At 36.6% G+C, this 112,715-nt stretch overlaps 8 protein-coding genes and 1 pseudogene across 10 annotated transcripts; 5 read left to right on the forward strand and 4 right to left on the reverse strand.

Moving 5' to 3' along the window:
* Positions 1–1,139: 1,139 nt before the first annotated feature.
* On the forward strand, positions 1,140–16,261 carry LOC149010493 (protein BONZAI 3-like). Its single transcript, XM_089161602.1, has 16 exons — positions 1,140–2,387; positions 5,865–5,912; positions 7,987–8,135; positions 8,282–8,330; positions 9,028–9,084; positions 9,572–9,751; positions 12,767–12,901; positions 12,996–13,057; positions 13,175–13,274; positions 13,417–13,531; positions 13,635–13,711; positions 14,344–14,481; positions 14,722–14,886; positions 14,971–15,084; positions 15,250–15,346; positions 15,804–16,261. Exons 1-16 carry the CDS (start codon positions 2,226–2,228, stop codon positions 15,944–15,946), a joined length of 1,791 nt encoding a protein of 596 aa, XP_089017728.1. The 5' UTR covers positions 1,140–2,225; the 3' UTR covers positions 15,947–16,261.
* Positions 16,262–36,839: 20,578 nt separating this feature from the next.
* On the forward strand, positions 36,840–38,998 carry LOC149010494 (pentatricopeptide repeat-containing protein At5g66520 pseudogene; annotated as a pseudogene).
* A 258-nt stretch (positions 38,999–39,256) lies between these two features.
* LOC149010495 (Rho GTPase activating protein with PAK-box/P21-Rho-binding domain-containing protein) lies at positions 39,257–42,102 on the reverse strand. The gene is made up of 4 exons (XM_089163232.1): positions 41,577–42,102; positions 40,731–40,851; positions 40,304–40,654; positions 39,257–40,229 (listed from the first exon to the last, which is right to left on the reverse strand). Exons 1-4 carry the CDS (start codon positions 41,927–41,929, stop codon positions 39,582–39,584), a joined length of 1,473 nt encoding a protein of 490 aa, XP_089019358.1. The 5' UTR covers positions 41,930–42,102; the 3' UTR covers positions 39,257–39,581.
* A 13,381-nt stretch (positions 42,103–55,483) lies between these two features.
* LOC149010496 (proteasome subunit alpha type-6) lies at positions 55,484–61,809 on the forward strand. The gene is made up of 9 exons (XM_089160933.1): positions 55,484–55,662; positions 55,944–56,038; positions 56,128–56,209; positions 56,789–56,885; positions 58,300–58,358; positions 58,458–58,540; positions 59,167–59,262; positions 60,453–60,512; positions 61,416–61,809. The coding sequence occupies exons 1-9, from the start codon at positions 55,587–55,589 to the stop codon at positions 61,506–61,508; spliced, it is 741 nt and encodes a 246-aa protein (XP_089017059.1). The 5' UTR covers positions 55,484–55,586; the 3' UTR covers positions 61,509–61,809.
* Positions 61,810–62,536: 727 nt separating this feature from the next.
* On the reverse strand, positions 62,537–73,601 carry LOC149010497 (cyclin-L1-1-like). Its single transcript, XM_089160932.1, has 9 exons — positions 73,427–73,601; positions 70,691–70,851; positions 70,475–70,556; positions 70,194–70,334; positions 69,736–69,905; positions 63,980–64,253; positions 63,458–63,863; positions 63,335–63,373; positions 62,537–63,243 (listed from the first exon to the last, which is right to left on the reverse strand). The coding sequence occupies exons 2-9, from the start codon at positions 70,840–70,842 to the stop codon at positions 63,170–63,172; spliced, it is 1,338 nt and encodes a 445-aa protein (XP_089017058.1). The 5' UTR covers positions 70,843–70,851; positions 73,427–73,601; the 3' UTR covers positions 62,537–63,169.
* A 4,961-nt stretch (positions 73,602–78,562) lies between these two features.
* On the forward strand, positions 78,563–84,239 carry LOC149010498 (NPL4-like protein B). The gene is made up of 2 exons (XM_089161810.1): positions 78,563–79,850; positions 83,719–84,239. Exons 1-2 carry the CDS (start codon positions 78,867–78,869, stop codon positions 83,974–83,976), a joined length of 1,242 nt encoding a protein of 413 aa, XP_089017936.1. The 5' UTR covers positions 78,563–78,866; the 3' UTR covers positions 83,977–84,239.
* Positions 84,240–84,315: 76 nt separating this feature from the next.
* On the reverse strand, positions 84,316–87,731 carry LOC149010499 (1-deoxy-D-xylulose-5-phosphate synthase 1, chloroplastic-like). The gene is made up of 9 exons (XM_089161809.1): positions 87,493–87,731; positions 86,949–87,245; positions 86,721–86,871; positions 86,337–86,608; positions 85,965–86,238; positions 85,559–85,866; positions 85,173–85,454; positions 84,785–85,069; positions 84,316–84,683 (listed from the first exon to the last, which is right to left on the reverse strand). Exons 1-9 carry the CDS (start codon positions 87,628–87,630, stop codon positions 84,525–84,527), a joined length of 2,166 nt encoding a protein of 721 aa, XP_089017935.1. The 5' UTR covers positions 87,631–87,731; the 3' UTR covers positions 84,316–84,524.
* A 9,066-nt stretch (positions 87,732–96,797) lies between these two features.
* LOC149010500 (uncharacterized) lies at positions 96,798–100,619 on the reverse strand. Its single transcript, XM_089164359.1, has 2 exons — positions 100,494–100,619; positions 96,798–97,177 (listed from the first exon to the last, which is right to left on the reverse strand). The coding sequence occupies exon 2, from the start codon at positions 97,140–97,142 to the stop codon at positions 96,969–96,971; it is 174 nt and encodes a 57-aa protein (XP_089020485.1). The 5' UTR covers positions 97,143–97,177; positions 100,494–100,619; the 3' UTR covers positions 96,798–96,968.
* Positions 100,620–100,892: 273 nt separating this feature from the next.
* On the forward strand, positions 100,893–109,427 carry LOC149010501 (NADH dehydrogenase [ubiquinone] 1 alpha subcomplex subunit 8-A-like). Of its 3 annotated transcripts, none has more exons than XM_089161992.1 (3): positions 100,893–101,034; positions 101,148–101,358; positions 108,790–109,426. In XM_089161992.1, exons 2-3 carry the CDS (start codon positions 101,168–101,170, stop codon positions 108,923–108,925), a joined length of 327 nt encoding a protein of 108 aa, XP_089018118.1. In that variant the 5' UTR covers positions 100,893–101,034; positions 101,148–101,167; the 3' UTR covers positions 108,926–109,426. The 3 variants fall into 3 exon arrangements, with proteins under 3 accessions (XP_089018118.1, XP_089018117.1, XP_089018119.1); XM_089161991.1 differs by having other exon boundaries at positions 100,895–101,034; positions 101,152–101,358; positions 108,790–109,408; XM_089161993.1 differs by lacking the exon at positions 100,893–101,034 and having other exon boundaries at positions 101,152–101,358; positions 108,790–109,427.
* The last annotated feature ends 3,288 nt before the right edge of the window (positions 109,428–112,715 follow it).

Raw genomic sequence — 112,715 nt, forward strand, 5'->3', positions numbered from 1 at the left:
AATCATGAAGTAATATTTGTATCACTTTATAATATAATTATTATGGATTCACATCCTCTATAATTCCCTATAATTCCTAATAGGTTGTGGCATTAGACCAATGGTTACAAAAACATGATTTATTAACCCCCCAATTTTTTTCCGTGGGTCCGCTGGCCCCTATTAGGGAATTATAGGGAATTGTGGAGAAAGGAATTACAGAGGATGTGAATCCAACTATTATAGATAAAAAAAGAAACTTGACTGCAAATGTCTCGAATTTCATTGGAGTCGGTAGCCACCGGCACCCCTTATGTCGACAATATTTCAAAAGTTGGCTCTATCACTTCTCTCCCATCATTCTCATTCTTTATTTTTTTTCCTGTAGTAAGAGTTGTCATCCCACTTTACAACAAAAAAAGGTTTGGGTTATTGGTTTTTTCTTCAAACGAAAGAAAATGACACACTTTTCCTCAAACTTCTTACCGAAAAAAGGCATTGCTATCCCCATGGACCACACACCACAAAAACTTTCCATCTCTTATATCTTCTATTAAATATAACAAATTAACAAAAAAAAAAAAAAACTTTATCATCATTGGATTGCTTAGTTGATAATAATCAACACTTTTTAGTAAAGAGAACATGGGTTCAACTTTTCGTGATAATATATATAATATCTCATCCCTAGGATCTGCTAGCGTCTATAAAACTTCGGATAGAAAATCTTTGAACAACCTTCCAATCACAGTGAAATGTCTAACCAGAACCTTCTAATCACAAATAAAAGATCTCCTCACCGAATTGATTTGAGAGGGATACAATAACTACTTTTGTTGCTCTCCCCTGCACATCGGCATTTAAATTTATTTAGATAAAAATTTGAAAAAACCCCTCTTCTTGTTCTCAAAGTATAAAAAGTTGACGTGATAACCATTAAAGGTTGTTAAGTTGGTAATGACTCACACCTCGAAGAGGTCACGTTCTTTATTGTACATGTAATATTTTATAGTCCCCACGGCCCACTCTTAATATAAAGTTACCAATTTTTCAAAAATTAAAATAAAATTAGGTGATCAAATTATTATTATTTTAGCCTTTTGGTTCTTGACAAAGCGCACCTCCTGTTTTTTTTGAGACATTTCAAGTCTGAAATTGCTTTAGTCTTGTGCATTTTTTTTGGAATGAAGTTCATCCGGGCCAGCTTGTTACGCATCACGACTACATCTTCAAGGTGCTTTTAGTCCTGTGCTTTTAATGTGTAGGACTATCAAGTCGAATTTCGAACCCAACGATCTGAAATTTCAGTCGAGATTTTCATCCGACGGCCTGAAATTGTTTTGCATGACAGTTTTAGTGCATTAAAGCTCCTTGCAAGTCCTTTATAGAAGAACCCAGTTAGAGCCTATGCGTTTCGTCTTCTTAGGAACCATTGCTTCATCACCAGGATTCGCGTCAGTAGCATTCGATGTTTTGGATTGAAATCGCAGTAAACATTCCGGGGCAACGAATTTTAGGATTTTGGATTGAATTGCTATTTTGGATCTGATGAGATGCTGATTTGGTTTTCTGAACTGATTATAGCTCGGAATCGTGGGTTGGATCTATCGCTGTAGATAATCCAGAGATAAATCACAGGATATGCATTTTTTCTGCATTATTACACGAACTGGCTGCTCTTTCGTTCATACCATACTAGTTGAGGCTTGGGTTCTGAATTTCTGATTGATGCAGCAACATGGGAACAAGCTACAGGGGAGGAGATTCGATTTTGTGAAACTATAAAGTCACTAGGTCGATGCAGATACCTAGCATTACATCTCTATTGGTGCTTTAGTTCATTAGTTTTATTGGTTTGTGGGAAGAAATTGAAGAAAGGCGGGACCAAGATTTGAAGTTCAACTGAGTTTAAGTAAGAAAATCATGTCCCTTCGGAAAAAAAATAGGAAGAGCTGAAGAAAGTAGAGCTGTTGGGTGGGTGCTAAGATTGGAAATTTAGAAACTCCCTCGCAAGGTTTCCAGAAAAAGAAAGATTATATACAAGGCTATTGGTTTATAGAAACGCTTTCGACTAGAAATTCTTTATATGGAGCCTTTAACGCGTGAAAATCCAGTATCAGTATCAGTTACAAGAAACACACAAGAAAAGTTTTCTGGGAGCTCTTCTAGGTTCAGATTCTGATAAACACACAAGAAAAGTTTTCAGGAAGCCCTGGTTGTTCACAGTGACAGCGAGAGGGAGGATTATGGGAGGGTGCTTCTCCGACAGAAAGGGAGGACAACAGGCCATAGGAGGGTTACAGCAGAGTCCGATCCAAACGACCAACGTCGGAGTTACTGGTCCCAATGATGCTGTTGACTTCTTCTTCAGGACTCGCGGGCTTCATGGTCTCTTCACTCAATTGGAGGTATAATTTTTGTAATACTGTATACCAATTGTTCGAATATTTGACTCTACAAATAAGATAAGAAGATTCTATCAAAAAGAGAGAACGAAGACGCCAAAAGTTAAAACTGTATTATTATCCCCTGGCCCCCTTTGAACAATTGAACCGAGCTTTTCCACACAATTTCTATCCTCATGGTTTTGTCTAGCGAGTAGCGATTGGAATCTTGTAATCGATATCGCTCCTTTTGCACAAATTAAAGTAGCTTTTGATCTTTATTTTTCTTGGGAAAAATTAAAGATAATATTCAAGAAATTTCATCGTCACCTTTGTAGTCATTAATAACTTCGTCCGTACAGTTTGTTTAAATTATATAACGTTCTTGTATTATTCAAATCTTGTGGTTGTGTTAGTGTAAAATCTTCTGTGGTCCTGCCTCGCGTTTGAATAGCAGTAAAGAAGTTGGAGGTGATTTGGAGCCACTTAATTCAATACTTTTTGCACTGTTGCCTTGTGTCTTCTTTATGTTAAAACTGGAGGGGGGGGGGATTAGATGCTCTTATAAGGATAGGTATGACTATGAGATTAATTTCGTGCCCATCATGTATAAACATATATGAGCCTATGGATCTATATGAGATCTTCTAATGGAAAGTGATTTTCTCCAGCGGACTAGCCTCTCTGTTGCATCAGAGAGCTGGAAATACTCTGGCTGTGTGCTTGGGTGCTCCCAGCCATTGGATGAGCTCTGCAGAGGATCTAGGTCCTTTTCTAATTGGGAAGAAGAGGACGGTAATGTGTGAAATGTGGTCACTTTCGGGCTTCACTATCAGATATGTTCGAGATGTAGAACATATTTTATTTATGTTTAGGGGCTGACAATTCTATTGAATTGTATTCCATGGTTCTTTTTGCATTAATATCTCTAGAAGTTCAACAGATTTTGCTAATATGAAGAAAATATGTTTTTTTCTTTTTTCTTTTTTAATGATAGCTACCTTATTTTTGGCAAATATTTTGTATTTTCCTATTGGCTCTGGTGAATAGGTGGTGAGAGTCTTTGTTTTGACTAGATAAGCTTGCAAAGGTTCAGCTTGACCTTGCATGCTTCGTAACAGACTAATCGTATTTGCAACATTTTTCTCTGCCCATGATTGCTTGATCCAGTCTAGTGTTATGCTCGATCCCAATCAATTCGCAGCCACATCAAAACTTTCCTTTCGTCATCTGGATAAACATTTATACCAATGATGTCAATATTTTGTGTCAGAGTTCCAGAAGGACCCCCATGGTCGGGGAGTTTCAGTTTCTGTTTTTGTTTCCGTGGTCCCTGCAGTAGAAAAAACCTCGGTTTCCTATGCACTAAAAGCTTCTAACACCTCTTGGGATTTGCTTGGGGGGGCGGGGAGTAGGGGCCCTTGGGACTTGAGGGCCCCATAACGAAAACCATAAAAGAAGACAGTTATCTGTTCTTTTGTGAAGAACAGAGAAACCAGAGTTTCTTTATATGAGTTTTAAGAGATGGGACAATACTGTCGATTGACATTACACTGCAGCTGTAGGCATAAACAGAATTTTTTGAACTACTTCAACAAAATAAACACTTTCATAACACCATTCTGAAATATGAAGAGCTGAGGTGGAGGCATGCATGTCGTCAAGAGCTGAAGTAGAAGCATGCATGTTGCATGATACTGAATGCTCAACGCCCCAGACATTTTTGGAGTTGCCCAGGTCTTCATTAAAGGGGTTGGGGTTTATCACCCCTGATCATTCATTTCCAAGTTCTTACACTGCAATTAAGAAATGGGGACTGCATCAATGAACCTATTGAAGGGCAATATTTTTCCCCCCTTGTTTGTTCTCATATATAACAAGAGGTTTTGGTTCTGAACATAATATACAATGGCAGTTAAATACCAAAGTATGGGACCCCAAAGAATGGACTAAACAATGGATATTGGGCCGAAAACTTGCCGAATCTACCCCAACCTAACTCATTGGCAGGCGAGTTGGCATATCTCATCATCAAGAGAATAAGAACCCACTTAAGGACATATACATGTAGCTTTTCTAGTAAGAGAAAGTATTTCCATGTAGGATAGTTATATGGCTTCCACCTTTTTTAAAAAAAAATAAAACCATGGACTCTTGTATAGTTGTAGAGCTGCATACAAGGAGATCTTGTTATGGCAACCATACAAGCTGATAGTATGACTCTGAACATCAATCTGGCTTATTTGCTAGATGTTATACTTCTGCTATAGACTAACAGCGAATGACTTGGATGCTGGAGCTATCGTATGTCTAAGAAATAAAAAGCAGCAAAGCATGCTTTTGTTTGTATCGCATGGCTGCTGGAAGGTATTTACCCATTTGGACCTGGACTAGTTTAAGATGTAATTACTTGAGGCTAATGGATTTGTTGATAAAAATTACAAGCCTCCTCTATTATTTGCTGATAATTGAAGGATCACATTTTATAATAAAAATTGTATCTGGGAGTTGTTGTGAACCATAATAAAGCATTTTTCTTGCTTATTCATATTTTTGTGATGGATGGAGACATATCATTTTTGTATGTGTTCAGATTCTGTAGCAAACCAAAATTAAATCGTTTTATTCCAGATGGAAATCAATCATAAAAATTGTGTCTGGGTCCCTGGGAGTTGTTGTTGTGAACCAAAATTAAAGCATGAAAAAAAAAATCATTTTATTCCAGATGGAAATCAATCACAGCCTTTACTTGTTTAATATTTTTTTCCCCTCCCATGGCATATTGTGTCAAGCGCAGCCTTAGCTTAGCTGATCCTTGTTATTTAGTTGTTCTACTGAAACCTAGAATCCTAAACACTAGCATATCTTTGCTCCCTTTAGGTTACAATTGTATTTTGTAAAAAATATTGGATCTTCTGAGACATTATTTAAGATTTCTAGAATTGTACAGGGGATATTAGGCTGCTGGAACATACTGTAATCTGGCTGATATCACTACAAGTGAGCGTGAGGGTGGTGTTGCTTGATTCTACAATAACAACATATGTTAGAAGGAACTTTTTCCTCCTTTCGTGGGTAATCTTGCACACGTTGAACAGATTTATACTGGTGGATTTGGATTTGGATGGAGTTTAAATTTTGATCTATGTATCTTTCTTTTAATTAACAAAACAAAGGAGAAAAGAAGAGATAAAATCTGTGAATTAGGGAGGCTTCAAATTAATGGATGAAGCCTCCATAAACTTCACTGAATAGAAATAGGAGGGTAGGGAGCAAGTCAAAACCCGAAAGGAAACTAAATCTCACAATATAACCCCAACGTCTCTTTTTATACTTTAACATCTCTGTATACCTTACTCATTGTCATATTTGTAGATGTATTTCCCTTTTACCCTCTGTTATACTGTTTTCCATGCATTTGGTTTTGCCTTGTTGATCACTATGCAACAATAGATTTCGAATACTTACTTTAGTTTCTTCTTTTGTTGACATTCACTGCAGTTATCATTTTCTGCTGCAAACTTGCTTGACCGGGACATCTTTTCGAAGGTAAACCCTCCATGACAATGAAAAGTTTGGCTAACTTTTAATTAAGAGAAAATCCTTAGCTATACTTCGTCAGTTGTTGCAAGCTGTTCCATTTGAGGAATGATAGTTCTTTTAATGTGTTGTGACTATTGGAGGAATGATATATTTCGTAATGTATCATGTTATCTATTAAAGGTTCCTAATTCTCTTTGTTTATTGTGGTTGTGATTTAATTTTTTCTTTCCGTCTTGGCATTGGGAGAATTGGATAGTCTGCATTTAAGTGTGTCTTGTGCAATATTTTCTTTTACATGAATAGCAATAAATTTATTAGAAAGTGAGAACAGAATGAAAATGTAAGGCAGCCAACATTGCCTCCCTTATCGGTAATAGGTATAAAACCCTCATCTCACCAAGCTTAGTTTGACAATCGGCAGGGGAATTAGCTGACAGACACGCCTTCTGAATGAGATTCTGGGAGGATTGATCCTCTCTAATGAAATATACTAACTTCTTAAAGCAACTCTGCTGTGGGCCCACTAAGTGTGTAAATTGTCACTGAGAAAAGTGAGTAGCAATTTTGTAATTTTTGGAGCAGTTTAGTAATAAATTAGTTGATCCATTAGTGAAAGGATCAAACTGGAAAGGGAATTTGTGAAAATGCTTTCTGGTATTTAAAATGGAGTAGCACTAAAACAGAATTAAGTTTCTAAAGCAGGAGCTTTTGAGTAGTATCGAAAGAAGAAGGTGTTCATCGTAAGAAGACTTTTTCTTCCTGACACAATAAGAGCAGCAAACTAGCAACGAGTTCCTTAGCTTGTGGCTAAGACAGCTCACTCAATGAAAACCCATTTGGTCTGAAAAGTTTGTGAGGCTATTCCCCATTTGTAACCCTGTTGAACCAATTAATAACAGCACGAAGTCAAGTTTGAAGATAAATAAAACTCCTTGAAATTGATCCAGGTAGCTGAATTGAAGTCAGCCCTAGCTATAGAGTAATAATACACAGCCTGCCAAATATTGCCAACAGATTCTCAGGTTGGGTTGCCCCTGGAATTGATGCTGATGATCACATTATGAGATTATCTTATGCATTTGGCCTTTGATTGCATGTGTTTTCTTTGTATTTGACCAACTTAATTGGAAAAGGTGTGTGTACAAGGGAGGCATATGGGATTAGGCTTAGTTGTAGCTTATAAAATTCTTAAGTTAATTAGTGTAGTGGGTTTGCTAGGTAGTGTTGATTAGTATTTTTTTTTTCCTCGGTAGTATTGATTAGTCTTTTAGTTTTCCTAACCAAGCTTCTATGGGTAATTTTTCATCTTATTGTCATTTTTTTTGGATTTATAAATAAATTCATTACCAAAGGAGTGAGGGGGAGGGAAAGAATACACAAGAGAGCCAAAGGGCAAGGCCTGGCCAAAACAAAGGCAACAGGGGTTCAACAAGCGCAACAAACCTTGCAACAACACTAAAAGCTTGTGTTTTGTGCCACTGTTCATCATCTTTGGTGGGAGCGTAATCTCCAAAGATGGACTTCCAAATCCCGCTCCAAAGATATGATTTGGAATGCCATCTTCTTTGATGTTTCTTTTAGACTTGTAATTTCCCCCTCCCCCTGATTGACGATACCCCAAGGAACAGACTTATTGTTGTCTCCTGGGGTCTTAGCTCTTCTCTTCGGTCTTCCTCTTTAAGGCCGCTTTGTTTTCCTTTTTTCCTAATTTAAATTATTTATTCATCCAAAAAAAAAAAAAAAAAAACACTAAAAAAGGCGAGCAACAAAGCCAAGTTTTTCTATCTTTTTTTTGTTTTCCTTAATCTTTCTTGGAGACTTGAAGTCAATAAGGAAGTCTGTGTCTACTTGGTATGCCCCTTGGTAATACGGTTGTCATTATTCCTTTCTGTCTGCAACTGCATATAATTTAGTCCAATTGAATTGTGTGTGGCTTATCTTCAGATTATATTTCATGTTTTTTTCCAGCTCTTTTAAACTGTCAATACTAAAGTGCACATTTTTGGACAGTTGCTTGATGGTCTTCAAGGTAGTATTGACACATTCCCCTCTCTTTCCCTCTCTCCCTACACTTTCACAGAGTGATCCCATTGTCATAGTGTATGCAAAGAAAAGGGATGGAGCACTTGAGGAACTCGGTCGTACAGAAGTAATTATGAACACACTTGACCCTGTTTGGATCGAGAAAGTTTCTATTGCTTATCAGTTTGAGATTGTTCAACCATTGGTGTAAAATTCTCATTATCCTCCGAACCAGTTACTACTTTTTCAGATTCATTCACATAGTTTTGTTTTCCATTTTATCCAGCACTTTGTTCTTTTACTGAATATCCCCCCCCCCCCTTTTTTTTCTGTGCATGCATCTCATCTTTCAGGTTTCAAGTGTATGATGTTGACACCAAGTATCACAATTTACCCGTGAAGGTATCTTATGTTCTAGTTTTGATATAATATTCTACTTAATGCTGCAGTGAACTGATATTTTCTTAAGCTGAGAGTATTCACTTTGTGGAATAATTTGTACCAATTTTTTTCTTAAATTTATTGATTGAAATTCTTTTCTTGTCAGGCATTAAGTTCAACATTTGAAACATGAGATACTTATATTTGAACAAAATCTTAAAATTTACTCCATATACATAACAACAAAGTTTAGCTGATTTCTTTTCAAAGTTAATACTTGTTGGATTTTTTATGAGCAACACTTTTAATTTTTTTTTCTTCAATATCTGGATTAGCTTAAATATTTTAAGTAGTACCATCAAGAAGGATATGGCAAAGGTGTGGTTAAAAGATTTGCTAAGTTGAAGCATATCTGCATGTCAAATGAAATTTCATTTAAATTTTCTTTTCCATTCTAAAGTTAACTCAAATTCGTCATCCTTCTAGCCATAATGTCCTGGAGAATTACCAAGTATGATAAGCAACTACATCCACTTATTTCCTTTGAAAACAAGTGGTTGCATGCAGATTACATTTATTGACCGCAGAGCAACTGTTTAGTAGTTGTAACTGTAGATATTTGTTTCTCTTGCTAAATTCAAAATTCAGTCGTTGGTAATAGATAACTAATGTTTCATAGGGAGAGATTTGGACTTAATTGCATTTTGTTTTCTTGCAGATGCTGAGCTTGGATCAGCAAGAGTTCCTTGGAGAAGCAAGTTGTGTTCTATCAGAGGTTAAGTGCCATATGTTCTTAACTTTGACTTGGAAATTGATGAATGATATAATAAATAGTTCACTCTGTATATTCGCTACTACATGATGATATGTTGTGCAGATCAGAACTTTGACTGTCGTGAACTTCAGAGAAGGAAATAAGCTTACAGAACAAAATTGTTAATGTAGTCACTAGTCAGCCCTCATTGGTAGCAGAATGCTGCTAATTATTGTGCAACATTTCCCCTAAAGTTGCCTGCCATAAACATGCTTGTTTCTGTGGCATTCTAGAAGATTTCATCTCATTGCTAATTCATACAAACTATGTTTAGTTTTTATAGCTTTTATACCAGCACAGGATTCTGCCTTTTCTAACTTGTCCCGTTGCAGCATTGTATGTATATAATATGTAACACGCACAAGTATTTGTTTTTCTTTGACTTCCTTGCATCGGAACTATTGGATATGTTCATGTTTAGATGATTGTTTTTTCTTTTAAATGGCAGGTAGTGACTAAACAGAATAGGAGTTTGACGCTTCATCTTCATAACAGAAATGGGCATGGTGGCATGAAAAGATTGGGAACACTTACTGTCCATGCGGAGGAAACAAATGCCTCAAGGAAAACTGTTGAGATGATACTCCGCTGTTCCCACTTGGATAACAAGGACCTCTTCTCCAAAAGTGTATGACCTACTCCTTTAAAGATCTTTGTTTTGTCTATTGGTTTATAGCCAGTTTATTCTAACCACAACTGTCACCAATATCATCATCACTATAACTCACTTTTATTAAAATAAGGGGCAGTTCTAGAGAAGGAAATCCATAATGGAATCAATGTAGAGCATGGATGAGGAAATTTTGTGAAGGGTATGTCATAAACTTGACCAAGAGGCGAAATAAAGTTCTGAAAAACCAGTGGATTAGCCATCATATCATCATCAAGCCTTGTCCCTACTAAATAGGGTCGGCTACATGGATTCTTGCCTTCGAATCAGCTCTGTTTGAGGCCATGCTAGATACAAGGCCTAAGCTATGCATATCGTTTTTCGCCACTTCTCTTAAGGTTATCTTAGGTCTGCCCCTAGCCTTCGAATTCCTTAAATTTGGATTATGTCACTTCTCGGCAGCTGGCACCAGAAAAAATCTAGCCAAACCCTTTTCATGGATTCAACCAATTGATAAGTGAGAGTTATAGAACAATGAATGTTTGAAAATACGTAGGAAGTATTCCACATTCATTGGGAGTTCACCAATCTCTATATATATATATATATATATATATATAGTAATAGTTGGATTTGTCACCTCACCTTTTTCAATTAACACAACTAGGTTTGCAGCATGGTCGGAGAACTCTCGAGATCTTGCTGGAATCTCGTGATATATTTCTCGTTTTCCATTGAGTGGAACAAGATGATGTGCTTTGCATATAGGGTCACTAATCTTGACTGTTGAGTTATAACTTTGATGGTTGGATTATTATTTGTACTTTGTAATGTGAACCATGAACATGTGCAACATTTTACTAGTTTGAATTTTTAACTTTGAGCACTAATGTATGAGCAAATGATGTGTACAACAGACCATTTTAAGGTTTCACTTCAGCTTAGTGGTTTCCCATTTGGGGTCTGAAGTGAAACTCACATTTTTACACTATTTTGTCCCATAAGTTTGAGGTCATCAGTGTGTTCAAAAGGGATGAAATTGGCTGGGTTTCAGCCCCTAATACCCCTTGATTTGGGGGAAAAAAACTTCCACCACCTTGATGAGATTGGCCTTGAGATTGAGACTTTGAACCGTCGTTTATAAAGGGTGAATTCGGTGCTGAAGGCCCTCATGCAAGGTGCAATTTTCCTGTGCAGCCTTACCCAACAATTTTCTTTGAGAGCTGTTTCAATAACTTAACCTCAGGCTACAACTGTGGTCCACTGACCACTGCACCACCCCTTATGGTGGTTGAACCATGGTTTGCAGTCAAGAAAGGCTTTGTGGTGGTTGTGCAGTCCAGATAAATATTTGCCTTGAAATAATATCTATGATTCTGCAGCTTGAAAACCTGGGAATCCGGTATAGCACAATAGCCATACAACCCAAGCCATATGGTAGCCCGGTCCTGATTTCCCTAAGAAGTGTATGTGGCGTAACCTCAATAGGGCTACGGTCAACGTCAAGATCTCTAATTCGAAACAAGTCGAATTGGGCGGAAAGAGGATAAGATTTGGTTGAGGGCATTGGGATTTGAATCTGGATGTCTCTCTTTTGAGATGGGGTGTCTCTTTTTGGGTTATGGGTGATCTCTAAGGGTCTAGAATCAGCCTGGAAAGAGATATTGGAGATTAATCAGAAGATGGTTCAATTCTCATATGGGGAAATTAGGGTTTTATGATTCAAGGATGTGACAGGTCAATCAAGAAATAGGGTTCCTGTAGTCTGATTGACCTGAAATTTGGATTGAACTTAGGGCATGGTGTATAGGGATGTTGCTTCAAATTATGGACAGATCTGATGGTTAGATTGATCTAGATCTAACTTTGAGGTCAGGGGTTTCTTGGCGAATTTGAAAATTCAAGAAAGGGGCTAGGATTTGAAAGATGTGATATGGGTGAATTTTGGATTGATTACTAGGTTAATGGAGGTAATCATGTTGTCCAAAGATGGAGGTGATCTGATGATTGGAGTGGGCTGGACAGAAAATTCACATGACACACCTCACTTGCATTCTTTGACAGGGTTCTGTTTTGGTGTTGCAGGTTTTTCTATAAGGCAGCTCATTGGGCTCTTAATGATGGGTTCAAACAAACTGAAATTAAGGGGGAATAGAAATGGGTTTGTGTGGTTGATCTCCTGCCTGAGTAGGTGACTTCCCAAGTGATGGTCTGCTTTGCTGAACAGCAGTGGCGGCTGTCCAACAGTCAAAACTGGAATAAGCTACCAAACGTTCAGCACCAACAGAGTTCCAAACTCCCAGATTTTATGTCACCAAGAGAGGAAGTATCAATAAGCAAAAGTTTTCAATAAAGCAATTCAAACTTCACTGATCAAGTCTCTGTGTTCTTCCCATCAGGGGGGGGTATATTTAGGGACTAATCTGCCTTACCAAATAAAGTTCTATTCACTGTGGGGATGGGTCTATCCAGCTTAAAGTACATAACTAACATGACTAAAATACCCTAGAAAGACTAGAAAGACTAAAATACCCTAACTAACATGAGCCAATAAATTCTAATTAAGTCATTGACTTTTAAGTGTTCATGGTCTGTAAAACAAAGTTAAAGTATTTTTTGGGGGGTAAAACAGCATTAAAGTAATTACTTAGCTATTTTCGTACTAAGTCTAGATATTCAATTTTCAGGGCCATAAAGTAGGTCCTTATTACCAAATAAACCCTTGGGAATAGAGGCCCAGCACATATATCTATGAACCCATTGTTGATTCCAAGGAAAAATAATCCAATTCAGTGCTGGATCTGCATCAATATGACTACTATTATAAGTCCTTTTACATTATTCAGTGGTTTGTACAAATTCCTTTCTGTTTACTGACCCCATCATTCTTTTCAATGTTGTTATCATCTTGGAAACTTTTTTATTGTTGCTTTGAGAAGTCTTTATAGGAGACATGTATATGGCCCTCCAGAGACCTTCCCTCCTATCATTGTCATTGTCATTATCATCATTGTTATCTTTCTTTTCATGTAGGACCCATTCTTAAGAATATCTAGAATCGTTGAGAGTGGTGGTGCCATTCCAATTTGCAAGACTGAAGTGGTTAACAATAACTTAAATCCAACTTGGAAGCCCCTCCAACTCACCATGCAACAGTTTGGAAGCAAGGCAAGCTAATTGTGTTTGTGTTACATATATTAAAAAATCTGGAAGTTACTCTTCTGATGTGCAACTTACCGATGACAATACCAATTCTGTGTAGGATACCCCTCTGGTTATAGAGTGCTTTGATTTCAATGACAGTGGCAACCATGAACTTATAGGGTAACTGATGAATGTTTTGTACTCATTGCTTTTGCTCTAATTTTCTGCTGTCCTTTTTTTGCTTTATCTTGGTAGTCAGAACATAAATTACCTTGTTTTGATTTAACCATTCATCAGAGTACTGCAAAAATCTTTGGCTGACTTGGAGAAACTGTATGATGGAAAAGGTGGAGTGAACTTTCATTTACCGCCTTCTTTTCACCATGGTCATAAGAAGGTTGTTTTTTTTCTTTCTTCTTGGAAGGGTTTTATTTTTTGGTTGGGGGGAGGGGGGTGGGAGATTATTTGATCTTGGAAGCTTAACCACATCTTAATTGAATTTGTCTCATTTAACCCATTTTGCAACTATTTTTCTACAGATTCTTAAAGGGCAACTGTTTGTAGATGGGTTTTCTGAAAAAATTACATACAGTTTTCTGGATTACATTTCTAGTGGATTTGAGCTTAGCTTTATGGTTGCTATTGACTTCACAGGTAGACTTCCAATTGTGTCGATGTATTTTCCTTTTTAGCTTCTTGCTTGTATGCTGATCTGTTGATGATTTCTTTGTGTCCCCCCCCCCCTCTCTTTCTGTAGCTTCAAATGGAGATCCTAGGCTCCCAAAGTCTTTGCATTACATTGATCCTTTAGGTCGACTAAATGCTTACCAGCAGGTGAGAGATTGGAACCTGATTCATCTGTGCTTATATAATAGATCAGATTTTGATTCTGTGTTGACCTAATGAGGGTGACTTGGACTAGTTTGTGAGATCTCCTTGCTGATTTCCAGTTGGAAGTGAAAACATTGATAAAATCAACAAATAGATATGTACCTAGATTACTTATGGTATATTTTATGTTTATTTAAATTTTTTTTAGACAATTGAAAGTGAAAAATTGATAAAATCGACAAATAGATATAAGTACCTAGATTATTTATGGTGTTTTTTTTATGATAATTTGAATTTTTTTTTAAACATTGTGCTTTCTTTTTTTTGTGAGTGTGTGGGATACATTATTTATGTTAGTTTTGCATGATTTTGGTCTTAAATGAATAGGATTCTTAGTTTTCGTAGTTGTTAGCTCATTAATCATGTTTTCTATATTGTAAATATTTTGTTTACATTATTTACATTGTGGCTATACTCTTGGTCAGCTAGCTCAATTCCTTAAGCCTGAAGTTGTTACCTTTGTGATAGATCACTTTTCTTTATAGGCTATAATTCATTGCAGGATTCCAGTTTTCATTGATCCTATCCATCAAACTTGTAATTATGTTTCTAATCCTTAACTTACGTCATCACAGGCTATATTGGAGGTTGGAGATGTCATCCAATTTTACGATTCTGATCGTCATTTTCCTGCTTGGGGTTTTGGTGGAAGGCTAAGTGATGGTGTGGTCTCTCATTGTTTTAATTTAAATGGGAATCCTAGAGATAGTGAGGTGAGATGCTAGAGATTATGGATTTGGGCCAGTTCTTATGTGGGTCTGATGATGCAGTGATACAAATGTTATTTCTTTGTAACTTGGCTCTACAAATTGCATTTTGTTTTAACCATGTATATATTTGTGGTAGTAGTGTTTTGCCACCGCACCCCCACACATTTTTTGCATCAAAATTCTCTATTTTGGATTATTGTGGGCAAAATTTTGATTTGCTGGTTCTTACAATTCGCATTACAGGTTGAAGGGGTTAGTGGAATAATGTCTGTCTATGCGAACACATTACGGACTGTTATTCTTGCTGGGCCCACATTATTTGGACCAGTTATCAACAGAGCTGCTCAAATTGCCAGCCAGGCTCTCTCCTATAATCAGAACAAGTACTTTGTTTTGCTCATCATTACGGTAAAGATTGAAACAGCTTTTAGATGCCTTTCTATTTTGTCTTATTTTGTATCTGCAATAAAAAGAAGCCATGATCTTTTTCAGGATGGTGTGCTTACGGATCTTCAAGAAACTAAAGATGCTCTTGTAAGGGCGTCTGATTTACCATTATCCATTCTTATAGTTGGAGTGGGTGCTGCTGATTTTAAAGAGATGGAGGTACCCATAGCATTCTTATTGAGCTTCTATCCTCCCTCCAAGTAATGTCCCTTTTCCATGTGTTCCATTGGTTGATGGTCATGGAATTTCCAACCATTAAATGGTTCAGTGGATACGTTGACAGCTCATAGCATCAATGTGAATTTTATTTTGTGTATTTGACAGATACTTGATGCTGATAAGGGAGAAAGACTAGAAAGTTCTACAGGAAGAATAGCCACACGAGACATTGTACAGTTTGTTCCAATGCGTGAAGTACTTGGTGAGTATTTAAATATTTATTTCTCTACCTACTCTTTCTGTTGCTGGTGCCCATATTCAGATGATAATGTGTGCTTGTAATTTGCTTGAATCTGGGATCAGAGCCCATCTTGCATCTATTAGAACTGAAAAAGAAAAGCCACTACTCAATTTTGGAGTTTATTTCTCAGACAATTTTGCATGATATCTTTTAAATTCTAGTGGATTGGATGGATGTCTACATATTGACATCAAGATATAATAGTAGAATTGTTGCAAGACCGTTGCTTGTACGTTTGACATTAACAAGAAGGAGCCAGATTTTGTAAGTAGATCCAGTTGATGATCCAGGGAGACTAATATAGCATTTGTGATCATGTCCATGTTACATTTAAAGTGGTTTGCTGTTAATTATTATGCTGCAACTCCTCCTTTTCTTTATTAAGCCCTGATTGTAATGGCATGCTTGTTATGTACAGGTGGGCAGATTTCTACAGTTCAAGCTCTGTTGGAAGAACTGCCTCAGCAGTTTTTGACATACATGCGGTGCAGGGACATCAAACCCCGTGTTGCTGATGAAGCCCAAAGTTCAAACCCGGTACAAGTTGATAAATCAAATTGATTGTACATACACAATACTATACAGTGACAAACCAGAAGAATTGGTAGTCAGTTGATAGGAAGGTTGGTGTGGCAAGTCTCACCCTTGGATCTCTCCAAGAAATTTCAGATTCAAATTTAGTCATGGATCGAAATTGGTTTCCGATGATTAATTCTAGTTCTGAAATTCCTTCTTTAAATAGCATTGATATCTTTATTCTGCTTGTGCAATTTTTATTTTTATTTTTTAAATAGAAAATCAGTGAAATTTAGGAATTGCTATTGTGTTTTCAAGATGTTTGAATAAGATAATATTATGTACGTGAGATTGGCTTAAGGCCTGTTTGGTTACATGAGTCTGGAGATTTCAAATATCTAGAGATTTCAAATCTATAAATTTCAAATTTATGGAACCATAATTTATAAAATGAATGTTTGGTTGCGGAATGAAATCTGTGGATTCATCCTAAAAAACGATTTGATCAAGCGTGATTTTTGTGAATGTGCAAATGTATAGTTTTTTTGAAATCTCTGGATTTCACTCCTTACCCATAAATCTACAGATTCACGTTTTTAGTGTAAAAAGGTGAATCTCTAGATTTCATGAATCTAGAGATTTTTACAACCAAACGGGTATAATTCTTGGATTCATGTAACCAAACAGGCCCTTAAGTGCTGCGCAATTATCAACCACCCGTTTCGGTTTTCTTTTCTTTTTTGTTTTTTACCCTTTGAACTACACAGACTGAAATGCTGAAGGGAAAAAGGAAAAAAAAAAAAGATCTCAAGATCGAATCTTGACAACTACTTTAAATCTCGACCGTAGGTAGCTCAGTATTGCCCATCAATTGCGCCCATGTACATACCCTTACCTTGCTTGTGCGTGTTCACATGGTGGAGCATTTCATTGCTTTTCGACTCCTTTTCTCTTTTCTTGCATCTGGTATTTTTTTTTACAAAAAGAAAAAAAAATATACGTGCTTAACTTGCAGTTTTTCCATATAAAGAAATAGGTTTCATGAGCAAGTCAATAACAGTCATTACCAGAACCCAGATTTAAGTTGCAGTGTGTGAATCCATGGGATGGAAATGGAGTATAAGATCTACGTATGGGATGCTTAAATCACTTCTTAACATAATGAAAGCAAAATAAGAAGGTATCCATCCTCTCATGAATCGCGTTGCAAGCCAATCAGAACCCAGAACAGACATAGAATTGGACAACATGAAGGGCAAGAGGAATATTTTCACACTTTTTGGAAATGGACGGATGAGATCGAAATCTCAGTCGAGATCGAGATCTCAACCGTTCGCTGCAGGTGTTCTGCATTAATAGTGCTAATGCACAACGCCCAAACAATTTTCGAGCAAGATAGCTTCATCATTTATGCCCGTTTCTGCTTTTGTAAAGTTAGCAAATCCAAGGTGTTATGGTCATTATGGTTCAAACCCTTGAATCGGAGTAGACCATTTGAACCAAACCAAGGGCTCAAGCTTGGTCCGAGATAGTTCAACTGACGTTTCTCAGTCATGGGGCTTCTCAGAGGAGATGTTAGTTGGCAAAGTCAAGAATCATGCATCACAGTGACACACAGCTGTCATCATGTGACTTTCGGTAGAAGCAATGCTGGTAAAAAATTCGACGTATCCTTATCCAAATGTCAAACCCCAGCATTTAATTCAGCATTGAATGCACTGTGTTTCATTAAATAAGCATGGAAGCTCTAAAGCTTCTCATTCGCTGAAAGCTTGCCTCAAGTACTGCGTACCCCTATTTTGTCTCCTAAATTGAGGAATGGTGTCACATCCAGATCAACTCAACGCTAATCTCTTGATTCACCTGTGAGATCACCTGCTATCTTGGGGGTCACGCGTATCAACTTGCTGTCCAAGCCATGCCGAGAGGCCATCTTCACCATTCATTTAAGCCGTCCTCATCATAGGGCTATGGTGAATTCATCATCAGTTTAGGTATGCACTAGTTATACATATCAACACTACGCACGAGTAACGATAAGACTTAAATACTCCAGCCATTATTCTCCTGCATTAACTAGAAGAACATTCTCTTCTTCATTCTCTTGGGCATTTATTCTTTGGGGGAGTCTCTGGTTTTTCTTATCTGAACTGACTTAATCATTGGAGGTGGTTTTTCATCCCTAGAGGCAGCCTACTCTCACCATTATTTTGGCCTCAAGAACTAAACCCGGATCAGGAGCGAACCAAGAAATCCCAATCACATTTTCACCACAACACAAGGGACACATTATCAATAATAATTGGATGTTCTTTTTTGGGTAGAATAATAATTGAGTGTTCACAATCCAGTTTTGTTGAATGACAATTTCCTTATGTTCTAGGGTGGCGATGCTGTGGCCACTCACCTAGCAAAGGTGATCTTGTCACTGCCGTGCACGGCAAATTAGTCAAACACCATTCCTTGGCTGGACGAGTCTTTTCATGTTCCTACGTATTCTTCACGACGGTTAGAATGAAAGGAATTTCTGCGAAAAAAAATGTCGACATCCCATGCGAGAGTTTAAAAAGATGAAGGGATAAAACAGAGTCTGAAAAAGGGAAACTTCCCACCAAGACCGAGAGGTTCTAAAATGTATAGCTCCATTGCCTAGCAAATGGGCTTCATTATAATAGGAGCATAAAGAAAAAAAAAACAGAAATGAAGTTGGAAAGCAAGGCCTTAGATGTCTCTACCACTGAGCTTGCTGCCCAGACCAGACTTGAAGAGATGCTTTCAAAGCATTGATGACAACCTAGAAAATCAGATGAGATAGCCAAAACAAGGAATTACTAGCGAGTTTGCAAGGAGAATAGCATCTCAAACGGCTTCAGCTTCAGTTGTAGCAGCAGTTGAATGAACAAACCCAGCTTTGCATTGGCGAACAATGAAACTACCTGCTCCATCCTTGATGATGACATTTCTACTACTAGCACCTGAATCAGGGCTCCAGGCTCCATCAGTAAAACCCACAAAGTGGTGGTGACGAGGGGCATGAATCAGAGCACCAAGCTCCATCAACCAAAAGAAAAAATTATTTTTCAAAAAAAAAAAAAAAAAAAATGGAAATTCAGTTCAAGGAAAGGTCAAGATAGAAGGCCCAAGTTACCCCAGCAGTGGATCATGTTTTCCAATGTTCTAGAACCTATAGTGAATACCAACTAATGATATAATTATTCTACCTAACAAAAGAACAGAGAGATTACTTGAAATGTTTAAACCTAATTAGGTCTCCTCATTTGGCTGCCTACTTGCAAATTATATGAGAAAAGTGAAATGTAGGTTGAAAACCATGATTCCAACAAGCAACATTATAATGGTTTATAGAGGAAGTCTTCATATTTTTTAGTGGTTATGGTCTTATGCCTTATGAAGATTTTTGAAATAATTACTTTCAAAGATAATATTCTTTTTATGGATAAACAAAAAAGGATTAATAGGGTTTACCAACATCTTTTAGTGTATAAAGAGGCTATGGATTCAATTCTTCTTGATGGTATATATAAGGGTGTCAATCGGTACGGTTTTGGTACAGTACCAACTTTGAATACCGAAAACCAGAACTGTACAGTACCGCATCGATATTTGCAAAAAAGATTTATACGGCTTCGATATTAAATCGATGAGGGAAAACGGTTTAGATAAAGTATCTAGTGTGGTACAATTTTAGTACAAACAAACCCTATGCCACTTTTGTTATTAATTCATTAAAATTCTAATGAAATTGTGATCAAACAATCGATAGAATATGATATTAACAGAGGCAAAACAAGTAAATCTATGAAAATGAATGAAGGACGAAACAAAAAACTAAAACAGAGAATTAAGGATAGGGTAAAAGTAAAGTTTTTTAATTGTAAAATTACATTTACATTCCTTAATTTGGTACGGTACCAATTTGATACGTACTGACGATATGAATATCTGAAACCGGAACCGTACCAAAGAAATTCAGTTTCAATACGTACAGTATCAAATTTTGAGTTGTGCTGCAGTTTTAGACGGTGTAGTTCGATACGCTTAAACGGTTTCGAAATGCAATTGACACCCTTAGGTATATATAAACTATCTTAGTAATCGAAGCTTCTACATGATTGGTGTAATTAAAAAAAAATTTAATAAAAAAAAATATTTCATCTATGCCTTCAGCGCCCCTTGGAAGAAGGAAAGAAAAACCCAAAGTAAAAAAAATCCATTGTTTTACGAAGTCCTTGTCATGTTATACAAAATCTTTACGTAAAATTCAACGGCTGTCCCTCATATTCATAGTCTTTAGATCGAAAGAAGATCATCTGTCGGCTATCAAAATCCAAAAAACAGAAAAATCATGATTTTCTTTTGATCCAAAAACTTGAAAAATCTCCTTGAAAAAATAAAAAAAAAATTCAAGATTGTCGTGCAAGACGTACAATATGGTGGGCTGTAAAAGATTGAGGTGTCAAAATCCAAAAAAAATTGTAGAAGCCATTACTGTTCTTTTAGAAGAAGTCAAAAAAAGATGAATCAAACAACGTGGCATGGTGGCATGCTCCATGACCGTCCACCAGATTTTCTGGTTTGTTTTAATGGTCCTCTCATCACGTTTTCCTTTCTTTTTTTCTCTGATCAAGTGTTTCTAGAAGGATTAGTTCCATTTTTGCTAAAAAGCAAGGAGAATGTCGCCTTCAATCTTACCTTATTCACTTAAAAAGCTAACTCGAATTTCTCTTCTTCCTCATCTTCATCTTCAATCTTCAATCTTCTCCACAAAAAAACCCACAATAACAAATATCCAGTAACGTACGGCAATGGATTCAGACTGGAGGCATCGAATCGATTTATCTTCGTTCTTCCTTTTCGAAGCTACCGGAGATTCCGAACTGAATTCTGATGATTCATTTTCAGCTGTGGATGACGATGACGATGATGCCGAGTCATGTTGCAGTGGCCCATGTGGTAGCTTGGATGATTTCATGGGTTACAAGCAAGATCAAGGAATTAGTAATGGCGATTGGAATGGTTTTGATGATCCAGACTACTGTATCAACCAAGATAATGGTTCTTCAGAAGAGGTGGTAATGGAACATCAGCAAGAGAAGCAGGGAAGGGCAAGTGTTGATGGCAATGATAAGGGAGAGACACTGGTGCTGAATGAGATGGAGAAGAGCAAGCTCTTCTGGGAGACTTGCTTGGCTAGCTAGCTAACAGGTAGGAGTAGAAATGGTAAGCTTTTAATCAAGTATCCCATCCATTAGCTTCTGAGCATTGTCTTCATCATGGGCTCTTTAATTAATTGTATATCTTCAAGGAGTATGTTTCTGTGAGCTTCTCTCTTTCTCTCTACCTGAATCATCTCTGCAACAACATCAACAGTAGGGAGCAAAAATGGGGGAAAAGGAAAAGCTCCACATAGATTAATCATATTTTTTAATCTTGTTGTTAGTAATATTTCCAAAGAAAAAAAGGAAGTTAGAGTTTCTAAATCTATAAGTACGTTTCCTTGAGATAGATAGGCAAATGAATGCTTTGCTAGCTATTAAGTGGAGAAGTTTCAATGATACAAGAAGCTAGTCACTCAAGATCCTAGAGCTGATTAATGTGGAATTAGTGTTGGCGCTTGATCTCCCTCTGTGTTGCCTCTCATTTAGGTGGAATTAATTCATGTGAATATTGCATGTAAATGTTTGATTAACACGGTGAATTTAATATTCTAATATTTTATCTATTCCAAAAGCTTTAGCTGTGATTAATATAAAGAATAGCACAGAAAAAGAAGAAATTAACTAGAATTTTAAGTTCATTAGGATCCTAAAGTTCCTGATGTGGGATTACTAGCTCTTTTTTCTTTCTTCTTTTGGGTCAAAAGTTAAATAATAATAATAATAATAACATAGACATATGATATGTTTATTTTAAAAATATTTCTTAAATCATGCTATGCTCCATAATTTGAAAATTTAACCTTTCAGAAAGGAGGAGAGTTTTGTGAGCAGGGTAGGGATTGGATGGTCTGGTCTGGTCTCGAGAGAACTTTGCTGCCATTGTTGTCAAAACCATATATTTTATTAAAATTTTGTTCTCTTTTACATTTTTTTTTGTAAGCATTTTGATTACATCCTTAGAGGGAGCTTGTCCGCATAGCTTTGCTTGGGTGCAAGCAATGGCACTGTAGCCAACGGCTGAATAAACAGCCATACGTCCATCCAACATCTGAGCCGTTGAATTCAACGGCTCAGATTAAGGTGAGAGTACAGCTGTTGTCCGCAAGAATCGAACCCATGACCTCTCCACTAAAAAGTATAGATCTTTTACATGATCCGCAAAAACAAATCTAAGATTAGAAGCAAAGAAATTCTAAAACAAGAAAAAACTCATAACGTAATGCAATACTACATCTAATTCATCCCCCCAAAAAAGAATGGAATACTACACGTAAGTGCAAGAACCACGTTATCAAGTAATAGTCGTTTTTCTAAGGAAAAAAAGACACGCAGTGGTCAATTTTCTCTTTTCTACCTTTTAATAATTAATTAATAAAATTAAAAATTGTTGTGAGGAATCCAAATTAGTCATCATGCAATAATTAAAACATAAATATTATCTATCTATTTGACATTTGACCGTGTCGCAATTTGGAATGAATATATATTTTTTATTCTTTTAATGCAATATTTATAATTATAATTTAATACCCGGTGGTTCAACCGTTTCTCAGAAACATTGCATCTCCAATCACGAGAGGTGTAGTGAAATGTTAGTGGAGATTTGAAGACTCACACAGAGTTTATTTCTGTTCAAATCAAGAACTCTCCTGTGCCTTCTGCAATTAGAGTGAGATGTCACTATTGGACTTCCCCTCCTGTTGGTTAGCTGAAATTGAACTGTTATTTCTCTTGACTTTCCAACGAATCTCGTGGGGTTGTGGATGCATTGTTCGTGATTCTAGTGGTGCCCCCCTTTTGGCTCTATCTGTACCATGTCAATCTCAATCAGTTTTGGTGGGCGAAGCTACTGGTGTCTTAGAAGGTCTGGTAGCTGTGATGGAAGGTGGTTTTAGCGAGGTAATTGTTGAGATAGACAATATGTCTCTTGCTCGCATGATTAATCAGGAGATCCCCGCTTCTTGAATTGGGCCCCCTCATTGAAGACATTCAATATATTTGTTCTCTTCGGGTGGATTTTGTGGTTAAGTATATTTCTAAGGAAGCTAATTCAGTTGCTCATTCCCTAGCTAGAATGGCCGTGTCTTTGACAAACAAGACGGTTTGGCCTATTTCCTCTCCTTGGCTCCTTGGTCTTTGTAATCAGGTTGTCTAGGTGGCGGTTTGCCCCTTTATTTAATGAAAATTTTCTCTTACAAAAAAAAAAAATGTTAGTGGAGATTCTCTCCACCCATTTTGCCGCCCTACCTATCTTTTCATATTTATATGAGGTAGTGAGACCTATGAAACCTATACTCATAGTTCTCTCTGTATCATGTAGGGTAGTGTACGTCCCACCATCAGGTGAGCATAGAAAGATGGGTAAAATGACAATCTAGGTGGAGAGGATCTGGACTTGGGAAAATGTGTATGGACCTAAAATTCAAAAGCCATGAGTATCCTTTTTTTTTTTTGGTTTTTGCCAATCCCAATTTCCAAGGCTTTGCCCTTAGTAATTTGGTGTTCGACCTGGGTCGCACATCTAGCTGTGGTGGGTGAGTCTCCCAGCGGAGATTTTTTGCATCCACAAGGTTTCGATACCGGAACGCTTAAGCAGACCAAGCTGCTTTATCACTTGGACCAACCACGGGTATCCTTTATCTACATGTGTTTCTGCATTCTGATCATCTCTTACCATAAAAATAGATAAATAAATAAACTAAAAATAAAAATAAATAATTTTTTTTATAGATTGCACATTATAATAGGGTTAAATTCTCAGTACCTCACCATGGCCTAATGTAAGCGCTGAATTTAACTCCGCCCCCTCTTTGGATTTGACCTCTTTGTTCCATTTCCACTTACAAATATCAAGGATCCAACACACATACCTTACCGAAGAAGAAATGAAAAAGAAACAAAGCAGCGAAAAATGAAAGAAAAGAGAAGGAAAAATTTATGTATCATGAAAACGCTCATCATCAAATTGACCAGAAAAGATCTGGAGGGCATTGTAAGTTGCATCGTTGAAATCCGTCACCAGTAAGCCCCATCAAACGTTGAAAACATTAGAACTCAAATCAAAATTACTTTATTTCTTTTCCCAGAAAGTTACAAATTCAAAAATACATTCAAATGTCTAAACAAATCTTTACAAGTCTAATTTGAACATGAAATGACTCCTACTTTCAACAAATGCATACAAATCTAATTTGAAGTTTGTGATGATAAGAAGTCTTTGAGATGGAGTAGCTGACAGTAATAAATCCAATGATACTCATCACAGCACAACAGCTTTCTTCGTGATAAAACCAGGTATTGGGAGGCAACTCGAAAGAGGAGAAGTTGTGAAATATGATCCCGAAAAACAACACTCAGTCGCCTTGATGTTTGACAATCGGTTCTGCATCGCATCCGTCTCCGAAGGCTTCAATTTCTCACCTCTTTTCAGAATCTTGAATTCCCCCATTTTCATGTTTCTTGCACGCAATGTCGCTGTAGATATCTCACAAAGAGGATAGAGACTTTCTCTGTCTTCTTCTTTATCCTTAAAGCCCATCGATACTCGTTTCCTTCGATCGAATCTGATTGAACTACATTTATGATTAGATTTAGAATTCCAGCTAGGTTTTGAATGAGAGTCTTGAAAGCAAAGAACTTCAGCAGCCATGGAGCTAGCAGCTAACGTAGAATCCACAGAGAGAAAGAGAGAAAATGCGAAGAAGATAAACTACTACAGATGAGGAGGCTATGAGACTTATATAGTAAACACGGTGGAGTGAGTCCTGTTCCTGATGGTAAACGGACTTCGATTCCTACTGTAAGTGTTGGTTGAAGAGTCCTGATTCTACAAGAAGTTCCATTTCTTTCTTCTACAGCTTTTAAGGATGAATTAATCTGTTCGTTTAGAGCAAATGGGTGCCGTTGATTTCGGTTTTACATGTATTTTACTCGACTAATCAAATTTCAGCCCAACGAGAATATAAAAATAATTTTCTCTTACTCTTGGGCCCATTAACAGTCTAATATATACACGTTTTAAATATGCCTAATATTTCATTTCTTTTGAATTTAAACTTAAATTTATTTCATCTAGTGCAAATACACCTCGAATCTCTAGGAGACAAATATGTCATCATATAAAATCGATACTGAAACGAACTGTATAAAATCACATAATGTCGTTTTAGAAAACAGTATGTATATGGGAGGTCAGAGTTTGAATATCCTTGGAGTCAAGGCGAAGCCTCGCGCCTATATTAATTATCTAAGGGCCTGTTTGGTTACTTGAGTCTGAAAATTTGAAAAATCTATAGATTTCAAATTTATGGAGGCATGGTTCATAAAATTAACTGTTTGGTTAGCTTGAATCTTTGGAATGGAATCTATAGATTTATACTGAAAAAATATCAATTGAGTCACGGTTCAAATATTCAATTGTTTTACAGTAGAGTGAAATCTAGAGATTTCACCTCATACCCATGAATCTACAGATTCACGCTTTTAGTGTAAAAAGGTGAATCTCTAGATTTCATGAATCTAAGGATTCACACGACCAAAAAGATAGAAATCTCTCATTATGAATCCAGAGATTTCAAATCTCTGGATTCATCTAACCAAACAGGCCCTATAGCTCGCCTAAAGATGTAGTCAAAGTGCGCGTAAGCTGACCCAGATGAACATCGGATAAAATTATAAATTAAAAAAATTAAAAAAAAATAAAAACAATATATACCATATAAATAATAGTTATGAATCCGGGATCAGTACCATAATATCCGTATGGGTCGAAGTTGTATTGATTTACCATGCTGATTTTTTTCCATGTTATATTATAATCATATATTTTGTATCGTTTTCATCTGAAATATCATATTATACTAGTACCATTTCTCCAATTGATTTCGTGTAGAGATTATTACGATATTAATATGCAAAAGTAGGTATGGAATCTGTATGGCACGATTTGGGTTCTTTTACTAAAATCGAATAGCATATCAATCCCATTCCAAGGCGCTTTTTATATAATTAATACAGGCGGGGCTTCGCCCCTGGCCCTGAGGGGATTCAAATTCTAACCTCCTATGTGGAAACGTTGAGCTTTGCCTACTGAGCCACCCCTTGGGGTTGTATTAATGAATTTCACCCATTGATTTGCTATTGAGACACATGTCACACATTTACAAGGAATCTATTTCCTTGTCGAAATGAAGATGATCTTGATTCCCTATTTTACTCCATTGTGGAAAATATGTTCATTTGTAACTGTACTTAGGCCACTCTAGTCAGTCTAGTGGGGAAAAACCTCAAAAGAAACAAAATTTCTGATCCTCCTCTTTTGGGGAAAAGAAGGAACGAACTTAAAAAGAAAGGAAGATGGAACAGGAATGATGAACGGATAAATGCATCTTCTTCTTGTGCAACGCAAAAATATTTCAATAACTTCAATTCGAATCCATAGATATTGCCTCATCAATCTCTTGCAGTCTCCCTCAATATGTAGCAAACAACTCAAGCAAATCCATGTCCAACTACTCTTCCGCAACTCGCTTTCTCATTCACTCCTCTACCTCTATAATTCCATGCTCTTGGCGTATGCCAATTCATCTATGCCCGGTGATGCTTTTGCCTTCTTCGCTACCCAAATGCGCCATCTTCCCTGGAACAAGTACTGTTACAGTTCCTTCTCAAGGCCTCTTCCAAGTCCATGTCTTTTTTCCACGCTACCCATGTCCATTTGATTACTATAGAACGTGGCTTTACCTCACATACAACTCTCACAAATGCAATTTTATGTTGCTATGGTGTCTGCAATCGGCTTCAGGATGCGCGGAACCTGTTTGATGGGATGCCTCAGAGGGACATCGTGTCTTTCAATTCCATGATTCATACTTACGTTGATTCAGGAAACATGGTGATGCATTTGGACTCTTTAAACAAGTTCCGTTGCCAAATGTGATTACTTGGACCACCTTGGTATTTGGGTTCTCTAGTAATGGAGATGTGTCAGAACCTCGGGAGATTACAATCATCCATTACTTCAAATCAAAAGGGTATAACATCAGAATTTTGAAAAATAAAGAGAGTAATTTTCGTCGCAGCAGAAAACTAAACTAGATTAGTTCTCTAATGGAATCCAACCCAAAAGAACAGTCCTAACATTGGCATGAAACTCCATGCACGTCCACTTCTTATTCGGTCACTCCTTCAAGAAGATATGTTGGCAACGAATCCTCCATTTGGAATCCTCCATTTGGAAGTCCTCATAATCTGCAATATAATCTAATAGAAAAAGACATAAAAAAGAACGAGTTCAACAGAACTCAGTGAGGTTAACTTAACATCATATCATGCATTCATTCACAAGATTCCACACCACACATATAACATGAATATCGATAATATAATTAATGACAATGATATGATGTATGAATGATTATGATATTATACTTCTAACTCTATCATGAAGTCTCTATGGTAGACACGTATTAAGTCATACACCGGTCTTCTTTGGGCAGTCTTAGTCAGTCTTCCCTCACGGCACTCAAGCACGTCTGTTAAGTTCTCTGCGGTTGTTGGATAAAGTCCTGTCAAGCCATGGTTGGTGATTAGGTCACCACTCTCTCACATCACCATTGGTATAAGATTTGACATGTGTCAAGGATAATCCTAGGCCCAATATAAAGTTATACGGTCTCGTACTACATATGGTCTGGATATCTCCCATCATGCCTAGTGCTCTGTTGGTTCAATACATTCCCACCTTTGAATGGAATCATCAACGGGAGGCATCTGTTGGACCATATTCCTTAACCTAGTGGTCATCCATATATAATGGACAGGATGCTCTCCACATTTTCTCACGGGTTGGTAACCGATCTTGAGCGCCCATGAGCCTTTATCTATTATATGCAACCCTACCTCTCTATGATGATAGTGGTTACCTAACCCAACATTTTAGACATGCCCTAGGTATGTCAATCAGTAACTAGGGAAAACACCAAGGGCACCATAGGACTGCGTCCCATACCACATCCAATGGTGTCCAATGACAGAAACGTCAAAAGGCATTCCTCATTTCCAATTACAATCTAAGCAATCACATAATGTCACTAGGGTAATGGGTGAACCCACAACCCTAGTAAGCAACATAAAATAGAAAGAGTAATTTAATTCAACATCATCGATATATTTTCATATCAATAATTTAGGATTCAACAAGAAAAAGTCAATCCATTCAATCTCATCCATCTTATACATTCTCATATCACCATTCAAAGATATTGAAAAATATAAGATATAATCACAAGATTATACTAAAGTTAGTCAAGATATCAGTGATAAAAATTAATTAACATAATTAAACATGCAAGATAAGGTTAAGTATATTCATTATCTTCCAACTAGATTCCTTTCTCTAAAGATTAGTAATTTACTTCCACAACTGGTGATTAAAGATACAAGATACATAAACATATTTATGCAAGAGAAATAATTATCACAAATTATAGTCAATTTGGGTTTCAAATGATATCCCAAAATCTTCCCACAAAAACAGAATCCTGACCGCTAATTTAAAAATGATAGTTTTCAACCTCATTAAAATGAATGATCTCTAATTCGCCACTAATTCGAAGTCTAAACGAAACAAAACTTTGGGAGAAGCTAATTGGTAGCAAAAGGATCTTACGGGTACCTTCAATTTGATCCAATTTAACATATATCAAAAAGGCCCTGATTGGCTCTCCTAAATCACCCATGGGTAACTCGGAGAGTCAAAATGAGTCAACTTTAACAAGTGATTGCATAAATAATTCTTAAACTAGAAAGGGACATTAAAACAAGGATTGAGGAATGAGCAATGAACCTTATATGCTTCCCTTTCAAGATCCCTCAAAAGAAAAGAAGAGAAATTACTCCCAAAACCATGTATAAGAGAAGGATTAAAGAAAACTAACATTTCCTAGTGATTTCACGAATATTCGAATCACAAATCACCTTCGGAAAGATGGGAACCATTCTTCTCCTTGGTTTCTTCTCTTCCCGCAACTTCAACCTCGTTCTAGCATAAAGAAATACGGTTACAGTTGAGTTAAACATAAAATAGGGCTTAAAAACCTGAAATTTCATTATTTCCCCCCTAAATAGAAAATGGGGTGGAGGTTGGTTCATCCAACCGGCCCAACTTACCATCCATGGTTGGACCACCAAACGAACTTCGAATTCGGTGATTTTTGGCTTGTTGGAAAAGTCTTTCGACAATCTTCGATTTGATACCTTATTCGTATCAATTGAATTCTCCAACCCTCGATATACAGACGTTCCAAAATCATTATTTTTACACCATCGTGATTAATCTTCTCTCTTCACTTAAACTCTAAGAGAGTTGTTGAGTCATCACAAGGGTCATTCACCAATATTGGTTCCATTTCCAATTCTTCGGGCTCGACTTGAATGGCCAACAAATGTCGTCGACTCGAGGTCCGGGTTCTCGGTCTTTAAACCACGGGTCAAAGGGGTCGAAATCCGGGGGATTTCATAGGTTCACTTTTGTGTAGCTTGGTTTTCTTAGAATTATGTTTAAAATGAGTGACCATATTGACAGCGAATTTTTGTCTATTCACAATCTCTAAGTTGTTTCTAAGTCTATTCTCATCTTAGATTAGTATGAATTGTTTGAGATCATTCAGTCCCCCTGTACCTTCTTACTATACATCCCAATTATAAATGAGTATCAGGTCGATGGTAACTTATAAATGATTGTCCCAACAAGAAACTAATCACAAATATGTATTTTTCCTGTAATTAGTTTGAATCATAGGTTTTTTAGATCTGTAACTTGAGGGAGTATTTCTCTATTTTCAATAAATTTGATGTCAATGAATTTGTCCACTAGATGAGTTTTGGACAACTCTTCCTCCTTCCTATTTTGAGCATCTAAGTTATCTCATATTTTCTTAGGACTTTTATATTTGTTGTAGGTCTCTGCAAGTCTATTTAACAGGACATTTAACAAGTAATCCTTACAGAAATATTCATCTCTTGTCCATTGTATTTCATCAGCATTCTCAATAATATCTTCAAAAGAGGTTTGTACTATATAAAACATATTTAGAAACTTTAATCTAAATTGTGTTTTCTTTTTCTTTTTTTTCAGGCATTAAACTCAGATCCATTAAAAATTTGCAATTTGACCATATCAATTGGAACGACATCCATTATAATATTGGATATAATAAATAATTAATCAAAGAAGATACATATAATAATTTAATCCAATATTTTGTTAAATAGATTATGCAAGTTTATTTATTTTTGGTTTGCCAACCCCGGTTTCCAAGGCTTTGCCTTGACAGATTAAGCAAGTTTAACTAACTGCTATTTTCTTTTCTTTCATTAAAATTAATGAAGTAATCAATGAAACCATTATTTATCATTTTCAAAATCTCCCGCATGCGGTGTGGCTAAACCGAGGTTGGCAAACCAAAAATCTGCATATGCACGTATGTCTTTACTAGTAACACTAAAACATTGAAAGGACGTCGGACGAAGCAAGTCAAATTAATCAATCCTCAAAATGGAACGAACAAGATTAATAACTATATCAAATAAAAGTGGGATTGACCAGTATACTTGTATGGTAAAATTTACTCACAAATCAATTCAGTCAAGTGGCGTCCAATCTCCTTTCAGAATTTATCAAACAAAAATTTTTCAAGAAAATTGCTAATGCTATAAGAGTATGACTTAGATATTTGAGTCTGAATCAAGTACTTCTACCATAAAAACTGACTAGTTTCTCCCCAATTTTACAATCTTAGGTGAGGGAGGAAAATACATAGAAGTAGGAAACTTAAAGACATTTTTGCCTTTCAATCTGCAAGTTCATATTGCTTCCAAAATGTTCTAATCAGTCACGATTTACATATAATTTTTATTTGGCTAAAATAACCGTGATTGTTTTCCTATTTCTCTACCAACCCTATAATGGCCCAATAATTTTTCGTTTACATGCATAATCTGCTTTTGCCCACTATGAGCATCCATTTATTATCACTTTCGGATTTAGCAAGTGCTATTAAAATTAGCCGAGACATAACATTTCTAGGAAACCCTTTTTCCTAATCAAATCTGTAAGAGTAATTTGGTCTTTTCCAGTTTGGGTTAGCCAATTCAGTTGAACCGGCTGGTTCACTTGATTTGTATATGTATTGTTGGTTTGGTTTATTTCATTAGTTATGCAATCGATTTGAGGTTTCTGATTTGGGGAAAATTCGAGAGCTCTGGTGATTCGGTAATGGCGATGCTTCTTCTCTGATTCTTCATCATCATTCTTCATTCTTGGAGGTTTTCTAAGGTGTTGTGATCGGATTGTGCTCAACGTAAGGAGAGGAAGACTCGACGGTGATTTGAGGAAGTATTGTTCCCTATTTTGATTATCCTTATATACAGATTACATCCCTGATCTTGTAAGTTTTTTTTAATCCCATAGTGAAGATCGGACTCATACTTGAGTCTCGGAGAGTAGGTTCATTTGAACCGAACTCCGTCATCAAATTTCTTGTGTTTTTCTTGCTTCAATTTGGTAAATCATATAGGTCGATCACCACCTGCGATTACAAAATCAATAAAACTATGTTCTGGTGCATGTTAGTTAGCTATCCACAATAGAAACTTCTTGTTACTAATGCATCCAAAAATCGTTAAGCCTTCATATTCTTGAAGAATGACCTGCAAAATCAAGTTAGACGTGGTCCGACTGCACGGTCGAGTGGCCACCTCCAAAGGCTAAGTCAATAATGGATTACCACAGAGTTCTGGATAGTTGCAGAGCTTAATTGAATAATGTTAATGGAGGGAAACGATTTAGATACCTTCGTTGTGTGTATTGGGAATAATACAGCTGTAGTCACATGTATCAAGGCTACTAAGATGTAGCCATGTGTGTGTGGGCATCTTTATATATTGATGTATTATAACATATTCATTTTTGAAATATCAATGCTGCTAAGACTAAACTGTTCTTTCCCTTCACTAATCTAGTAGAGGAAAACTTATGCATCCTATGTTACGGTTCCTTAGAGACCCAAAACATAGGTTGGACTGGCCTTAATTAGCCTTTCCTCTCACCACATGCGGAAGGAAGCAAACCCTCACACCAACCGGTGCCGAAGCTGCAAGATCGAATACGCAGAATGGGCTACTCTACTATTGGCCCACAATAGTGAAGGATGCAATGGAATACGCGCGAGGCTGCAAGTTAAAGCGACCTCTACTCATCAATTAGACTATTCGTAAGGGCTTCTGTAAGGGCTTTCATTAGCGAGCGAATGGAAAGTCAAGTGGATAAGTGAAGCCTCTCAACGTCTTTAGAGTGACTGGCTATAATTTTAGTCACCTTAACAACCAGAACAGAGACTCCGGGTCAAGCAAGCTGGACTCACATTTCAGTTACTTCTTTTTGTTGTACATCTTTCCTCCTTTGTAGGATTTTTGGTGCTACTTCCCCTCAGTCTTATTGTTAAATTCCCGTGTGCATTTTAGACAGAAACATGTAAGAACTGTCGTGTGTGTGGTGCATCTTTATATATTAATGTATTATAACATATTCATTCTTTAATGAGAAATCAAATATTTTGTCTCATATGGTATCAGAGCTATCAAAGTGTCTTGAAATATCAATGTTAATAAGACTGAACTGTTATTTCCTTCACTAATCTAGTAGAGTAAAATTCATTCATCCTATGGTGTGAAAGCTGGACTCACATTTCAGTTACTTCTTTTTGTTGTACCCCTTTGCAGGTTTTTTGGTCATGCTTCTTCTTAGTCTTATTGTTAAATTCCCGTGTACATCCTATATGGAAACAGGTAAAAACTGTCATGTATGTGTGTCGCATCTTTATATATTGATGTATTATAACATATTTATTATTTAATGAGAAATCAGATATTTTGTCTCATATGGTATCAGAGCTATCAAAGTGTCCTGAAATATCAATACTACTACGACTGAACTGTTATTTCCTTCACTAATTTAGTAGAGTAAAACTCATTCATTCTATGGTGTGGAAGCTGGACTCACATTTCAGTTTCTTCTTCTTGTTGTATCCTTTTCCCCCCTATGCAGGTTTTTTGGTCTTGCTTCCCCTTAGTCTTATTGTTAAATTCCCGTGTACATCCTAGATGGAAACAACTAAAAACCGTCATGTATGTGTGTCGCATCTTTGATGTATTATAACATATTCATTCTTTAATGAGAAATCATATATTTTGTTTCATATGGTATCAGAGTTATCAAAGTGTCCTGAAAAATCAATGCTATTACGACTGAACTGTTATTTCCTTCACTAATTTAGTAGAGTAAACTCATTCATCCTATGCTATGGTTGGGGACTCACGTTTCAGTCAACTTCTTTTTGTTGTACTCATTTCCCTCTTTTGCAGGTTTTTTGGTCCTGCTTCCTCTTAGTCTTATTGTTAAATTCCTGTGTACATCCTAGATGGAAACAGGTAAAAACTGTCATGTATGTGTATCGCATCTTTATATATTGATGTATTATAACATATTCATTTTTTAATGAGAAATCAAATATTTTGTCTCGTATGGTATCAGATTTATCAAAGTGTCCTGAAATATCAATGCTACTAAAACTAACTGTTCTTTCCTTCACTAATTTAGTAGAGTAAAACTCATGCATCCTATGTTGCAGTTGTGGACTCACGTTTCAGACTACTTCTTTTTGTTCTAACCATTTCCCCCTTTGCAGGTTTTTTGGTACTGCTTCCCCTTAGTCTTATTGTTAGATTCTCGTGTGCATCCTAGACGGAAACGGAAACAGGTAAAAACTGCCTTCTTTTTTTAGACCACCAGGGCCTTGCGCCCCCCCCTTAGTTGATTTATTCGTGGTAGAAAGGGGTCTACGTATTAACGTGTGACCCAGATTCTTTGAATAGTTGGAACTTGAACGTTTAATACCCACATGCAAAATCATCCACTTAAGTGAATCTACAACTAGTTTTACAAGCTAACCCAAACATATGAACCGAACAGGTTTTCCTTCGCATTCCAATCCTTGATAACCACCACTGCCTAGCGTGATTTCCTTGGCATCCTACAGCTTAGGAGCTCAAACTTTTCCTCCAAAAAAATTAATCTCATGCGGCAAATCTACAATAAACCTTCATTGCTTGAATCAACCATAAGTGAATAAAAGGTTGCCTTCTCAGCTTCCAGTAAGCTTGTTTCATAACCATAAATTAGAATATGAGTAAACAAATAGATAAGAATGCATTTGTCGTTCAAAAACCAAAAGATATTATTTACAGTTCTCCTAAATAATCTAATTCTGCTGCAATGATGATTTATGCAATACAGTATGACAATTCAAGAAAGCTACTTTCCCTAATGCCTCTAAACAATTCATTAAAAGTTACTAGAACGATCAATACCAATCAAAGATCTCAAACCATACGTAATGGCCATAGTGTAAGGGCTGAATTTAAGTCCGCCCCCTCTCTTTGGATTTGACCTCTTTGTTCCATTTTCGCTTACAGATCTCAGGCATCCAACACACATAACCTACAGGAGAAGAAATGAGAAAGAAACAAAGCAGCAAAGAGAAGGAAAATTTTATGTACAGTTGAAGCACTTCCTGAACTTAAACGGTTGTTGCTCCTGGGGCAAGGTGGGCATTGGACGTGCGGAGCTTGTGAAGCTAAAACGAGTCTAAAACTCTGTATGTACTTGTTTCTTTTACATTTCCATTGCCATCTCCCATTTCATTACTCAAAGAATAAAGCCACGAAAGGATTTTCAGCTGCAATGCAGCTTCGTACATAATCTGATTCCAGTGGCTTCCTTTTTTTTTTTCCAGCGGAACGGGTTCGATAACTGAATTGGTTGGATTATTTTTTCGTTTATCTCTGGTGCTATTGTACCCCCATCAAACGTTGAAAACAATAGTACTCAAATCAAAATTACTTTATTTCTTTTCCCAGAAAAGTTACAAATTCAAAAATACATTCAAATGTCTAAACAAATCTTTACAAGTCTAATTTGAACATGAAATGACTCCTACTTTGAACAAATGGATACAAATCTAATTTGAAGTTTGTGATGATAAGAAGTCTTTGAGATGGAGTAGCTGACCGTAATAAATAATGATACTCATCACAGCACAACAGCTTTCTTCATGATAAAACTAGGTATTGGGAGGCAACTCGAAAGAGGAGAAGTTGTGAAATATGATCCCGAAAAACAACACTCAGTCGCCTTGATGTTTGACAATCGGTTCTGCATCGCATCCGTCTCCGAAGGCTTCAATTTCTCACCTCTTTTCAGAATCTTGAATTCCCCCATTTTCATGTTTCTTGCACGCAATGTCGCTGTAGATATCTCACAAAGAGGATAGAGACTTTCTCTGTCTTCTTCTTTTTCCTTAAAGCCCATCGATACTCGTTTCCTTCGATCGAATCTGATTGAACTACATTTATGATTAGATTTAGAATTCCAGCGAGGTTTTGAATGAGAGTCTTGAAAGCAGAGAACTTCAGCAGCCATGGAGCTAGCAGCTAACGTAGAATACACAGAGAGAAAGAGAGAAAATGCGAAGAAGATAAACTACTATAGATGAGGAGGCTATGAGACTTATATAGTAAACACGGTGGAGTGAGTCCTGTTCCTGATGGTAAACGGACTTCGATTTCTACTGTGAGTGTTGGTTGAAGAGTCCTGGTTCTACAAGAAATTCCATTTCTTGCTTCTACAGCTTTAAGGATGAATTAATCTGTTCGTTTAGAGCAAATGGGTGCCGTTGATTTCGGTTGTACATGCATTTGATAGGCCTAATATAAAAATAAAATTTCTCTTACTCTTGGGCCCATTAACAGTCTAATATATACATGTTTTAACTATGCCTAATATTTCATTTCTTTTGAATTTAAGCTTAAATTTATTTCATCTAGTCAAGAAATGCATAGATTAGTCCAAGTAAACCTCGAATTGAGAAAAAAATGTCATCATGTAAAATCGATACTGAAACGAATTGTATAAAATCACATCACGTGGTATTTTACAATCACATCACGTGGTTTTAAAAAATAGTATGTACATAGGAGGTCAGAGTTCGAATCCCCTTGGGGCCAGCTGCAAAGCCTTGCTTATATTAATTATCTAAAGCTCTCCTGAGGATGTAGTTGAGGTGCGCGCATGGTACACTGTGTTGGTGATATATCACCGTATCACCCCAGCGACACAATATTTACAATATATCAGCGACAACAATATGTGAAGCATGAGTCATACTCAACATAATTGTATAATGAATTGTAAACTTTAGTACATCTATTTACTATATATTTGTGTTCTGTTTACATATTTACATTAGTTTATATAAATTTTTCAAACTTCCAGTTTTGTCTGCATATAACCGGACATGTGCTAATTATAAACTTTAGATTAGGTGATGTTTCAAGTCAAAATAACACTTCCAATGTGTTTATTGGCTTCAAATTAGACTGTACATCAAATTTCAGGTCAATGTGACCTGAAATATCTTTCGAAACAAGGGTTCGATAAAATATTGAATCCCTGCCAAAAGTCGGTCGACATCTGGCGACATGTCGCCCGAGTCGCCGTGTCGCCATGTTCAGACACCGCGACACGGACCTACATGTCGGACCATGGATCCGCGTAAGCTGGCTAGGATGATATTGATTCCCTATTTTGCTCCATTGTGGACAATATGTTCATTTCTAACTGTATTTAGGCCACTCTAGTGGGAGAAAACCTTAAAATAAACGAAATTTCTGATCCTCCTCTTCTGGGGAAAAGAAGGAACGAACTTAAAAAGAAAGGAAGATGGAACAGGAATGATGAACGGATAAATGCATCTTCTTCTTGTGCAACGCAAAAATATTTCGATAACTTCAATTCGAATCCAGAGATATTGCCTCATCAATCTCTTGCAGTCTCCCTCAATATCTAGCAAACAACTCAAGCAAATCCATGTCCAACTACTCTTCCGCAACTCGCTTTCTCATTCACTCCTCTACCTCTATAATTCCATGCTCTTGGCGTATGCCAATTCATCTATGCCCAGTGATGCTTTTGCCTTCTTCGCTACCCAAATGCGCCATCTTCCCTGGAACAAGTACACGTTACAGTTCCTTCTCAAGGCCTCTTCCAAGTCCAGGTCTTTTTTCCACGCTACCCATGTCCATTTGATTACTATAAAACGTGGCTTTACTTCACATACGACTCTCATGAATGCAATTTTATGTTGCTATGGTGTGTGCAATCGGCTTCAGGATGCGCGGAACCTGTTTGATGGGATGCCTCAGAGGGACATCGTGTCTTTCAATTCCATGATTCATACTTACGCTGAATCAGGAAACATGGGCGATGCGTTTGGACTCTTTAAACAAGTTCTGTCGCCAAATGTGATTACTTGGACCACCTTGGTATTTGGGTTCTCTAGTAATGGAGATGTGTCAGCAGCTCGGGAGATTTTTGAACGGATGCCAGAGAGAGATCTTGTCTCTTGGAATGCCATGATCTCAAGTTATGTGCAGAACCACGATCCATTTGAGGCATTGCAGTTGTTCCATCGGATGCTGACAGAAAATGTGAAACCCAATTCTACCACTTTTTGTAGCGTGCTGTCTGCTTGTGGGAGCCTTGGAGCTCTGGAGACAGGGAAATGGATCCATGTTTTCATTAATAAGAGTATGTTTAGGTTAGATCCATTCTTGGGTTCTGCGCTTATTGACATGTACTCCAAATGTGGGGTCCCGGAGTTGGCTGTGGAGGTCTTCAAGTGTCTGAAGGAGAAAAATTTGTGTACTGGGAATGCCCTTATCAATGGATTGGCCATGAATGGTTGCGCCGAACAAGCACTGGATAGGTTCAATGTGATGAGGATGGATAATGGGTTTAGACCTGATGAGGTTACATTTGTGGGAGTGCTCTTGGCCTGTACTCACGGCGGGTTTCTAGAAGAAGGCAAAAAGCACTTCTATAGAACCATGAAAGAATACGGAGTTACCCCAGTATTGGAACATTATGCTTGTATGGTGGATCTTCTTGGGCGTTCTGGTCTGTTGATGGAAGCTGAAGAGGTTATAAGAAACATGCCAATCAAACCAGATGTGGTAGTTTGGAGGGCTTTGCTAGGAGGCTGTAGACTTCACAAGAATGTCAAATTGGCAGAGAAAGTTGTTTCAGAAATGGAAGCTCAGGGTAGTGGAGACTATGTGCTTCTGTCAAATTTGTATGCGTCCGTTGGAAGATGGGAGGATGTTGAGAAAGTTAGGAAGATAATGAAGCTCCAAAAGATCAAGAAGACTCCCGGCTGTAGTTCAATTGAGGTTGATAACACAATCCATGAGTTTATATCTGGCGACAAGTCGCATCCTAAATATGCAGTGATTTGTAAAAAGTTGGAGGAGCTGGGAATGAAGATGAGTGGAGGTGGTTATTCTGTGGAGACTTCTGTAGTGTTGTTTGATGTAGAGGAGGAAGAGAAAGAGCAAGCACTTGGTCATCACAGTGAAAAATTGGCCATTGGATTTGGCCTTGTCAGCACAGCACCAGGATCTACCCTGCGGATTGTGAAGAATCTTAGATTCTGCACTGACTGTCATAATGCTACTAAGTTGATTTCAAAGATCTGCAACCGGGAAATAGTGGTCCGTGACAGGACCAGGTTTCACCATTTCAAAAATGGAACTTGTACTTGCAAAGACTATTGGTAGGAAAAAGAAAACCAGTTGCCGAGAGTAGATATACTTGTGCTTGATATTGCAGGGTGAGAGTTGGTTATTGACGAGTATATATATCTCCCCTCTTACCAAAAAAAAGAGTATATATATCTCCCTTGAGAAATTTGAATAACAGAGACTTTCTCCCAGCTTCATAGAAACAAAGATCCTCCATATAACAGTGTTCTTTAATGACTATTTTGAATATGGATTAGTTTTTGTGTTGACAAAGGACTAGCTAGGTATGGGACCTGCATTGTCAATATTGAATATTGAAGGAATGACTATGTGCTGTACATAGTCAACTGTGGGGTAGCCAGGCCTGATCCTACCAAATTTCCATTCCTGTCAACTCTTGACTCAGGTATTGGATATTGTCGTTGACAGTAATGTACATTTTGAAAGAAACAAAAAATGTTTTTTTAGCATAACAAGGAAGCATGAACAAACTCTATGCAGTCAAACAGAGATTTTCAGCCAAAACTGAACCACAGACAGACCACTCTCAGCCGTTTGTAAATTACATCTTTGCTATGGATAATAAACATGAAGAAGAAGGTTAAAACAGAAATCCTTTCATACTGAGGAATACAGAAACAAGCACAAAATCAGCCCAGCACTGAATGCAGGTCTGCCCCACGCAAATCCACCACAAAGCACTCTGAATCAATGTTTGATGGCAGCCTAACTAATGAAGTGTATAATTTACAAATACAGCAATAGCTGAGGAGCAAATGGAAACCTGGTAAAACTTTACCCGATCACCCAGATTCACCAGACACAATAATTGGCAAGGAAATAGCAGATGATTCCATCTGCCTGTCTAACATTTCCACAACTCTCCCACTGTCTTGCATATCTTGACGACATTCTGATTTTGCACTGTTGAACTCTCCCATACATATCTCACTAATCCCAGAGTCCTCTACATCGCTTGTACTCAAGCCTGAACTCCCATATTTACTGTTTGATGATGAAAAAACTGACTCTGTGTTGAAGCCAGAACGGCCACCGTGACTGAATTGGTCCATTCCCATGTTTCCGTCAGCTTCCTCAGGGCCATCATGTATGGGAACTTCTTTTCCATCCAATTGCCTCAAGAAACACTCCTCAATCTGATTTGATGAATTGTATCCATCTTCATCTTCATCTTCGTCTTCACTACTGTGACTGTAATTGGCATGATCGTCATAGTCTGAGGTTGGTCCTCTCAATTCACAGCTTGCATCCGTAATCTCCTGTTGGCTGTCATAGTCACCATCACTGTGCTGGCCAGAAGAATGAGATGAGAAGGGTGAATATGTTCCTGTTGCAATCTCCTCACGCTCTCTTAGTGTCCTTAAGATCAAAGTCTTGAGGAAGTTCATAACTTGAACAGCATGCATAAGAGCTGTTAATGGATCAGACATCTGATAAAAGGAGGAAAAAATTGTTCAGTCTAGTGTAAAGGCTACTTATAGTATTTTGACATTGAATTAATTACCTGAGTCATGTTTGGTGCAAAGACCATTGCAATGTTTCTTGCATTCATCTTGTTGGACTCCTCTTCCTCCACAACATCGGCCATAAGACCAACTGCCCAGTTAAGTAATGCAGCCTGAGTTGGCATGAGTTTCTTCACCAGCTCCACACTCTCTTCTTCTGTGTTGCACTGAAGAACTTCTTCTGGAGAAAGACCATCCAGAACTCCCTCTGGAAGCTCTCTGAACCAGGCCTTGATCAGGCCAGCCAAACAGTGTACATCTATGTCATCGGGTACAATGCCCCTGTTGAGCTGGTCCCTAACATGCTCCTCTTGGCTGTTTTCTGGGTTTATCCTGAATATCCCTTCTGCCTAAAGCTCCATGAAGATAAACCAATGAGAACATAACCCTTATAATGTTAACTACTAAATGTAAATGCTGATTTACCTTTAAGCCTGCTTGGGTGTACAATCTTTCCTGCATCAGCAAGAGAATAGTAGGCACACTATTCCCTTTGGAATCATAAGACAACTGCATCGATTCGGCAGAGACACCGAATACGCTAGCACTGCACAAGAAATTCATATTTCAGAGTGAGAAAAATGCTGGTCAATTTCTCTCGGTGTAAGGAGTTCATACTGGAAATAATATAACACTTAAACTTTGTGAAGCAATGGGAAAAATGAACTGGCTTTTGTGCAGTAACCCCAAATCAGTAGTGCAGTGAAAACACATTTAACCAGCTGAAAAAGAAAGAAAATTAGGTATACAACTTGAATAATACAATTTGTAGGAAAACCTGGAATCTTTCCTGCTTTTACAGATAGAAACCTAGATTTCTGAACGCCCACAGATGAAGTCAAGCTAGCAGATTTGGAAAGGAAAATTGACCCATTTGTCTCTCATGAGGGTTTTAAACTGTGCCATTGTTTACTAGAGCATATGACAGTGATAAACACAAAATCTTCAACCTGAGCTAAAAACTTTATCCACACTAGTTTCTCAGCTATGAAAAATTGAAAACCAGCATATTTCGCTACAGCTACAACCACCAAAATTTGCATAACCCAACCAAGTTTTTAAGGGAACCTACTTCTCATCAGCCTTGAGCTTCTAAAAGGGAAGCCTTTGGGTAATGACGGCAGAAGAGAAGCCCGAAACAAAGTTTTGGGCTTCAAGTGTTTCCCATAAGAGATAGAACCACAGAGAATACGGGAGAGGAACGAGGACTTCAAAAGCTTCAATTTTTATTTTATTTTTTCACATTTTGAAGTTTTAGAGAGGGATATGAACCTGGCGCTGGGTACTCGACAAGGGATCTCAACTTCAAATTCAACGGGAAGGCCGAGGAAGCCATTGAACCGGTCGAAGGTGACATGGGTGATGTGACGAACATTGGTAGGCCATCCAATCTCCATCTGCTGGAAGGTGGTGGTGGTGGTGGTGGTGGTGGTGTTGGAGACAGAATCTTCATGGCGTTCGACTCTGCAAGACACCATAGATTTCCTCAGAGCAGAAATGAGTAACGCAAAGAGGGAGAGCTGGTTTTGTTGTTGCTGCTGCTCCTCAGCTGTTTGTGTTCTCTTCCCATCACCTTCTTCTCCTCTGCAACCAAGACTCTTCGTTACCATCACCATTCCTGTCATCTCTCTCTCTCTGTGAATCCTGAGAAGTGAGAAGAGAGGGATCAAGTTCAAGATCTACCCAAGATGGCTTGAGCTATGTTTCGCTGCTTTCAAAGTCTCAAGACTCACAAGTCTCAACTGGGTTTTTTTCTCTTTTAAATTTGTACTTAAAACTAGTTGTTGACACGTTTGTTTGGGAGTTGGAAAAATCCTGAAATAGTTTCAAACTGCCAGAGGGTCCCCCATTTCAAATTTAACGCCCTTTATTCCCTCTGCCGGGACTAAATTACCCTTCATCTTTCCTCCAAATCACGTTGACTACATGGCTAACAAAGAAATGAGATTCCAATCGGAGGGTTGAAGTCTTTTGATAGGTACAGAGGCTTTTTAACTGAAGTAGGTGATAGCCATAGCCTTCTAATCAATCCTTTCACAAGAAAGAGAGAAATAGGTGGTAGGTAGGTCCGGTCTGGGAAGGTGACCGTTGGAAAGTGATTCGATGAGGGGGGTAGTTTCGGTAACTAAAAGAGTAGGGCGCTTTTGGGAAAAAGCAAGAGTGTTAAGGCGTGAGAGAAAAAGTGAGGGTTGTGTTTTGGAATTTCGAAAATAAAATTTCTTTGTGGAGCCCCAAGAAGTCCCTGAGAATTCCCTGAGAAGGAGGGTTGGTGTTATTTTCGAGAAAATATTTCGAATTTGATTTTTTTCGTGTTATTTAATTTTGACCATCGTAATCAATGCGATGGAGACGACGTTTGATACCCGAAATTACGATATAATCCAATATATAGAGAGAGGGTATTTTGGTCATTTAATATTGACGATCTGTGGTGAAAATCGAGAGGAGCGGAGGAGATTTTATTGCCCTTTATATGGTTTTAATACATTGGACCCATTAAGATCTCCGTGCGTGTCTGGTTTGTTTGTCCTTTTGCCTCTACTCGGTTTTAATTATTGATAATTAAAAAGGCGAGAAAGAGATTTGTATTGGAAAGGAGGAAGGAGAACGCTAGGGCCAAGCTAATACAGTTGTGATTAGACAACAGCTCTTGTCGTCCTATATGTCCTTATCTGTAGGACCCACAGTTGAGTTTCTTCCTTTTCTCCCTCCAAACTCTCACTATTTTGAATTTCAAACCCAACAGTAAGATTTACAGTTTCTGAACGTTGTCGTTACTCGTTACGTCCACTGGCCCAGACCTTTTCTCGGTTTGGACCCTCCACTGCCCTTTACCCTACACTACATCAGACCGTCTAACTTCTAATTTATACGTATCGATATCGTATCGGTCGTACCGGATGATGATACTCATCTCTCTTTTTCTGTTTTTTATTTTGTATGAGATGATGATACTTGATACGGTCGGACCAGACGAACACTTAAACCAGACCGACCATACTGTGGTCGAACCGTGATGCATGTTGCACACGCAAACAGCTCTGATAGGGCCATAACCGACCTCCCCTAGGTTTCCAGAGAGAATTCATTGCCACTAATATTATTGGGCATGCATACTTTGAACTACACACTTGGGTTTTTTTTTGGCTTAATATTATTAGGCATGCATACTTTGAACTACACACTAGTATTCAGAGCTCTAAGTTTTCTTCATAAAGCTGTAAACTTTCACCGATTTAATCGTCAGAAGTGTTCCTCGGCTTCTCCAACCAAGTACGTTGTTTTACAAGTTATTTCGACTTACACTGACAAATAGGTTTTCAAAGCTTTAATACTCATCAGAGGTCAATAATGATGTGGTATCAGTTTGATTAATTGTATTAGATAAAATTCATCCAATACAAATGATCCATCTGAAAAAAAAAATTGGGATTGATATTAATATGGCCAATGTTATTCTCAACACAAAATACCATATTCAAAGTTTTTTTTTTTTTCTTACTAGTGTAAAATATCATATTCTTTTTTTTCTCAAAAACAAAAGCAAATAAACCCAGGGATGTGGTCAAATAAGAAGAGTTAGTAATAAACATAAGTGGAACATGCCACCAAGCCCTAACTAGAGAGTGCTTAGAAGCTCCCTTGGCTACAAGACAGACAAAAAAATTTCCATCCCTAGGAATATATGAAAGTAAACATTATGAAAGAGGAGGACAACTTCCAATATATCATAAACAAAACTAATACTTCTCCAATCTAAAGAGAAAGCACACCCTTGTGAACGAGGTTTAAAGTATCTATATCGAGTATTGTATCGATCAAGTGATTTTAAGAGGCATATTGTTCTGTATCAAATATTGTATCGGTCTGACTATTATATTTTAGTGTAACTCAATAGAGAGACGTAATCGAGATGTATAGTATGAGTTGGATCAAATATGGATACGTATCAGCTAGTATCGTATAGTATCGTGAAATACTTTAAACATTGCTTGTGAAGTTGAAACTACATTCAAACAGTCAGAGTTAACTTGTAGATTTGGAACTCCCAACGAGATACCAAGCATGAGTTCATCCCTAATAGCCTTAAGTTCCAAAATTGTTGTCGAGCCACCTATACGAGTCTTGAATTGACTGCTACAAAATTCCCCATTGAATCCCAAATAACATAGCATCTACCACCTTTCAAAGACTTTGCAACCCAATAGCCATTGATAAAAGCTTTGAAATAATCAAGCCTGGAAATATCATATTGTGCGATACAATCATACAATACAACAAAGGAGCAAAGTGGTCAAAATCATTATATAAACTTAAAGATAAATTTTATTTAAGGGAAAATTTCTTAGATCAATCAGCATGATTCATATCAAGATTGTATTACAATTGTAAGTGATCAATTAGGATCAGATTATGTGCTCAAAAATTGAAGAGGACAAGAACTCGTATGTTTTACTTCCGAAAAAAATCTCTCTTTTAAAATCCAAAGGGGTTGATTTAGTTGGTAAAAATCAACACCGCATAATATGAGGTGATGATTTTGAATATCCTTAACATCAAATTATCTCCTTCATAAATAAATGTACGAAAGTTCTAAAAAGCATTATCTTCCAGAAATATGCATTTAAGGTAAATGAAAAAAAAAATTTGGGGGTAAAAACATTAGCACCATGATGATAATGATGAAAATGCTAAACCCATTTAGGTTTTTGGGAATCATCTTTTTATTTAAAATTTTGTTAATTTGATTGTTCTAATAGTTATAAATAGCCTAGGCTAGAAAAGCATAAATAGATTGATGTTAAAAAAAGAGTCCGTAATTTTTATCCGTTAAGGTAAAAATATGTGTTTTTCTCATCTCTTTATCACACAATTGGAATGTGCCCACTCAAAATCTTACTTCTATGTTTTTTTTTTTTTTTTTTTGCCAACCCCGGTTTCATAAACCGGTGGTTCGACCCGTGTCGCACACTTGGTTGTGGTGGGTGAGTCTCCCAGCGGGGATTTTTTGCATCCACAAAGATTCGACATCGGAACCTTGCTTAAGCGAACTAAGTTGCTTAACACTTGGACCAAACCCCGTTGGTTTAGAAATTCCATCTCTAATACACCTTTAATAAACTCAAAGATAAGTACCCTCTTAAAATATATATATATATATATATATATATATATGAAAATAAATCCTTGTGATGCAAACACAATAGTTTACAAATAAAAGGATCTACCTTAAAAATTATTATCCATTTCATGGTGTAAACAAACGAGTCCGGATCTGCGACTCCGACGGGAAGCACTTTGTGCTCCCCGGCGCTTCTTGACCACAAAAACATGTGGGGCCCACGGTGAAAAACACTTTTTGAAAAGGGAAAAAAAAAAAAACTTTTTCATCAGTGGGATCCACTAGTTTTTGTAGTCAGGAAGCCATGGGGGAGGGGAGATGATCCGGATTCTAAACAAACTCATAAAAAACAAATTTTTTTTCCTACCTGGCATGGGACCCATTGAACCTGATATTACATGACCATTGATCTAGTTTTCAATCAATTTATAACCAGTCATAAAAATTTTACCCAAAAGGTTAAAAAAAAGGTCATAGAATCTTTTATCTTTGTCGCCTCACCATCTGGCTAAATGAGTATGAATCAATTCCTTTCCAATCCAGCGGTTATTGAGGAGGGATCTTAAAAAAGGTGAAATCTTGCAATTTCCGCTGTCGATTTTTATTCTGTTCATTTTTTACAAGAAAATGACCATTCATTTCATTTTCTTATCCATAAGTGATACGTATCTAAAGTTTACATTAAAATTTAGATTAAATTAAAATAAAATTTATTTTATTTTATAAATTTAACCTCAACCATTTAATGTAATTTATGAACGTGTGTGACTCATTCGTAAAGAAATTGACCATCCATTGGACAAATGAAAATCCTTTCAGCTGTTGGGGTTCTTTGCATTCGGCTCCTCTGCACCTGTGTGCATGATGCACCTAATTTTTTATTTCATAGCCCACCTGACACAAGTGAGCCCAAGATGGGGCCAAACTTGAATGCTACATTAAATGTACAACACATGCAGTCGACTGTCTGCAACATAATATTATACATTTAATGTGCAGCACTGAAGTTAAACCCACAGAATGCCCTGTATGAGGTGACCGTAAACGAGAAAAGTGCAGAAGAAATCAAATCCGAGTTCCACACTTCCAGTGAGATTAGAGAATGTACAAGCCAAATATACCTTCTTTGGAAAAGAAAAAGGTAAAACCAAAGAGGTATATTATTAGCGTGAGACCATGAAATTCTATTTTTGGTAGAAGCTTCAAGCTACGCCATGAAATTCACTCCATAATCTGTCCAACATTCATTAGTAGAGTCGTTTCCTGTCGGGCGTATTGGCATAGGCTGTGGACCCAAGTCTATTATGCTATGGCGTTTAAATGTAAATTGACATGACATTACAACTGTTTGGAATTTTATTTGCGGCAGCTTTCGACGGTTCAGATCGCACCACGTCATCAAGATGCAATCGGACACCTGAAAATCAAATAGCGGGGTATGTTTGCAGATATTAATTTTTGCTTTTACATTTGAAGGGTTTACATTTTATTAATTTACAAAGTTGAGTCCTTCATTTGTGCCGACACCCAAAATCCTCTCTCATCTCGAATCAAGGTTCTTCTTCGTTTGCTAACGTAGCGAAGTTTGTGGATGGTTCCTCTAGGCGAAGTTCGTTGGTGGTTCCTCTCGGCGTTGGTTCTCTGGTCGTTGATGGTTCTCTCAACAGGAAATTATGTTTGGTCCAACGATATTTGTGTTTTAAAATAGAGTTCCCGATTCCCAACTCCCCTCTCTTTATGAAATTTCAGCGAGATCCCACAGTATCTGTTTTGGGTGGAAAATTAATTGAGGCTTTTATTTTGTGACGCTCTAGTATAATTAAATATTTGCCTTTGATATCATTTGTTTTTGGTTTTCTGCAATTATCTTTTAATGATTCCATTAGATGATGTCTTATTGTCCTAGATATTTGTAATTCCTCTCATTTTGGATTTCTACAGACAAGATCTGAAGGATTTCACTCTCTCAATGTCTGCCAATCCTAAAGAAGCTACTGAAACTCCAAGTTTGGCTCTCTGTTTTGTGAGATTATTAGCTCTCTCGAAATTGATTTTTCTGTGCAGGCTTTTTTCTTCTTTCAGAGGAAACGGTGCAAGTGTTCTTCGCATTATTCCATAACCTTTCATAGATCTATTGGCTGGTCCAGCAGCTAGAGGAATAGAGAGATTTTGGGTGTCGGACAAACGAAGGACTAACTTTGTAAATTAATAAAATTTAAACCCATCAAATGTAAAAGCAAAAATTAATATTTGCAAGCATACCCACTATTTGATTTTCAGCCGTTCGATTGCATCTTGATGACGTGGTGCGATCTGAACCATCGGCAGGTAGCTGCTGCCGCAAATAAAAATCCTATTCTACTTCAAATTTGTATCTAATCGAAGTCTAATCAGAAACAGAAAGTGATTATTAGAAATTCACATCAAAACTTAAACATCACAAGGTTCTCTCATGTTGTTTAACTGGTTGAATGAAAAGATTTTGTGATTATTGTCTCTTGATTATCATATTGCCTCTTAATTACCTGCCCAAATGGTGGTGGAACCGGAGTCCAGATTTGCACCTTGTCGTCAGGGGAGCGCTCTGTGCTTTCCGACGGATTTTTTCACCACAAAAACATGTGGGGTCCACAGGGTAAAAATCATAAAACATAAAAATAAAGATAAAAAAACATCACCAATCACTGTGGGTCCCACATGTTTTTGTGGTGGAAAATCGTCGGGAGCACACAGTGCTCCCGTGACGGGGTGCAGATCCAGACTCATGGAACCGTGGAAGGTGGCTTTAATCACTGCCAGCTGATGAGTGGTTGTAGTGCATCTACATTTTCTATCCTCTAGGATGCGGGAGATCCTGTAGAAAAGTGGAAGCTAATCCAGTAATCCTCCTTGTAACCTACAGTTCTTGAATTGGAATCCTTTATTCTCGCAAGTAGAGTTTGTGTTCTTTTCATATTCCTTTACATCACATTTAATAGAAATGCTTATTTATGATTTACATTATTAATGCTTGAGTATCACACCTGTCTTAATCAGGTCTAATGCCATTAGAGTGAGTGGATAATTATAGAGAACAAAGAATTAGACATTAGAGTGAGTGGATAATTATAGAGAACAAAGAAAACATTTTTCCCAATGTCTTTTCAAAACTTGGAAGTGATATTCTTTTCAATGTCATTTTCAATTCCCTACTTTTTTTAAATTTGGATTCTCAAGTCATCAAGATAAAGGTTTGAGCTTTTCTCACACATTTTCACCATATATTAGGAGGGGGCTCACTTCGGAGTTCTAAAAATGTGAATTAGAAGTAGAAACCTCAGTAATCACTCCTCCAAATATGTGGTGAAGAGATATGAGGGAAACACAGACTTTTCCCTAACAGATAGAATCAAATACAATACTTAACATGCACAGATTTGAATTAAATTATTAAAACCAAGGACTTGGATCTCCTTATATAAGTTTTTTTCTTGTCTTCTTTTCTTACATTTTTTATGTAGGATAAAAGAACTTTCTCCACATTACCACAAAGTTAAAGTTTTAGTTAAGCTAAATTAGAAAAGATTTTCGAAGATAATCTTCATTATTTCTTGCCTTAGGCACACGGGAAGGTCCTTCAAAATGTGAATCAATGTATTTCACTAAGTCAATACTCTTTCCTCCTCTGATTTCATTATTATGTTCCAGAGAAGGAACCTGTAGGAGAAAAAGCAAGTAAAATAAAACAGATTGAGTTACAAGAAACTAAGGCTCTTTTTGGTATCAATTCTCATTCTCTATTATGCCTATTTAAAATAAATAAGTACAAGAATTCATTATTGGTCAAGAATGAAAAATGGTTTGATGAATTTTATAAAAAATAAATTATGAAATGGAAAATAAGTTTGGTGTCAAGATAAAAAATTGTTAAAAATGATAGTAAACAAGTGAGAAAAGAAAGAAAAAGTATTGTTGATATAAAAGAATGTGTATTGACTATTTTACCCTCATCTTACTTATAGAACTTTAAGTAAACTTACACAAATGAAGATAATGAAATTCTCATCACAATCCATAATGGACAAAAAGTTCATTATGGATTTTGGAGGTTTTTCCATTATTTTAAATAAAAATAAAATTCAGAATAGATGCCAAACAATTTAAAATAATGAAAATTTCTCATAATTGACAATGATAATTGATACCAAAAAGAGCTAAAACAAGAACAAAGGAACTAATGATTTTTTTTTTTGGGTACATTCTGAATAAAAAGAACAACAAAACAAGAAAGAGATTGAAAGAAAACCACTGAAAGGGAACACTAATTAGTAGTTTTGAATGGTGGAAAAGCTGCTCAATATGAGCAGTATTTTTCATTTATGAGCCAACATTTAGAATTAGTTTTAACTTGTAGCTAAATTAGTTACAACCTTCAAAATTTTCAAATTTGAATTTAAATTGAAACTAAACATATATGTTGAGTTGTTGAGCTTTAAATTGTCTTATCAACAACGGATGAAGCCAAATATAAATAAAGAAGAAATTCCAAGATTGCATATATATTCTGCTTCCCTGCTTGAGAATTTTAACCAATTCAGTAAAATTACACTCACAAGTGGCAAGGTGATGCCAGATATAAATAGCAGAAGTAGATAACAAAGCACCCCATCAACTGCACAAGAACCACATGTTTTTGCTCTTAATAAATGTCAACCTTGCCCTCTTCCCTCTTCAGTAAAGTGGGGGCAGACTTGAATGCTGTGCATTTAATGCATAGCATCTGCTGCAACGATCGAGATTTCGATCTTGACTGTTGGCAGAACAGTAATGTGCAGCACTGAAGTTGAACCCAGGCAAGTGACACCAACGAAATAAATAAGCTGGGTGGGGAATTTTCTTTGAAACTCAACATAAATTGGATCCTGATTGACTTGTAGAAATGGATTCCATGACAGACCTGATCAAGGTGCTGAAACCTTCATACCTACTCTAAGCTTTGGCCCACTTCTCCAATCACTGGCTCCAGAGGAATTTACTGAACTCACAGGCTTCAATCACAGGTTCAATGCAATTTTGTGAATTCAAAGGCCTCACAATTTTCTTTTATTTAAATTTGAATGACTAATTGAAGCATTTTAGTTCATTAAGAAGACATACATTTTAATCCGTATTAGCAGTAAGGACTACATGCGCTACACAACCATGTTGCTGCATTATGACCCAGACATCATAGGTATTGAATCTTATTCTTAAACTTTGGTTGGTGCACCTACTAATCTTCTTTGAGTGAGACTTGAATGCTTTGCATTTAATGCACAGCACTTGCTGCCAACGGTCGAAATCGATCTCGACCATTGGCAGCACAACAGCACTGAAGTTGAACCCATTGTTCTCTCAATGACAACCTGCAATTAATCAATGTTTCTTCTCCCACACACAGTGGCAGAAATGTTGAGGGAACAAGGTTCCCAACATCGTATATTGAACCAATCTTAGGCATTGACTTTCACATCAATCTCATCTATACATACAGATCAGATTAAGCAACAAAGAATGCAGAGGGTGCTAGCTGGCTTGATCCCATTCCTTGACCTTATTGAAGACAGTTGCATAATGTTTTCATTGATTTCAAATTCAAGGAAGTGATTATAGAACTACACAGAGAATAAACTAGACTAGATAACAGAAGTAACATATCAACAGTAAATTCATTAGGTTTTCCTTGCCCACATCAACATCTTCCACCTAATTGGATTTCAGAACTGAATGGTTAAGTGAGCTATGACCAATCAAACTTGGAAAATATTTTTGTTGAGGAAATGCGATGTTAGCATTGCCATGTCAATGCCACATCAGACTCCATTGATTTTGATGATAACAAATACTAATGTTTAAATTGAGTTGTATGTATTTAAATCAAGCCAAATGAGTAAAATGAAGAATATGGAACTAAGGGCATAATTGATCAAAACACCAATAAAGACCCAACTCAAATGCATGTTCAAGCCCTAAGAAATGGTTCAACTAAGTTTGGACATAAGGAGACTTGAAGCTTGAAGACAAAGAAGAATTGAAGATTCAAGAATCAAATCAAGCTGTAGATGAAGATCAAGTGCACCTAGGCCTTAGGTCACTAGGTTCATCATGTAATTGCATATATGCATCATATCATGCTCTTGACATCCTTAGACTGCCTAGAATAGGTTAGAAGAGTAAATTTTGGACTTAAGCTTGGCTAGGAGGACTAATTCCCTAAGAAGAAGTAAAGATGGGCTTATTGTTCCAAATGACCTGCCGTTTGAGCATATAACGCTCGCGTTGAAGCTCAAACGGTGAGCCTTTTTACTTAGAGGCAAAATTGTTGCTTTCGGTCCATAAATGACTCAATGGTCATATTAACGGCCCAAATGGCAAGCCATTTTACTTAGAGGCAAACTTGTTGCTTTCAGTTCAAAAATGACCCAATGGTCATATCAATAGCTATATTGCCAAGTAGCCTACCGTTTGGCCAAACAGCTAGCCGTTTAGGATGGAAAACTGGCTATTTTTCTATTCGTTAGGACTTGAACTTGGACATTTTTTGAATTTCTTTTGAAGCTCAAACACCCTCATTTGAGAGCCTCTACGAAGTGCAATAATATACACAATCTCATATACTCTCAGGCTCTCAAATTAAGCGAAGGGAAAAGAGAGAAAGAAAAAAAAAATTGATGTCACTCAATTACAAAACAAGGCTCCACTAGCAAAGGTGGCATGGAGAATATGGAAATACCCCGAGTCCCAGACTCATTTTGGGCTAAATTTATTAAATTTCTTTATTTTCCTAGAACTAACTTTCTAAATTTGGGGACTCAGTTCTAGTGGAGGGCTTATAATTGAAGGTTAGAGATGACAGACAAATAAACATTTGGAATGATAGACAGATAACCCACCTATAAAATCCAAACCCATGTGTGACAATTTTAGATATTGAAATAGTAGTTGAGTTAATTGATCTCATTTGCAAGAAATGAAAAACATATGTCCTACACTGATATTTCTTGCCAGCAGATGTTGAAGGGATTTAGAAGATCACTCTCAGTTTGTTTGCCAAGGATGATAAACAAGTTTGGGAACCATAAAAAAGGGTGAATTTATAGTTATATTAGCATACATCATGCTAGCCAATGGAGAGAGAAGAATGGAGACCGACAAACATACTTCGCATCGGTGGAATTCCATTGAAGCTGCTACTTGGAATCGAATTTGGGCTATTGAGATGGTACCAAAGATTAAAAATTTGTTGTGGAGGGTCTACAATGAAGACATAGCAACAACTACAGGTAGTAACTTCATTTTCAAACAAATTAATGTTGATCCAATGTCTAAAAGGTCAGAAAAAAATCATTTGTTGTGCACAGCAGTACACATAGATGCCAATAAATAGGTTGAAATTTAAAGCATGATTTCAAATTTAAAATTTTCAAAATAGGCTTGTAATTTTTTTGCTTTTTTAGCCTATCATTTGGTATCTATATGCACTGTTGTGCACAACAAAGGATGTTTTCCTGTAGAAGGTGCGCTCAGGTTGTGGGGACAGCAGATCATTTGTTTTTGGATTGCCAATATGGAAGACGGGTATGGTTTGGAAGTTGTTTAAACTTCATCAATGAGATGAGAAGAAACTAGGACATACAACACTTGCACATGCATCTTTTAACTTTTGGTATATGAGGCGATCCATATGTGATCAACATTTGCAGGGGGAGCATAGAAGCCGGTTGAAGTGATTTTTTTTTTGGTCAACAAATAAAAGTCATATCATTAAGTAAAAGAGTGTAAGCCAGGAAACCTGGACGCCAACAAAGAGATATCAACCATGAATAAAGGTGGAATATTCCACCAAGATCGAGAGAGGGAAAGACAACGTGCCCCCCTAGCAAGAAAATCAGCAAAAACATTGTTAATCCTAGGAACAAAATTAAACAGAACCATATTAAAGTCTATGACAATCTTAAAAATTTCAGAAACTAAACTAAGACTAGACCAATCTAAAGAAGAGCTAAAGCCTTGGAGAGCCAAAACGACTGGTAGGCAATTAGAGTTCACTTGAATGTGAGATACTCCTAAAGAGAGTGCAAAAAGTAGGCTATCTCTCACAGCAAGAAGTTTCATCAAAGAAGCAGAAGTTCCAAAACCATGGTTGCATTGTGCAGCAATAAAAGTTTCATTAGTGTCCCAGAGAATACAATTCTTTCCTCCCTTTCTAGTGTTGCCTTCCCACGAACCATCCACAAAAAGTTGAAAACATATAACATCTCCTAGGTGGTTTGCAACAATGAGCTGCTGATGGAGATCTGAGACCTGAGGAGTGTTCAAGAAGTTTTGGATATCTGCCAATAAAGAGGAGAAGTGATTCATAGTGTAATGTATGGAAGCATCAATACCACGAAAAATAATTGCATTTCTAGTATTCCAAATACACCAAATTAATGCACTCCAGATTTGGTTAGCTCTATCCATATCCCCACATCCCTTAAACTTTGATTGGATAAATTTCATCCATTCATGAAAATGTTCACCTTTGAAATCATTCATATTGATGCGGAGAGGGAAAGTTCCCAACAACATCTTATATGGGGACAAAAAAAAAAAGAGCATGACCAACATTTTCAAGACAATGATCACAAATCAAACATAAAGGGGCAAGAGTGGCTCTTTTAGTAAATAAAGAACTACCAATTGCAATTGCTTCATGTGATGTTCTCCAAAGAAAGTGTTTGATTTTAGGAAGGGTGGGGATGTGCCAAATTTTGTTCCAAAAAATAGAATGAGTAGATGATGAAACACAATTACCTTTAGCATTTGCCATAACCAAACATTGGTAATATTCATATTTAACAGAAAACTTACCATTTCTATTTTTGTACCAGACCCATGGATCATTTGTATTGATAGACAATAGAGGGATTGTAAGGCTTGCTTCTACCTTAGTTGCGGTAAAAATGGATTGGAGGATGGGAATATCCCATTGTGCATCTTCCCATCTAATTAATTCTTGCACCCAAGTGGGACCATTAGTGAGAGAGAGCTACTTATGCTCTTGAAAGGAAGAGAGGGCAACCAGGATCTTTGTATATGTTTGTGTTAGTCCCATTGCTAACCTGTCTAATTAGACCATGCTTGAGGATATCTCCGCCAGCAAGGATGCTGCGCCAACCCCAGGAGCAAGATGAAGGGTGTTTACATTCAAGAAAATGAGTGTCCTTTATGTATTTGGCATGCATTACCTAGGCCTACAGAGAATCAGAGGTCGTAAGCAATCTCCAACTTTGCTTTGCTAACAAAGCCTTATTAAAGCATTGAACATTCCGAAAGCCCAAACCCCCCTCCCTTTTCCCTTTGCACAAAGTTTCCCATTTACAATAACAAATCCTTTATCATTAGCAATACAAGACCACCAAACCAAGGTGCATGGTGGATGCAAACATTGGAACCCTCTGCTAGTGGGAAGGCGAAAAGTAAATTGTAATGCAACATGGAAGAAAAATTCAAGCATAGAGGTTCAAAGATCATTTTTAGAGATATTGTTGAAGAACAGAGGACAACCCTTTCACTCTCACAAATGTTTGGTTCACCATTACAGCCTTATAGGAGAAGTTTTGGCGATCAAGAAGGCTATTCAAATAGCAAAGGATGAAGGCAATCCATGATTGATTATACAATCAAACAGTAGTGAAGCTAGTGATCTTATGAGTCGTGAAAAAATGAAGATTTTCTTGATTATGGCTGATCTTATAAAATATATTAACACAATGTATTAAATAAACAGAGTGGCAGTTTGGGCTTTTCACGTTTGTAATTTGAATATGCTTAACGGAGGTTAATGGTGTCAGTCTGTTTGGGACCCACACGTAATATATTGCATTTAACCGGACCTAACATTAGTTTATGGTCCACTTAAGAGATCCACACATAAAAAAACTCATAAATAAATATAAGAAGAGAGTGAAGGGAAATTAGGGCCGGTTCCGAACCACCATGCTAAAGCCGGTCCAAGATAAGACCACCTTTAAACATTAAACCTCGGTGGTCACTTCTCGCTTTCTTGTGCTCCAAACAATCTCACCGCTGTTTTTATGCACTTTGTGCGAGTCTGTATTGAGGAAGAACGAAGGTAAGCACAGAGAGAGAAGTAAACGATGAGTCGTGGAAGTGGAGCTGGTTACGATCGTCACATAACAATCTTTTCCCCTGAAGGTCGACTCTTCCAAGTTGGTAAGCATTCTCTCCAGGATTCATTCCCCATTTACAGTTGTGATCTTTTCAGGGTTCCAGAAATTGTAATTTCGTAACTAGTCAAATATGTTTTCCGAAGTTAGTAAACTTGGAGATTCTTCCAGTGTTTGTATGGAAGCTTTTTATTTTTGTTTCAAGATGGTTGGATCTGTGTTTCTTCGATCAATTCTGTACGACCTAGTCCCGGACATTTTCATCTAGTTTCGCCCGTCAAAAGTTATCTTTTTTGTGATATTAAGACTTGTTAACGGATGAACCAGAGTATGCTTTTAAGGCAGTGAAGGCTTCTGGAATCACCTCCATCGGTGTTCGAGGAAAGGATTCCGTATGCGTTGTTACACAGAAGAAGGTCCCGGTGGGTACTCTTCCGATTTTTGTTGGCGATACTTGTTTGATCTGCGAATTGAATTGTTCTGTGTAATTTACTCCTCATATATGATGCAGGACAAGCTCTTGGATCATACTAGTGTTACACATCTGTTTGCCATTACAAAGTACACTGGATTGTTGGCAACCGGCATGACAGGTTTTCTTGCTGAATCTCCTGAACTTTATTTTCTTGTAATCATAAGGAATCACTAAGTACCAAGGAGTAGATTCATTTATTTATGTATTTTATTTTTTTGAGGTGGGGTGGGAGGGAATTCTATCATTTTCAACTATTTGATACTAGAGGATCTCTTAACTACATGATGTTAGCGCAATTTTAGTATTTCTGCTGATATGCAAGTGTTATTCACCATGGTTTATCTTTTCTGATTTGGATTGAGCAGCACATTCATAAGTATTTGTTAGTTTAGGTTTGATTGTTAATAGAGGTCAAACATATCAAAAGGTAATAGGCTGGAGCTGCAACTATAAAAGACATGAGAGATTTAGAAAGATATGGCTGACCTTAAAATGTTTGAAATACTGAAATAGACTAACATTGTATTTAGTTTCATGTGGATGAGTGGCCAGACTGACAAGTATATTTGCTAAATTGGTTAGGCAGATTTTGTTCCTTTTCATGGGGGCCTTAAGACATAAACACTCAAAATTTTCAATTCAATGGATGCTTTTTTTGGCTAAATGAAATCTCATGGAACTTATTTGCCATTACCAGCTGATGCAAGGACATTGGTCCAACAAGCAAGAAATGAAGCAGCTGAGTTTCGATTCAAATATGGATATGAAATGCCTGTGGATGTATTAGCCAGATGGTATGGTGATTTCCTATAATTGATTTCTTTATTACCTTTTTGGACTGCTTGAATTTTATTTTCCAAGGAACTAGTGCTCTATATTCTATTTGAGAATTTCAGGGTTACATTCCTAATGCCACCAACTTATATCACCAGGATTTTTTTAGAGAAGTAACTGTTGAAATAAATTGTTTGTTGCAAATTAACTCCTTGAAATATTAACATTGTCATAGTGTCATTGAAATACATCCAGAAAGACAAGGGTGAGGATGCCCTTGGCGGGGAATGTAGAGCTTCTTAAGTTCTTCATTATGTATAGGCTGTGGTGCTGTAAGATCAATCAGTCAATGCCATTAAAACTGATCACCTTATAAGTGGTTGCATTCACTGGTTATGTAGAGTAGGCTGGGTATCGAGGACCTTCAAAATTCAATGTACTTCTTTGCACGAGAACTTATAATAAACTTTCTGGAAATACGAATACCTTGTTTTTCAGCTTCTATTTGTACAATTATTCTCTTAAATGTCCCAAAAGAAGAATTGATGCAGGTTATCATTTTGATCTAATAGCCTGCTCCTCTTAGAGACCTGATCAGCACTTCTCCCAGAAATACTTCCAATAGGGAGGTCATCCCAATTCCCAAGTTCAAGTTGTGGACTTCTAGTAACAGTCAAGTTCTGACCTCAGAGATAAGAGTCTTTTTATTACTGTTGTGCTATAACCAAAATTTCCAGCTCTACATAATGCAAGTCATGGCTGCTTTCAAAAGGCAACCATGAATTAAAAATGGAAAGCTCTTGTTGAGAATTCTCACTGCAACTGAAGTGAATGTGAATCTGAGCATTCACATCTAGGGTAGGTGATCTAGGTGGGCTCCTGAGATCAAGTTTTAGTAGACTCTAGTGGATTTCTAGTAGCCGAAGTTATCTTTCTTTATTCTGTTTGTCTTTCTTAACATCTTCCCTAGCTTGTCGGACTTCTTTTTAGTTCAGAATTGTTTTTCCTCAATTCCTTGAGCCCTGCCTCTGTATACCAACTTTAGTTCTACCTTCCTGCATTCCTAAGGTCCTATGCAACTTGAGTTAATCTGGTTTTCCTCCAGAATCAATACCGTGAGAGTTTCCTCCCATTCTACATCAAGAATGACAAACAGATAGTTCTGTAAACGCACTAACAATTGGAAGAGAATAGTAAACAGAAGCTAATAGGATTGACTACAGCTGTCACAGATAATCGCCTAATGAAAACGTTATTTTTTCATTCACAAGAACTGAGTTGAAAATTCTCTAAGTTAATGCATTCACTTTTTATTTCTGGTACACAACTTTGTGTCAGCATTATACTACGGTGATGGCTGATGTGGTACCTCTGGAATACTTTTGAAATAGTCTCATCTCATTAACTTGTATTTATATTCTTAAATGAGCACAGGATTGCAGACAAATCTCAAATCTATACCCAACATGCCTATATGAGACCTCTTGGAGTAGGTATGCCTTCTTTGTGGTGTGAGGATATAATGGAACTATGTTTTTTTTTATAGTTTTGTCTACTAATATTTCCCATTCCTTTATCATTTACTTGTGAAGCTGCTATGGTTTTGGGTATTGATGAAGAAATTGGGCCTCAACTTTTCAAGTGCGACCCAGCGGGTCATTTCTTTGGTCACAAGGTATCTTGGAAGTCTTATGTTTAACTGTTTAACTTGAGAATTGAGATTCAGTTATACTCATCGTATGTTTGGTTCTTGGCAAACATTTACTGGATAACCTATGGGGGATAATTTCCATCCATTTGATGACTTCTACTTGTTTGGTCTTTTCAGGTGCTTACTTTAGTTTGTTGTTCCTTTTTGGATGTCATATGCAGTTACATCTATGTAATATATGGTGGAAGATTTATAGTGTCATTAATTTTTTGGGAAGGGGCCATGCTACCCTAAATGATTCTGCACTTAGGGTTTAGGGTGTTGTGAAAAAATTGAAATGGTAAAACACGCTGTTAAGCAGTAATTAATCTTAACCTTGATTGTATATACTATCACTTGCTTATATTCTTTTCATTTTTTGTAAAATTACAGTTCCTCCTTGCTTTTTATATACCATATAAAGAAGGGGTTATTCACATTTATCAATGCTTGTTTTCTTTTTTGCATGTTTTGGCTTGACCTCTTCACATCAAGTTTTGCTTCATGCAATTAACAGTATCTTTGGACTTTATCCAAGTTTAATCAAATTAATTAGCATTATGTCTTCACAAAAAAGGAGTACTGATTTTTATTTGCTTTTTTTGCCCCAGGCCACAAGTGCTGGCTTGAAGGAACAGGAGGCAATCAACTTCTTGGAGAAGAAAATGAAAAATGATCCAGCATTCTCTTATGAAGAAACAGTACAGGTAAAATTACCTTGGCCTCTGTCTTAATTGTGTGATGCCCTAAAGGCCACGAAGAAGAGGAAGATTCCTTGCCCGACTGTACTGCATGGTGTGCATGGTGCTACAATGCATATGCTTAACTCTTATGCCATGTCCAGAAACAAGGAATTGCCACAGTGGGTTGCTTGTGTTATTTCTTGGGGCTTCGGTTGCGAAATTTAGCTGAACAAGAAATGGTAGAGAATCATTATTAATTGAGAACTTTGACAAAAATAAAGGAAATTAATAAATAATGAAAGTTTTGGCTTGTTCAAGTTGATGAATTGATTCTCTCCCCCCCCCCCCCTCTTTCCTCAGGTACTTTGGACGAGGGGACTTTTTGTTCTCACTGTCTAGAGTATTACTTGTGTTTATTGATATTTTCTAAATTTTTGTCATTTTTGCTTTAATAATGTAGCTACACAGTTGGGCATGACAGGATAATATCTGATTATCTCATTAATCATTATTACAACTAACTCCATGAAATGTGCGCACCTGGTCTAGTGTGTGAATTTACCCTTCCACTGAGGCTGAAGTTTATAGTCTCTACTACTGTTATGCCGCCTTGCAAATATTCCAACTAGAGTTTTCTCTTCTTCCTAGAATGAGCATGTCGCCAACTGCCAACTCTACAATAGGTCAAGTGTATTGTGACTTGTAAGATATTCCTGTGCCATCTCAAGATTCTGTACCCCTTTCTTTTTGTTCAAAGTAAGTTCAGCTGAAAAATACTATGGTACATTGGACGGAACGATATGACTGGGAAGATGGGGAAAATTGTCATGTCCTAGAAATTCCCCAACTGATTTTCCTCTCAGATTGGCCAGGCCAACCCTTTTAACACCCGGCTTTTTATATGCTATCATATATATTTGATAAATTATATCAGTTTCAGGGTTTCCCCCCCCCCCCTTTTTTAATTTTTTTATTTTTTTGGGGAGGGGGGTTGGGGAAGGTGCTGTTTGTTGGGGTCTTGAGCTATAAGCTTCTTATCACTATGGTTGGTTTTGGTTGGTTGGTTGGTCTAAATTTCCTTGAGGTGGAAACAGCTTTCTATGCATCCCACTCGAGATCAAATGCTGGAATTTATGCCTTGAAAATGCGTATATATGAATGATTGGTAACTCATGTTTCTAACCTAACATTTTCATTCTTTCTATATTGTGTAGACCGCAATTTCTGCTCTGCAGTCAGTTTTGCAAGAGGATTTCAAAGCCAATGAAATAGAGGTATGGCTTTTTCATTCGGTTATTAGCAGCATAAGTAACAATTATGGGGAGTTGTTTAGACTGGAAGAGTTTTCTTTCACTGCCATGTTTTATTTTATATAGAACCGTACATGAGGTTTTCACCTCATACAGCTCCTTCAATTCTTTCGAAGTCATTGGATAATTTTCCTAGTTCAATAATCTCCTCCCTTCTTCCACTCTGTTTCAAAGAGTAACTAGGACCAATTCAGTCACATTTTCATGTTCCAATTGAACACTTTCGGTTTTTGATTATTCTCGAAGGAGAAGATTATTCTTTTTACCAGATCCACTCACGATCTTATAATAAGAACAAGATATCTTTCTCAATCAATCCCTTTGCCTTAAGGGTAATCTTTGACGGCCATGTTCTATTTTATACCTGGATGGAGAATTCTGATAATCCAAGTTATCAGCAATGGATCAGGACCCTACTAGATAGTGAGAACTCTAGGCCTTGTTCCTTGCGGCTAGTTTTACTATTGATTTCAGGTTACAGAAACTGAGGTGTTCTTAGGTTGTGATAACCCCAGACCTTGTCCCGACTGATCTAGCTCTATAGCTTTTTCTCTTTTTTTCCTCATGCTTGACCGGTGTGAGGGTCCCACCTCATATGTTAATTTATTAACATACACCAGCAGCTGGATTATTTTAGCATATGGCCTGTTGGTTTATATGGGCCAGTAGGTCAATTCTCTTAACGGTCTCAATTTCATCATCAGAATTAGGTGTATCCGATATACCATTAGAAACAATGTTATCCTACTTGTGTTCATCACTCTTTTAATTGAACAGGGCGCATTTTCTTTTGTACTATTTATTTTATGTTGCATAAAGAGATTAGTCTCCAATTACTAACCACAATGACAATTCATATTTTGGTAGGTAGGAGTGGTCAAAAAAGACAATCCAGTTTTTAGAGTGTTGTCGACCGACGAGATCGACGAGCACTTAACAGCCATAAGTGAGCGTGATTAAACCAAACACAAGGAATTGCGTATGCTGCACAGTGGAAAATCATCTGGATATGATCAGGAAGGAAGGCGTGGTCAGTTTGGCAATTCTTTCGTCCTGTTCCGTTGGGTATGGCTTTCTCCATGATACTGTTTTGCTAGCAGAAACTGGGACAAGTGAGGACTCCAACTATTTATCTAAGGTTCTGAACAATGATCTGGATTTTTTTGGCTTGTGGCTAGACTATATGTAGTGAAACAATCTTTGGGTGCATTCGAATTCCATCGAAATTTCCATTTCTACCAATCACGACCAATTCTCAGAATTATAGAATTCCGTTTCTCTGCCTCTTGTTTTAAATTTGTCTAATTGAAATTTGCACAATCTGCTTAATCGCACGGAGAACCGGAATTGCATTTAGGTGACCAGAAAAGAAAATTTTGGCAGGTATGCTATTGTTATGATAATGGTGCAGAATGGGTGTGTTGTATGAGCTTTGTAACCCAAGTGGGTCTTCAAGCAAGTTTTTTTTTTGGTAGAAGTCTTAAAGCGAGTTACCCAGTGGAAATTGAATTGAATTGGTATCATGGATATATGTACCGATATTTATTTATTTATTTTTTTTTTTTTGGGTATGAAGAAATTTTATTTATTAAAATTAAAGGGTAAAAAACAACAAAAAAAAGAAAAAGAATACTAAAAGATAAATGGATAAAAACACAAGGTTTGAATATAAACATCTGAAATTAAGGAGAGGAATTTGATCAATTTGTCATACATGCATTAGACAGGATCATCTAGGTTAAGGTACAGGCTCATCTAGGTTAAGGTACGAGTTAATATAGAATAAATGTTATATTTAGAACAATTAATAAATTTAAAATGCACTTTGCATTATAAGTGCCCAAATGGGCGAAAACACGCTACAAGGGTGGAGACTAACACGCCACAAGGGCAGATATATGTACCAAATCAACATTCAGGAAATTGAATTGGTATTATATATATGTATCAAATCATAACATTCCAATAATGGCCATAGCCATCCAAACATATCTGTGGAATACACAAGCTTCAGCTTTATTCAATCTATTATAGGATGCAGAGGATTGCCTGCCGTCTACTACGACACTTTCAAGAGTACTCTTCACCATTACTCATACTGAAATTCAAAGAAATGCAATAACTTTCAATAGAAAAATTGAGATTTTGATTGAAAATAGAGACCGTCTATACCAAGTAAAGAAAAAAGGTTTTTTGTGCCAAGCAAAAGAGAAGTTTGATGAGATGAGAACAAACTAGACAGATTTCAATGGGCATTCACATTACAAATATATTATTTGCAACTGCAAATTGTAAGCAAAAGAAACTTGTAACAGCTCATTCGCAGCTCAAACACGTCAATTTAGCACAAAAAGGATCGGAGAATAACCAGTTGTGCACTTTCGCTGCTAAAACATCCAGGGGCAGCTATTTGCCAAGACTCTGCATTGGTAATTCAATGATTAAATGAAGAACCTAAAGCAATATACCAATTCTCCAACATGATCAAGAAATCTCGTCGGATGCTCCCAAGATTTTCACCACCCATTTTCCGTATGGATTGTTTTGACATCCAAACAGCATACAGTAGAAGGTAATCAAGCTGCAAACGCAGTAGTCACAAGGCAAAGAATATTTCTGGTTCATGTGTATGGATGATGTCTGTGTCGATCCTTCTCGCGGGATGAATAAGAGGAGCTATGGTAGTCGCCACGATCTAAAACAACAAATAAACAGCCTCAGATGGAACGATCCTCCTTCGAGAAAATTCTATGCATCATAAAAACAATGGCAGAACATATACATACCTCGTGCTGAATGGTGCCTTGATTTGTCTGAATGCCCCCCTGAAATGCATAAACAGCTTAAGAATTAAGCATGTAAGGAATTCAAAAAACAATAAAGCCTGAGAAATAAAGGTAGCTTGTAACCTGGATCTTTTCCCTTGTCCTTTGAACGATGACTTCTATCCTTGAATTTCTCCCGTTCTCTTTCCAACTCTTTCTCCCGTTCCCTTTCCCTGTCAGAATCCCTTCCATCTCTTACCCTCTCGCGCTCCCGAGCTTTTGATCTCTCCCTGTCTTTCTCTCTGTTCCGTTCTCCACTAACCTCCTGTCTGTGCTCAGCCTTGGACTTCGATGGAGGTTCTTCTCTCATCACTTCATCAGTTGAGATATTCTTATTGTCTTCATCACTTTTCTTGGACTCCTTTAATTTTTCAATGGCTGCTTTTAGAATTGCACCCTTCGAAGCACTGGTGTCTTGATTGGAAACAGCAGGTACAACCTTGGGACTAGATGTGTCGTTATTAGCTACAGGTCCATTTGGTGTTCCTTCCTAAGCAAAGGATAAAAATCACTGATATTGAAGTTTTACCAATAAAATGTTGTAGAAAAAACTTAAATTTCATTATCCTGCAGAGGATGAGAATGAAGCATAAGATCGTAATTCACCTCAGAATTTTGCTGCCCTTGTGCATCTGTTGTCTGTCTTGATATAGTGAATGAATCCCCATCCTTACACACAGGTAAGTATACTGCTTTAGGAAGGCTGTACAAATGTGCTAAGACCCTACAGACTTCATCAATCCCCGACTTCTCTGCATCAAAAACCTTCCACCATGGAGGGTCCTCAGGAAGTGGTACCTGGAATCTTCGAGCAGCCGCATATACAACACCACAAGCCACAACTTCACTCTTGAATCTAACACACAAGGTTGTCCGCAGGCTGCTCAAAATAATCCATGGAAGGAAAATTTCAGGCAGGAAAGCTTGAAGCAAAGCAAGTTTGGCAAAAGTAGGGGAAAAAAATTAGACAACCCTACAGAAAATCAATTATACACTGCTACACTAAAAATATAGGGAACCACATTAAAATGCACATAGTCATGATATAACTATCATGATGAACTAAACAAGGATAGACAAAAAGGGAGTAAAACCAATAGTTCAAGCTAGGGGTGCTAGAAATACAAGCACAGGCTTTTCCATAGGAAGAGCTGTGGGCCTCCACAGGTGAAAGAAAAGTCCCCAGAATCTCTTATCTCTTTCTCATTCTTCAGAACAGTGTTCCAAACAACACAATATTTTGGGTGTCTGGAACACTAACGGTTATTTGTCACTAGAAACTAGAGCATCTGTTGGTCATTCATATGGGCAAGGAATTCCTCAGATAGGCCAAATGTCAAAATAAAGAGTCTTATCTCAATCATATGTCCCATCATTTGTGGAGCAATTCTACTTTTCCAACAATCCGTGCCTAATGCACAGTGAGCATGTACAACTTCACATATGGTACTCCACAGCTTTGATAATCAATGGACGCACTTTTACACTTCTAACCTCTACCTTTCTCCGCATTCTCAGTTAAGTATTTATCTATTTTTTGCCTGTGACCCATCTTGCTTGAATCCTAGGCCAGGTTTTAATATCTTTCATGGAAAATAATTCTTTTAGGGTGCATATCCTAAACTTCATAATGATAAATAAGAGCTTAATACATGTAACTTATCGTTCTTTTTGTTTGCCCATTAAGAACTTGGAAACTCCTAAAAAGCACAGAGTAAGGCCAAGGTTTGAAATCTTGGTGTTGAGGCAGGTTTTGGCCACCTTAAAACCAAGCTATGGCCGAAATTTTGCGTGATGGGCAAAAATCAGGGAATTTCCCTGAAATTTGAATCTCTAGTTTTGGCCTATTTTGGCTTTTTCTTTTCGGTACCTGAGGAGGGGAGTGGCTTGTCCTTCCCGATGTTTGAGTTGCCATCTGTGTTCATGACAGTATTGCTTCTAACATTTGGGTCTTTCCTATAAAGCTGATTGTTTGATACATGAAGTGCATTGAGACTAGGCAGAGTTGTCAACTCTTCTGGAGTGGTACCTGTGGGCTTAGATCAGTTTTTGCAATGGTTGAAGTTTAGAGAAGTCGGGAGAAATCGTATCAGTAACATTCATTTTCTAACAATTAATTAAAGAAATGTTACTACTGATGCATGAGATCAACATCTGCAATCTGCATGAGATCAACATCTGCAATGCGTACAGATTGTTCCCTTCCCAATTTTGAGCAAATTATTTTACAATGGAGAGTAACAAATTCACAAGTGAATCACAAACAGCTCCTGGAAGCACAAGCTGTTCCAAGCAACAGTATCCACCTAAACAGAACTAGGAACCTTTGGTTTAGACCATTGAAGAAGATTATTTGACAAATTCACTCTTCAGCGGCTAAGAAGACGCCAAAGAATCTGGAACAGGACCTGTTAACTGGTCTCTGAGGTTTTCAACCCAGAACTAAAAGCGTTTTAAGATAGAAGGACACAGGAAACAAAATTACCGAAATGAGGAGCTAAGTAAAGAAGATGACAGTTTGACTGACATGGACTGAAAGAGTTGGTTTCGGACAGATGTTCTTCCCCACCCCCAAACAACTTTCACCAAAGTCTCAGTGAAACTCCCTTGGGCAATGCTGCGTACATTTGCCCCTCCCCGAACCTGCAATTTTGGTAACCTCATGCACTGCAACGCTACTGCATTTCACTTCATTCTTCTTTTAAGTAGCTTCCATCTGAAACCCAAAGGGGACAGTGGAGTTGGCATGGGCACTGGTCTGAACCAACAGGCGACCTATCTTCGAATCCTCTTACCAGCATTGGCAAATTACCTTGGATTAAGTGACTTAACTTCTTAAATGACCAGTCCCGTGACGGGCTCCAATCAACCCCGACAAATTGTCAAGTGAAGGGCCTAGAAACCCCATCAGCAGAGGGGGCGCGGGGGGGGGGGGGAGAAGAAAAAACAGAAAAAGAAAAAAGAATAAGAATAGCTTTCGACTTTTCCAGACTCTAACTACATTAATCTTTGTTTATACAAAGTCCAATAGGTAATTACATAGGAATCAACAATACAAAATCTACTTCAAAATATCAAATCTAAATAAGCAGAAGACAAAAGATGGAAGTTTCTAAAGTGGATCCAGCAGACAAAAACATGTTGCCAAGCATTGAGAAAAATATACATGGATAAAAGGCCACTAAATTTTGCAAGTCCACTCTTGCAGGGTCCAAGAGGTGTGAACTAGGAATTGCCCTATCCATTTTAATTTTGTTCAGTTTGCTGTTAGGTTTCTGGTTTATTCTAGGTGGCTGACTCCTAAAGTCAATGTTAAAAGCATTGAGTAGTGTAAGACTCTAACTGTAGGATATCCCTTAACAAGTATGCACGTCATTCACATGCTAATAAAGAAGTCTTGCATCATTGTCCCTATTTGATGTTGTAACGAGTGATATGAACAAAGGCCCTCCCCCTGGTTAAAACCCTGGTTTGGACCCCAAGGCCTGACCAAGATGGAACACCTAGGGTTGGTCGAATCCATGCAGGGGCAATTTGATCATTTTCCAGCCCTAATTAGTCGATTATTTTATTTTCAGAATTTTGGTTTTAATTTTCTGAGTCCATTTATGTTTTGAAGTCCTAATTTAAGTTCATCATTTGAGTTTTGAGTGACATAAGGAGTCATTCTTCTAAGTAGGACTCTTTATGGATAATTGGGACTTTTATTTCAAGTCAAGTTCTTTTATGTGGCCTTCATTTAATTGTAAACGGCATCCTAACTTATAAAGGAAGCCTAGTAGAGTTAGCTTCTAATTCCTAGTTGAGTCCCCAGTTAGAGTTGGATTCATTCTTTCTTGATGTCAGGCTATAAGCCATTCTCTTCTTTGTAAAAACAGTCTGCATTGAATAAAGAATTGAAGAAATCTCGTGGGAAATTAGGTCGTGGCCTTCCTGGGAGGGCCATGGCAGATTCTTAAAGTTTCTTGCGTTCAATTGCAGCATTCAACTTCAACAATCAGCGACCTTCACATTCAACATCAGTTCCATCAAGTATGTCCAACACCCCCCAGCCCCCATTGCAGCCCTCCCCCTCCCCTTCCTCTCTTGTGCCGCCAAGGAATCCCCACCCCCTCCCATTGCAGTGCTCTAATTCCCTTCCCCACCCCTGCCAACCCCTAAGATTCCCCCTCCTACCCCCTGTGACACCCAGGCCCCTCCCCCACCTCCCCTCTACCTTGCAGAACCCCCTTTCCCCCCTTTTTTCCCTCTCAGCTCCCTCTCTCTCTCTTTTCTGACCAGTGGCAATCTGAGAAACAGAAAAGAAGAGGAAAGAAAGAAAGAAAAGAAAAGAAAAGAAAAGAAGAGCAAAGAAAGAAAGAAAGAAAAGAAAGACTATCAATTGTGTCATCCAAGAATTATCCACTCTTTATCAATTATTTCATCCAAGAATTATCCCCACTATCTTCCCTAAACCTTACCAAGTCAATCCAAATTATCTCATTTCTCTTTCTATCAATCCTAGGGTATCTTTTGTCTTTCAAGATCATGCCACAGGAATTTAGTAAAGCCCTAACTTTTCCCTAGCAACCCATATTTCTTTCCATTAGTATTTCCCGCTACTTTAGACCAACCCATTAGAATTTTGGTGAATATTTGCTGGAAGATTCTGTGCTAATCCTAAACTTTAGGGAATTACTTCAAAGAATCCTAACCCTACAGTGGGGTTACATCACTGGGACTCCTTCAAAATCAGATTTCTTTTCCCTGTTCTACGAGGCATTCTCTACTAGAATTTATTCCAGTGTTGAGATTAGGAATATAGATAGAGAGAACAGCGGAGGTTTCAGGTTTCGTGATGGAAGGCCATTATGGTTAGGTTACCAATGTGGATCCTAGCTCTAATACCATTTTAATCTTAGGAATAATGGCTTATATACTCAAAACACCAGCCACCTATATTTACGATAAATGAGGGAAGATCAGTTACAAGGAGATAAGTAACCTCCAGATTCAAAGGTTAAAACACCATTGAACCCAAGAATGCGACCACTTCAAGCAATTATCTCATCCAATTTGATGGAGCCAGGGGTAAAACATAGTAAAGTCACACTGACTAACTCCTCCTGATCCAGTTGATGTGGTAGCTAGTTTAGACATTATTGCTGATAAAATCAGGTTCATAAAAATAACATCAACACTACAAGAAGGATCCCAGAGAGATCATCAACTAATTCAACTGAAAGAGGGATTCATTTCATTGCAAGGTAAAAGGCCCTAGGTGATATAACTCAACAACACGGGTGAAAAGAGAGGAGTAACGATGTACAGTGCAGTCACTAGAAGTTAAAGGCCAGCAGTGGTGCCTGCCAGCGCTAAAATCCAGATTGGGACAGAGACGAAGCTGTCATAACTAGCAGTGCTGAAAAGACAAGACAGAGACAGAGATGACAGAGCTGTGTTGATGGCTTGCAGACCCCCCCCCCCAAAAAAAAAAAAAAAAACACTAGAAAGAGAGAGAGTGTGTGGTGGAGGTTCTAGCATTTCGTGAGAGGAAGGCATCAGGGTTAGAATAATATGATCCACACCTCTGATACCATAGAGATCAGGAATAACAGCATGTGTCCATACACACCAGCCTACCTATATTTATAATAAATAGATAGAACATTCTAGAATAGGTACAAGGACACAAATACCATCAAAGACTCAAAGGCTAAACTACCCTTGAGCCCATACAACATCTAGTAAGTTATTTCCATCTCTATTCATACACAATTTTTTTCTAAATATCAGTGATGGTTTTCTTTTGATCTCACAATCCACCCAACTCATTTCATCAATCAAACCCCATATAGGACAGACCACCTGAAACTTATACTCTGCTTAATTCTATTAAACCTCCAATGCCCAATGCATATCGCCTTGAACAATGAAACTTCTTATTGGGACTTGATCCTTCTCACATACAGAAATTGATAGTTTTTATAACTAGGTAAGTACCATACCTAGGAGAACATCACATGTCACAGGGTGATGGCTGCCATCAGGCATACAGTTTCATAAAGGTAACAGGGCGACAGGGAAAGAACAAAGACAATCCTCCAAATCAATTGAAGTTCCAAGGTTCACTTGATCTCCAAAACAGAACAATATCATAATCCATTGCAACAATTTTAACAGTCTAAGTCGAAGCAGTGGTTACTCAGACACTCTGCTTTAGGGTTGAATGATGAAAGAATTGACGCTCAAATTTAAATAGCACATAAAGGAAAAAGTCACTACACTAAGTTATCAGTTCAAGCAGCATAAGAAGGAAGGGAAGAAGGTGAGTATGATGTAATCAACAAAAATACTCAGAAGACATTCATCCAGATAAGTACCTATCATTCGCAAGATTCCAAGCTTCCTGCCTCAGTTCTGGAGGTGTTTCAAGAGCTTTAAGGTAGTTCGATATGAACTTATGAGGATGTTCAACATGACAGATGAAACCCATCTCTTTCAATAAGTGTCTCTCTGATCTGTTCAAGTCCATCTTCAGCTCTGAATATTTCTGTAAGACAAATAAAAGAAAATTCGAGACACAACAACTTAGTTTAAAACGAAGACACATCATAAATGAGCAAGTGCTACTTGCAGTAGCAACCCCAGCTAACTTCAGCATAAAACAAAAATATCTGAACCTTGTCCTTGATACTGGATGAACAAGAGGAAGAAAATCCCAACATAATCTCTAAAATTCACTCAATGATACCATATAAAAAAATTATAAAAAAAAATTTAGAAGGTTGGGATTAAGGAAATAACAAGCAAAAGATATATGTGAATGTTTTCAGTTAACCTTAGAAAAGACGTCCAAATGCTCTATCGGTAAATTTTCTCTTCGACACTCCATCCTATGGAATACCATAAGCACATGCTTCGCTTTTCTTGGGCTTTCCTCCAGCTTTGAGGCAAGCCAAACACAGCTAGCAGCTACCCTCTGCAATGAAACCAGACCATCATAAACAAAGTCATGGGTGATAATAGATTTTCAAAACCAGTAATGATTGCAATCACTTACAAGTTATTATTAAGGAAAGTCATAATTTGGTAAGGGGGAAGAGTTGTAAGGAAAGCAACCTTCACATTAAAGCGAGCAAATGACTTCTTGCAGTAGAAACGATGGAATAGAACTTGGCCTGTTGCCATTACTGCCTGAGGTCTAGCATTATAAGATTTAAGAAAACAAAATATAATAATAAGGAATCAAAATCTCCTCTCTTTTTTTCCAAAGAAAAAAGGACCTGGTTCACCAAGTAAATAACTATATAATTTATTACTATCTTTAAAGGATACAATCTGAGCAAAATGCCGCTTTCCTGAATGAGATCACATCCATAAATTCTAAGTGTTGTTTCTGTAGCTTCATCTATTCCATCTTTCCTTGATGGTGAATTTATTAATTGCTCATCCGTCAGGTAGAATGTATCAAGTGCTGTGTAAATCATTATGGACAACTGCAAAATAAAAAGAAGCTTTAAGCATAAGGATAAACCCATGAAGGCAGACATTTAGAGGGTATCTACAATCAGACCAACTAGCTTATGACCATGCTTCTAACTAAGTGCAATTTTTATCTTTAGATTATTTTTTTGTCTTTCTTCTTTTTTCTTAGATTTCTTGATAGCTTTTCCAACAATACTCCTCCCTACTGAAATTGAAACACAGAAATTTTAAAAAGAAATGCAGTTCATACTATCTCAAACAAGGAGAAATCAACTAACAAGTGCTTACAGATCAAACCCTAACTGAACCTATTATAAATTTTGAAAAAAATTGAAACCTTGAAACCAGCAGATGAATATTGCTATAGAAAAATAAAAGAAGCGGTATCAAGAGACATTTGCAGCTTTGCTACTATGAACGCCAATGACTGTCCTTGGTGCTGTGAAAGAACGGAGATGTGAAGGGCCCAAAGCCACAAAGAGGACTCCAAAATTAGATGCGTCAACTATATTTAGTCCCCGCCAAGGTCTCAAGTATATCTGGGAAATTTATCAGGGACCATCCATTTCCTTCCAGATGTGTGACAAGTGTCCCAGTATCACATTAAATGTTGGAAATCTATTCACAGATCACATCAATCAACTACCTGTAAATAGATTTCCACCATTTGATGTGATGCTGGGACATTTGTCACACATCTACCCATTTCCTTGTAAGAAATGGACCTAATTTTGGTCCAGTATATCAGTCGGGTGATCTTAAAAGACGTTTCAATTTGTACCCTACCCTATCGCAGATACGTACCAATGGGCATAGAATTGAATAGAAATGATCAAAATACATCCGAGAATGGTTTAAATTAAATATTGTTTTTGTATTCAACAGAACAGATGTAAAACACATGAAAGAGGGGTAAGCAACAGCAAATAACATCGGAGGAAAGAAAGACAACTCAATGTGGATATTTATGCAACATTTTGACATATATTAGAAAATATTTTACATAAATCATAATTAGTACCACATCTCTCATCTGGCGAAGCACCAAAAGATTATCTCACACCAGATTATCTCCTACCTCTACCACACACAAAATTACCATTAACTTGTTGGTATGACTTCTCCCTTGAGTTGAACATACTCTCTAAATAAATTGCAAGTGATGGTTTGGTTCTCATAAGTGAGTACTAAAGAGCATTAAAGATTAACATGCCAAAAAGAAGAAAGAAAAAAATATATAATAAATAGTTTTGGAATGTAGCCAAACAACAATCTCATGTGCTATTAGTTGTATAAAATAAATGTAACCAAGCATAAAACAGAATGGTGGAATCTTTGGAATCTTTTTCTTTACCAATCACCCCCCCCCCCCCACACCCAAGAGGAGGGGGAAAGGAAGCTTAATCATCCAATTTGGCAAGCTTAGACACCCAAAGCAACATCACTCTTTTGACTTGCATTCAAGGACAATTTAAAATAGCTTAACCAACAAATTGTGCAAGCTTAGATACCCAAAGCAGCATTTAGTGGCTATAAAAATATCATTTGTTAGCAAAACACAATATTCTGTTTGATGAGCTATCAACATTTGTAGTCTATACAACAAGTTATTTAACGCCAAAAGGGTGCACTATCCTAATTGGAAAAATCAATAACAGGCACTTCAACAATCACCTAAACCAAGTTTCTTCCTACAGTAGCTTTGTTCCTCACAACACCATTGGAACAAAGCCTAAGTTTTGTTCATCATAAGCCCTGAGAAGACCTCTTAGCCTTACACTTATGGACACTTATGGATGGGTTGAGGAATCCCAGATTTCTGGTTTGAGTGACAGTAAAAATCCAGTGTAGTGGTCAGTTGCATCATAAGATTTCAAAAGGGAGAACCATGTACTACTTATGGCCTGGTTCCTTTCATCCTTCAATAGAGATTTAAAAATCTATCTACATCAAGAACTCATGTAGATTGGAGAAACAAACAAGAATCTAACGTTAAATGCATTATTATCGGCCATCTTCCTCTAAATTTTGCGAACAAATCATTCTTTGTCTTCAAAACTTACCTGGAAAATTGATATCACAAATTTTTCTCTAAAAATGTCTTCAGTGGTTAAACAGTGCAAGAAACGAACCCTCGTTGAAATGTGTGTTCACTAATAACTCATCATTGAACATGGAGAACATGAAACCTAGGAACAAACAAATTTAACGCTATAATTTCCCTAAACTGACAAACATATTTGTTTAAATTGACTGATCCACACCAGTTTAAAGGAGTGAAAGTTTAGCAAGCATGTAATTTCACTTCCTTTTTGTCAAAAGAGGTATCGCAGGCAGACCCTATTATGTTTCTGATATAATAGAAAATAATAATCGAAAATCCAGTAAAAATTCTAGAACGACACAGGGAAAAAATTGTACCTTGAATGACCCGTTAATCTCTGAATTACAAAAGATTTTGCAGGATTACACACAGAAGCAAAACGGCAATAACAGAAAATAAAATAAGCACCAGACAGGCAGACAAAAACCCAACCAAACTAATCGGAAAGGAACAGCGAGAAGCAAAGGAGAGAGGATTCAGACCTGGCCTTGACCTTGATATTGATATGATCTTGGAACCAACGTTTAAGTGCGAAAACAGTGGAAGAGGACTGAGCAACAAATGTGAAAACGGAAACCCTTTCTTCCCCACTTCTGCAACTCGTCAAGAGACATGAGAATACCCCTCCCCCACCTTTGTTGAAGCGGTTCGATACGTATCTACCGTGTCCAAGGTTTAAAGTATCGTATCGATCATGTGATTTTAAGAAATGTATCGTTCAATATCGAGTATTGTATCGTTCTAGCAAATGTATTTTAGTACAATTCAATAGAGAAACGTATCAACATGTATCGTATCGGTTTTGTCAAATATAGAACGTATCGGCTAGTATTGTATGGTATCGTGGGATACTTTAAACCTTCACTGTATCAAGATGTATCGGTGCTCACCTCATTTTTTTTCCGTGTGTATTACCACTCAAAGTCAGAAGGAGGAAGATCGTTCTTATACGGGTTTAAAGTATCCCTATTGACACTAATCGATTCATACCCATATTTGACCAAATCGATTCTTTCCATTGAATTACTCTAAAATATATTAGTCAGAACGATACGATACTCGATACCGATACTTTAAACATTGCCTATAGTTCCCTGTTAGATCGTAGATTGACGAAAATCCAAAATGTCATGCATTCATGTCTACGATTTAATTTCTTCATCTGATGGTATATTAGACAACAAAATATTTTCCTTGCGTATCGGTTTTCAATACATATAAGGATTAGGATTTCTCATAAACCTTTTAGTTTTTTAAAGGGTAAATATCACTTACTTCCCCTCTTAGCTGGACAAATAGCACTTACACCCCCTCTTAGTTGGATAATATCACTTACCTCCCCTCTTACCTGGCAAATATATCAAACACCTCCCCTCTGTTAACTTTCTCGGTTAAATTTAACTCTTATCGTTAAATATTTATCTAAAACTCCAAATTGTCCTTGGCTAAAAATATATTTTTTATTTTAATCCTAAATTACCGTAATCACCCTAGCAGTTAAAATACTAAATTACCCCCAATTAAAATAATTGTTAAAAACCCAAACACCATAGTTAAAACCCAAATTATCTTTAATTATTAAAAGCCCAACATACCCTTTTTTTTTTAATTATTAAACAATAAAAAATTTGTATTTTATCAACATACCTTTTTTTTTTTTTAATTGCATTTTTAATTTTACTTGATAGTAGTACGTTTTTTTTTTAATTGTTTGATAAAATTAAAAAAAACAAAGTGCATGTTGGGCTTTTAATAATTAAAAATAATTTGGGTTTTAACTATGGTGTTTTGGTTTTTAATAATTATTTTAATTGAAGGTAATTTAGTATTTTAACTATTACGGTGATTACGGTAATTTAGGATTTTAAAATAAAAAATATTTTTAGCTAAGGGTAGTTTGGAGTTTTAGAAAAATATTTAAAGGTAAAAGTTAAATTTAACCGATAAAGTTAACAGAGGGGAGGTGTTTGATATATTTGCCAGGTAAGAGGGGAGGTAAGTGATATTTACCCTTTTTTAAATAAAGCATAAAAGGGATAATTACTATCGATCTCCAGTATTTGATTTTATTATTATTTTATTTCTTGTACTTTTTAAATTACTAATACAACTTTTAATTTTATCCATAATTAGTAATGCCCTACCATTAAATTCCATTAGTTTACTGATAACGCATTTATATATTTTCTCAAAATCTCTAAGGGCCTGTTTGGTTACTTGAGTCTGTAGATTTCAAAAATTTAGAGATTTCAAATCTACAGACTTCAAATCTCTAGAGTCATGGTTCGTAAAATTAACTGTTTGGTTAGTTTGAATTTTTGGAATGAAATTTCTAGATTTATCCTAAAAAAATATTTATTGAATTATGGTTCAAATCTTTAACGCTTTGACAGTATGGGTGAAATCTCTGGATTTCACCTCATACCCATAAATCTACAGATTCACATTTTTAGTGTAAAAATGTGAATCTCTAGATTTCATGAATCTAGGGATTCACACAACCAAACAGGTAAAAATCTCTCATTTGTGAATCCAGAGATTTGAAATCTCTGGATTCGCTTAACCAAACAGGCCCTAAAATAACCTTAGAGTTATCTCTTTACTTATTTATCCTTTTGTCAAATTATAATACTATCACTAATTAATTATGAAAAAAACATTATCCTTAAATCCATTTTCTTCTTTAAAAAGAAACTACCAAATAAAGGAAATATGTGGTTTTTCTTCTCTAAATTTCCTATCAATTAACATCTAATACGCTAATTTATCGGTAAAACTTCCATCATTATGATTGTGGAAAATTTAAGTCAAGCTTGAAAGTTTCAACAACCATTAGCGTGTGGTTCCACCAATCCTAAAATTAAATTCCCATATTTACCAAAAAATAAAAATAAAAAAAAATCCCACAATAAAGCAAAAAGGAAAATAATTTTAGGACATCGTTTCCGTTAAAAATAAACCTTACCTGAAAATCCATGTGAGTTATATTTTTTAGTGCAACAATAAGACATTCATTAACAAATATCACGTTGCAGCAGAGATCATTGTTGTTTTGTTATTTTTTGTAAATTCCAAGAATTACAACACATGCATGCATAGATTAGTTTCGTTTCTCTCGGATCATTGCTCTTATTGTCTGAACTTAAATTTATACTGCAAAACGGTTCGTCTTTACCACGATTCACATTTTGATGGAGTTAGGGATGAAGAAGCAAGATCTCAAGATGTAATTCATTCACAAACTTTCTTGATCTAGGTCTTCATCACATTTTAAATGGAGATGACTGGTACTTTTTCAAAATCAAAATTGATTTTAAAATATAATATTTTAATGATATAACTGGCATTCAATATGATTTCTATAAATGAAGGTAATGTCATCTTTTTTACTTCTTAATTTTAATGAATGACAAAATATACATTGCATAGTCAATGTTATCAGTCACGTAACACCATTAGAAGTGAGGGGGCAATAGTAATTCCATAAAGAATTGGGTTTGATTAGTAATAAAACCAAAATATAAGGGGACAATAGTAATTATCCCAGCATAAAAACTATTAATATGCCAATTAAAATGGTAATTAATAAGTAAATCAATTACATGTTGATTTCAAAGTCAGTTACGGCAACAAGTGTATGCTTAATATAAGGGAAGTATTCGTTTTTTCAATTATACGTTTGGACACACATATTAAAGCAACGATTAATACACGTTTTGACTAACTATGGCTACGAATGGTTGATGATGACAAAAAAAAAAAAAAAAAAAGAGTGGCATCCTCTTGAATGGAGTATGATTCATTACCCATCAAGGATGGAAGTGACTAATACTCACCATATATGGCATCCTCTTGAATGGCGGTGGATTTTTTTTTGGGGGGGGGGGGGGGGCGGAATATTTCAAAAATGGAACACCCAGCACAGAGGTGAACATGACATACATTTGGCTAATCCTTAAGAGCCTAATCCAGAAACTGCAGATTGCCCATAAGGCTTTGCAGAGTAGTGGTCAAGGTCATCACAAAAATCATGGTAATACGGTTGAAGTCTCTCTTCTCAAAGGTACAATATCCCCTAACCAAATATGCTTTTGTTACCGAACGCTCAATTTCGGATAATATCTTCGTGGCCCATGAATTATTTCATTATATAATGCATAGAAAAAAAGGGCAAAAAGAAGCTCCTAGCCGTGTAGATTGATATGCATGAGGCATATGACCGGTTAGAATGGGGGAGAGGGGATTTATTAGGGCAACATTTTTGAAGTTAAGATTCTCTACCAAGTGGATAGAACTTGGTATGCTGCATTACGTTTCTATACCTTATTGGTAAATGGGTTGGATAGGAGATCCTCACAGCATCTAACATAATCCACCAAGGCGACCCATTATCACCTTATATTTTTATCATGTGTCCCAAATGCTCTCTTATATTATGGCACAGATAGAGGCCCATAATTTGGTTAGAGGAATTAGGGTTAAAGGTAGAACTAACTCCGTTACCCACTTGCTATTTGCCGATGATTGCATGCTTTTTCTAGAAATAAAGCTTGATGCTATTAGCATGCTTAAGGAGTGTCTAAAGATCTATTGTAAGGCGAAGGCGATTGGGCAAGCAATTAATACGCAAAAAAAAGAAGCCAATGCAGGGTTGGTGGAGTGGTAAAGATCCATACTTCTCAGTGGAGAGGTATTGGGTTCGACCCTTACACAAACGGCATTACATTTCCAATATTAAAAAAGCACCAGTACCAAAAAAAAATAAATTTAATACGCAAAAAAATCATGCTTGACTTTTAATCCTAATGCACCAAGGATGTTTATGAGCTAGTTTACAAGAGTATTGGGCAATGTGCTGGGGAAATATCTTAGACTACTCACGGTGTTTGGGGTGTCCAAAGTTGAGATGTTTAAAGAACTAACACAGAAGACTTGCAATTGGTTAAGGGGTGGAAAATTTGTCTCCCATCAGCCGAAGGAAGGGTTACCCTAGCTAAAACGGTGGCAAGGATACTCTCAACCTATGCTGGATCTACTTTAATTTGTCAGGTTTGCATCACAGGGAAGTTAGGAAGGTGATATCTAACTGTATATTAAGGCAACAACAAGATGAGCATAAAATTCACTAGTTGTCTTGGTCATTCATTGAGAGGATGGAGTGTGGGTTGGTTTCGTCTGAAAGAGTGTCTTATGCTCGATGGTGCTTTGTTTTGAAAGGGTGCATTCACTGGGAGAAGGAAATGTTGGCTTGAAGGAAGGGTAACTCAGTATAGTAAAAGATTTGTCATAACTGAATTGAAATTTTACTTTTATATAGTTAGTATCAATATTAATATTAGTATTAGTATTAATATAGTATGATTTGGAGTATGTAAACTCATCAGGTTGATCATAGTCACTCCCTGGCCGTACGAATGTCAATCAATAACCCACTTTACCAAATGATAAATATCATACTAAACGGATAATGCCGAATTAATTTTGATAATAATACGTGATGACATATATAATATTTCCGTCTAGTAAATATTACACGTGGTGATTCCCGTATAATTCATTGATACTAATACTCATCGAGAGATTAGATAGATCGATTCAAACTCAAACTCAAACTAAAACTCAAACTCCTGACACCTTTTGTCTCTATGGTTAGAGAAAGTCGAAAGTCGAAAATCGTCTGGCATCTCCTATTCCTTCTCGAATTCTCCCACAATTAAGCTTATTTATTTCTTCTGTTGAAGTTGGATACAAAGATAGTTAAAAGTTGGGATTTTGCTGTTCCGTCTTTACTTCCTTTGATCTTCGCTACTTGTTGCTAAATCAGTAAAACTGATCAGCTCAGACGGTTATACAACTGCATTCTCTCCCTGTCTTCCCTGGCTTCTCTAGATTTAGTGGTTTCTACAACAAAGTTTGGCAAAGATGATGGTGATCAGAGTTCGTAGCAGAGACGGCTTAGAGCGAGTGACAGTTAATAGCCCTCACACCACAGTAGCCGAGCTCAAAGCCCTAATCGAGAATCAGTTGAGAGTACCTATGTTGAATCAAATCCTTTCCATAAATCAGAACTTGCTTCTTGCCAAAACCCTAGACGACATGCTTCGTTTTACGGACATGTCGAATCCCCATACTCTCGTCTATTCATTGGGAATTTCCCATGGTTCGGTTATTTATCTGGCTTATGAAGGTGAAAGAACAGTCGCTGGACCACCAGTCAACCCCGCTGGATCGTTCGGAAGGAGGATGACCATGGACGATCTCATTGCTAAGCAGATGAGGGTTAGTCGTCAGGAGAATCCGCACTGTGAATCGGTGTCATTTGATCGAGATACAGCCAATGCGTTCCAGCATTACGTGAATGAGACGCTAGCCTTTGCTGTAAAGCGCGGTGGTTTCATGTATGGAACGGTGTCAGAGGACGGCAAGGTTCAGGTGAATTTCATATACGAGCCTCCACAGCAGGGTACGGAAGAGCATTTAATCCTGTTGAGGAACCCTGAGGAGGAAAATCTTGTGGAGGCAATTGCATTGGGGTTGGGGATGAGGAAGGTTGGTTTTATATTTACGCAGACGGTCGGGCAGAATAAGAATGACTATACGTTGTCCAATTCGGAAATTCTCCAGGCTGCTGAACTTCATGGCCAGAGTGACCTCAAGGAGTGGGTCACGGCGATGGTTAAATTGGAAGTCAGCGAGGATGGTAGTGCAGATGTTCACTTTGAAGCTTTTCAGATGAGTGATATTTGTGTGAGATTGTTTAAGGAAGGTTGGTTCGAGACAGAAATTGCAGCGGATGCAGACCCAAAGCTATCTCTGATGAAGAAAAATGTGGTTATCGGTTTAAAAGATACCAAGGAAGTCGACAATGATTACTTCTTGGTGGTGGTTAAGATAATGGATCACCAGGTATGTTTCAATTGCTTATTTGGTTCCTTTTTTCCATGCAATCTTTTGCTCTACTTGATGATCAATGAGAGATACGCATCAAGTTAAAAACTAAACAAGTTCAAGTATTCTTTGTTCTACAGCCAACTCCATGTTAAGTATTAATCTTCAGAATTCTTATGAAACTTCTGCCCCTTTTGTGGGTCTGACGTAGAAAATATAGATAGACAACAATGTCTATGTATTAATTGTTGGTTGACGTAATGCAGAGAAAACCATCTTCAGTAGATACCAGAGGAAAACCCAGGATAAGTAACTATGTAGTTGGACCAATTTTCAGCTGAGCCCTATAACTAACAAAAAAACAGAAAAGAAATTAAAAAATAATAAAAAAGGGGTCGTGGGGGTGTTACGGGTGTTTTGTTGGGGAGCAGAATACTCATTGCCTGATTAATTGTATTTTGTAGAACGACTTGAACTATGTAGCCACCATTACACAAGTTATGCCCTTTTGTATTATGCTTGGCTATTTGTGAAACTTTTTCCACATTGATGATGTTGTCATTGTTACTTGTAAATGCTGAAGTAAATGATGCGTCTGATATTCTTGGTGTGTGATGTCTATTCCTTTATGTACTTCTGTTTTGTTCACCTACGATAACAGACTGCATTTGTTGGTTCCCTCTCTAATCCATCCAAGTCGCACCTCTGATTGTGTCATCATTTTCAGATTCCGAATCTGATGCTTATGGCATCTTCCTGGGAACTAAAATGATAGACACATATGCTATGCCTTTATTTCTTGTCCTTGGGGGGGGGGTGTCAAGGATTGGCACACGAATCATGTGAAATTAATGTCAGGCTATTGTTCTGTCTCTTGAATTTGTAGGGTAAGAAATTTATTAATCAACGAGGTTGATTATGGTGATTGCATGATGAGTTCCCTTGGAAAACATTGCCTCACAAGCTAGATTTGGAAAAACTAGAAAACTTGGTTGCGTGACTCAAAACATTATCATATTAATGGTGTGTCAAAGAATAAAAACTACCCAATCATCAATAATTTTAATATATGCTATAAAAGTTAACTGGCGAAAGACTTCATCTCTTTAGTCAGTTGATGCCTGCCAGAATAGGAATTAAGTAATCAAGATGTTTAACTTATCTGTTCAGAAAAGTTAAAGTTGATAAGTTAAAGTTGATGAAATATGGATTGAAAACTCAACATGTGGTTGTGCTACTTGTTTTTGCCATTCCCTTAATGTAGACATGAGAAGCAGGGGTCTGGGATGACCTTTGGAGTTTACCATACTGCCACGTATTCTGACCAGCTGAATGGTTACTCTGTATGTTCCTCTCACATGCTAAATCTTACTTATTAACTCATTTCTGTCCATAGTAAAACGTCATGTGGATTTATGCATTAAGACAGTATATTTGATGCAGCTACGCGTTCGATTAATTGGGCATTGTATGTAATTTTTATTTCATTCATGGTAATACAGTTGTAAATAGCACACAACTATGATTTTGCAAAGTAGACTTGAAGAATTTTTGGGTTTACTTATGATCTAGGGGTTAGCTTGAACGTTATTGTCTTTTAATTTTAAGATAGGCTTACAACTGTTGTGAGTTTTTAAACACTTCTCTTGTTACTTAAGTTTGAGAATGGATGATTGAATAAACATTTGAGTGGGCCTACCTCTTATCTGGGTCTATCCTCTTGTCCCTCTCCTCCTGCAAACCTGAGCTTTCCTGCAGGTGTACTTCTTGTTGTTCCTCTTATTATTTCCTCTGTTCTTTTTCCTCTTCTCTCTACATTCTTTTAATTTTGTGTTTGGCAGAATTTTTTTCTCAGTCCCATTTTCTTCATCCATTTATTACTGCAACTTCTTCCTTGCTGTTAGATTCCTTTCTGATTTGGGGATATAAGATTCTCGCTTCGTAAGTGTTGATCTGTTATGACTTATGAGATATCCGAAATTAATTTCTTATAAGTTTAGAATCTAATTTGTGCTCTTTTCCTGGGTTCCTTCCTGCAACTGTCTGTAGCACGATTCCAATCCTATCAAAATTGTATTTTCTGGGATATTTGGCTTGGCCATGTCAAACAACTCCTCCCTAAAATTCATACCAGTTGGGAGTCCATATGAGAGAGAGTTCCACCACACTTGATTTCGTTTGCTCCTCAATTTTGAGGGATAGAAGAAGATGAGATTCTATCATACTTACTATTAAACCCTATACCTGATATTACAATAAAATATTCCTTTGATTCTGGATTTTGTTTCAGCTTAACTCCACTCCCTATTTTTCTGACCATAGTTGTCATTTTTCCATTCGCTTTAGTCCTTCCTTTCCCAGGGTTCAATTAGCCCAAGGGTACCACAGAAATTACAAAATTGCTACTGCTCTTAAATTGAGCCATACATCATGTTGCAGACCCATACTTTTCCATTTTAGGGTTATCGAACCTTGGATTCGCTGCAACTTTCCCTTATTTTTAACATCTTATGGCATTGTGAATCTGTGATTGAGGTTTGAAGCATTGTGTCCAAACTGTAATTCAAAGCTCTATCCGAACTGGATTGTTTTACACTGCACTTCCATAAGACGGATAACTTTCTTGGCTGAGGTCATTTTTATGCACAAGCACTTAATGTAGGCAAGTCACTTTTGACATCAATTGTCTGACAATTTCTTTCCTGTTGATCATATTCGACTTGAAGCATTGAGGTGTCAGTTGTTGGTTAATTCCAAGCCCCCGCCAACCTTTTTCTTGTCATGACTTGTCGCCATGTCAGTGGCTGTCAACACTACCGACATGGCGATATGTCATGACATTTCGGGCGACTTTGGGAGGGGTATCAGTGAAAATTGACTCCTAGTTTTGGGGGGGGGGTATTTGGGATCATTTTGGCCTGAATTTTTTTTTATGTAGCCTAATTTGAGACTAATAAACATCTTGGAAGCATTATTTTGGACCTAAAACATCACATAAACTAATGTTCTTGATTGGCACATGCCCGGTTGTATGCGGGTGAAATTGGAAGTCTGGAAAACTTATATAAACCAATGTAAACATATGCAAGGAGAACACAAATACACAACTAGTGAAGAGTAGTACTAAAGTCTACAATTCATTACACAATAATGTTGAGTATGGCTCATGCTTCACATTCTATTGTTGATGGACACGGGGGTCCCGCTCTGACAGGGTGTGGGGGGAGCGCCCTTGGAGCCTGTAGAGGTCCTACGTCACTTTGAGCCTTGGAGTTTCTTTGTAAAATTGCTGAGAAATCGCTGAAAAATGGCAAAAATTGCCGAAAATTGCTGAAAACTCGAACAGTGATGATATATCACTGATTTTTTTATCAGCGATAAATCGTCAACTTTTTGTTGAAGTCGTGTCAGGGGTGGAGTCTTGTCGCCAGTCACCAACATGGCGATATATCACCGACATTTTGAGCACTGGTTTTTGCTCTTTCTTTTTTTTATTGGGGCGGGGCAGGGCAGAGACAAAGGCAGCCGTTGGCGTATTGCACATGCACGTATAACTCCAAAATCATTAATTAACTAAGTTAAAAGATATTGGGAATGTTTTGACGAAACTTCTTGGTTCTTAATTAGCTCTGAAGATTTATCCTTCTTCTGGGAGTGTGGCAAGTTTCTCTTTTTTCTTGAACCAGAATTCTAGAGATGGCCCCTCTAGCCTTTTATGCACTTTTAGGTATTTGAATTGCATTAAATGTGTGTGAAAACATTAAGAAATGAGCCTCTAAGATTCACTATTTTCTTTCATGAATAGAAAAGATATAAATTGGATTTGCATTAGTTGTGTATGATACTGTGTTCTGTGTTCCTGATTTGAATTTTCATGCTAATGCAGGGCCCACTCTCATCAACCTTCCCAACTGAGAACAGGAGTACCCCAGTAACAATGAGGGCCCTGAAGAATCACCTTGATCGGGCAAAGAGCTTCCCATTTGTCAAGCGTATTTCAGATTTTCATCTGTTGCTTTTACTGTCCAGGTTTCTAGACATTAATTCCGATGTTCCTGCATTGGCTGAATGTGTACAGCGACAGGCAACGGTTCCAGAAGGATACCAGCTCCTAATTGAGTCCATGGCTGCTGCTTCTTCTTGATAATGATTACATTTTTCTTGGAGAATTTATGTAGGTTGCTCTTCTGCCAACATGCATGCTCTGCTCCTACATACATTTTCTTAGGATAGTCAATCCAAAGGTTCTAGTGTACAAGTTCGTCAGGATATTTATGTTCATAGAAATATTTTCATTTATTGTCAATAAACCATTGACTGAAGGCTTTCCTTACCCTTGACTAAGATTCACCATCCAAAAAAAGAGAAGTGCATTGAGGAGCCATGGTTATCTGCCCTGTAAAAACTGATCGGCTCATACTAGAATGATGTAATTTGTTTTTAACTTTTCTAAGCATCTTTTTGGTTGGATGTAGAATGTTGTTCCTTAAAGTCTACTTGTTTTAAAAGTATGATAATTGTTGGTCTCCATTGAATGGTATTCAGAGATAGTTAAAACTTGATTGGTTTCCACCATTTTCCTCTCTGGTTTTCAGCTTCTTTCTTGAGCTTTTAAATCACGAAAAGCTTGGAATTCGGCTAAAGTTTCTTTATTGCTATAGCAACAATCATACACTATGATTCCCTTTTTTTTTAACTTCTCAATACCATGAACTCCAGGGCCTCTCTGGTGAATCCCAGTTCGTTGAACACAGTAGCAGCAATATCTGATGGAGTGAGGCCAGCTTCGGCCATCTGATCAGATGGTGATCCATGCTCAATATACCTATCTGGAAGAAGCAGCGGTCTCCACTGCACAAACAAAAATCCATATCACTAGCTATTTACAGAAAGACTTATCTGAGAGTTCTTAACAATTAAATTCTAAATCATGAAGAATCTGAGATTCTTACTTTTATTGCTCCATCAAGAAATCCATTCAGGGATAAGAAATGGGAAACATGAGAGCCAAACCCTCCAATTGATCCTTCTTCCACTGTGATCAGAATCTCATGGGTTTTAGCAAGGTTACGGATAAGGGCATGATCAAGTGGCTTGCAGAAGCGGGCATCTGCCACTGTCAACCGTAAGCCATGACGTTCCACCAAAGCTGCTGCAGCTAAACAGCTTTGAACTGCAGTTCCATACCCCAAAAGTGCCACTCTCTCACCTTCAATCAAAATACGGCCTTTGCCAACCTGTTAGGAAGATAAACCAGTAGTTGATGTTTATATCAGGGTGCTTTTGAGACACTTTCAAATGGGGAAAGAAGTTATGGAGGATTGAAAGGTTATAGATTACCTCCAGAGGGGTACCCTTGTTATCTAGTGGCAACTCAACACCAATTCCATTTCCTCTTGGATAACGGAAGCAACTGGGTCGATCATCTATGGCAGCAGCAGTTGCAACCATATGGAAAAGCTCTGTCTCATCTGAAGGAGCCATCACAACCATGTTTGGAAGGCATGCCATATAAGTTACATCGAATGTCCCCGAATGTGTTGGCCCGTCGGCCCCAACCAATCCTGCTCGGTCTATTGCAAACCTGACTGGCAATTTCTGCAAGTCCACATCATGGATGACCTGCAGTATGGGAAATACTCTCAGACTAGCCATGTATACTGATAAACATTACTCTGAGAATCAAAAACCAAAAAAATGAGTAGGAAATAAAGCATTGGATTTACCTGATCATATGCCCTCTGCAAGAAGGATGAATAGATGGCACAGAAAGGTTTAAGGCCTTCACAAGCAAGGCCTGCTGCAAAAGTGACAGCATGCTGTTCTGCAATGCCAACATCGAAGCATCTCATTGGGAAGTGGCTTTGGAATTGATTCAGGCCTGTCCCTCCTCCCATTGCAGCATGAATGGCAACAATGTTTTTGTCCTCCTCTGCTTCTGCAATCAAAGCCTCCGCAAAATAACTGGTGTAAGATTTAGTAGGCACAATAGCTTTGGATTGCCTTCCAGTAGCTGGATCAAACTTGGTAACACCTGCAAAAGACAACCAGTTAATTGATCTTTGATATTTATCTTTTTCCCCTAATCCTGTAAAACCAAATGGGTAAGCTCATGAATCAAACAAAGTTTACCATGGTACTTATCCGTGGCTCTCTCTGCGTATGGATACCCTCGCCCTTTCTCTGTCACAACATGAATGATTACAGGACCTGTTCGTCGGGTTTCTTTAACTTCTCCGAGAATGGAAACAAGATCTTCTATGTTATGACCATCAACAGGACCAATATAATAGAGACCAAGTTCCTCAAAGAGTGTTGAACCTGATCCACTGATCATCCCCCGGCTATATTCATCAACTTTTGCTGCTAGTTCATGTACTGACCCACCAATCCTTTTTGTAACTCCCTGCAACAACCATAGTTTTGCAAGAAAATCACCTATAAGTTTGGTGTTTCAAGAACAAACCATTGGTTGTTTTTATCTGATTTGCTTGAAGTCAGTACCTTGGCAGCTTCCCTCAGTTGTCTGAAGCGCCTGCTGGACTGCAACCTACTGAGTGTACTGCTCAAAGCTCCTACTGGTGGTGCTGGGCCATCGAGAGTAGCAGTTGGTAGGGAAACCTGTTTGTTGTCGTTGAGGATCACAATCATGTCTGAGTCCAGATACCCAGCATTATTCATGGCTTCATAAGCCTGGCCTGCTGTCATGGCACCATCCCCTATAACAGCAACAACATGGTTCTTCCTCCCCTTCAGATCCCTTGCAACAGCCATCCCTATTTGATCAAAACTATAACCCATTAGAAGTCATCTAAAATGCCATCTGAATCTTCCATACTTGAGAAGGTTCTTACAAAGGCATTGGGTTATACTAGGATAGATTGTTACCCAAAGCAGCAGAGATAGTAGTTGAACTGTGACCAGCACCGAAGCAATCATATTCGCTCTCGGAGCGTTTAGTGAATCCTGATAACCCATTCGTCTGACGAATTGTATGCATCTTTCCTTTCCTCCCCGTCAGGGTTTTATGTGGATATGTCTGTGTAATCGAGAGATCTCAGAACACAATCAAAAGCAGAGTGGAATGGGGTAGAGAAGAAGAGACTTGAGTGATACCTGGTGACCCACATCCCACAGTATCTTATCCTGTGGAGCATTGAAGACATAATGCAGAGCCACAGTGAGCTCAACAACTCCAAGGCTTGAACCCAGGTGACCTCCGGTAGCAGCCACATTGAAGATGACATTGGAACGTAGCTCATCAGCCAGTTGTTTGAGTTCCTCAGCTGAGAGATTTTTCATGTCAATTGGATAATCGATATTGTCCAGAAGAGGAGTTGGTGGTCTCTCTGAATGATACTCCATATTTTCTGATAGTGATGCACAGACGCCACTATGCAACCTCTTCTTGTTCTGCATCAGATCATACAAAAACCGTACATTTCTATCAGCAACTGTAATAAAGAAGTCACTGAGAACTCAATTATCTAAGCCACCCGTGATACACTTGATGAGTTGACATCAGAGGAAACTCCCAAAATTAAACGAAAGAGACAAAACCCAATTCAGACTTCCCTCACGTACGTTCTCCGTTCAACATAGTGGGTAGATTGGCTAGCATTAAAGTTACTGTCACGACATAGAAGAACAGATTGCAAACCTGGGTAAGCCTGTTCTGATATTGTTTCAGCAGATCAGCTCCACAAAACTGATGATAAGAGCTGGAACATGGTCTTGAGGGATCTCTAGCTACTTCTCGAAGCAAATGACCAGCGAAGGAAAACGATGAAAGAGCCATGGGAAATGTTACAGCTTCGATTGCAAGAAGTAGCAGCACCCAGAACAGGAAACCCACAACAAGAACCTGCACAAGAGTTGAGAGAGAGAGAGAGAGAGAAAGAGAGATACAGAGCAGATGATATGAATCACCTTCATATCATCTGGGCTTTATTTATAATGGTTTCCCTCGCTCAGAGTTGGACAACAGACTCGTAGGAAAATGGCAGCTCTTCCACCATTGGACCACCTCATTGGAAAAAAATTAAATGAGGTACTTAAATGAGATATATATTTTCCAACCTCCAAAAAAAATATTTATATCTTCTCTTTTAACATAAAAGTAGAAAATAATTTTAACCTCAACCATTTAAATTGTTTGAAGCTTGAATTCTGGAACGAAAAAAAAAACAAAAACACTTTTGAGCCATACAAGCAAAAAGTAAAATTTCTTCTTGCATTATAGGCAGCTTTTTCTTTGATTGCGAGTATTATTGGTTTTGCAATACGATTAAGGATATTTAGTGGCTGAATAAAGATATTGTGATTATCTTGGCTCAAATGTGTATGTTTTGCAACGTTCTTTAGATTTCTAATGTAGTTTTCCTTCCTTTTCCTCTTGTATTTTTCTAGGTTTGTTACTTTACAAATATCATTTTATGCATTTTCAAAAAACAAAATCTTTAAGGTAAAACTTTTGTTCTTCAAAATATCATTCTTTGAGAGTTTCCACGGTTCTTAGCTAGGGATGCATATGATTATATGAAGCCCTTGTATATAGTTCATTGCATATTTTATTTATTTATTATGTCTTTTCTCGTTTTGAAAAAAAAAAAAAAAAACTTGGATCATCCTTACATGTTCAATTATAGTGGCAATTATTGTTTGTCTTTTCAAAATTCCCAACTATAGATGACCATTAATGTTTTCTTATTTTTCAATTATGAAAATTGATTTCTAAATTCTAATACAATTGTAATCAAATATTTCTTCTTCTTTTTTCTGCTTTTTTTTATAAAAAAAAAGAAGAAAGAAAATCTTTTCAAATATGCATGAAGTTGAAATGAACAAACGAATTCATCAAAGTGTATTTTGATGCTTGAGGGTTTAAATATTAATACTAAATATTCTAAAGTGGGATGTGAACAGACCAAACTCTGAAAATGCTTTTTAGCGAAAGTGGACAAAAAAGTACAACCGCATCTTCACAGGCACATAAATGCAAATTTCATGTTAAATATGTATATATATATATATATATATATATATATATATATATATATATATATAAGAAATTTTTTTGGGAGTAAAACGACATTAAAATTTAAAACTATTACATTCATAAAGGAGAATGGATAAAAATAGTAGAGACATTTAGATAAAAACCTAGTACATCCCCACAACATTGAATTATTATTCGTGAAGTTTATAATCTTGAATGATTCGATTGAATATATCCTCCCTAGCTGCGAGTGAATCTGAAATCCGTTACTTCCTATTATTAGATTCGATACTAGCGTTCTCAGACTTATTGTCTTGTCAACAAGTTCAACTTGAATGATTCTCGAAAGGCGACAAATGAATCTTTTAGATTCTAATGAATTTGAGTACAAGATTGAGAAGATATCCATGAAGAAAGAGGCATGCGAATCCATTATTGTGGAAAGCATTAAAGCATACCCTTTTTTTATTTAAAGAAAAAAAATGATAAAAACATGACTAGCATGTTTTTTATTATTTCTTTTTTAATCATGCATTCATGCGACGATAAAAAAAAAAATACACCATTACAGGGAAAACAAGAAAAGTACATAGAAATGATTTATAAACTTGTTTAAGGAAAAACTGGTAAAAAAATATCACTAGCATGTTTTTTATTGTTAATAATATAAATAATCTCTTTTTTAATCATGCATTCATGCGAGGATAAAAAAAATAAAAATAAATACTCCCTTAAAAAGGAAAACAAGAAAAGTACATAGACAAATAATTTCATATGAAATGATTTATAAACTTGTTTAAAATAAAAACAATAAAAATTAGTCTTATATAGAATTATGCATATGCTAGTAGGTACATTATTTTGGGACACATTCAAAATTTCACATGATAGAAACCTTAAATTTTGAAATTGGAGAAACTATATCTTTCAGTGACAACTGCTAATTAGTATGAAGTTTTGGAAAAGTTGAAACCCCACTCCCTGTCAATCAAAAGATGACCATTCTCTTTTAATCAAAACCACATAGTTGGATTCCCGACCCTCAGGAGATTTGAACGCACGACTTCTTATTTATAGGGTATTGATTTTTATCAACTCAGCCAACCCCTTTAGGTTTCCATTTTCTCCTTCACCAAGAAGGATAGCTTCATACCACATATCAGGTGGATTTCGATCTAACGCTTAACTTTTATAAATTTTTAGACTGAACTTCCATCCATTGTGCGATGTAAAGCTATATATACTCTCCCATTAAGAGTAAAGCTTTTACTAATGAACCCATATCAAATGAAATTAATTCTGACCCAGTAGACACAGAGGTTGTTGTATAGTCTTAGTCCCACTTTTAGTAGAAGATGTGGGAATTTGTTGAGAGTTTTAATCCCAGTTCGAGTAAATGTGGGAAAAGGTAGGATGGAGAGAGGTTATAAAAGTATGCCCCTCCCTCCACATATAATTCATCCCAAAATCTTCCCTCATGTATGTGGAAGTTTCTCTCTTGCCCGTTGTTTTTTCCCTTTAAGGGTTTTTCAGGTCAATTCTTGTGTATGGATAAGATTGAGATAGGGGATATGAGGTCTAAACAAATAGCGACATATTCCAAATTTTATTGAAGTCAAAATCAATTTCTTCACAAAATTGGAAGAAAGCAATGCCATTGATGTAACTCAAATTAAAGATGCTCTAAAGCCCCAGTCACAAAATGACATGATTGACTCTTGTCTTTAAGTTCAGACAAAAAAACCTCTTGTCTCAACTAATTTTAACTTGTCTTCTACAGAAAACTAAGACTACCGGTGGATCACATTCCATCAGTCATTTTATTTTATAGAAGAGCTTAGAAACTACTCCTCAATTCATTGAGGCATTTCATCATTCATCATGTGTGGGGTATTTTGTGTGACTATCTCACACGTTGCTTGACTAGCAACCATTGGTTGCCTGAGTAACTTCTGTGGAGGTGGTACATCTTCGCATTTGTGTGATTCACGATAAGTTTGATGTTTGGGAGAGTCCATGTTACACGAGGTTCAATTTCAATGTTACGTATTTAATACGCAGCATTAAGCCTGCCCCTATTACACGTGCTCGTGTTTTGAAGTCTTCTCACTCAAAATTCACATCTTCTACAACTTATTTTGCTATAGTTCCTTTAACTGATGTTGATTGACAAATACAAGCTGTATAGAGACAACAAAAATTTCTAATATCGTATAATTACTATTTTAACCAATTGATCGAAAATTTCGAACCTATTATAAATACAATTTAATTATAATAATTATATAAACTCGTAGAATACAAGACACCCAAACCTACATCCAAGTAAATTTGAAAAGCCAAAGCATTTAAAGTTACAAACTTTTGAGATGAAAATAAAAGTATAAAACCCATGAAGCCTTTCAGGTTGAAGATCTTGAATTCAAGCTTTGAATTCGAGATCTTCATTTTGGATTGTTGCATGGTTGGCTTGTAATTGATTTTGTTTGTGTTAGGGTTGAAGCTTTTGCTTTTATGAAGGCTTCCACTACATACGTACATCACGCAAGAAGGTGAATCAAATTTGTGATTCTTAATTGTGAAAAAAAAGTATATTCTTGATTGAACAACTCATTGAGAAAGCGTGCATCATGTATCATAAACTTCTATCTTTTTCACTTCTTTCCGTTTTTTTTTGTGTGTGTGAAGGGTATGAGATTGGAGGTGGAGATATTTCAATGCATGTTGACATCAAATGTATGATGTTTGCAAGGATCGTTTAAAGATTTTTGAGTTTGTGGCCCACATAAGTGGGGGGAAAATCGAAGCACTTCCCTTTAAGGACCAACTTTATTGGTGGCCCAATGCAAAAGTTACTAGCTATCTACTCTCCAAGGTGAAACTATTTGCGTTTTGTAACGGTCTTTTCTGAGAATGACGTTTTTTACTAGAATCGTTTTCTAGCGAATTTATCAAAGGATATTGGATTGAGCGCAATTTTGAATATTTGATAAAATTTATGTCAAGAATTATTGAGGCCATGAAGGCTTAAAAAAAACAATTTCCTTATGAAGGTGGGAAAGAGTTAGAAGTTATATGTGAATGAAGTTTAGGTTGAATGTCCTTTCTTGACGTGCTTTTTGTTTTTGAAAACGATAAAACAAATTAAAATTGTTTTGCAAAAAACTCTTTTTATACAAGAAAATTGGACCAATTGGTTTCTTGAAAACGAAAGAACAACCTATTTTATCAAACGTTTTTTGGCGTTATTTGACATTTTAAGAATGAAAGAATGTCAAAAGCTATTCATTGGCTCGTTATCAAAGCCTCAAAGGTGCCCTAAGGGGCTACATGGCCTCCTTGATTATTTTTTATTTATTTCTTATTTCCTTTATTCTACTTTAATTTTCTCTTTCTATGTGTGAAATATAGTATTTGGCCCCCCGCTTTTCTCAAGGATCCTAAACTTTATTCTAAAATTTTGATTCCTTTAATAACAATTTCAACTGTAAGTTTTATTATTTGGATAGTTAGAATTTTAGCCATTGATTTTTTCAGATCTAATCATAGCTATAGAATTATTTTTTTCTATTTAATTTATGAAAATTGACTGTTTTTTCCATATATAGTTAATAAACTTCAAACCCATCTTTTCTCGTACAATTTGTCGTCTACCTTATTTCTTTCATGATTTTTTAAAGTTTTAAACCATGACAAATATAATCCTACAATTTTAGCCCCTATGCTTTATTTCAAAATATTTTTAATAATTTACCTATAATTGTGTTATCTATATTTTAATGTTTCTATTAATTTATTTATATTTTTATTGTGGGTCCTATGTTCGAACATGATAAAATAATTTTGAGGTGGTGAAAAGACATTACTTCTTGCCTAACAAAGAGGTGATCTGAACTCATTATTCATCCCCCTTCCAAAGTTCAATCTTAACCACCCTTGTCCACTCTAATCGAATGGCCTTGATTATATTAAGTAAGTCAAACTTTGAAGGCGGGGACAATGGTCGCGAGTAGGGGGAGGGGAAATGGTGGTTCTGACTTAGTGTATGAAGAAGACAGGCGAGGGTTGGGTATGTGAGGGCAATTCGGTCATAATACTAAACTTAAGCACATTATGATCATTTCACTTTCAAAGTTTGATTTACTTAATAGAAAAACATTATGTTAGAGTGGATAACTCATAATTTTTGCATTGGGTTGTCATTGCCAATAATATTTGACCCTTAAAAGAGGGAGGGGGGTCTATACTTTCACCCTCACTTAAATGGGTCACCCTTAAAAAAACACTTAAGATTTTTTAATTAAATCTGAATTCTCTATCCATCAGGGTAGAAATTCATGTTTATCTAACACTTCTCTACCACACATTAGAGGAGATATCCACCTCTGAGAGTTGAAAAAATAAATCAGAAATAAGACCTCCAATGGACCTACGTGAACCTTCTTCCTAATATGTGATGGGGACGTGAACTAGGGAGCACAAACAGTCAAACACCTAGACGAGTAAAGGATCCGGACTCCTAACAATTGCATTCATGTATTAGATCCTCTCTCTTTTGGGAACTAAGGTCTTTAGCTTAGTTTATACATACTTTTACTACTCCAAAAGGGGGTAACTTTGAGCTTCAAGAAACTTGGAACTCTTGACCTCTTAGTTTTATATATAAATTGGAAATATCTTTTTCTCTCTTTTGTTGTTTCTTGTAAAAGATGATCAGGACAGTTCAATGCATGTTAAACATCAAACGTACGATGTCTCTTTCACTTTCCCGGTCACACTTGGCTAAAAAACATTTTGGTTTTTTTATTTGGAATGCTTACTTCATTCAATTGTTCCATGAGTTCCACAATTATCATATGCCCAGACTTTATTTCAGCCCCCAAAACCACTGAGATTTGTCATTTCATTCCACTTGTGTTGTGTAATTTTTTTTTTGGTAAGAAATTTCCATTAATCGAAAGAAAAAAGAAAAATAAAAAAATAAAAAACCCGCGAAACAGCCTTGACAACTGGAGAGCATAACTCCTGAAGCCAAGGAATAGAAATAGGCCAAACCGTCGTACACGGGATCGACGGGCCCTCCTTGCAAGAGCATCTGCAACTTGTGTTGTGTCATACAACCATACAAAAACAATAAAGAAAACGAGACCATAGGTTGAATTCATTAGCATAAGACCCAAATCTTGATTGGTTCATGCAACAAGATAGAACAAAAGAAAACTGAAAACCCTTTCAGAAACAAAAGAGATAGATATAACTTTTTTACGTATCTTACCTAAAATTTTTATATTTAAAGTAAAAAAAAAAAATTTGCAAAATAAAGTAAAAATTGAAAACTAAATGCATATTCTTAAATTATGTACTTGCAATAAATAACTTTATTTTATTTTCCTTAAAACTAAAAAGAGACTAATAGATCTTTCCAGTTAAGAAATCAAACAAATGTAAAATGAGATTCATAGGTCTCTCTAACCATAGCCCATAATGATTTGGTGACTAATTTATTTTCTCTTCCAACAAAACTACTTGAATTTGAAATTTTGGAAATATGATACAATTTACTTTTTATTGTTGAATCAATTTAAAAATCTAGTATTTATCAGATGTCGTGTCCCATAAATCAAGAGGTGAAACTGTTGTAAACAAAGAAATTATTATGATCAAAGAGGAGAGAAAACGTCAATGTGAATAACGCATGACAAGGATGTAAGCCAACAACGGGAAAAAATCTATCATTCTCAGCATAAGAGATTTAACTTGAATGTTAACAACCACGTGCGATAAAGAGAAGAAAGAGTGTTAACGTAGTCACATGTAATTAAGATGTAAAATGATATGGAAAAGAAGCTTCTCGTATTCTCAGGTAAGACGTTTAATGTCAATATTAACAGTCGTAGGATGATAACAACTTGAATTACAATCACTATCATCATGTAAGCATGCCTAGACCTTTGTGACAAAAAAAAAAAATTCCCATCAACATCTAAAATCCATTGGATAATTTTATATCTCTTAAAAAATATGATGATAATAGTAAAAGGCACACAAGAATACCAAAAAAAAGGTATGAGAAGACCTATCATTAAACCTCTTCCACAAACCCAAAACAAAGATATAAGTTTCCTAAGGAACTTAATTGACGAAGAACATATATCCATGATGCCACAATCACGAATGAAACTCCCTTTTTATATTAGACAGTGCCTAAGAGGAGGGTGATGCATCAAAATAAAAAATTTAAAAAATAATAAATAAATAAATAAATAAATAAATAACAAAAAAACATTTTAACAACCAAGTTTAACAGTAGACATGCAACACTAGAGGATCATGATTAGAAGTAGCTGAAGAAAGTTACTTAAGAAAGGCAAAAGGGAAAATTCCTAAGACAGTCACATTTGAAAGAAATTTACTGAATAAGATATTTAAAAAAATAAACAATCAAATGGATTCTATTTTTGAAAATAATTATCAAATCTTAAATTTTGTGATAATCTTTTTGGACCAACTAATATTCTATCATGACCTACCACCCATATTACCTTCAAGTCTTTCATTGCAAGTAATGAAACTAACAATTGATAGGAGGAATAAGAGTTACAAAAGACAGGATATTGCCAACCCTAGAATTATCAAGAGATTGAAAGAATTGGTAAATACTTCTTGCAATTTTTTATATAAAAGACTTCAGGGTAATTTAGTAGTTCATGATAGAATATTAGTTGGGTTGGAAAAATTATCACGAAAAAAATTATCAAAAAAATTATCTCATTCTCAGCATAAGAGATTTAACGTGAATGTGAGCAACCACATGCGATAAAGAGAAGAAAGAGTGTTACATGGTTACATATAATTAAGATGTAAAGCGATGTGATAAAAAAGCTTCTCATGTTCTCAGGTAGGACATTTAGTGTCAATATAAACAGTCGTAGGACGATAATATCTTGAATTACAATCACTATCATCAGTGTAATCACGCCTAGACCTTTGTGACCAAAAAAAATCCCATCAACATCTAAAATACAAGAATAATTTTATATCTCTTAAAAAATATTGTGATAATAGTGAGAGGCACAAACATTCAGAATATCAAAGAAAGGTATGAGAAGATCTATCATTAAACCTCCTTCGTCCAACCCAAAACATAGATATTCCAGTTTCTAAGGAACTTAATTGACGAAGACCATGTATGCATGAGGAGGGTGATGCATCAAAATAAAAAAATTAAAATAAATTAATAAATATATAAATAACAAAAAAACATTTTAATAGGCAAGTCAAACAGTAGGCATGCAACACTAAACGATCATGATCAGAAGTAGCTGAAGAAAGCCACTTAAGAAAGGCAAAAAGAAAATTTCCCAGGCATTGAGATTTAAAGAAAGATTACCCAATAAGATATTTAAAAAAAATAAATCTACTTCTACTTTTGAAAATAATTGTCAAATGTTAAATCTTGTGATAATTTTTAAATTTTATAACTATTTTAAAAAATAGGATTGGTTTAAGTAAATTTTTTTTAAAAATATCTTATTGAGTAAATCTTTCTTTTTGAATCTAACCATCTGGGAAATTTTCCCAAGGCAAAATTGTTAAACCTGCAACCATCACCGAGTAACAGAAGCATGTGCCAAAAGATCCCTTAATCGAACAAGGGGCATGTGTCTATTTGATGAACTAAAAGGTAATCCTATGGACTCTAATTTGTTCCATATTAAAGAAATTAAGGAATATCCATGGTCAACCCTAATAGATGGTGAAGCCATGTTCGAAAACCAAAAAAGAGAGCAAAACCACCCAATAACAGGGGCTTGCTACATTCAGGCTATATGCAATTAACCATCCCCAGGGGAATCAAGGACCTAATTAATCAATCTGCTTGATTCAGTGATGATAACCAACCTCTGGTCCAATATAAGTAAATCCAATATGGATCATTAAAAAGTGGATTGAAGCTACTAAGCAAGTAAAATGATAACTGTTCTTGAGTAAAGGTAGTTAATGTAAATGGCAACAATTAATATCCAAGACAGCAACAAGATTTGCTTCCGCAAGCTTCTTTTCATGACTCCAAAAAAGAGGGAACACATGACTAGAGGAGGGACACAGGAACCCAAATCCTAAAGGCCATTCATAATTCACTTCATCTTTTGTTCGGTGAAAAGAACATGTCGGTTCACCCGGGGATCATACTTACGGAACTCAAGCTTTTCTGTCATCTTTCGAGGGTTCTTCCTCTTCACATAACAAAATCCAGTTCCAGCAGCAGAGACGAGCCTAATAAGTATTGAACCACCTTTTGCCTTACCCATCCCTTTCAGTGAGCCACAAAATCAGCTAAGAGAATCTGCAAAATTAAGTAATAGCCAATAAAATTGTTTCCCTCCTGTAAGTGAGAAAACAACACAACAGCTCTATACATTACATAAACCACATATAGCATGTTTTCTTGTGGCTGATGAAAAGTACATTTGCAGGTCATTTAGGACCCAAAGAACAGTTTAAGAAATGCATCATGACAGAAAAAACAGAATATGCTATCCATCTTGCCATATCCTTCTGGGAACTCATGTTTCCTAAGCATTAAAGTTTCAACCAAAAAAAGAGAAGACTCAATCCCCAGTACATTTTCAGGTTTTTATAACTTAAGGCAACAAATACCATCAACTTAAGTAGCTGGTTGGTTTTTGGTTGGGGTTAACATAAAACACCCTAGCGTTCCCTTCAAGCTTTGATAAACAACGAGGAAACAGAAAGCCAAGCGCACCCACTGAAACATTTTTAAATCATACTTCAACCAAGAACCAGTTTTATAAACACCATTTATTCACAAAGAAAACCAAGAGCACTCACTGAAAGGTGCAGAAGTAAATTCTGTTTGGTTAAACAAGTGCAGAAAGAAGACTAAAGTAACTGTTAACATCTTTTAAGAGCAATTGAATTAATCAGAACATGAACAGTCATACTATAATCTAATTAAACTCTTGTGTGTGTAAGTACCTCAAGTGTTCAACATAGTTGCGTTCTACTTTTCTAATCATTAGCCATGCACCTTTATATCAATCTGTATTGCGTCATTGCATTTGTTTAAGTTGAACTTGAAAGATTATTGAACAGATGAACATCAGGATAAAGCAGCAAATGCTACGATTTTGACAATCTCTTGTGACAACACTAACATTCTAAGGAATTAAACACCCAATATATTTCCCTTAGGCATGGAAGCTAAGGGTGCGTTTGATAATGTTTCTATCCCAGTAGCATTGTTTTTTGCAAAAAAACACTTTTTGGTATTTCTGTGCTTAAAAAACGTTTTTTAAATAATTTTGAGCATTTTATAAACATGTTTCAAAAATGTTTTTCAAATATTTTCAAAACAAAAACATGTTTGACAAACTCATTCTTAGAGGTTTGTTCTAGGTGGAATTTCATTTTGAACAAGTATTGATAATTACAAAAATAACATTAACATCTAATTAACTACAAAGAATGACCATATACTTGAAATAAAGTGAAATTTAAATTTAAAGAGTTAATAACACATTCAAATTTAAAGTAAAATTTTACCTAAAAAAGTGAAATTTAAATTCTGCATAGTTATTAAACAAGACTGCATTAAGAAAAGTCTTAAATTTAAAGAGTATACAACACATTCAAATTTAAAAGTAAGTTGTAGAACAAATCTACAAAGATATTTCAGGCATACCATACCTTCTAGCCATGGCGGATCATAGACTTGAGCAAATTTCCAGATTTTAGGAGAAATTTTACGACACAAAAACAGAGATTTGGATCTGGGAAAAACCATGGCAGAAGGATCCATTAAAGGGAATATTAAGATCCTCAAATCTTAGAACAACCCAATGGATGGATGAGATACAATAGATTCCTACTGGGGATAGGAGACATCTAACAGAGCTGCAGAGCTAGAATTAGAAAGCAAACATATCAGATCAACTGAGTATCTGATTAACCCAAAATGCTGATTATCAAGCACAATAAGATAACAGAATTCTAGGTCAACCTATTGGTTAGATTCTGAGATCAAGAAATTTCCTCCTGCAGTCAGGAATCTCAAAAACAGGACAGCAGGTGTGATTCCGATCTGACATGGTGTATTGTTTAGAAAACAATGATTAAGCAATATAATACGTAGTAAGAATCTGGACTTCAATCCAAATTCCACCAATGGAATCAGGCATAGATACAACTTCTTCCAATCAAATGACCAGAAACTAATGAAATAATGGTTCACTGGATACTTACTTGGAAGCAAATAGTGAGAAAGGAAGAATAAGAATAGAGAGTAGGATATCTACTAGGAGTCAACAATCAAAACCCAGGTCAGAATCACCACAAACCCAAAGGAGGCAAAAGAGCTACTTTTCATTCAACTAAATCATTGAGGTGGGGGGCCAACAGTCCCCTTGCATATACGAAGACCAATCATAAGAAAACTTATATTTAGTGTCGAAATTAGAACTACTCTTGACCAATAGAAATTATTCTGTCTAAAACTAGGAAAAGAATTCACAACATAATAAAACACCTACTAGAAGATAAAAGGTAAAACTCTTCAAAATAGAATTAAAAAAGGCGGAGCGAATTGCACTGGCACCCCAAAATGGAGGCCTTAAAGCATTGACACCCCACTTTATGTTTAAAAAACACAGACAACCCAGAATTGGATTTTCATTGGACACACTAGTCCATTTTCTCATTAAAATTCGTTACATCATTGTTTAATTTCTTTTAATTCCAAAAAATATCCCTATCAAAATATGAAGGGAAAAAAGAATAAAAAACAATGATTTAACAGTTTCGAGTGATAAATTGGACTAATATGTCCAATGGAAAACCAATTTTAGGATGTCTGTGTTTTTCAAACATAAAGTGCGGTGTGAGGTTCTAAGGCCTCAATTTTGGGGGTGCTGGTACAATTTGCTCAAAAAGGTACGTCATTTTTGGTAGAGTTCCCCACTTGTACAAATAATTAATAACAAAAGATAAGCCAGCGACTTACCCCCACAATGAACTTACGGTAGTGAACCAACTACTGACTCAAACGCATATCCAGAAACCATTGATGTCTAAGAAACCAAATCTCTATGAGGCATTTCATCAAACACTTGACGAACATGTCCTATATACCCGTTCCCCGAGTACACTGAATCGCAAGAGAGTGAACATTTCTCCATATTTAAGACTACTGTGAAGTGAAGAAATAGCTTTATTGATCACAGAAAAAATTGTACCGGAGAAAATATAAAATGAATTACCTTCAGTTGTTGACATTACCAAAGCGTCGAAATGATATTAAAAAAGAAGAAGTATAAAAAAACAAATGGAAACGAATTAACCAGAAACTTCACTTTACAGAAGGGAGAATTCTGATTTAGGAAGACAAAGATAAAGATTTTTATAGCGATCTAGCGAGTTCATGAACAAGTATACGGTTTGCGGATTGCACATTCTTCATACCCATCCCCACCCACCAAAGAAATCAAAAAAAGAAAAAGCAACCGAAAATAATCATCTGGAAGAAAAAAGCACTGGAAACACAACAACAAAGAGAGAAGCAGAGCCAGAAAAAAATCTATCAAGCACAATATTTAGTCCGATCTCAAAAAGAGGCAGTGATAGACAAAGATTAACGAAGCTACCTTGTGAAGGAATCGAGTTTGCAGACAGGAAGAGACGACCTCAGCTGCTGTTCGAGTCGCAGAGTCGTTCAAGCATCTCCTGTAACGTTAGAAGACATAAGAAGGGTTGCGGTTCGTTTTATCGGGCACATTTTTCCTTGAATTGTTTCTGAAACAGGAAAACAACTTGAGGTGTTTTGCAAAAACTGTTTCTTGAGTGATATTTATATCCGGTTCGTTTTTCAGGCACAGAAAAACGAAGCGGTTTTTCAAACGCAATTCAGTTGGCCTTTGTCCTCAAAGCACATGAAAACAGAAAAAAATGTTTCTTGAGAGATTTTACCAAAAGCACCTTTATACAACCCCATAATTTCAAGTGTGGCGCAGGCTCAAAGCGACCAGACAGCGAGATTTTCCGAAATAAGGGCAAAGTATAACACCACCACCGAGCGCGCAAGCTAGAGCTGTAATGTGGAGTGAAACCTTGACTTCTGAAGTCTTAAAATTGGTTGGTTTTGGTTTGAGAACTGAAAACTCCAGAGCCATCAAAGGGAGAAGGAAGGTAACTAGATCCCGAACTCTAAGAATGGTTTCTTTTTCAGGTTTTCGTATGAAACTTTAACCCTAAAAATCTAAGTTTTATTGTCAATTTTGGGATTGTTGTTGATCATCGAGGTAGTGAGCAGAATTTGGAGATGGCGACGAGTACTGTCGATGCCGTTGGAGAGCCGATCCCCACTTCGTCCGTACTAATGTCGGCTTCCAAGCACATAGCAACAAAATGCAGAATGGAGAATTTGGCGTTCATCAATTGCAAAAAGAAGGACCCCAATCCAGAGAAATGCTTGGATAAGGGTCAGGAGGTTACTCGTTGTGTGCTAAGCCTGTAAACATCGAAAATCTTCTTTTTTTATCTTTTCGTTTTGTTTGCTTGTCTATCCATATTTACAGTCTTACTTGCTCCTACGATTATCTGAAACTGACATCTAAAACAGTGCCCACTTCGAAACAATTTTGTTGACGATCTCTGTTGAACTCTTAAACAAAACTCTCAAGATGACATAAAGGAAAATTTTCGTTTAATGTTTATGGTTTCTGATGAATGAATTTGATTGTACCTTAGTGGTTTCTGTGTGGCCACATCATGTGACTTGGAGGGGATACCGTTATGGTATTTGAAAGGAAGTATTCAAGCAATACCCAGATTGGCTTAAATTGCTTTTGAATTTAGATTGGGAGTTCGACTTTATTTGTGAATTGAGTTTGAATTATAGGGAACTGAATTCAGTTTTACCTTAATACGAGGCCTGTTGTTGTGAAATGGTATCTGTTTTTCATGTGGTTATCTTGTGAAACTGTACGAACATGGAATTTATTGCTGTGGATATGGGTTTCTCTTCTTCCTTGTCAATGTAACTCTGCATGTGCTGTTTGTTGTTGTTTACTAAGTTACTGCTATCTGCCTATTTTGGTGAATTTGCAGATTAGTTGCTTTCTTGGTATGTTCTTAATTTTGTTCGGTTTCTTGTGCTGCTATGTGGATTTGTATTAATTAATGATGCACCACCATGAATCCAGCTATACAATTGGAAAAGTCAAGTCTTTTTGCTGACTTAGATAATATTCCATTCTCTGCAATCGTCTCATTTTCCTTTAAGCTCAACTATCAATTTTTTTTCCCCTAAAATAGAGGTTGAACCCTATTCAAAAATTATCTTTTTTTTGTTTTTTTTTTGTTTGGGGGGGGGGGGAATACTCCTTTCATTGTGGGTTGAACTCTTATAGATGGACAATGTGAATATTCAGCTGGAGGACGCTTCATAAAGTTAATTGGTGGAAGGTTTGTTTTAGGAAGAAGGGAAAGAAGAAGAGCTTTTGACTGAAGTTGTTGGTTAGAGAATTCAGTTTCCTAACCCAGCTTGGTTCATGCTGAGATATCTAAATATTAACTCATATCCCTTCTCTGACTCCTAAAAAAGGGGATACCACTGATATCCTTACCAAATTCTTGATCTATGACCAAATATATTTACCTAGTCCAATTAAGTAAGCTCTAACTTTGATACATGGGTTGTGGTATGTCAGACTGGTGAGGAGCATCACAGCAGGATTTTGGATTTTTCCTAGGAGACATAGACAGGCAACAACATGTCACTTAATTATGGCTAGTTGATCAGTATTACATGTTTTGTTTTGTGTTGTTATTATGTTTTTATATCAGTCCTCATTTTAAGATGCAACCTTTTCTTTTTCTGTGCACTATTGCGGAGCCTTTTGTACATGAAAGAGAAGAAATGAATGGAGTCTGTTGGGAACTCCTGAGTTTTCTGCATCATAAGTGACCGCAATTCTTGGAGTGAATCAAATATAGTGTGTAGCGAAGTTGATCTTTTTCTTTCTTGTGTATCTTCTACTTCTATCCTTTCCTCTTTCAAACTCTATATCTGCATCAAACCATTCTTGTGTCTTGCTAATCTGTTGTTTTTTATTCCAACATATATCTCTTAACCTCCATTTTTATTTCCTAATAGCATTCCTTTTGTTCTTTTCAATTCTTGTTGCCCACAAGCCCCACAGAATAATACATGGTTGTTGGAATACGCGTGATTGTGAAAGATGTGTTCTCCCAAATTTCCCTTGACCCTCCTTAGCCGAGTCTCTGAGAAACCCAATTTCCCCTTCTTGCCTAGATTTAGTTGTTGCCAAATTTCTTGCCTGTTATTGTTTGTCCCTAAATTTTCAGTTTTTATCTCAATTTCAGCTTCCAAATACCTTGGATATTTTTTTAACCAACATTAAGTAGGCCTTGAGGATACAATATTTGGAGTTAGATCATGATCTAGGACTTATTCACAGCATTTTCACCTGTGGGATGGCAAAGGAATTGTAATGATATATCATGTATATCTTATTAAACTACCCTTCGGTTACTTACAATGAAGTTCTGAACATAAGATTTGTTTGTTTATTTACTGCTATACTTGTCAAGAATTTCTGCATTTATGCTGAAATATATGAGTTGGATACTGCTCAAGCTGATTGGGTCTCTGATCCTTGGTTAATTGATCTGTGTAACCAAGATTTTGAGCTTTGGTCGCGCATGAATATATAAACTTTTATCCTCCAAAAAAAAAAAGGAAGAAGAAAACTTGGCTTTGACACCAAACTTGGGGCAGGATTTATTTAGCAAATGTAGTACAAGCCTAAGGAGTATGTGAATTTTCTGTTAGCTCAAAATTCCCAATGTGTATTTGGAGAATCAGATTTAATAACTAGTAAACTATCATAAATGATGAGAATTTCTAAAATGTAATATAGAAAATTCAGTCTAGAACCATCAAAAATTTTTCAGAAGAGACTTGATGGATCATTACCTTTGTTGCCCAGCAAGTTGGGATGCTGTGATCAAGTGTTGAGTCACTAGCAAACTCAAGAATCTACATTAAACTATCCCTGTTTGATCCCCAAAATCTGTTGTTGCTTATCCATCATATTTCTGCCAACCTCCATTTTCATTTCCTAAAAGCATTCCATGTGTTATTTCAAGAACAGCACCCATAAACCCCACTAAACCATACTTGTTGGCTTGAATAGGACTGGTTATGACAAAAGATGTGTTCTCAGTTCTCACAAATTTCCCTTGAGCCTCCTTAGCCAATCTATGAGAAACCAAATTTCCTCTTCTTGCCTAGACTTGATTATTTTTTAAATTTGTTTCCAGCTGTTGCGATTCCCATAACTCCCCATTTTTCTCAACTTCACCCCCCAAATATCTTGGATATTTTTCTGCTGACAAGGAGTTCCTGATAACACAAGCTTTGGAGTTCAGTAGTGGTTTAGTACTTATTGGTATCATTTTAAGTTTTAACCGCTGGACCAGTAAAGGAAGGTACTTACCTATCATGCCTTTTTTTTTAATCAAATTCTCCTTTGGAGACTTAGCATGATACTCTGCACATATGAATTGTTCGTTTATTTATTTCTGGCTGCAGTAGTTTTGAATTTCTGCATGTATGCTGATATATAGGAATTGGATGCCCTTCTCAATCTGCCTACCTTTTGCTTAGGATGATTTTATGTTTCCCAAACCTGTCCTATACAACAGACCTTTGTCTCTGCCTTAGTTGATTAATGTGACGGCTGCCAGTAGCTTATGAGTTATTTAATTTCTCATCCCTTCAAATCCATGTGGTATTTGATTTTCTCTATGTTGCCAGTCGGCACCATTTTACTATTTCACTCATGATGGATTTCTTGGCATCTTTCACATCTCAATTGGCTTTCCCTCATATTACCACCTTTTGTATTCTTTCCCTTGAAGGGAGAAAATTGGATACTGGAACAGCTTGCTTAAGATGAAGTGCCTCTCCACAGACGGACTTTAATTTTGGAAACTAATAAAACAGCAGTGCAAGGCTTATATATGGGTGTTGCCATGCCCATTTCTTTGTCCTATTGTATGAGTATTTGACATTCCTACCTAAAGAAACATCAAAAGAAATTTCTTGCTTGGTCTTCATAGGTCATGCCAACCAGCTTGCTATATTGGTAAAGATATAAAAAGCCGTATGACAGTAGATGGATAGTGTATCCTTTAGTATGTTATTATTTTTCATTTGTTCAAGTTCTCTTACAAAGGTAAATTATCATATTTTTAAATAATGGAGTAGAACTTTCAAATACTGGTGAGCTTCATGGTAGGACTGTAGTTGGTCAATTCTCAGTTGCACTGGGGGGGGGGGGTCAGATTTTCCTAGGGAATGGTAGAACTCATTTGGAAGGATGCAGAGTCTCTTGTTATTACAGATTGTAATTGGTTCTATTTTTCACATTGTTGTCTATTGATGATTTAGTCATTTGAAAGCTAGATATTTGCAAAAGCATGTGTATGGACTACAAGTTAATTCACTTTCCCATATTCAAGGTTCAAGATCTTGCTATTGAGGGCAATCTTGCCCTTGAGAAAAACTGAAATCTCGCTCGAGTTGGCGAGATCTCGGGCGAGATATGGTAAATCTCGTGGGCACAACTTAAGTGAATTCGAGGGCCCATCTCGGGGGGTTTTAAGGGTCATGTTGGGCTCAAATTTGGTAGTTAGCCTATTTTAGGCATTCTAAACACACGAATGGCCTTATAATTTTGAGAAAACGAACTTGTGTATTAGTTCTAACTTGACCCTAAGTTTGAAATCAAATGCTACAAGAATGAACATGCAAGGTTATAAAACATGAAATATAATATAAATGAAAAGTAAGTGATAAGATACATCAAATAACTTAAAATGTTTTACATAACATAAGTACTTTTCAATCTTTTTTATTTTACTATATGAGAAAATATATTTAATGAATCCAAAAATTAAAAAATAATAATAATAACAAAAAATTAAGTTTTTTTCCATGAAAGTGTAGATAAAAGCAAGATGTTGAACATATGTTTAGTCCACACTCAAAGACCTACTCTAGAACATAGTATTTGGAACACATCAAATTTGGGAGAAATTTTCACCTTGTTTGAAGAACTCCTTCAAATGGCCTTGATTGATCTTGTTTTGTTGTTTTAGATGTGCTAAACCTTGCTTAGGAGTGTTGCAGGTGAAGATCTGGCAATAATCAAACAAAAAATAATCTTTTGGAGCTTGGTCTCGAGATAGGAGGCAAGAGGAACGAGTGAGAGTTGAGGCGAGACTAGTTTGGTGTAAAAAAAAAAAGGCCTGGGTTGGGCTGAGATCTCGGGTCAAACCGAGATCTCGACTCGACCAGATCTTTATTGAGTCGGTGGACTTTCTGGTATCAACCACCATCTCGTCTTGGCAGACGAAAAAAAGGAGATCTCAAGTGTGATCTCACAAGATCTTCTGACCATGCCCCATATGAAGCATTTGGATGCTAAGAATTCTTGGTACCTGTCAGTAATAACCACAAGTGGAACACTTTTTACCAGGAAGACCTCAAGCAGTCCTCTAGTACTAGGGTTGTCGCTTCTCATTTCTCTCTTAACAGTGATAGGAACCAAACTCTCTCATTATATAATAAGCCCAATTCACTTACCACTTGAATGTTGATAAACTTACCTTTTGGATAATAAATTTAACAATACTGTGCCAATTGAATTTGTTGGAATAACATAAAGTCAAGTAGTTTATGAGATGTAGCTTTACAAGTATTTTTAATAATTTACGTTGTTCTTTTTAATTTCTACGATGTTGCAATAATTGTAATGATGGATTTTGTTCTTTCCAATCATCTGATCGTGATTTCTTCTGGATGTTTTCCGAAATATTTTTTCTTGTTGGTTTTCTTTCTTCTTTATTTGGTCCACTCTCCTTTTCCTGGACTGCTGTGTCCCCTCTCTTTGAAATCAGGTGCTTTGAAATTCTATATACTGCCACAAGTGGAATAATTTTTGGCACTAGAAGTGGAGGAGTTTATTAACGATGTGGACTTCCATTTCATGTCATGTGTTGTTATGTCTTTTTTTTCCTAAACAGTTTACTTATCTTAGTTGACTTGGATTTCAATATTGAGTCCTAGTTCCTATTCAGACTACTGCTTACTCTTTATCTTGATTTGTTGTAAATAAGATGGCCACATGGTAGAGTGACTATTCTTAGTATTCTGAATCTATCCCGAGTTCAAGGATTCTTTCTATTCTCTATCTTTTTTTCTTCCTCATCTAGTTCTACAACAACGATTTTGGTGTTTGTTCTTCATAACATGGTATCAGAGCTCCAACTTACCTCCACCAGCATTTTCTGATGAAAAACACTGGGTCCTCTTAGATATTTCTTTGGCATGGGAGCACTATCAAGTGAGAAAGGTATTAGTCATCACAGAGAAAATATATGTTAAAACTGTTGTCTGTACTGCTAAGCTTGCTTCTAAACCAGTTGATACTCCTATGGATGCATACCAGAAGTTTGGATCAAGTTATGTCAAGGAATTTGAGGACAAACGGTGTGTTTAGTTAGGAATTATTTCTTAGGTTGTTGCTAGACCTCATATATTCTTTGCTATTGGTATTGTCAGCCGGTTATCCAATCAGCTAAGAAGATTTATTAGGAGGCAGTTTATTGTCTCTTATGGTATCTATCAGTGCTTCAGGAAATAGGCTTATTTATCATCCACATCAACATATTGTTCTGATGGCGATAGGTGGTCTTCCATTAGTTATTGCACATTATTCAGTGGGAAAATTGTAACATGGAGAAGCCAGGAGAAAATTATAGTGGCTAGACCTACTGCAGAAGCTAAATGTGGAGCAATACTCATACTAAAGCTGAGTTGGTGTAGTTAAAGTCTCTGCCTCAAGAGTTGGGCTTTCTGTTTCCTCAACCTACATTTTAGCTGCCATTTACATTGCAAGTAACCCAGTAATTTATGAAAGGAGTAAATCAATTGAAATTGATGGTTCCTTTGTGTACAATGTAGTTGGGAGGAAGTTGATTTTGACTCCATTTTTCTCTTCCATGAAAGAGTTGGTTGATCTTTTTAGTTTTTACGAGGACTTTTTTGATCCTATGTCTCTGAAAAATTGTTCCAAGTTTGGCGTGGGTGATGTATATGCTCTAGCTCTAGTGGTTGCGTTAAAAGTTCTATCAGTACCATGAGGGGAATAAGTGCCGGCAGTAGAAGTGGGGTTTCTCCTTGTCATGTTATCCATTGTAATATCTTTATTTTCTAAGGAGTTTATTTTCCTTACTTGGATTGTAATCTGAGTTGTACTCTAAATAGGAATTCCTCTTGGACTACTACTGCTCCTTTCCTGAGTTTCCTCCCCCCCCCCCCCCCTTTTTCTTCTCTCTTTTTGATTGGGTATAAATAAGATGCTGCCCATGATAAAGGGACTATTCTTAGTATATGGTGGGTTGGAATACTCTTTAATTTTCTAGTCAGTTTTTGTCTCTGGTCTTCATCATCTAGTTCTACAACATTGATCCTTAGTTGATGTTTGATATGTTCTTCATAACAAGCTGCATGCTTTTGTCTATTTGCGGGGTACACACATCCGTACTTGTACTTGAGATGTCTTCTTGAAGGCATTTCCCGAGCCTCCATGCTTCTGGCAGCTTTTGATTGCTATCCACTCAGTGCTGTCTTTGATTTTATTTATGGTAGCTGCTCTATTTTGCTGCAACTTTGGATTAACTTGTTTGGGATGTGTTCTTGTTTTATGTCGTGGTGCTGTGTTACTAGTTTTCTGTGTATAATTTCCATACTCTTTCATTATTTATCACCTAACTGTGATCCCCCCTCACCTAACCATTTTTCTGGAGAGAGTTTGGCATTTTAGAGTCATGGGTTTCCTTGGCATGCAGGTTGAAGGATCTTCATCTAAGGTGTACAAAAGAGATTGATGCTTATGCTGGTTGCATGTATTACCACACCAACGAGTTTGAATTATGCCGCAAGGAACAACAAGAATTTGAGAAAGCCTGCCCATGGAACGAGTAGTGTTAGATCCCCACAATATTTGGAATAATTGGGGACTGCATATTAAAAGCAAGCACGCTGGTTTTCTTTTTCTGTTAAATTGCTATTTTTGCAGACAAAATGCTTTCTCTTCAGAGTTCTTGTTCTTCCAGGGAAATGATTATCAGCCGGTGGTCAGGATAGTGATTCTGCTCATGCTGCAGCTAGTCTTAGGAACTGATATTTTCCAAATTTCTTCCAGAAGATTTTTGTGAGTCTCAATCACAAACCTGAGGACATTTGGCTGAAAGATGGTGTTGTGGTCTATTTCTCTTGAAATTGTGCTGACATGATTATTTTACTTGCAACATAATAAACAATGTCACAATTTGCCTCATCTGAAAACCCAGGTTATGGTTTAGGTTAGAAATTCAGAATGAGCATGTATGTGGTATTCTTGTTGGATTGAAAAGCTTAGGCATTTCTTGGGTTTCCATACACTTCAGGATGATCTGCTGACCTATGATGAGACTTAAGTAGGAATCCTTGGGGGGTTGGCGGTGGCCGGTTGATATTCAGAGTTCAGACCTTTGTGCCATCTATTCCTGCTACCATATTTCTGGTTGCTCCGCTTGTGAATCCTTCTTGATGATGAATTCATTTCCAGGTCCATTGAATTCCTTTGTTTACCCAAGCACTGCATGAATGTCACTAGAACATATCAGTGCTGAACTTTCAAACTCACTGTTTAATCAAGGAATATGTTTTCTATGTTTACCAAGAAAACATAAATGCTTTGATGTTAAGGATAGATAGTACTTCTACTTAATTTGGCTAGCAAAGAACGAGGTCCTTCTTGATGAAGCTAAATGGAACCCTTGCCACATTCTTTATATCTTCCAGCAATGGAGCACCGAGTTGGGGATTTCCAATAGCCATGATAGCTCTTCTCCAAGTGAATAAAGTTTTGATTGCTCACCATTTTTAGACCAAAAGAAGAGAAATTGTTCACACTCTAGGTCTTGGATCATTATTACCTCTTTCTTATTTGTTGGAGATCAAAAGACCATTATTTCCGTTATTTTTCCTGGCGCAGCTGGGTGGATTTGAATTAGAGACCTCACTTGTGAAGTAAATCATTGCACTTATGATCCAATCAATTGGAAGAGAATCAATAGATTCTTTTTGCAGGTGATTCATCTTTCCTGAATGTGTTGGTTCTAAAAAAAATCACTTGCAATGCATTGGCATCTTTGTGAGTATCAATTTTGCACCATTAGTACTCATTTGGAAAGCTTTGCCAGAAATTGAAACTTTAACAACTTTGTTTTGTTTTTTTTGTTTTTTTTAGAAATAGACGAATTTTATATATAGGAGATGGGAATATTACATATGCCGTCTGCAAAGTTGGAATCTATGATCTTTTCACTCAGAAGTATGGGTTTTATTTGTTAACTAATCTTGCGTTGACAACTTTTGGTTAGCGAAACGAGAACTTTTTATTCTCTTCACTGGCATCTAATATGCAAGGATATATTCTTAACCAAAAGCTTCATTAGTCATTAAAAAATGTACAGTTAGAAGTCATCACAAGTGTTTCCTTCATTTATCAGCTGTGAAGCCATTGACGGTCAACAGAACTTCAGAGCTCATAAGTGGTGACGTAGTGTTTGAAATAATAAAAGGAAAGGATCGAAACCTTGTGGATGCAAAAAATCTCCGCTGGGAGACTCACCCACCACAGCCAGGTGTGCAACCCGAGTCGAACACCTGATTATTCAGGACAAAGCCTTGGAAATCGGGGTTGGCAACCCAAAAAAAATAAGCAAAGGATCAGCCGGTGAAGATGAAGAAGAACAACATGCATCCCAAAACCCCTCTTGTGGTCCAGATTTTCTGTTCCCTTTTTTCTATTCACAAATGGTGCATTCAATTGTGGGTTTCAATTTAGTTAGTTTCACCGGTCAATTTTAGGAAACATGTCCTATTAACTTCTGAAAATAATTTTGTTATAGTTTATTTCACCCACAAATCCACAATACCCAAAGGTGGATTTTTTTTTCTTTTGAGTATAATTTTTTTTTTTAAAACATAGCTATTACGAACTATGGCATCCGCATTACGACAACTCAAAAGCCAACGATTGGACAAATGCCAAACTTTCAGAAGCCAAGGTGGAATTTTTTATTAACCTTTGAAATTAGTTTTTCTTTATTTTTTGTGCATATTTTAGAAAAAATCAATTTAAGGACAAATTATCATTTCTATGACCAATTTGCCCTTATTCTTTTTTTTTTTTTTTTTGCAAATTTCATTTGGATCCCTTGAGGTTTGGTTTATGTCATTTTTAGTCTAAAAAAACTAAGATTTTGCATTTGCCTCCCTTGTAATATATAAAAGGTCAATTTAAGGATTAATTATCACTTTTATGATCAATTTGCCTTCTCTTTTTTTATAATTTAAATTTTTACATATACATGCTACCTGCCATGAAACTCGTGACTCTCCTTTTAGTCCAAAAATAGGATTTAAGCTAAGGAATATTTAGTTATTTTAATATATAAAGGTATTTTGATCATATTTTGAACTTCCAAGATGATTGATTGCCAAGAATGGCAATTGTTAGAAGCTGAATGCCTTCTTTCATGATATTCAAGTGCTGAAGTTTTTCAACCACCCTTATTTTTTCATCATAGGTTGTCACAAGTGGTGCTTGTGACATTGCCATGATTGAATCTCCCTTCAGTGGAGAGACTTGACAACTGAATTTGAAATTAGTGAACTTTTATTGCAGAGAACACATAGAATCTGAAATGTTTTGGTTTTGCTTCATTGGGGCCATTGTGTGAATAAACGAGAGTGATGAAAGAGATGAATGTAGCTGTGAGTTTATACATAGGATCCAAATGCCTTGAAGCCTGTAATTAGCGATCATTTGGTGTCTATAGAAAGGCATTAAGTTAAATACGAAGTAGCAAAATGCCTAAATTTTTAGAAATTCACAGCTTTAATGGGTGAAGTTCAATTATCAAGGAGTCCTCTAGGCTCCCAAATGCAATAACTGTCCTTCGAGAAAAACAATCTACAGGATAATTCATCGAATATTTTACTTGTTTAGGATGACTCAACTTTATTTATTTAGTGGGTTTCTGTTTTAGTTTATTTTATTTTTCCATTCTAAATCCTAAATAATAACAATTGATTCAGCTTTAATACTCTTCACATTATGGGGTCTCTTTAGTGGAAATACAATGGTTTTTTTTTGTTAAACTGAACAATCACTTCTCGTATCGATGGTATAGAAAAATGAGAAGGGGAGAAATTGATAATTAAATTAAGGGTAATTTTCATCTGGACCCCTTGAGGTTTGATCTATGTCATTTTTAGTCCAAATAAATGGACACTTTGCATCTGCCTCCCCTGAGGTATCCAATAAGGTCAATTAAGGACAAATTATTATTTTTATGACCAAAATACCCTCATATTAATTTACATCATGTTTTCATAATTAAAAAAGAATAAATTTATGAATGATTAAATCTTTGAATATACAAATTTAAAGATTTAAAATTTGTTAATTTTCTTTTCAATTCCTACGTCTTCTTCATCTTAGACCCTTCATCTTCTTTGATCTCTATTTCTATCTGTTTCCATAGCCACAAATATTTAAATCCTAAATGTTTCAAATTCAACCATGAACTTCCCTCTCTTACTATTCCCATATATCGTGGTCTAGGTGGCTGTAGTGGTGGGGATGTGAGTAAAGTTCATGGTTGAATGGGGATGCGAGTAAAGTTCATGGTTGAATTTGAAACATTTAGGGTTTAAAGAT

This window comes from Hakea prostrata, chromosome 7, assembly GCF_041222555.1.
Source record: "Hakea prostrata isolate BN-2017 chromosome 7, UWA_Hpros_2, whole genome shotgun sequence".
Taxonomy (NCBI): Eukaryota; Viridiplantae; Streptophyta; class Magnoliopsida; order Proteales; family Proteaceae; genus Hakea; species Hakea prostrata.

Excerpts from the sequence above, each read along its gene's own strand:
- LOC149010493 (XM_089161602.1), top strand. The coding sequence starts at position 2,226 with ATGGGAGGGTGCTTCTCCGACAGAAAGGGAGGACAACAGGCCATAGGA. Across the intron at positions 13,275-13,416 it reads TTCACCATGGTCATAAGAAG|ATTCTTAAAGGGCAACTGTT; the intron begins GTTGTTTTTTTT and ends ATTTTTCTACAG. Across the intron at positions 14,887-14,970 it reads TTGTTTTGCTCATCATTACG|GATGGTGTGCTTACGGATCT; the intron begins GTAAAGATTGAA and ends GATCTTTTTCAG.
- LOC149010495 (XM_089163232.1), bottom strand. The coding sequence starts at position 41,929 with ATGACAGGAATGGTGATGGTAACGAAGAGTCTTGGTTGCAGAGGAGAA. Across the intron at positions 40,852-41,576 it reads TGTCGAGTACCCAGCGCCAG|TGCTAGCGTATTCGGTGTCT; the intron begins GTTCATATCCCT and ends TTTCTTGTGCAG. Across the intron at positions 40,230-40,303 it reads TTGCACCAAACATGACTCAG|ATGTCTGATCCATTAACAGC; the intron begins GTAATTAATTCA and ends TCCTTTTATCAG.
- LOC149010496 (XM_089160933.1), top strand. The coding sequence starts at position 55,587 with ATGAGTCGTGGAAGTGGAGCTGGTTACGATCGTCACATAACAATCTTT. Across the intron at positions 56,886-58,299 it reads GTGGATGTATTAGCCAGATG|GATTGCAGACAAATCTCAAA; the intron begins GTATGGTGATTT and ends AAATGAGCACAG. Across the intron at positions 58,541-59,166 it reads GTCATTTCTTTGGTCACAAG|GCCACAAGTGCTGGCTTGAA; the intron begins GTATCTTGGAAG and ends TTTTTGCCCCAG.
- LOC149010497 (XM_089160932.1), bottom strand. The coding sequence starts at position 70,842 with ATGATTTACACAGCACTTGATACATTCTACCTGACGGATGAGCAATTA. Across the intron at positions 69,906-70,193 it reads ATTTGGACGTCTTTTCTAAG|AAATATTCAGAGCTGAAGAT; the intron begins GTTAACTGAAAA and ends TTTGTCTTACAG. Across the intron at positions 63,374-63,457 it reads GGACAAGGGAAAAGATCCAG|GGGGGCATTCAGACAAATCA; the intron begins GTTACAAGCTAC and ends TATGCATTTCAG.
- LOC149010498 (XM_089161810.1), top strand. The coding sequence starts at position 78,867 with ATGATGGTGATCAGAGTTCGTAGCAGAGACGGCTTAGAGCGAGTGACA. Across the intron at positions 79,851-83,718 it reads TTAAGATAATGGATCACCAG|GGCCCACTCTCATCAACCTT; the intron begins GTATGTTTCAAT and ends ATGCTAATGCAG.
- LOC149010499 (XM_089161809.1), bottom strand. The coding sequence starts at position 87,630 with ATGGCTCTTTCATCGTTTTCCTTCGCTGGTCATTTGCTTCGAGAAGTA. Across the intron at positions 87,246-87,492 it reads ATCAGAACAGGCTTACCCAG|AACAAGAAGAGGTTGCATAG; the intron begins GTTTGCAATCTG and ends GATCTGATGCAG. Across the intron at positions 86,872-86,948 it reads TGTGGGATGTGGGTCACCAG|ACATATCCACATAAAACCCT; the intron begins GTATCACTCAAG and ends TCGATTACACAG.
- LOC149010500 (XM_089164359.1), bottom strand. The coding sequence starts at position 97,142 with ATGGGTAAGGCAAAAGGTGGTTCAATACTTATTAGGCTCGTCTCTGCT.
- LOC149010501 (XM_089161992.1), top strand. The coding sequence starts at position 101,168 with ATGGCGACGAGTACTGTCGATGCCGTTGGAGAGCCGATCCCCACTTCG. Across the intron at positions 101,359-108,789 it reads ACTCGTTGTGTGCTAAGCCT|GTTGAAGGATCTTCATCTAA; the intron begins GTAAACATCGAA and ends CTTGGCATGCAG.